At 45.6% G+C, this 106,131-nt stretch overlaps 2 protein-coding genes across 2 annotated transcripts in view; both read right to left on the reverse strand.

Annotated features, from left to right (window-relative positions):
- Positions 1-12,052: 12,052 nt before the first annotated feature.
- On the reverse strand, positions 12,053-68,329 carry LOC131271931 (splicing factor 3A subunit 2). Its single transcript, XM_058273521.1, has 4 exons — positions 67,777-68,329; positions 16,530-16,827; positions 16,083-16,422; positions 12,053-12,136 (listed from the first exon to the last, which is right to left on the reverse strand). Exons 1-4 carry the CDS (start codon positions 68,327-68,329, stop codon positions 12,053-12,055), a joined length of 1,275 nt encoding a protein of 424 aa, XP_058129504.1.
- Positions 68,330-84,882: 16,553 nt separating this feature from the next.
- Positions 84,883-106,131, reverse strand: part of LOC131271864 (zinc finger CCCH domain-containing protein 13) — a 23,455-nt gene continuing 2,206 nt past the window's right edge. Inside the window, exons 2-8 of the mRNA XM_058273422.1 lie at positions 96,320-96,479; positions 89,259-89,320; positions 88,188-89,164; positions 87,693-88,119; positions 87,451-87,608; positions 85,491-86,827; positions 84,883-85,415 (exon numbers count right to left, since the gene is read on the reverse strand). Of these exons, the coding sequence (XP_058129405.1) occupies positions 84,883-85,415; positions 85,491-86,827; positions 87,451-87,608; positions 87,693-88,119; positions 88,188-89,164; positions 89,259-89,320; positions 96,320-96,479 (3,654 nt within the window). The remainder of the gene's footprint in view (positions 85,416-85,490; positions 86,828-87,450; positions 87,609-87,692; positions 88,120-88,187; positions 89,165-89,258; positions 89,321-96,319; positions 96,480-106,131) is intronic.

The following is a 106,131-nucleotide window of genomic DNA, read 5'->3' on the forward strand; positions in this document are numbered from 1 at the left end:
GTGACTCGTGACAGGTCGTCGGGATAATATGCCTTCCGGCGACTGTCAAATTAAGTGAAGGCCAAGGACAAGGTCGTTCGTTCGCTCGAGATAAACATTGGGGGAAGTTGATTTTTGCGCTGCCGACATTGATAGTACATCCACGATCAACCATTCGTGGAACCGTTGAACGTCAATGGAATATTGACCACGATTTTTTCCGTCGAAACGACGTGCTTCGAAAATTTCCCTGTGGAGCAGAAATATCATCTACCTCCTCTGCTCGTGATGGGACATTGTGCCACCCCACCAATGACTCATCTGTTTCACCCTGCTTCCCCATTTTTCCTGTATTTTTTTTTCCTTTCACCATTAAAATATTCATTCATTTCCCTTCAAACGTCCAACCCTTTGCAGGTCCATTTCCGGCACTACTTCCGGCGCGGGAGACAAACCCCCCTCGAAAACCACGAAACAGCTGGGATGTTTCGATGCACGAAAGGTTTTCCTATAGCTTCGACTCCGGTTTCCCGACGCGGGCCGGAAATTCTTTGCTGTGACCAAAAAATGGCTTTTTAAATATTTTCGTTCGTTCGCTTTTGTTTTGCGTGCGCATTAAGAGCTTTGGCTGGCAGCCCCGGGAAAAAGTGCAACTGGCAAAAACAATTCTCCCCCCCCACGAAGCTTCAACAACCTCCCCCCCTGCTGTTGACAGGAATAAAAATTGAGGTCAAAAAAGGGATGCCAATGGGGAAAAAATATGTTCAACTGCAAGTGCCACTGTTTAGTTTTACTTGTTTTTTTGTTAAACTTTTGTTCAATGACTTTAGCTACCTTTGTCCGGGAAAGCCATTCCACGTGTGCTTATGGTTCTGTGGAAAGCACGTGCGAGTTGTGTACAGTGTTGAGTGGTTGTTGGGCAGAAATGAATCGAAGAGTTCGGCCCTTTTTTTTCACCACTTTGATATTTTAAAATTACTTCATTTTGGACTTATCAGTCCTTTCAAGCCGAAATGTTTTTTGAAAGATTTCCTACCGACAAATTAAAGCTGTCGGTTAGTTTAAAGTTTGTTTAGGCGCACACACTGTCCAGCGTTGGGGTGGTAGGAGGGGGATGTTAGTTTCGCTTCGTTTGCTCGAGGCCGAAAGTTGGGCGTTTAAAACATGCTAAAAACTATGCTAACAATCCACAGCAGACTGGCCTCTCCCCCTCCCGCCCAACCCACACAGCAGACCACACCAGAAACAGGCGTTCAGGGAGCGACCGAACGGAGTAAACCACCACAACAAAAATCCCAAACAACATTAACACGTCAACGGGACGGGCACGCGCGGTTCTGCCCGCAACCTTTCCCTTCACGGGAAACGGCGGGGGGAGGGCTATTTCCAGGCGGCGTGTTATGTTGCCAGCGATGTAGACCATTCAGAAAACTATCCTCGAATAGGCACAGCACAGCACACAAACACACGGAAACAGTAAAACAAGAGCCAGTGCCAGTGGAGCCTTTTGGAGTCTCGTTTGCAATGGAAAAGGGCACACGTGGATGGAGACTACGCAACATAATTCAACACACACAAGCATATTGGTCGGTTCCCGCCCCCTTCCCCGCGTGACCTGTTGTTGGCGGTTGTGGTAACATTTTAGTTATTTCCCGCGGGACATCCAACCGGTCACCGGCCGTTTCGAAATCCCCAACCCTCGGGGCAGGGGGAAAAGTCAGACCCGATTTCTTCGACCCCGCCACACAAGGACCCGGTAGAGTTGGGCCAAACCCGACGGTCGATTGCACGTTTCCGGTTTGTCTCGGCGTCACTTTTACATAAGCTCGAGTGGCCATTTATTAAACGAAAAGCGAGTAGATACGGGTGGCATCGCAACCCGTGAGGAAAACGCGTCCCGCGGGAAAGGACAGTGACGACGATGAAGAACATACACACACACGGACACACGCGGTGCCCGGTAACTTTCTTCGGTCACCTCCCGGTGGATGCCTTTATTATGGCCGCAAAAACCCTCCACGCCTCCCATCCTCCCCATCCCCCACAGCAGCAGGTGAAAAGTGAAGCAATGAACTCTCACCACACCGTGGCGAGCAAGGTGTGATGCGCCCGAAGAGGTGCCAAACGTGACCAGCATATTTCGTCAGCGACACTAATGGACTGCGTTTTTTATATTTATGAACTCCACTCGCCGACAATGGGGGTGAGAGGGGCGAATGTGCCCACTAGCGAGGGGGGGATGGAGAGAATTTTTATGACTCAAAATCCCTCCCCGGGAAAACCGGGACCCACATGTGGTATGGTGAGGACATAAATAACGGGTCGTTAGCAGATAGTAGTAGGTTGCTTAACTGGTGAAGGATAATCTACCGAAATTGATTGGGAAGAAATCAAAAACAAATCACCCCGGGGGGATGATGGGTTTGCAATAAAAGTGATAAATCGGCCGTTTTCCTGACACCCTGACAAAGTAACTAACGAAAAATAGCGTCACCCAAATATGGGTGACGGGGTACTAAATGGGGTTTAGAAACGAAAAGAATCAATACTAATGTTGTGCCTAATGGATCTTTTGACGAGATTCATTCATATGAATCTTTCACCTAAGATTCATTCAGATTAGTGATGAGAATAACAACTCTTTGTAGAGATTTGAATCAGAGTGAATAATCATCACGATGATTCGAATCTTTATGTTTAAATCTTTTAAAATGAATACTGAACAGGGCTTCGAATCCCAAAAGAGTGAACGAGTGGGTAAAAGAATCCCAAGTTGTGATTCGAATCCCATGTAGTGATTCGAATCCCAGTTTAGGAATCACTACATGGGAATCGAATCTCTATGACGACTAGCGATTCTTTTACCCACTCGTTTACTCTTTTGGGATTCGAATCCCTGTTAAGAATTCAAATCAAAGGGAGTAACAAAAACTATCTGTTAGGATTTAAATCGTTCATTCAATATTAAGATTCAAATCACTCATTCATTCTCACTCAGAGCGCACATCACTAATTCAGAATGATTTGCGAATCTTTGCGGATTCGAATCTTTAAAGCTTAATGAATCTTCCGAAACCTTGATGAATCTTCATGAATCTTTCATGGATCTGTCACGAATCACCACGATTCTTTCATTGGCGTGGATCATGCGACCAAAAAAAAAAAAACGGGGGATCCCTCGACCCATTTCTTCTTCAGTTGCTGTGTCTTTGGGATTCATGAATCTCTTGACGAAAGACTCCTGAATCCCTCAAAAAGCAGATATTCAATGAGATTTATGAATCTGAATCAGATGTACACAACTCTAATCAATACAGATATGGTTTTTTTTATTTTTGCCCAACATTTGAACTTAGTTGATTCAATTTCGTAGTGACCTTTAATGAAAGTGAGCAAAATCTTTCCAAACAGACAGATTTGCCACAGTGGAAGCTCTAGTTTCGCCGTTTTGGAAAGTTACCTCCAGCAAAAACCTGGTGACATCGGTGTCGCTAGCCGCTAGCTTCTTCTGATTAATGCTAATGACGGCCACTTTCGGGCCACGCTGACGATCTTATGTTGATTTTCGTCGGCCACGCGGAGAAAGCGCTCCATCGAGGCCGGTTTTTTGGGGACAGTTCGGGTCGGGTAGGGAAATCGATTGCGACGATTCCAGGGGAGACGTCCGAAGGAGAAGTGTGTGGAGGTTCGCGAAGCGATTCGTTTGATGTTTCATCAGCTCGAAGCAGGGAAACAGCTCGAATCGGGAGGGAAACACTGTGGCAACCCTTAATTCGTCGTGTTTCCTGCTTCACTTGGTATCGCTTTTTTTGACATTCTTGTTGGTCACGGGCCACGGACCAAAGGGGTTGCAAGGTTAGAGTGGTTTCTTGTTTTCCAGCCAAACGCGCGCATCAAACATCAAAACCTTCGCATGGTTGGATACGCAACGCTCTTGGCAACACAGAATCGCAATAAACAAATTTCGCTCGCTTCATTGCACCGAGGACCTTGAGGGTTTTGCCCCCGCGCCGCGGGCTGCACATGCAATGGTGCGCGTCCTTCGGCACACCCTCGTCAAGCCGCCGTCCCCCGCCGGCCCAACGAAAACATTTGTTTCGGACGTAGTAACGGTTGCTAACGACGGGGCAGAGCGTTATGTTTACGGACGCCGCAAAACGCGGACGGATTGGAATGTCCGCTCGGAAGGAGAAATTCCACGTCGATGACACAGGTGATGGCCCCGGAACAAGCATGTACGCGAGGTAAGATGCAGCGAGGGTTTTTATTGTTTTGCAGTTCAAAGCCCGAAGAGCATTCCATATGAAACGGTAACATCGCGTAACGCAACGCGGCCGACGACGTGTCGGGGAAACAAAAGTAAAATGTTTTTAATGCCAACAGCATAACAGCAGCATCGAGGGCAACAAACACAGGCGACCAACTCTACGCCAGTGTTTTGTACGGTTTACATTTTTACCCCGGCACCAAGAGACGAACCGGACGGACAAGTTCTCCGCGGGGTCGGTTCCAATATGTTTTGGGCAACAAACACGCGCTCACAAACACCTCCTCAGCCGTGGAGGTGTCCGACACGTAACCACGACGTCGTACGGTGGAGTCGAGTTCCCTTCGCGCTTTTGTCCGCCCCGCGCACCACCTGCGGTCCAACGGGCTCGTTCTATTGCGGCGCGGAGTTGAACAGTGGGCCACTTAGGGGGGGCCAGGCGGACAAAGAGTTAGAGTTTTGTTGTGGGTTATAGACTTTAGAAATGCATCATTAAAAGATGCACCACAAATTGCATCTGGTATACAATCACTGGCAAAATTTAATCTATTATTTTACAAAATTAAAAAAAAAACTCTGTGCCCTATGAATGTGATGATTTATTCTTTTCATTGTACTAAATAAACTGTACATTCTTTAATTATTTAAACCCAAGATATATCCTCAAGAAATCTAGAGCGTTCTAACAAGGTTAATTACTATACCACATAATGATTCAACATTCTGTGGAGCTTGAGTTTTCAAGAGCTTCGTCTTGGATAGGTATCTTTTCTGTTCGTAGATAAATCCTATCTGAATTGAAATAAAAGCTGCAAGAGGACGGATGCAATATTTCTCTGCAATGAATTAAAATTTGACAGCTCTACTGACAAAAAATTGAAGTAATATTTCTATGTTTAATAACCCCAATGACTGTCACTTTCGGCTGAAGTATCATATTTTATTTAATTGCAGTGAAACATTGTATTCGTCTTCTAGCAACTTTACATAGGTATATTTCTTGTTCTAAGATAAATCCTATATGAATTGAAACTAACATTATATTTCTTATGACTTGAACTCGTTTTTGGTGGAAAACATGATTTGACCGCCTTCATACGAAGAAGGGCAAAATGACAAAAATGCGTGATTAAATATGTTGCGTATTTTACAGAATGACGAGTTCCGCATGACGTTCATTTATGTTGCTTTAAACTTTTTTATTTAAAGAATGAATCAAAAGTTCCGCCAAGTTCCCTACTGTGTGCCGCCTGCTCCGATCAAACCAATACAATCACACGAAGGGCAACCCTCGCGTCCCTTCGATCCTCAGCGATTCCCTTGCACACCTTACCCGTCGATCGTGTTCCCACTGTCCCGTGCGTTCCTTGGAATGCAGTCTAGCAACCGTGCGCCTGTGTCTGTGCGCGACTCCGTCCGGTTTGTGTGCGAGGGGGAAAAGGAATAACAAAATGAAATCGAGCTGAAACAAACATCGGACGCAGCGCGTCGGTGACCGAACTGGACAACAGCAACAACAACAAAACCACCCCTTTTAACACACAATACCAACACGCTCCGTTACGTGGAACAATGTGGCCAAGCATGGATCGAAGCGTCAGCGTCCCATCGAAAAACAAAAACAATCCGAAATGAGCCACCAAAAGTCGCGCTTTTCGGGGGGGATGATAATAAAAAGCGTCTCGAAGACAGTTGTTTAAAGACGGAACGTGTGCTGCTGTATGCCGTTCCAAATCGATCGAATTCGATCGCGCGCACCAACACACCCCAATGAGTCGCGACCCGCGGATCCCCACAACGCATTGCACCCCAATCGCGTTTCGCGGCCCCTAAAAATCCCTCTGTGTTGGTTGCGGTTCTGTGTGTCAGCAGCTTGGACTTTTTTTTGCTGATTGCCGATTTCTTTTCAATTTCGCGTTTTCTTCTAACGTACACTCGCGATAATGTGCACGCAGTCAAATTGGAAACGTACCAGAACCCAACGATGTGACGATCAAAGCAAGCTGAGAGGAAACCAACACATGAAAAACCTCACCAGCAGGAAGGCTACGATCGACAGCATGGCGAATTCCCAGTCCAGAGTTTTGCAGTTTAAAACCCCAGCTTCGAAACAAGTTCTCTTTCAAGAAGTGTTTTTCCGTGTCACATGATTAGCTAGCGGTCACCTTATTTGATTGAGGAATAAATACAATCAAATACATTAATTTATCTACCTTTAATCTCATAATATGTGGCTTATTATAATCAGAATTCAATATTACGTCGTTTCTAATAGACCAAATAGGTTATCCCCGGTTCATTTTTCCCCTTAAAATAGCGACTTTAAATTGTAATACACACCTTTTGTTACTACTGCGTCAGGTTCAACGATTTTTGTGGCAAACGATCGGGAAACCGGAACGAAACACTCCACTCGTCAGGATACGTTGTTGAATATCAAACATGAAAACACGTCATTCTCATCGCTACATTTCACAAGCTAAAAAAACCCCATTCACACAACACAGAGGCGTACGCAACGTTGTTGCTAATTTGCTACGCTTGAGGATAACACAAAAGAAGACACTTTCCACTGATTACCGGCACTGGTTTGATGGGCTTTCCTTTTGAACACTATTGCATCACGAATGCATCCATTCTTTAGCGATCGAACTGCATCTGCAGGCAACCACTTGCTTGCTTGCTTGCTTGCTTTCCCTCTCGCACTCGTTGTCGGATAAAACCGATGCACACACGTTTTAGGAACACTGCACAAGAGGTGGAGAGCTTGGTGGAGGGTTGATGGCAAACAAAACGGTACCGCCGTAAAGAAAAACACTTGTTATGCGACAGAGAAAACACACAATCAACATCGGTCAAACCGCGCACCAAACGGAGGGAGAAACGGACGACAGGAAAGATACCTGTGGCATAAGATTATGCAGTGGAAATTGAACCTGTTCTGTAAAACAAACGGCACAGGCGATTACGACATGAAGTTATAGATCACTATCACACATTTTACGTTTCGATTGGAGTATGTTTACACGTTCTTATACTTTTTCGACTGTTGTCCTACAAAAATATAGTTCTCCAAGCCACACGGACGCAAAATACGTCTGCCTTGTCGGGCAGTCAACTTGCTACTGACGTTTCGAAAAGCCGATGAAATCCGAACCACGAAGCACGAAGCGCAAGCCGGCATCAACAAGCTTCAAACACCTTGGTCACAACTTGAAATACTGACTGCAAATAGCCAATTTGTTATTAACTTTTTAGGTCCTCAACCAATTTCCACAAGTGAACCCTCAAATGATTGGTCTTTTCAAGACGCGCAACTATGTGGAAGATATAAATGTAACCATTTCTTCCTTTTGAGAAAACACCTGTGTGGGGACGGGTTCGCCCAAAGGGCGAAAAGGTAAAGCAACCTTGATTTGCAATTTAGGAAAAATCGGTTAACCGAACCGGTAAAAGTACCGATTCAACGACCTTCGACATAAAACATCCGGGCGTCAAGGTCAAATTTTCCCGTTACGAATTCGCCTTTTCGCCCAAAAAACGAGCGGCGAAAATGTTGAGCTAGTGGTGGGTAATTAAAACCTGATGTTGTGCATAAATCCGCTCCGGGTCCCCATGGGACTTCTATAAATTTATTTTATTCATGCTTAATCTGAATCCGTTTAATCTTCAAAGAAATTTCTATTGAAACAGAGTTGTCAAATATTCAGCCCAAAGATTCAGTTGAATTAAGTTCATCGTGCAGTTTAATGGTGTCAAACCACTCTGAATAATCCACAAATCTCTTAATTTGAAACCCCTGTTTTATTACTTGGAGTTTACATTATGCAACGCTATTCACCACCATTTTGCGACATTTAACATAGAAGAGCTGCACAAAACAATATTGGTAGATCAAATCACTGGATTTTACTCAAAAAAGAAGAGAGTCTACAGCTTCGATAAAATGGCTTGCGGTGCAATGCTTCAAGGAGCTCGTTTCCAGCACGTTCCCAAGTAGCTATGAAAAGCCAACCGTTCCCAACGTTCCTTCCGATTTGATTATTTCACTCCCTCTTTTTGTTGATTATCACCCCAATCTTTCCAAATGTTGTGTTTATCTGAAATCATACAAAATCTTCTTATTTGATGTGAAAGATTCATCTTTATTTATGCTTGTAATAAAAAGATACAGTTTCCAACGACTTTTGTCACTTAACTCGGTATATTGCTCTAAATCACTAATACGTTAGATAAAAAAAAGACACATCACCATAAATGACGCTTTTCTACTACAAGAATGGCGAACGCATCGTGTAATAATACAAGTTTCTTACTCAATATTTGAAATGCACCAACTGTGTAAGATGCGCATGATGCACTACTGTCTTCATGGTTTTATTATAAATGTCTCAAAAAATGCCTCACACCAATCCAATCGCAGATTATTAATTACATTAAATTATTCTATTTGCTTACTATTCTTTACATTACAGCAACACATGTTCCAAAGATACCTTTTCTATATTTTAGTTTGCGAGATACCTACGCCGTCGTATTTTGCATCTCGTACATCTTTTTTCTATTCAATGCCATCGCTCTTTCTTGCATAAATGAGATCAAAAATCTACATCACAGCCCTCTTATCTCCAAAAAGCACAAAAAAGCAGATTAAAGTATTAAACCAACGAGAAATTGGTGCAATCTATGGTGCTCTGACAACGCTATTCGGTACAATTGCGGCTCTTAAAGCTCGTCCTCTATTCTTTTCGTGGGTTAAGATGTTAACATTACTTTCGAAAAACTTTGTTTGTTTATAACATCACTTCTGAAAAAAACGTTTTTACCAAATTAATTCACACGATCCTCATTATCTCATAAACTTTTACTTTATGTCCAAACATTTACCTAGAGGCAAATTATTAGATAATCATCGAAACGGATTGTTTGAAACGTAACCGTTATCCTCTAACTTTTCCATGTTCTTCCTTCATCATTTACTGTGCCGATGCAATTGTGTCGGGTGTTTTAAACATTTCCCCAATATGAGAACTTGCCCTATGCCGTAGGACCGGGCCCATGCTTTTCTGTGTACCGATAGTGAGATCAATCAAAGTTTTTTCATGCAGGAATCGTGTACGCTGCGTTATCTGTTTTCGATTGCAAAACAACGTAAACGAACTGAACAAAACTAAACATGATGGAAAACTGAGACTTTGTAAGACAAAATATGGTCACGACAAAGAAAAAACGAACAAAAATAAACAAAACAATAGAGCAAAAATCGGCAAAACAAAATAAAAATCTTTGGCCACCTAACACAGTGGGAATTTCTCTTCGCGAATATTTGGAATATTATTTCTTATGGATGGGCTTTCCCTTTGCTCGATGTAACGGCAATCCCTTCGATTGATGTCTCTCTTTCTGTTTGCTGTACCGTTCTCTTCCATATTACCTTCGTTTTAGCTATTGTCGTAAATAGTATCGTCATATAACTTATCCTAATGTGTAATGACAGCCTTTCTGAAGGCACGTCGTTTCCAGCCTGATGCAGTAGCACCGGATCGCCTTACCATACTACGTGTTGTGCCTTTAATGATACCATTGCTTTATCTCGTAAGCTCATTAGAGCAAAGATTATAGACAGAGAGCTCTATCCGTTGGCACTGATCTTTAAATGTACTCGAATCTATCGAATAACAATTTTCTCTTCGCGATATGTAACAACTTAGGTTATTCTGAAAATACGATCCTTTTCATGGCGCGACTTGTCATAACTCTGTACAAAAAGAAAACAAAAGACTGAAGAAAAAAATTAGGCTAACCACGTTGAAAACTCACAGACATTTCAAACGACGCTAGATATAAAACTATGCGGTCTGGCAGTTATTGTTTTCTATTTGCATAGAGGTTTTCCAAGCCACGTCGAGGCCTTAAAGGATTTGTTTGCTGATGTTTTTCGGTGAATCATCGAGACTCTTTCCAAACGACACCTTATTAAAATATTATATTTGAAATGTATATGATATGTTTGCTATTGAGAAACCGAGAAAACCAAATGAAATAATTATCTGGATGGGTCTTTTATCGTACTCTAGAACACCTTCTCCCTTCTCATTCTACTTAAGTAAGTGCAAAAACGTACAAAACTAAATGCTTCTTGGATTGAAATCTTCCCGCAATTATAACTCTTACGTAACATCCAATCATCATGCTGCCTTCATTTCACTATGAATTGATTGCATCCACTGCAAATGTTCACTTATTTAAAAGAAATCAATTGAATTGGATATAGAGATCAGCAACATAGTTTTATCGTTTTGGATACCCAAAAATTAACTCTCTAAAGCTGTTTTCTGAACACGTTTGTATAGTTTCAAAAGTTTTATTCGATAGTTTAACTGTGCTGTGTCTATTCATAAATCAGCTGAAGGGTGAATGGTAATCGTTGAGTTCAATGGCAATAAAAAAGGCTTGAAACACTGTCTTTAGTTAGGTTTTCAAAAGCCGATATAAAAAAGCAAGATCATAAATTTGCATAAATTTATGCAAAGGGCAATATAGAATTCGGATTGCCGGTACGTCGGGTGTATAATGTTAAGAAGTATATAAAGAGAGATCCTTTGCACTCTGACTACCCTCAATAGAGCCAGTAGAGCCTAAATAAAACATTTGAAAGGCTTCAAATTAAACATTACACGCTCTATTAACTGGTTGCTCGTGGAAATGAAGTAGCATAAATGTTATTGTTCGTTTGTCTAATACTGCTTAAGCTTACGATCGGTTAAGTAAGGGCTTATTTTAATTATTTTCTTTGTTTTAGGCATCATTTTACCACCACCATTTAAATTGTATTCCCTTTGAAGACGTAACGCTATGGTAAACGCAATAGATAATTAGCTGGTATCGTTTGTTATATAATACAATAAAACTGGGAAAAGCGATTATGCTATGAATTCGTTTACAAAAGAAGTGAAGGCAGCAGACAAGTCAAGTAAAATGTAATAATCAATTTAAAATCAATGTATGTTAAGTAGTTAAACCCCATGTGGAAGAAAGATTCTAATGTGACATATAGTTTTTGATATCTTTTGAAGATAAGAAATTGTGCTTACAATAATTATTGTATGGCATTCGTGTTGATCGAAGCATATCCAAAAGATACAATTTCTTGAAAGCATACCCTTCCTGGAGGACATATGTGAGGGATAATGAGGAAGAAAAAGCACGAAATCCCTGTGGTACAGCAAACATCCTTACACTATTTGGTTGATTACTCGTAGCACGTAGCGAGTTGAGACCAATATGAAATTTGCATCGACTTCCGAGAGCATTTAGCTAGCAATTTTGCAGCTGTCAAACTTTTCGACATGCTTTTGTTTCTATCACGATTGTCAAAACGTTTTTATTTTTTCCTCCGAGCCATGTTTACCTCCGTCCGGATAATTGGGTGTTACAGCTCATCACTTTTGCTATTTACTTTTATATTTCTTCTCGTTACTTCTACTATAATAGTACCCGGTAGTCGTTGGTGACGTTGGGTTGGAAAAATTACAGTTAAAAGTGTATTTGTTGATAAAATTAAACTTTCTGGCATCGCTGCTCCTCTTGTTTGATGATCGCAGGTCGTACGATGGAGTTGAGGGTACTAAAGTTGAGTTCCCATCAACGCTGGTGCTGTCCGTTGTTTTCTGTTTCGTCGTAACGGAAATGGCATTTAGTTATTGTTTTCTTCAGGCTGGTGGTTTCGATCCGGGATGGTTGGGCAAATGTAGGAAGCCGCCGGTCGTACTGCGAGCTTCCGGTTCGGGTCCACCCATCCTGTGTTCACCGGCCAGCAAAGTAGCCGCATCCGAGAGCGATCAGGGCAGCCGTCACAGCCATTTGCCACATGAATGGTTTTTCCAAGAACTAGAAGAGAGTTTGAGAAGGTAAGAAATAAACATAAATTAGAATAACATAAATTACATAGCACGGAAAAATATAAAGCGAAGTTTACACAAACAAAAAATACAAAAATATGAAAGCTAGAAGCATTACAATAACCAATCCAAATAAGCAATAAATATAATTTCGGTGTAATAAAATAAATCTTTTACTTTTTCTTGACGTTCTCAAATAAAATATTCCAGAGTGACTTTGACTCATTTCGATTCTAACATATAATTCTTAGCTTGGGAGATCGTACTTTCAATCCCTCGGGGTATCGAGGATGCATGAAAATGGGTCACGCCACGAAGGGGGTCATCGGTCGGAGAAAGGGGGTGTAAAGGATTCGCATAAAAAACACCGGCAACACACGCGCAACCAAACGAGTCCAGTCAAGACGATAGCGACAAACGTCGAGGTGACCGCAAGCTAAGTATTATCAGTAATTTAACCCCTTTTAAATAGGCTCCCTCTTGCAACCCGGTTGCAAATGCACCGGGTGGAGGGTTGTGGCGGTGGCTCGATAAACGGCACGAAAACATACTCCACCTAACCTATATATCGAATAGTAAACACACGCGACGGCGGCTGCTGTTTCGATGCAGATGATGATGGCGTCGATAATGGTGGCGACGATTTGTAGGCAATTACCAGACGTTCTTATCGTGTTGTTCGTCTTTCCCCGCGCACCACCAGCGTCCCCCCGGTTGGATATTGTTTTTCTTCTTTTTTTTTAATCTCTCACCCCACGCGCTAATGCACAATCGCAAGCGCGGCACGTGCATCCACACAGGACGTGATTTGATTGTGGTTTTGCGGTTGCAACGGCCCCGATTATGCGTGATGCACACTATCATTTCCACTCGCTCAAGTAGCGCCACGCTTTCACTGGGATTCTATTTGCCGAGAAGCGTTATCCAGAGGATCAGGGTGGGGTTGTTTTTTATGTACTCTTTTTTCTACTTTTGCAACGCTTCGTTTACGATAAGAGGGGGATCATCGGTGCAGTGAAATGTGGGTTACCGGTAGTGGGACACCGAAGGGAACGACATCTCTATTTGGATCGGATTGCATTACGTGGAAGAGGATTATGATTTTGTAAACCGATATGCGCCCAACGAAATCTAATTGTTGGAGCGATCCGAATCACGTCGTTTTGGCGTCATGTGAAACCTGCGCGTGTTCGATAATAAAATCACATATGTACGCTCCCCGTATATGAATTTTATTAACCCTGGCGTGTTGAACAACGAAAAGGAAAGCGAGAATATAACGGTCGTGTTTTGCAAGCTATAAGATTGTTGGAATTAAATATCAGAATTTATGAATATTATTTTCCATTTTTTCCTCTTTTCTTTTTTACTATTTTGATTTGTTTGCCAAGTTCTTTAACATGTTTGTGCTCATAGGAATGTTTTACGATAATTTAAATACTCTGAGGGGGTATTAAGCAGAAGTGCCAAGATTTATAAATTGTTTTTCTCGACATAAACTTATCTCGATGCTGCTAGCTTTCTCATCCCTCCCCTATCAAACCCTTCTCCACCAGGGCATTTTTGTTTGGGCAATGAAAATTCATGAACAACGCCCGAACGGCATTTGGAAACCATTATGTGAATTATCTCCAAACAAATAAACGGTAGACCTTCGATCCGTGCTGGGAAAACGTGTTCGGTTGGATGGAGGCGCATGGTTCTTTATGCTCACCGTGCGACAACTAGCGTGGGTCAATGAACGGTGGGCAGCCCGGGTTTGATTTTTGTTCAACACACCATACCAAGGTAACGGTCAACGGCTAGCCAAACCTTTTTATTAGACTCATCCACTTCAGTTTCCAGCGTTTTGACCGTGATGGTTTTGATTTGATTTGATTAAGATTCTCACCGTTTTCCCACCGTTAATCGCTCATCGGACGAGGGTAATTTGGAGCGATGTTTAAACCACAAATCCCGCTTACCGTCCCCCCCTTCTGGCACGTGTCGAAAGAAGTACACGTGCACGACTTCTAGTGATGAAGTGAAATGAAGAGAGAAACCGAGGGAATGAAGAATAAACACCACGCGCAAGCATTACGCAGCGCGAGATTCGGCCTGGGACTTGGCATCATGCGAGCAGTGGAATGGGTATCGATTAAATAAACAACACCGATTTTCGCTCCCCTGCTGCGAAGCTGGGTCAACCGTGGGTAGGGGTTCTGCCACCGCCACTCGCTGGTCGTGCGTAAGGCGCGCTACTTTGACGCTACTGTCCGATCTGATGAAGGTGCATTTTTTTGAGTTTTGATTTGTAAGTAAACACGGCACTCTTGCCATTCGGTTCCCGCATCACCTTATGACACCGACCGCTTTGCTCAAAGTGTGATTGAACGTTGACGCGACTGCAATCGTAGTGTGATGTCTCTTTTGCTGCTCCCGTTTCGGTGGTTCATTTTTCCCCACCCGCAGCGACCTTTGTGACAATAATGCTCCACATTTCCACGATGTGCCCCATGTGTGCCGTGGGGAGAAAATAAATCCCCTCGAGTGGACCGCGCGCCCGTTCCGCAAAATAGAGGCCATCAATTGTTTATTTACGAAGAATAAACAACGCAACATTCAAAAAAAAAAAAATCTCCCTAGACCCGAGATGAAGTCACATGCGAAGGAAGAATGGTAAAGAACCCGAAAGAACGACAGCATCCAAACCGAAACGACACATGAACCCGGTAGCACAACAGGCCCGCGCATAATACATCAATGGAGCAACATCGATCATAACGCAGCACGGCGTCGGGAAGAAGGAAGGAACGGTTCCATTGCGTGACGGTGATGACGTGGCGCGGCGGGGTTTAAAACACAAACAAAGCGTCTTCGCCTCAGCTCGCGGGCTGGGTGGTTTGTTTACGGGAGGGAAGGGGGCAAAAAAGGGGGAATAAAAATGCCGGGGGGGCAAGTGGAGGCTGCCAGCTTGGCTAATTATAAACGAACCGATCGTCGATCGTCGATCGGCGGTCGGGGACACGTTAAGTAATTGTTGGTGCGTCTCTTTGCGTCTTCTCTGGTCAGCGATAGTGCTATGCTCCGGTTCCGATGCTGTCCGTGGGGCATGCAGCATAATAGCGTAATGAGTCCAGAGCCAAGAGTGGGGACCAAATGGTCCACTTGTCGGGGCTAGTTCAAGACGCTGGTCTTCTGTATGCTTGTGGGTGCAACTGAAACTGGATCTTTTACGAACCGCCCCCTGCTGCGGTTGATCTCTTTTCAACCAAATTTTGATTTGCAGCAACCAACTGGTGTTCATCACAATTATTTGATTGATTTATATGACAAATACTGAACATAAAAATCAACACAAAACAGGCTCTTGAAAAAATTAGCATAAGTTTCACTTATTTTAGTTCAATGTTCATTTCACTATCAAAACATAACCTTAACACGTTCACTGCCAAGCGTTTTCAGCACACTTTTTTAGTACAATCGTTTACAATAAAATTTGTTTATAACTTTTGCTAAACCGACGGATTTTGAAGGCTAAAGAAAATCTTAGCCTCCCAAAGAATTGCTATTAAATATTATTATACTTTTTAAAATACATTTTCATTTACTTATGCGACAAAAACTTTTTAGAACAAATGACAGCTGGCTATCAAAAATAATAGCCATGGCGTGTTAATGTTTGGTTCATTCAAAAATACATTTTATCTCTTTGGCGATGTTGGTAAGCAGTATCATAAAATAAAAGTTTCTATTTTGAATTTTAAAACTTTATCAACTCGTTTGGTACCACGTCATTCATTTATGGGTAAAGCATTTATTCGTTTTAAACGTAGCTTGTTTATGCGCTCTTACTTTTTTTGTATGTAAGATATGATTAGTGTTCAGTTATTCAACGAATGGTAAGTATTTTACCATTAGAGAATGTCATGTACCACCAATATGCGATCACTTACCCGGCTCGTCTTTTTCGGCTTCGGCGTGCGGGATCGGCGCTTACGCTGCGGCGGTATCTTGCCCGGGAACTCCTGCAGCTGCTCGCGACGGGCCATGGCCATGTCCAAATGGGGCGGCACGCCGGCCGCGTACACGGTCACGCCGGACGAGGTCGGGCTGGCCGCACTAGAGGACGACGGAGTGAGCGAACCAGCCGGGCTGGACTCCGACTCGTCCAGCCCGTAGCAGTACGGGCTGCAGCCGGAAGACGAGGTGGCCTGCGACGTCGAGCCGTCCGATTCGCTCGAGTCCCCATCGTCCTGCCACTGGAACAGTACTGGCTGCGCCTGGCTCTGCACGCTGTGGGAAGGAAAATGCGAATAGAGTGCGCACGTTAAAGTTGGTTTGGAGTCGGAGAAGCAAATGTTCTGACTGAGGACACAGGTGTTACACAGGATGACACTTACTAGTACGGAGTGCCGGACGAGCAGGAGGGAGTGTCGAGGGAGCTGCTGATGCCGCTGCTGCTGGAATGGCTGTTGGCCGACAGCGGGGTCGGCTGGGTGGGGGCCGGCCGCGGGCACTGCTGGGCCAGGGCGGACGGGTGGAAGAACAGGCGACTCCCGTTCGTAAATCCCAGGGCCGGGGCGCTGGCGGGCGTGCGCGGAAAGAACGCGGTCTGGGGCGGAGCGCAGAAGCCTCCGGTGGCCGACGGGCTGCAAGAGGCGCTCGGGGGCGACTGGGAGAGCGGTGTCGGCGGACTCTCTGTGGAAAATGGAATCCAATAAAACACCAACGTTTAGAACCAAAGTCTTTTACGAGCTTACGGATACAAATAATTACAGGTAAAGACTTTTTAACGAAATGTAATAACACTGTACTAAAACTATACTAAAACTGTCATACATTCTAAGCATTGATTATAGTAACTTCAATCGGTTTACTTTAAAACGTTTCGATCCTTCAACAAACCATTCCACAGCCCAGGCATACAGCATATTAGCAAACGTTCTGCTCTCCTTTCGTACCGTTGTCACTTTTCCTCAAACACGGAAGGACGCTAAAGCTGCTCCAGTAACAAAAGTCTTTGTTGCTGTTCTGAAGCCCACCGCTTTGCCAAATGGAAGCCCAACATGGGCACTTTGCTAAGGATATCGCGTCGAATCGGCACCCTTTCCTAGGTTCAATTAAAATGCTCGTCCGGTGACTCAACGCGCAACGGCGGAAGCAACGATAAGTGTGACGTAGTAGCACATAAGGAACCGTTAGCCAGCCACCGATTGACCATTACGGTGCACGTTGCGAAGGTTTGAATATGAAAAAAGAAACAACAAATTCCGCCCAGTCATTGTAAAAGGCTCGGTTGGGAGGAAAAAATAAAACTGCTCCGATAAGGAGTATATATTGGAAAAGAAAAAGGCTGTTTGTCAAGGTGGTAAAAGAGTTATAAAAAAACACGTCTACAAAACATGATTTTGTGTATTGTAGTTTAATACATAAATATACAAAGAGGACTGTAATGCATTATTTTAATGTATCGGTTTATATTTTATAAATCGTATCATTTCAGCGCTATTGCTTTCTTTATTGCATCACATTCTTAAAAACATGTTTTATGCTACTATCATTTTGTTTTGTTCCTATCTGATTGTTATCTTTTCTATGTTTAGTTTGTTAAAGTTATACAATGTTTTATAACTTTGTATTGCTAAGAAAATAGGTTATTGAACTTTTGACAACATTATTGATGCTATTTACTGTTGCATATTTACAAATATTGGCATTCAACCATTATTTTAATTTTTAAACCTAAATTTTTGTTATGTAATTTAAATAATTAAACATCTTATTGCTGTTGTGCTTTCAATGTCTTTCAAATTCCATTCAACTCCCAAGGACTTATCAATTAGCAAAGGGAGCTAAACCCAATTTCACTTTCATTCTCACGGGTTCCACATCCTGTCGGCCTCGGCTTTGTCATCCCTTGATGGACCCAAAGATTGGCGAAAAATTTTACTCAATGAGTTCCGAGCGGAATATCGATCAAGGAGTGGCGGTATTCAACAAGAAACATTCCTCTATACGGCGCAGAGATAATTAAAATTCTCACGTGGCCACCTTGTTGCGATGCGGCGAAAAGAAATATGCACACAAACGTCATCGACTTCGAGGCGATCGGCCAGAGGCAGTGAATGTATTCAGCCGAGCCGACAACTCTCGTTATCTGGTTATATTAAATAAAAACACTGACGATAAATAAGGCAAAACATCTTTCGCCTTCCGTTGCGCCGTCCAATGTTGTCGGTCAAAGTATGTACACAAACATACGCTCGAACTACAAATAAGGCAGTGTGACATCATGATTGACCGTTGATTGACTAATCGGTTCGCCAATGTGCGATGTTTGCGTTCAGCCGTGTGTCTTGCGTCTCGAGTCATATTCCAAAGATGAAGTTTACATCGTTCCCTCCCTCCCTCCCTCCCTACTCTCATTACCTTCCAACACACACCGAGCTAATGGGAGCATTGTTTTGACTCGCGGTTTTACTCCCCGGTGCCATACTGTCTGCCGCGGATCGCGCGTTTCCTTGTTTACTCGCGGAATGTCTCGCTACCGGTGTCTCGTTTCTTGTTGCTGTTCGCTTCCCTCCCCGCTCGAGCATGCCTCCTACCTCCCACCCCCTTCCCATTAGAGGTGCTTGACGCCGTTTTTGTAACACTTTGTGTTCGCGCGGCTTGCTCTTTTTCCCAGGGGGTGGTTTGTTTTATCACTCACACGATCGTAGATGAGTGGGTGTTGGATGGCCACCGTTTCTTATCTGCGATCGAACCGTTTCGATGATTTGTAAGGTGCCTAAAACCGCAAGCCTTTCCCATGTAAACTACCCAAACAGTGAACATCGTGTCTCATTTGTTAACAGAGTAGCGATAGCGATCGAGAAATGCTAAATAGCCTCTCCCAAACGTGTGCCACCATTTGTACTTTTATTTTTGGGGTGAGAAAAACGTGAAGCATTTCACAGTGTTAAGCAATCCGGAACGAATGATGAGTTAATTTAACAGTGCATTTTTGGTGCCTCATTATTTATGCCCTGCTGCACAAACCATAAAAACCGAACCCGATTCCGGAATTGGTTTGGTCAAGTTGCAGTTAGTGTTTCAATTTGTAAGAGATTTATCGTAACACATCTCTTTCTTACTATACTTTTTAAAGAAACCAAAGGTCGTTCCTTTATTTAAACATTTTCATTTGCTGAAAATGGACATAAACACATTTAAAATCGCTCTTGAAAAACTTCTTTAACTTCATGTTCATGTTCAACACAAGAGAAACCTTTTCGCTCTCCTGCCGACCACAAAGCTTTCTGACCCTCGACCCCATCACCGCCAATGTCCCTGAAAGCCCACAGATATGCCACCGAAAGCCGCCATTGCAGCCAGGACAGGATGAATTGATTTATCGTTACGATTAACCAAATCCTACCAGGATGCCGGATTGGCCTCCGTTGAAGAATGAAAGAGGAAAGTAAAAAAAAAACGATCCATTTATTACACGATCCACTACTCTGCGGACGGATTATGGCCCGTATATTAAACGAAGCTGCTTCCATCCCCTTATGACGTCCCGGGCTTTACCGTGACGGAAGCACCATTTCCATTTCCTCCAGCAGATATGGACAAAAAGGTGAGGGAGTAAAAACCCTTTGGAAAGGAGAGAAAAAAAGAACCGAATCCGGGCCAACGCAGGTCAGCAGCAGCCGAGAGTAAATCGAAACCCACGGCGGCAGATATGTTTCACCTCATTTGAATATGAAAAACGATAACCCGCGGTCGGCTCGGTCGGCTCCCGGAGGGCTTCGCGTTCTGCGTGGTTGCTGCCTTTTTCCAGTGTGCTGCATTCGGTAGCATCGGGGGTGTGGGGCGGACGGTGGGCGAACTTGTTCTGAGGGCCCCGTGTCAATGCACTATCCCGGAACGGGACGGTGGCCACAAACAGCACCGTTGCGCCGGCAAGAATACACGCCCGAGGGGAGTGACAATCTGGCCGCCTCGGTTGCGTTAACGCCCGGGCGAAGAAAACCAGTTCCACCGCGTGGCCTACTTATCTTGCGCGACGCCTTCACACGAATAAGGAACCGTCGAAACGGCACACACGGAAAGGGCCTGAGGAAGGGAAATGATATGTAAGAAGGAGATGTAAGAAACAAGAAGCTTCTTACTGCACCACGGAGAGGAAGGGGAGAGCAAACCCGTTTCGATAACACCGAGATCAATTTAGAAACCTTTAGGTAGGACCGCAGTAGGAAAAAGTGCATTTTGTAAGACTTTTTCAAAACGTTTTTGGATTATTACATCGATGTATGCTCCGGTCAATGAAGCAATCTTTTTTAAATAGAAAAATACAAATTTTATTTGGATGTAAATATTGTTTGAATGTTGAGGGTAGTTTACCTCAAGATTGTCATTCATTTTTAAAATCTAACCCAAATGACCATCAATTTTAATTTATAAATCTGATACGTAAAAGCCAACCGGCCAACCGAACAATGTGTTTCTAGAAAAGCGCGCCAAAAGTCAAAACCGAAAGACGAACGTAAGATAACAAAACAGAAAAGTCGATGCACTCTCCTACCAACAACACTGCCCTTAACGAACCGGAGGAAAAAAAAAAGTAAAACACATGCAAACACAACGAACCCGTGATCGCGTGATCCCAAGATAAACCAAGAACGGGCAAGCACAGAAGAAAAATCTGAACAAGACGAAACGAGTCGGTGCATGTTCGGTGCGCGATAGCAATAAAATGGAAATGCAATAAAAAGGCACGAAATTTAAGCAAACCCGGTTGAGATGTGGTCAAGAGCAACGGAAAATAATTATATTAAAGTAATAAAACTAATTATTGCAGGCAAATTTGAAGGAAGCTATAAATTTATAACATTCTCAAAAAGATGCAATAAACGAACAAACAAACTCAACACTTTCGTAAAACGTCGAAAAGAACCGGATCCAATGGAAGAGATCTCCATGGAAAACACATGCAGCACCCGATGCAACCAGTTGAGATCCGGGCAAAGGATGGTGGATTATCTTGGCTAGAACCTCTCCACCGTAGGGCCAAATGGAGGCCACGTACTCCAGGGTGTGGTGGCCGGAGTGAAAGGTAAAAATTAAGCGTTGTTAAGAGAAAAAAATAGAAGTACAGAACCGGCCGCAGAAGGTGTCCCTTGGCCGGGTTTGCTGGTTCGAAGATCCACCTAGAATCGTGGGCATAAACACACAAAAACGTGACGGTGGCACATGGGAGTGTGTGGGGAGGTGGTTGGGGAAAGAAAGGAGAACAGCACACAACAAACAAGCGAAGGGTTCAGAGACGCGAAAGGGAGCAAAGTGATCGTCTTTCGTGTGATCGAATGACAGGCCCAACTTGGACACTCGCCTCGTAGGAACGAACGCCCGAGCGCCGTAAAACGGATTGAATAAGGGCGTACCGAGCACCAATGGAGGGTAGGGCACGAAGGCTGCAGCTAAAAGGGGAAAGAAAAATAAAAAGAAGGCAGCAGCATTAAAGAACGATCACATCCATAAAATGATGGCGTGGAGGACCAGAGAAAAATGAACGAAATGGGAAGAACGTAAAGGCAGAAAAGTAAAAATCAAGCAGGAGTAGAGAAAGAGATCGAACAGCCAAGCGGAGAAGCGAGCCACAGAACGAAGCTGATTGTAAACAAAACAGAAATCCACTCCTTCCCCGCTTACCTGCCCCTTTCGGTCAGTCCCTTCCCGCGTCATTTTCCTCTTACAAAGTGCATCCCGGGGTTGGCCACTGCATCGGGCACAAGTTGCACCGCACTCGTTTGACCATCACGCGGGAGATGGGCCGCTTACGGACTTGGCCGTGATTACACACACACACAGACACACATACAAACACACGCACAACCATGTCCAGAGAGAGAAGCGTGAATAATAAATAAATAAAAGCGATAAATAAATAAAAAAGGCACCCGGAGTGGACGCCAATCTTATGACCGGGAGGGGTGCAGAGGAAACGAAGAAGGAATGGTAGTACGCAGGGTTGCCATTGGGAGCCCTGGTACGATAAGACGAGGGACACCGCAGCCCCGAGGGGTTGAAGGATGCAAAAGAGAGAAGCTGATTGTGTCGCGCAGGGTTGACCTGTGCGTCGATCAGGACGAAGGGAAGCAGTATTAAAATGGGCCTGTGTGTGTGTGTAAGGGTGGTGAGAGGAACAGGTGGAGGAGACGAGGGCGGTTAATATGATCAAGACGCTGTGTGTGCACTTGCGTACGATGTAGAGCGAAGGGAAGCTGCACGAAGCGCGAAGGAGAACGCGACGGACGGGTAGACGAATGAACGGAACAAAACAAAAACGTAAAAACGCTAGCGTAAAACGTGGCCGACTGTGGACCAAGGGGAACCGGAGGACGAGGATGGATGTGGTGGTAGATGGAAAAGAAAGTACGATCGTAGTAGGTAAGAGGAAAAGTAAACCCACGGGGAGAAGAAACACAACGAACCGTATGTTCTTTCTGGCACAACTGGAAAGATCACGCTCGTCCGGATGGGTAGGGGTTGGAAATGGCCGTCATGTTGAGCAGGTGGTGCATACGGAACCAACCTCGGTCACGGGTGTTCATGGGAGCACGGGATGGGAGAGGTGAAAACGATGGATGAAAACAGAACGAGGACCAAAACAATCAAGCCTTCAGCGTTGGGTTGCGCAGCGAACGGGCGAGAAAATGGTAGACGACAAGAACGACGCTAAGAACAGACCACGAAGAAATCAGAAATAAAAGAAGGAAAAGACTTGGCGAACGAACAAAACGACAAAGCTAAGTAAAAGAACTAGTAAATGACCCGAGTAGAAGATAGCGTCGTAGCTGAAAGTGTAAGGCTACACGAACAGGGATGTACAGTTCGGAAAAGATTACAGCGTTTATTATCTCGATTTTCCGAAATCTTTGAAGTTTTATAAGATCTTCTTCAAAACGTGTTCATTATTAAGATTTAACTGTTTTTTTCTTCAATATTTTGATAAATTTTATCTTATTATTTTGTGACAAATATGAATTAATTATGTTTGTTTTACTTATAATATTGAACAAATTGTTTTGAAGGCTATTAGAAAATAAGGGTTAAAAAAGTAGTTGAGTTGGGGGAAACAAGTCATCGAAATTGTTAAAAATTTTATTCATAATCGAATATAGGTCTAGCTTCATTCAATAGACCCAACTGACAGTACGAAAAGCCATACTTTAAAAACCTATTAAATATGTTTGTAGTTAAATCAAATATAAGTTATCGTACAGAAAACTATTTAAATATAAATCTATGCTTGAGTAACACATTTTAGCAGGAAATCTCCCAAGCATCACACACATACAATCCCGGTATGGTACATCACTGTCCGCGACCAAGATGCGCACATGGAAAGGCGCGAAAGGATAGAAAAACGCGCGCGATCGCGTCGTCGATCGGATTATGGATGCACAACAGCGTCCAAACTCGTTTACAGACCAGCGGAATCGAGTTCGGATTAGGCCGTGGGGGAGAGACAGGCAGTGTTTGTTTACTGGCATGCATCACTGCACATGTTTGTGTTTACATACGTGAAGTAACGGCACATCGGGAAGGTCCCAGTCGATCGCAGCGGGAAAACGCCGTATCCTCGCGCAGGCGCGCTAAAGCCATCGCTTACAATGTCACTTTGTGTCGCGCTTTTTCGATTTGGAAGTGAAAAAGGCGCACAAAGGGAAGATCGTTCCAGCGAGGGAAGGAACAACACCACAGTGAAAATGGTGTTTAAACGGTTTGCTTCGACTCCATGAGCTTCCTTCGACGATGATCCCTTTTAAATACTCCCCATCCATCCCACCCCGCCCACAGTGCTCGTCTCACGGTCTCCCAACTGGCGTTCGTTGATCTCACCCCAGCTCTTCTACCGTTTCGTTCTACCATTTGTTTGTCGCTGGGGTCGTTGAAACGCGACTGTCCGAGGCCCAGGTGTTCTACCCGCTTCGTTCTGCGCAGAGCGACGACGCAGACATACGAGATCATTTGTTTTGCCACGCAACGATCGCGATCGCGAGACCCAAGCAACCGCAGATTTGAACGATCGAGCAGACGACGAGCCCGCAACCATCGGGCCACGGGCTGGCGTGTTCGTCCGTTGTTTTGCTGTCGTTCGCTTCTTCCCTCTCTCCCGGTTGATAGCAAGAGGAAGCCAGAAACCGGGGCCAGGAGAGGAAAGGCTCGCGTCAGTCAAGAATCGTCTTGAGTTGTTACTTTCTTTTCTCGTTCGCTCGCTACCGTTCCCCTTTCGATCGCGATCGGTTTATTGCAGCCTCCCAAATGGATTTATTGTTCTATACCTACTACCTCATCCCCCGACCCCTTGGGGGGGCAAAGCCGTTCTAAACCTTAGTCACGCTAATCAGTCTAGGTTGTAGCTGCCGGACTTACACGAACCACCTCCCTTGGGATGAGGTGGTTTGGTTACCCTCAAGCGTTGGTAATCGGTTGCGTTTTGGTTACTCAATCCTTGTATCCCCAACTTACATCGCATCGCAATCAACAATCGATGTGTGTGTGTGTGAGTGCGTAAACGCGAACGAAGAAAGGAAATTTAAATCCCCCATTCGAGACGAGAGAAAACCTCAAACACCACATCGAACTACCGTTCGGCTGGGGGGAAAGTCATCGACCCGAGGCTGCCGGGTAAGAAGAGAACGATGTGGAAGAACAGAACCGCCCGAACCGGCCCCGATTGTTACATCGTTACGTCTTGGGCAACCTCGAGCTGGCTACTGTCCACGGAACCGCAAGGTAATCTCTTTCCTCCTCCCACAGAGATCGAGACACGGGAGCAGAGAAGCTGCAAATATTAATCCTGCAGCGTGGTGCATCGTCACGTTTTCCGCGACCCCGTGCGAAACATGCCCGTAATGGCGCAGTCGAGGGCAATCAGAAGCGCTGGTTCTTATGCTAGCCATCTGTTCCCTAGCCGGACACGGTTTGCTGGCGCGCCCGGTCGTAGCGTTGTTTAGGAAGCTTCCGAATTGCGCCCGAAACGCGGATACGTTGGTAATGGGAGATGATTGCGTATTCTTCCTCACCATTTTTGGATCATTTTTTTTCTCTTTGAACACTTCTTAAAGCTCGCTACAATGTTGCAGAACAAAACGCGATTTCTTTGCGGATGGATCGAATGCGATTGATGGATGTAATTAACGAAATGGAGATCCAATGAATACAGTAGCCGATAAGCGTGCAACTTATTTCAAGCCATTTTGAAAAGATACGTTTTATTTTCTTAATGCAAAATGTCTTTCATTTATTTCAAGTGTTAAGAAAAATAATCGACACTCTGATTTTAAACGTTCATCCAAATATCCATCCATTTAATCATGTGGTGTTGATGCAAGGCGAATTAATTTATTCGCGTTTAAAAATATACTTAAAAGAAACGTGAACCGTTTGTCGAAAGCAAAAATACGGGGGTATTTTAAGGCACTCACATAAATAAATTGCACGTCCAGCGGTTTTCTGGTCCGATCGTTCCTGCAGCAACCAAAGCCACAATCTAACCGCAGCCACCGAGTGGGAGAATAAAGGGGAGGTGGGGTGAAGAACGTCCCTACACAACGGGGTCATATCACAGCAGTCGGCAGCCCACTTTCGGGAAGGGAAGATTTATTTAGCACCTTTAAAATCGAAAACGACCGAGAGCAGGTTCGTTGCCTGACGCGCACCGAAATCCTTTGTCGTAAACCTTTTTTCCATCGCTCTCGGCGAACGAGCACGGCAAGGCGAGAAGCCCGGTAGCCAAGAGCCGGGCTGGAGTTCTTTTATTCTGTTGAATAATTTTTATGAGCCTCCTTTTTAAGGGTGTGCGTTTTCCGTTTGCAACGCGTTGCGTATGGCTGGACCTGGTGCGAGTCCGAGGCTCACCGATCCTGCGGTCGTATTCTGCCGTTTCTTATTTATTGTTATTAATCCACCATCGTAAACTCGACGTCGGGTGTAAAACGGGACGGTAAAACTGCGCACTTTGGTCCGGAGGGATGCAGGCATTAAGTTGGAGAGAGAAAATTAACGGAGATAAAGAAGAAACCGATCGGCCGTAGCAGCAACAGCGTCTTGCCAAAAATCAACCCTCGAGTTGGATTTCACCGAAAGGAAGCGGACTTGCATCATTACCGATGAACATGAGCAATAGCCATTAGACGGGTTATTTTAGATAATTTAATTCTCTTTCGTTCTATGGAAATGAAAATTTAAGATTTACAAGCAACGGTCGCGTCGGGCTTCGTTGTGACGAGTGTAGAAACTGTTTAAAGTTTTATTGCCTTTTGCAAAATGGTTTCGAGCTTAACATGGTGGGCAAAGCGAATGCTGCGCTTGGATAATTGGCTTGAATGATTTATGGGTTTATAAGATGGTGCATTTAGTCGAACATAAAAATAAGCAAAAGCCTTAAGCTATTAAACATAATTTGATATTTTTAGGTTTGCCGTGAATTTCAAATAAATTAACTGCCTTTCATTTATGAGCGGCTGTATATTGAAAACATGTTGTAATGACAATTTTTGAACTGAGAAAAATGCAGTTCTGTTATGTTTCCGATTTATGATTGCTTTACTGCAAATTGCTTAAAATTGCTCGCACTCTAAACTCATCAAGTTTGGACTCAATTATAACTTACTAACATTCGTTGAAAAAAATCTCTAAAATCGAAACTAATCAAATTTATATTTTGCACGGTGAAACATTAAACCGGACCTTCTAAGATACTCCAAACTGACGCCAAAATAGGTTCTTGGAAGGTTGCGCCAATGCTTTCCGTTCAAGCCGTCTGGATTGCTTGGCATCAGACAAGAGGTTCGATAAAGGGATCGCTTCCTATTATTGAGGAATTTTAGGAGGCGTGGCATTGTTCGCCAGACCTCGAATTAAAAGTGAAACCGAGGAAGATGATGAAATTTTATCTCCATTGCATCAGACGGATAAATGGGCACAATTTTGGTATTTTATATCCCTCGTTCCGTCTGGTGCGCAGATTTTCAAGGAATACTTCTATTTGGTTTCTTATGATTCTTTTGTTTTAAGCACAGCATCCAAGCGGAGAAAACTAAAACAATTCCAACCATGAAGGCTCGGATGCTGGGACGGGACAGGGTGAATATCTTCAGCAGAAAAAAGGGGTTTGCCACAAATGCCGGACGAATGTGTATTTTTCTGGAACGAATGAAGAATAGCACCGGCAGATAGGAAGGAATTCGTGCCACATCGAACGCGAACTGTGGTGCATGACTAATCCAGTGGGGTCAAGTGACTAATCGCGTTGGTTTCGAATGTTTCATGCTTCGTTGAGTGCCCTACGGGACATTAGCCGTTATGTGACTCATGCAAACAGAGAATTATTTTAATTGTTTTACGTTTGTTGCAGTTATTCAAATTCAAATAACATATTTTATGATATGGCACGGTCGTGATTCTATTCTTGTGGAACAATTTACGGATAGTTCAACTATAGTGAAAACTACCTGCTTTCCGGTAATCGATAGCAAATGCTCATCGATCAATCACCAAGGCCCTTGTTTGTCGCAAACGTAGCTCACATTCACAATTAGGGCAAAGGAAAAAACCCCGGGAAAGACATGTTTCATTTGCAGCGATTCATTAGTAATCGCATACATGAGGGATGCAAGCCCTCCTGCACGCCTGGTCATTAGAGAAAAGCACACAGAACTCCATCAATTCCGGAGCCGACAATCGATGTCCTTGGAGCGAAGGTACTAATTTTGTAATGTCCATATCCGAGCGATCCGAGGATAGCCGTCGATGACGCTAGCATCGGTCCTGATGGGCGATAACCCAACACACCGACCCACGGAGACGACTGCCGCTCTGCCGAGGTCCGATTGCGAATCGCAGTGGCAGTTGCATGTGCATTCATTCATTAAACATCCACCCCCGGGAAGAGCGCACCCGCACCCGGTTGAGTGTTGTGAACTCCCGGCACTTGACGTTTGTTGGTTTAAACGTCGAACGGTTGGGTCGTGTGTACTTAATTGACTAATTGCTAGCTTCTCCCCCCTTAAGCTCCTTTTTCCTTCGAGGTTAGAGGGTGGAAAATGCGCGCTCGAAGTGGAGTTTTCCCAGCCTCTCGTCGGGAACGGGTGTGCACACACTTTAAAAGGAATGTGTTCCCCGTTTCAGAGAGCGCTGTAGGAATCAGGCCCGGGCACAGTTTGCAGATCAGCTAAATGGAAGTTGATTGGATTAACGTTGCAAATGATTTACAACCGAACGGAGCAGGCCTTGCAGCCCTTTCAGTGGTGCGGAAAAAAAGTAATACAATGTTCCTTCTTCCCGGCACAAGTCCGCGCAAGGGAACGACGTGCGAAAAGAACCCTCCCGGCTTCGATTAGAGAGCTCCCGCTCCCGGCGGCGGATGGCAGTTCTGACGAACGAATTAGGGCCAATTACTGATCAGTGGCGTTTGGTTGGGGTAGGTTTTTATTTTATTCCCGCCATAGCCGAGTGCCATCCCTTAGATTGGATTATGAACAGGACTTGCATTTGGCCCTTGAGGGCCCTTTGGCAGAAATGAAACTGCAAAAACATCAACATATTTGTCTGATTCGTTTGAAGTTGAGCAAATCAAATGAAAAGTAAATAAATAAAATCAAAGAGACTTCATGGACAAGAAAAAACGCAATCAGGAAAATCTTAACTCATGTGCAAAAGAAACACTCGCAGTCAACTTTAACCGACGTAATTTGCATTACCTTTGCAGAAGAACACACTGTTTCATTTCCTGTCTTTAATTGCTGCGTTTGAAAGTATCTGGAGATGCGGTTTCCTTCCGGCGACTGCTTCAAGGGCTCGATTAGGTTTTAAAAATAAAGAGCACAATCTATCGCTTCCGCTTTCGGCGGTACGCTCCAGACCCGCGTGGCGGAAATGGAATACGAAACAACAATCGTTTGCAAATCGAGCAGATTCATCTTCACCGATGCACTTAATTTGCATTTTCTCCGCCCCTTTTCGGTAGCACCGTCCGAACTGACATAGAACGGTAGCTGAAGAATCAAAGCGTTTGCAACATTTGCATTTGACACGTTGCGAATGCTGTAACAACACCCATTTCACCATGAACTTAACCCTGCAGTCGGTTATTCAACGTTTTATGAGTTTAAAGATGGCTTTCGATAGAAGCGAAAAAACGATGAGCATTTTTCTAACAAAACAATTGCAAGGGAAGTTTGAAACGCAAAACTATCCTGTAATAAACATTTACATATTTATAGCTTTGAATCGTGGCTTTTCGACGCCACTATCGTTGTTTTTATTATAAACCATCCTCAAAGCCTTCTGTTGCTATAGAACGTTAAAACCCTTGCAAAGGATATGAAGGGGGGCTGCAAAAAAAAGGGAGGCACGAAGGGAGACCGAACGAGACGCCTGATGAGCCACTAGAAGACAGCTTTGATGGACAACAATCGATTCGGTGAGCAGAGCCGAGCAGTGAATAATTGCACATGTGCACTTAGAATAATTCATTTACTGCAGCTGCATCGCGCTGGTAATGAAGAGTCGAGTGAGGGAGACGGGGGGAAAGGAACAAGAGAGCAAAGGTTAGCGTGGCTCGGGGTGGCAAATAAAGTTGCATTACCGGGGAGCGACAGTGCCGTCTAATGAAGCTGACAACGGTCCACAGATGCACCGCGAGACACGGTATGGTACGAGGCGGCAGAAGGGAACTATAGTAAATATATCGTTGATCGATTGGTTGGGTTTGGGGAGACGAAAAGAGGGAGAGCGCGGGCCCAGGAACGGGCTGGATCCAAACGAGCTGCAAGGGGGGGAAAAACAGACGAACGACACCAACCAACGTTAGGAGGCAGCCTGGCGACTTCACCACGAACCAACTCCGATCGGCACGTCTTGGCGCGCGCGATCTCGCGAGGAAATCTCGCTTATGCAATCAGGTCCGGCTCAAGGTTAACCACAGCCGGAGCGACGATGCACACACACACACACGCTTCCGAGCAGGCTGCTGAAACGTCGAGCCTCGCGGGTGCATTTCCTGAGCCGATCTTGTGCGCCGCCCGATGCAGTTGCAATTGCACGCCGCGAGTAGCGTCCGAGTGCGCCGATCGGTGGCATAAATAGTGCACGTATTTGTCGGTAATTTGTGATCGGTTTGTGCGGCGGTGCGTTCGTTTGGCGCATGCTTCCATGCTCGCCATCCCCGTCGTCATCGAACCCATCCATCCATCATCGGCCACTCATCTAGCCATCGTCTTGTGTTGTTGTTTTAATTCCTCACAACAACAACAACAAAATGTGCATCTAAATGCATGCATCTCGGACTCGGTGTGTTGATTTTCACATTCTCTTCGTGTTGTCATTTTTTTTAAATGGGCTTCTTCCTATAATTATGTTACCCGCGAAACACACGACGAAGAAACTAGAGGGTTTGGAGAAGAACCTTCGGAGCCCTGCAATGTCTAGCGTGTGCCCTTTGCGCTTTGGACCGACATGACAGATTCACGTTTAATTACTGCCCTCATGTTTAGAGCGAAGGATGCAACGGCAGTAAGCAGTAACAGATATGAAGACATATAAACAGTAGCAAAATCAGATAAAAATGTAAGTTATGTTAGGCATAAGGAGGTCAAATTTGTTAAATTTAAATGAAGAGGATAACAAATATGTACATAACAGCTGTTAAAAGAGTAAAACAAAACATAATACAAAAATGAAAAACCATTTCTTATGAGTTTCTTAAAGACGTGAAAGATCAAAACGAATTAAAAAAAAAATCAATCAAAAATGGAAACTTTTCTAGCGATAGTTAAAAATAGTAAGTGTGTAGTTGATTTCTGATAAGATGCGATAATAAATCATCAAGAGGTTTTGAACTAGATAATAAAAATGTCTCATAGTAGTTTGTTACCGCTCACTTATTTAATTGACAGTGATCAAACTAAGAGAACATCCGAACTAAAGTGGAAAACTAGAAAAGTTTTTCTTTTTTAATGCACCATCATACATTCAGAATTGAAAATAACGAGGTGTGCTTTTGTGGATTATACACTTCCATCCATAAGCCATGCATAACCTTAAACCTGAAAATGAATGTGTCGTCTGCAACACGACAAGCGCAAATCGTGTGCTTATGCTTCTGCTAACACCGAACCCAGTGTCAATCAAGTCATAGTTGGACAGGCAGAAAAGGTGCATTTTAATTGTTTCACTGTCGAGCACCGTTTTTCTTTCCGATGGTATTAAAACAAGCTCCATCGCGCGGCGTTGAGCTCAACTTGTCAACTCCATTTAATTTTATTTTACCCGTTTCTCATTTTTTCTTCTTGCAGAAGGTAGGAGAGGTTGTAAACGTTTTTTTTAAAAGCCCTATAAAACAACCCACGAAGGAAGTACAGTATGTGCATTCAACCTCGGAACTCGGAGGGCTGTAGGCTTCCCTTGAAGCCTCCCCGTGTAATGGATCAAATGGAAGTTCTCTCGATGCATCGATGTGCTAAAAAACCTTACAAGCTACCCTGCTGATCCGTTTGCACCTTCTTGTGTGTGATATGACACACATTTAAAAAAGGTACAGCATACACTTTTTTGTTACAAGCGTAGGTAGTGTTGGGGGTTGCACGGTGTTTTCATGGGATATTTTTATTTTTCTACATCATTTCTTTGACGATCAAAGTTAATTTAAAAAAAGCAACCTTGCATCAATCTGCAACTCATTGCTCTTCGTCGATCGTGCCGGCTTGAGCCTCCTCCAGGTGGTTTCCTACCCTGTCCGGGGCAATTCGAGCAATCATTAAATGATATGTGCATTCATTGTTATTTATCTAGTGTCATTTTTTGTACCTTCCGCCCGATCAGCCCGAGGGTAATCATCTCTTGGTGGTTCTTTGAGTATCGTCATCCCGAGCGCACGGTAGCGCTCGCCCGACTGGCTCGTTGCAGATGCACTCACCAATTGCACCCTGCAATATCATGTTTATTTAAACGCCACACGCTTCGACCGCAAGCCACGCAAGCCAAGGGGCAAAAGGACTCGCGCGTTGCCTCGGCGGTGTTCAAAGTAAGGTGTAGATAAATACATTTTTCCATTTTTCAAGCTACCCTCTTCCACCGCATGATGATGGGACGCAATGCCGAGAGCATAAGCGCCTCGAGAACCTGCACCGCAACGACGCGGCCTGTCGTCAAAACACTCCACTCCCTCGTCGGTGGGCTGACCGTGACACATGTGGCCGCGGTTGCATTGCAGCATAAAATTTTTATTAATATGTGTCGTACCTGCATCATGGCGCGGTGGGAAATCAAACACCGCCGGGTCGATACATCGGTCGAAGTATCGATCGGATCTTGAGTACGTGCGCCGTCGGTCCGGATCGATTATACTTGCGGTGAATTACATTTCAGCAAGCGAGAGACCGATGAAACGGAGCACGCGAGTACTTAGAATTGTTTGTCAAGGTTGGTCTAATGATCGCGCAAAAATTACAGTCCCGCCGTCTGGTAATGATAGCAAGTTGATTGAGGATGAAGACAAATAACAAATTAAAAAAAAACTTACATCAAGAGACTAAGTGGATCATGATGAGCGTGGAATAATAGGGTCATAAATACGAAAGGTTAAAGTGAACAACAAGCAGCGTCACGTGTGAACATAAAATATAGCGTGCTGCGCTTTATTCGATATTTAAAAATCAATTTAATTCGATCGTATAACGTAATCGGTTTTCCCAAGAAAACCCGAAAAAAAGAAAACGGAAAATGCAATAAAAATCGATATCCAAACCTATTTTATGATCATCGGCCGACTTCTTTGGGATCTCCGCTGGAAAAGAAAAACCGAACCACACATCAAAAGATGAACGGAGCCGATGAAACCCGCCCGGGGTGTGGCCAGCACACGCGCCTCCACGCGTTCCGGGAAGTCAACGGGATTCTCGGGAAATTATCATGAAACATGATAAGCGCTATCGCGGCATCGACCACGACGCACGGCGGACACACTCTTTCGGAGCGGTTTTGAAGTTCAAGCGCGTTCCTTAAAATAACCGCTCCCAAAGGCATGGCAAGTGCGCGTTGCGTTGCGAAGCCGCCGTAATGTCGATCGTATCTCTTCTGTTAGCTCCAAGATGGCGATAGGGAAGGCGGCAGGCACTGGGGGAAAAGGGTTTGGATGCACATTTGTTTACGGAACAATTGTCGATGCACCGAACGAGGCTCATCGTGAGGCGCGCATTGATTTAACGATGGAAGAGCGTAGAAAAAAGTGTGTGTGTGACTCTCTAGCGGTCGAACGTGATATGGGTGTGTGTGTGAATGTACTGTTTGTTAGCTGCACTTGCACTTGGTCAGGAGGTGAAGTGCCAAACGAGAGTTGCGGAAAAAAGAACTGCACATCAAGTGCAGGCAAGCCAAAGACACAGCGGCTGAGCGTAAAGGGACAACGGCTAGCGCTACTCCGAGACCCATATGTGCATATGTGCATTAACATGTGCCAAGCATCGAGCGAGACCGTCCAGCGCAACAACTCCATCACACCTCCATCGCCATCCCTTCACCCAGCCCAGGGAAACCAATTGAAACGGATGGTTAATTTATGGTTCGCGCTCGAGCCATCGTAGTAGTCTCCATTATCGTGCCCCCTCGGTCCTCGACGTCGTCGTCGTCGTCGTCTATGAAGATCTCTGGTCTGGCCTGCGCGCATATGTTTAGCCGCGGCCCGTTCGGTACCAACCGCCTCTGTTATGCAACTGGGTACAAGTGTAAATATTTTATTATTATAATCACAAACACTTGCCTCCGGGCACGACTGACGTACGAGCTTGGGAGGAAGGAGGAAGGAGCTGCAGCAAAAGGGGGTAGCGTCATCATCGGAGTTGGTTTATTGTTGGGAAGAACGTGCAAGAACCTCAGCCTCGTGTTGGGGCTCGAAGTAGGACGGTTTATGAATAGAACGCTTGAACTAGGAACTTCTTTGACCGTGGATGCACTTAATGACGTTTCATTTGTTTTTCAGACTTGCATCATACAAGAGAACTCATATGTTTCTTGCAGTTCTGATTTTATTCTGAGGAAAAAAAACAGGATATTTTTGAAACCCAAAACTTCAACCATTTTGGCCTTAACTAAGCATCTCCAGCATGTAATTCATTGCGCAATTGAATTCGCTCATAAACACGGCAGATTATCACCACGCAACGTATTGTAAAACACTATCCAGCAAGTGGATTGCACCACCAACAGGCACGAAATAAAGCCATCGACACAACTGTCATGTTCTTGCTCCCCCAGCGCCATTTTACAACCATCGATCCATGTTCTCCCTGTACGCGTACTCCTTCTTCTCGGTTGTTTTTCCAGCGAAACCGTCCGTGCCATTATTTTATTGCACGCACGATCCTCTCACATACACGGGACATGATCGCTAGGGTAATAATTAGGCAAACATCATAACCGATGGAAGTGTCTTTTTATTGCACCGGCCCGGTTAGTCCCTTGCCGACGCTCGGTCGGGCTCATTAGTTTGCACGAAGGATCTGCCCTCCGAACCGATCGGGGTTCGGCGGAAAGATACTCACTCATCGAGGCGTCCGATAATTTGCCAACGATCGAAGGGGTGGGAAGGTGTGGAAGAAATATTAATCTTGTATCGCGTTTGGTGCCCACAAAGGAGTGGCTTTTATTTTCCCAACCCGTGGCACTGAAGGGCCCGCGTCTTCCATCGGTGCTACCTGATTTTCTTTTCCCTTCTCCTCCGAAGACGCTGATGATAAGGCGTAATTATATCCCTTATTGATGAGCCCTCGGTGTCGCTGGATGAAGGGAGTAGGTTGGCCTACATAGGGTTATACACTGGACACGCGATCAACCTTTCTGGCGAGAGACCCATCATCGGGTGCTTCCTGGAACGTGCCATATTTCGGGTACGCGAGAAGTCAGAAGTAGGTTACGCCAGCGATGCCAAGGGAGGGATTAACACGAGGGAACGTATGTGCTTGCCCCCGGGGAAAGGCGATCATAATAGCCGTAAGCTGATGACCATCGTACTGGGTCACGATCGGCGCGGAGTGGAGATACCTTTCCGCGATGGGCCGACGAGCTGACACAGATTGACATCTTTCCTGGCCATCACGAGGCCATTTCGCACACGCCAGAGTCAGCACGGCCCTTTGCTTCCTATCTTCCATAGGATCTAAGGTTCTTCCACCCATGCTACAATGTCTCCAGAGTGTGTGTGTGTGTGTTGAGCTTTTACATGATTTTTTCGCCTGACAAGAAGAATATATATGTGTATCCTCAATTCGCGTCCCTCAGTCGATAGGAATTACAGCACACACCCGTTCTAGGGCCGACTATTTCACAACGGGAGTCAACTTTACGTCCCGGCAGGGGGTATTTATGCTGGAAGAAAAACATCCACACGTACACACACACACACCCTCACCGAGCCTGACACTTGAAAGGAACGCCTCATTTTGCATCTCGTTACGCTGCACGCGCGTCCTACGCCTTCCAGAACACGATCCGGCCGCGATCGACGGATCAATTGCAGAAAACGAGAGAGATCCTTGGAAGAGGTGTATCGCCAGAAGGGAAGTGACACGTCCTGTTCGACCGGGGCTGCGGCGATCGGAACGGTGTTGAAGACGCTGGAGTTTCTATGCAGCAGCGGCAACAGAGAAAAAAAGCATCCCGCGTCGAGGAGTCGTGATACGCGGCGCGCGATATTCTAACCTGGTGGCGGGAAACTGGTTTTTGGCGCAAACACACAACGAAAGGGAGGGAAAAAGAGGTAGAAAACCGGCTCCTCGTTCGACCCAAGCGGCTCCCGAGTGCATCAAACGGGGCCTCCGAGAGTGTGGCTAGAGCCGGGCCGAGATTAGAGCCAGGTCGCGTCGTCCATCGTGTACCAACCTTATAGACGTTCGGAGGCACAACTTTGGCGCGCAAAAAGCCCGCGACCGCTGTCCACCCGGGGAGTGATTGGCCTGCGGATAGCTCTCGGCAGGGAGCGGGTGGGCGGCAGAAGGCTGTTGTTTACGACCGGCGGGGCGGGGGTGCTTCAAGTCGAACCTTCCCCCTACCTCACGAGGGGCAAGTTTTGAGTGCGCGCCACTTGGCACGAAGGGTTACGGTGTCGTTCGGGGCCGGTTTGCATAAAATTGCACAAAGAAATAATCATGCTTCGGCAAAGGGGAGGCTTTCAGGCAGGCCTAAAAGTTAGGGAAGCTTGGAGCATATGCATGACTTAATGGAAGGGCCAGATAAAGCGGAGGCACGAACGACAACATTAGTGAACGCGCTACCGGTGACGGTCAGCAAACCCTGAACTCTGGCTTCCGTCAACAGCACCCCGGCCGAGGGTGTTTTAGAACACAATTTTTACGGATGTTGCATTTTTACCATATATTCTATAAGGGTTCTTTTGGTACTTTACAACTTTTACATACTTTTTAAACTGTTTTCTACTGCCACTTCGTGATTTTAAATTGTTGCGTTTAACCACAAAATAACATTAGTGTCTTGTGCCAACATGCAAACGCGATTCCGCTCGTAACCGTCAGGGTCAGTCGGAACTAAACGGAACCCTTCCAAGCATTCGAATCATGAAAAATCGTTGAAATCGCGTGGACCGAAAGACATAATTGATATTGACCAATTTCTTAAGTGCCCTCGGCACCGCCACCCGCCCGGTAGCCATGTTTCTATGCAGCACGGGGCCAGAAGTAATAACGTCTGGACACGGATCTCGTGCCTTGTTGGGGGTTTTATTATTTTATTTCGATCCCATTCGAGCTTTCACAACCCGGGCTTGAACTTGATCATTTTCCCTACGTTGCATAGGAAAAACGGTTTCGCACAGGAGCGTTCCGGTGCCCGACCGAAAGGGTGTGTCCGAACATGGGCACAACAATTTGGCGTTCCCCATGCCCCCGGCGGCTTCAAGGTGAGGGTTCGAGTGCAACTGGAATTGTGCATTCGCCTGCACGTTCAGCTAGCCTTGAGGGAACCCTCGGGTACAATGTAGGCGAGCGCACAAACCGAGCGGGTCTTGTTTTCGGGCCGGATTGTTATAATTCGGTCGCCATAACCAGGCGTAACCGTAATTGAATATTTGACCAAGTGGTGCCTCGTTTGGTGGAGCGTTGGGCGGCGGTTCAGATTAATTGAAGGCTTTCGGTAAAACAAACTACAAACCGGAGCGCCCGAGTTGGCCGTAAAATGACGAGGCATTAAACGGCACGAGCCAAGGAGATTAACCGTGTTGAACTGTGGTTAATTAATGTACACCTAACGCCCGTTATTATCGACTAACTTGTTGGACAAAGACTGCTATTTAGCGTACAACTTCATCGATCGTTGTTCTTTAACATGGTTTTAAAAACTAAACATATCTAACTAGATATTGCAGACTACTGTAATTTATACAAAAAGTTCTCAAGCTAGATTAAATAAATAAGTCATCATCCACCGCTTTTCTCAATACCTTACCCCGAAATCTATCGTTGGTCCAACCGAATTGAGAGCAAGATAAACAAATCGTACCTGTGGAGAAAAGAAAAATAAGGGCTATGATTAGCATCGTTTTATATTTGATTTGAAAATGTTAAAAAAAGAAAACGGCAAGCGTAAAGGTTCATAAGAAGTCCTCACAACAGACAGGTGAATGTATCCGATTGAAGGATCTTTTTATCCTTCATTTCATCCCCGGCTAATGAAAAACATTAGTTCCCACAGGAAAACGTACGCTCAAAAGCTTGTATATGTGGATGAAAAATGGTAGAGAACAAGTGACGGAACACGATAAATGCGTAAAAGGATACACGATGCACACGAATGTGGCCATATGTTCGAGGTTCTTGTCCCTATATTGTTTGGTGCGACTATGACGTTGATGATGCGAAGCGCGTACGCAAGGCTTGAACCATTGAACCCCTAATTTACTGCCACCGGAGCCTTTTTCCCACTTCTCGAGCCACTTCAGCGCTTCGAAGGACCCAGTCCTTCGATAAATGGAAAGCATTGAGAAGCGGGAACGGAACCCACAGCCCAAAAAACACATCCCGAATCTCAAGTGTGTGTACTGCACCGTTTCGAGCTTTCTCGGATTACAACGGAATGTTCCGAAAGGCAGCATATGGAGGAATTCTTATCTCGGCCCAAATCCGACACATCCCAGTAGTCCCTGCCCTTCTGCCGCGAGCTCGACATTCTAGTGGGTGACGAAAAAAGGACGAAGAAAAATTTGTGCATAAAAATTGACGAACCCGAAACTGCTCTGTTAGTATTTCTCTACGTCGTCTCGTCGGAGTCTACGACGTTTCTTCGGATGCTCGATCCGTAACGCGCGTGTCTCCTTGTCCGCACCCCGACTCGATTTCCAATTATCCTCAGGCTGTTTTCCATCTCATTTTCCTTTATGCACGCGCGTAGTTGCTCATATTTTACATTTTTATGTCGCAGGCAGGCGGCAAGGATACAGTTTCAGGACCCCGGGTGATCCTCGCGGCCTCCATGTGTGTGTGCTTTGCCAGATCAAAATCTGTCAGGACAACACACCAGATAAAAAAAAGTGTGTCATGTTTCGGATATGTATTGGCTTCTGTAGTGCGGCGGTGTGAAACTCGGGAAAGTGTAAGAAAGATAGACAAATTGTATGCCATTTATGTGCAGGAAAGTTATCCTTCCATCGTAGAAGCACATACAACGATCCATAGAAGCGGTGTAGGCTTCTCTAATCCGATTGCGAATGGTCAGTTCACGCTGAATTCGTTCAACCCTAATCGCCGTAAGCTGATCAATTCAAACCGGTACAACTTTAGCGCGGTGGGTTGAGTGTCAGGTCTGGTTTATGTGGACTGATTTTGACGATCGTATCTTCTGTAGGAGTGTCCACGATTAGCAATGCCTAAGGGTGTTGGTTTTTAGTGGATTAATTATTTGACAGCTAGATTAAGTGTTCTACAAGATTTCATAGGCAAACCTTATGATATGTAACAAAAAATCTGAGTTTAATATCTTATAAATATTATAAATATTAAAAATATTATGATTGATACCATTACAGAAGAAATTAAGTTATGTCATATCTCGACGTCAAAATGATTGAGTAATGATCGTATAACCTCCAATGCACGTGTTCCAAGCATTTATCGCAAAGAAATCAAGTTTAGAATAAATAAAACAAATATCCCTCAAACCGATTCTAGAACCGGGCTGTGGACCAAAGGTACAGAAATGGAATAATATGTCGGTCATGAATAATGCATCACCGACGATCACCATACAAACTGGGCTGCCAGTTTCGCTCGCCGGTTAGACGATTTATTCAAAGCCAGAGCCAAGAAATAATTAATTGCCAACGATGAAGAGAATTACTGTAAAACTCGAACTGCTACCGGTTTCGTCAGTCCCCCCACAACAAACCAATTCTGGTGCGGGAAAGTTTGTTTCTAGCGTCGTTCGGTGGCTTGCTTTGACGTTCGGTGTTGACGGTGAAAATCGATGGGTAATTAATATTATTAGACGAAATTATGAAATCTACAAGCCGAAGCTCGGAGTTGTAACGATGGACAAACTTTCGAAACCGAAACAGAAGCTCGAAAAAATAATAAATACAGAACGGCGCCCGAGACGTTACAGTAAACACGGGAAAGAACTGTAGCTAGAAAAAACAGGAGTACGGTACACAGACGTGCAGCATAATGAGCGGCCATCGGACGTCGTCGAGCGGTCTCCGAGGTTCGGCAGCACGACGAAGACATAACGCTGCGCTGAGACGTTGGCGAACACCGCGTCTTAATGCTAGTGATTTGCCATCGACACCGCGATCGCGATCGATGCACCAGCCACCACCATGCAAGATCGAACTGCAGCTGCACTGAATAGGGGTGGTGTGTGTATGTGTTTATGCGTTTGTAGCTGTCCACCAACGCGTAGCTCTTCCGCATTCGCACCTACGACGGAACGGTCGCCCGATGGCGGTCGCGTGCTAGCCTTTGAGTTTTTCTGCCACGAGAAAGCGAACCCAAAGGCAAAAGGCGAAGGGAACGGCAGGAAAGAGGAGGAGTTTTCGAGTGGGAAAAGATGTAATGCACACAACTCACCACACCACGCACAAGATGCAAGAAAAATTAAACTAATTTTCCTACATTTCGTCATCCGCGTTGGCGCACGGTTGCGGTTTTGCGGTCCTGCTTGGGGTTCCGTAGTGGTCCTTGAACAGGTTGTTTAGTTGTTTACTTTTTTTTCTATATTTGAGAGCGTATTAAATCGTAAAACTATGTCCGCAGAACGAGACTTATGCAATCGCCAAGAATATGACAAGCATAACCAAACCAGTACGAAGAGAACGGTTATTATTTCTGCGTAGGCTAAACATGAAAACCAACTAGTTTATTTATTTAGAGTTGTATTGAAATCAGTTTGAAGCAAAATGTATTTTCTTTTTTGAACATTTGACAATTTAAGCAATGGATGGTGAGGGTGAGTATAATAAGCTTGAGCTCAACGGTAGCCTCCCCGTTGGCAATAGTTGTTAGTAGACAAGTGTTGCAAATTGTACGCTCCGTTTCATACCATCAACACCATTGTTTAAACGGACCACCATTTATTGCCTTATTACGAAACCACCTCTTATTGTACCCTCCAAGCGAGCCAAGCCTTTGGTTTCGTCCCGGAAAAAGTAGCTCAAACGCACGCCTATTAATTTAATCCAAATGCGACGCGGATTATGGTGTAAGTTGGCCATATTCCCCATTATTTGCCCGGGCCAATACTGGAACCGATGATTGGTTACGCATCGGGGCTGGTCGGATGAAATCAGGTGGTAAAATGGCAAATAATCCTACTACGTCAGCGAGAGGAAATCGAAGCGAGTCGAACAAAAAGTAAATTGAATGTAATGTCGATCTTGAAAGAAGAAAAATAACATGAAAACCAGGATCGTCAATTACTAGCGTCTGTTGGGGGAAAAAAAAAGATTTTCTCTCTGCAGACGATCGATCAAATGATCGGCGGCGTGGTGCAGAGGCAGAGATAGAAGAGTGATGGACAAAAAGAAAACAAGCTACATCCGATACAATATCAACAGAACTCACGAAAGACACAGCTGCGGGAGCTCGTCGTCAGATTAATACATCAATTCGCCCCTTCGCGAACCAATGCACCACGCGATCGGAAGGGACGAACAAGAAAACGATGGGTGGGGATCGAAGGAGTCCCCATCAGCATCCACCACAGAACGCCGTTGAAGAAGGAGTCAGTCCACAGCCCGCTATATCTCCTTGGCAGTTTGAGAGAGAACGCACAAAAACAGACAATAAACGGTCGGTGGGAAGGGGGACGCAGGGGAGAGAAATCACCAGTAATCAACGGACAATGAGCGAACGACGCTAAACAGGCCCAGGCCTTGAAGGAGTCGCGCGCGCGCGCACGATATCGAGAAAAACCGCCATCGGAATCAGATGGCAAGAGATCTACCGCTACAAACTGCAAACAGTACGATGGGGTGGAAGCGGGTGGGTGTCAGGATGGTGCCTCCAAGTCCATGCCCTCGAGTCCTCGCAGGAATTGCAAACCCCCGAGTTGCAAGCGAAAGCGAGATGGCAGCAAAAACCTATAATAAGCATATGTTTATAGCGGGAATAATTTATGAAATGCATATACACAAGAGAGCCACACAAACACACACGTACGCGTGGTGAAACCAGAATGGCACGTTTCCAGCAAACCAGCAGATAGGAAGAAAGAGAGATGGATAGAGTTGGAGTCGCTGGGCTTCGGGGAAGAAGTCGGGATCGGGTCGGACCGAGGATATACGAGGATCGGAGGGCTCGAGGAGTTCTCGCGAGAACGGGGGAGGCGGGCGGGCGGAGTGGGTTGCAACCAAGAAACTGCGTCGTAGAATTGAAACTTCTAGGCTCCACCGTGCCGTGTCCAGCCGTGTGAGCGTGCGCGGACTCCAGCGAGTACTCGCACGTCGCGTCTCGTTAGACAAAGAGTCGAAGGATTGCATGGTACAACTCCCCGCGAGGAAGCGGGGTGAGAAGGAGTGTGGGGGTGATCGTATGCGTTTGAATACTTTGCTGCTATCCACTCTTCCAAAGGGAGGAGCAGCACCACACACCACGGGGGTTATTAGCTGGCTACAATGGAGCCCTGGCTCGAAGAGATCCCCGGATTGTTCCCGATGTTTGAGGATCGCTGGTCGCAAACGACACTATTTAAAATGGCCCTCGAGGCGATGTTCAGGTTGGCGTGGTCTAGCGTGGGCTCGCTGCTGTGTATCCGCCACGATCGGATGACACTCGAGATAGTGGCGAATCGCCGAACTCCCCCCCGACTCGGTTGCAAAGTAACGAGCGTTGCTGGACTAACGACCAGGCACATTATCCGCACACACCAACGACATCAGGTCCAACGCCCGTCGCACGCTTCCATCGCTAGGTGTTAGCCCAAGTGTCCAATTGGGCCAACGAAAGGCAAGGGAACGACCACCATCATCATCAACACGAACGCGGGAAAAATAACCTCATCATTGCCAATCATAGCGCGCAAACTCTGCAAACTTGGCGACTGCTCCATAGCGTTGTTTCAAGCGAGGAATCAATGCCTCGGACGTCGACGGCTTGCAGAAGATTGGCCCGGAGGAGCGTGAGCCCTCTCCGCGTGGGTCCGTCGGACACCAGTTTCGCACAATCTTGAACCGAGTGATTAATGGCAGCGAGTGACAAGTTGGTTTCTTTCTTCATCCAACCAACACCGGGGCCAGTGAGGCAAAGGCACATTTATTAGAGGACCTCTGCCAGTGCACCGGTCGCTGTGCCCTCCCGTGGCCACCGCGAGTTGACTTTTTTCGCCAACTTCGGGCGATGAAAATGGTCGAAACTGAGCCAACCACCGTCCGGCGTAGGATGGAAGGCACTTTCCACGTAAACGCTTGCATTATCGCACGGGCCAGGATTGGATTAATCTGTTGCACGTACTTAACGAGCGTTCGAATGTGGGCAGGAGGGACCAGGGCGGGCGAGGTTTTAAGTCTCGTGTGCCTACAAATTGTCCTCACCGGACGGACGGAAGGGACGCTGGTCGTTCTCACTCGTTTTTCCACTAAAGGAGCAATAAAAAGTATGATCGAATCAAGACGCCATCAAGCTCGTAAGGGATTGTCGTAAAGCAGTGATAAATTCTACCTATCTGGAATTACCAGAGTGCGTTCTGTGGTTCGCTTGCTTTTCTGTGCAAGCGTTTATTTATATCAAAGGATCATTACTTAACCCTCAATTCCCGCTACACTACAATGTTGTTGTTGAAAATTTTCTACAAAGTGTTTTAAATTTGAGCAATTGATTGAAAAATCTTTATGAAACTGAATCTTGCAAATGGTAATTTAGGACATTTTTGTCTATTTAAACTGTAACTCTTCGAAATGGAGACGCATGGTGATTTGAAAAACATAGTAGAATACTCAAATTAATATCTTTACTATCTTCTTGTTGATGTAAGTTTCTGCAAAAAACATGAAAATAGAATTAAACTCACAACTCTTCATGAGGTGCGTTAGGAAGGATAAGTCATAAAAACAAATGAACATTAATTTTCCTTCCTAGCACAAACCGCAAACCCAAGAACAACATTTATCTCGTGAAGCAATCAATTTCTTCTACTCTTTGCTGTAACTGCTCTCTCCTCGGGCGTTCCCGGGACATGTGTGCAATCGTTGACACACGCATTCGCCCAATGCGCGAACACCGAATGCGTGACGGAAGACACGGAAAAGTGCAGCTAGAGCGCGGCAAAATCCTAGAGGCACGCAATAACCGACGCCTTCAACAAAGAAAGACGACGACGACGACGAAAACCCACGATGGACAAGTCGGGTGTGCGTTTATTTTTAATCATCCACCGGCAGGCAGTTGCCATAATTAGCGGTGCGGCAACGCCTCCGGTGTCATGTGGAAGTGCCGGAGGAATTGGAAAAGAAATATCCGGAAGACTTCCAAACCAAGAATCATGGTAGTGGGAAAAATATAGAAATATTAGAGAAAATTAAATCTATTTTTGCACAAAGTGTAAATCAAACTATGGTTAATTCTCCTTTTCCAATGCAACTCAATATAAATACTCAACATGTAAAAAGGTAAGGTTCCGAATCCAAGCTGAACCAAGTTCCACTTTTCCGCCTCGAAGTCTTGTTGATTTATTACCGATGGTATTACAAAGATCCCTGCACTTGCCGTTTTCCAGCAACCCACTCATTGTCATATGTCCCTATTCTAAAACAACCCACACATGAACATAAGTCTCCTTTTTCTGTCAAATGCATCAAACCAAACAAACACACATAAATCCAGCACGCGGCAAAGCCTACTCCGTTGACCAGTTGTGTGGTGGAGAGTTGAATCGGTTACGGTTTAATTAACCCTCGCACACCCCAAAGGTGGCAAGGGTTAACTGTAGCTAACCCCCGGCAACTGGCAACTCCTCCCCATGCCCCCCCCTCCCCCCTCCAATCCAATGAGGCGCGAACGCAAAAGAACTTGTTTTATATTTTACGGAACGGTTCTCGACACTCGAATGAAGTCACTATGCTGGCAGTAAAGGCCCATGCTTAACCCGAATCGTAAATCAAACGGAGTGCAGAGTACCGATGCTGGATGGTGGTGGTGTTGGTGGCACTATGTTGGTGCGCTATTTGCAATTTTGTCACAGTAAATTAAATTCGTCCAAGGAAAAACAACACATCAGCGTCACCCGGTTCACTTGGTTCGCCCGTTCTGCTTCGGGGTGGAGGGGAAAAGAAGTTGCATCTGCCTCGCATCCGGTTCCGTGGGAACGGGGGTGGTGGTGTGGAGCACAAAGAGTCAGAAATAGGAGTACGTGTTGCAGAATCGCGGAACTGTTATTCCGTTTGGCAGCATCGCAAAACGGGCAACCCCAGAATCATCACCCGCTCAAGGTGCTCTTTCGGGTTGGAGTTTGCAAACGTAATGTTACGGAATTAAAATAAACTCGACGGGGGGTTCACGTTCGCACCCGCCGAATCGGAGGCAAATGTTTAATGGTTGCCTTTTCCGCACGCATGCCGAGCGGAGAAAAAAAAAAGTCACCAGAAAGAATGCAGCATACCGAACAGAAATAGAAAACGCATCCTAGTGTCGGCGTGGAAAGAAAGAAAGCGATCGGGAAAAAAGGGTGGATGGCTGGAAATAAATGTTGAACCGGGCGAAAGTGACATGAAAAGGTTTTTCTGCGCGCTTTGCAAACAGAGACTTCTAGTTCGTCCTCCCAATTCCTAGCTCTTCGTGCGCGCAAAAACGCGTCCCCCTTTTTCGGAAAATGCAACGATCGAATGCAGTTGTTCCTTTGCGCCGCACCCGGTGGAAAATGTGTACGTTCTTTGGACGCATCGCTGACAGGAGCGCGGTGCAATACGCGAGATGTAATGCATTTCATCTTTCACTTGCGTCTTTGAATGAAATGTTGTACCGCAACGCAGAAGGGGCACATTTTCCGAACCAAATAAAATAAACACCGCACGCAAGGGGAGCGAGCATGCTTGTAATGCAACCGAAGTTGATCTTAAATTGATCATAGGAGAAAGATGCCACGGTAGAGTGAAATAATTGTAGCCCCGAATGGGACAAGGGAATGGCGAACGAAACTCCAATTTCCCTCGCTTCTGGAATGGTAGAAAGGAGAAACGGGAAGTGCATCCAACGAAAGCAAATGAAACGCAACCAAGCTGCGGTACAATGCACCGGCACGGATGCAAGTGTTAAATGGTTATTTTTTTTTCGTTTTCACCAATGTTGGGAAAAGTGCATTATGCGAGGCGCACCACATGTGAGTGACACGAGGAAGGAACCGGGCAGAGTGGCACGTGTAGGAGATCGTGCTGCAAACGCGTTGTGAATGCATCACTGCACGATGCAACCTACCCTTCAATTGACACACGGTGAAGCATCGGGCGCTTTTATGCACCGTTTTGCATCGTTGTTGTCGGTTGTTTGCGGTCTGCTTTGTGGAAGGGGAGCGCGTTGGTTTTTTTTCTGATGCTTCTTTTAGTGAGCACAAGTTCGTGTTATGATTCCAAATGTCATGGACATTCTGAAACGCTCGAGGATGATGCTATACCAACGATGCTTCTGATGATGATGTGTTACCGCATAGCGCCTAGTGGTGGTTGTGGTGTGTTGTAAAGGACATTTTTCATTGCCTGTTCAGAATGTGTCAGATTGTTCACTAATGTAAGGAGTTGGGGTGTTATATTAAACTGAGAAACAATCGACTCTGCAACATAAAGGCACAAACATGATTATGAAACTAGATTCATTTTATTCTAATTTATTACGAAAGGTTTGAAAAAATCGAGAATGTACAAATACTTTTATATCAAGAACAAAAATACAAGAAATAAGAGGAATCATTTGAAATTCATTAGTTCTGCCGGTTGAAACAGAGAAACAGGAAATGAAACTCCACCTTATCATTAAACCTCAGCCGAAGTTTCAACCGAAACTAAAACGAACCGAAGCAAAACAAAACACAACACGTGCTGGATGCGCCAAAGTTCACTGACACCCTTCCCTTTCCAGGGCGTGTGTTCTTATGTGGCCCGTAAGAACACACCAGGCGAGGATAGAAAACATCAAATAACCATCCCAATCAGTAATAACAACGTCACAACAACGTGCTAAAAGATCACCCAAAGCTTGGCGCTGCTTTGAATGCGTTTGTTTCGTAGGGGTTTTTTTTATCTTCCCCGTTCTTTTCTCTTCCTTTTACTTCCTTCACGCCAAATAACACCCATCAGCAGAAGACATTCGATTCGGTGCCGATTAACGTCTTCCTTCTCCTTCGGGTGGGGATGGTTTGATTTCCTCGCTGGTTCCCGTTTCTCGTCCCAGTTACCCGTTGCGTTGCAAATCGCGCTTGTGTGTAGTTTTATGGGTTTTTTTTAAATTAAGTTTAAATTGTAATTGAAATCCGTTGGGAGTGAAGATCCATTTTCATTCGTTTGACCCCGACGAGCGAGTCCATTTAAATTCATCATTACCCGCCCATATCCCGTTCGGAGCCAGTCCGGCGCGAATTCGCTCGAAAAAGTCGTTAGTAATTATATAATTAAGCATTCACCATCGGGCATTGGGACGAGCGAAGAGGATAAAATTGTGTGAAAGGAAATTAATTCAAGTGATAATGAAGTGAGAGGATTAATTGCAACGGCGGAGGATAACACCAGCTACAAAACAAAAACACAATAAACAATGAAAGAAATATCTTCTCCGAGTGCAAAAAGAGTTGTTTAAAAGAAACAATACAAAAAGGACTGAACTCATTCATAAAAGAAACAGGAACAACGACTCAGAAAAAAGTAACAAAATAAATGTTAAAAGAACCACAAGATTAACAAGCACAAGAAAAAAGAGAGTAATAAATTAACAAACACTTGTGTGTCGAGGTTTCGGATGCCTTTAGGCGAACAAAACGGTGCAAAACCAAGTGCAACCGACCAGCAACAATGCAGCATATGATGCAAGCACGGTGCAGTTTTTGTCGCACACTGCAGAGGCCAAAGTAGAATGAGCAAAAATATTGCCTTCCGCACCGCCCTTTGCCATACTTCCTCCCTCGTTTCCTTCCTCGCCAGTCCCGTGTGGGCTTGAGGTTCTAGGGTTTTATTATAATTTTAATATGTGTTTGCTGTTTGACACAGATATAATAATAATTTGTTCGCCCTGGTGGGATCGAGTTCCGTTGGTGGCACGATTTTCCACCTCACCGAGCACCCCTACTCCCGGCCGTTCGAGCATAGAAGAACCACATAAATCCAGACCCGCACGAGCCACGACCCACGAGCATTACCGGTCTAGGATTAAACTTTATTTTGCGTCGCGATAGAACATTCGGCGTGCGGTGCAAAAAAGCGCAAAAGTTGTGGCACGAGCCACCGGATCGGATTGGAAACAACAAACCGCGGGCCAAACCCGCTCTTGCTCTGTCGCTGGTGTTCATTTGAGAACGTGCGTTTGTTGCACTTGTGGTTCTCGGTCGCCTACATCAACACACTTGAACCCCGCGAACCTTTACCGTCCGGAGGGGAATGCGAGCTTTTTAACATCGCTGTTTACATACCGGTCTTTGATCTGCGACCGTGTTGTAACATGCCGGGCCATCGCAGGCTACGACCAACGCGATTGCAGCGATTACCACTCTGCAGCGTCGAACGTCAGAGCAAGTTGTGAATAACGATTTACTACGTCTCTCGGCGCGAATAGTAATCTCTTTCTGTGTGTGTGACTGCATCGCATCCACTCGCAACACCGAGCTGTTCCTTCCTTCCCGAGCGCGGGATTTGCGAAACATAAATCGTTTGTAATGTTTTTCACTTTATTGTTATATCGCTTATTAAAACATAGTTACCGACAGATTGGACGGGGGACGCTTCGTTCCACGCTGGAATTAAGACTGCTTAAAGATTATTAGTGGTCTTGTCTTGTCTTGTTCAGGGCTCCGACTAAATGGAAGGAGGGTGTGTTCGGTTGTATGTAATTTCGTTTCTCCGCGTCTGCTTACTTTCGCTTCTTTTTGTCCGCAAGCAAACGAAGATGATCTTCGAACTAGGGAAGGCTGAGGGGCCTGTCCGAGTTGGATAACAGGTTAATTGATAGTGACAAAGAAAAGTCAACACGATCATGGGATGAAATGCGTCATGCTTAAGTCAGTAACATGTGCTTTAAAAAAAAATATTTTACACAAAACAAATATTCAAATGCACCAAATTTACTTGATAACTGTTTTGCAACTTCAACTCGTCGGCAAATCCCGCATAAGGTGCATTACACGGGTCAATAAACTTAAGCTCCGCAGGAAAATGTCACGCTTTGCATGATAAAACCTGTCCCATCGCTTCCCGAAGCAACAACCAAAGGTTACCCGGAGGTTTCTTAAATGCGTAACACGTGTTTGGCAGGCTTTTCGTCGTCCGTCGTTCTTTCCCTCGCGGTGCACACCATCAAGATATGACCCCCGCCGGTAGCAACGCAAGAAGCATCCACGCCCGGGCACGTGTCTGTCCGTGCTTTTAGCCTCGAGCTGTCCGCGCGCGCCCAGAACACGCCCGGCCAGCTTAAAAGCTTAATTGATTTTAAACTCGCTAACGGTACTTCTTCAACTCCAACCGGGAAGGTACGGTCCGTATATGGCCCCGACCGGCACTGGGGAGCCCCACGGGAGAGGGGGGTAGGAAAATCCAAGGGTCTTCCGAAAACAACGCCACTAAAAACGCGCCAAATGGACCGTGATTTGACGAGTTTCCTTCCCCATTTCTCCTCTTTCCAACTCAGTTATCCTCGGTCCGTCAGTGACACACACACACACACCCCTTGCATTCGGGAAAGTTAATCGTCTGTTTTGGCTATCGCTTATCCCTTATGCTTTGGCCCTTCGCTGCATCGGGTGTCTCTCGATTCCACCTCAGATTGCGAGGAAGGTTTATGTCCGCGAACATGCGCCCCAATATGGACCCGGCGCGGTTTTATTTATTCAAATGACGAATTAAAATGTTACCATCGTCGACATTAACAAAAACACATCCGTCCGTGGGCCGGTGTGTATTTAAAACCATCTTTCCGACGCGCCCTTCCGTCAAGCAGACGTCATTTGCTTGCAAGCAGAGATCCTACAACACAATCCAAAAGTGTGCCCTCGGATATGTTCATTTATGGGGATCAAAAGGGTAACGAGGATGGGTTTTGGTGGATCCAAATTTGCCCGTAAAACTCCCACCCAGCGAGAGTGCACGGACAAACACACACAGTAGCACTGATAACATGGTTACTGTTAATGCATTCGTGGAAGTCATTTTTGACGCGATCCGTGGTCGGTTTTGGGAGCGAGAAATGAACGGTTCTTTTTTCGGAATATCAAGACCATTTTCGAAGGGGGTGTGGGGGGACCTCGGGCATCATAAGTAGGCATGCGTGCCACATAAGCCCATCACGAGAGAAGATAAAATAACAACCACACACAGCCACATACGCGTCGAGCCTCGGGCTCATCATCTGCATACATGTATTCATACGTTTCCGATAAGCATCTCGAAGAAAAACCGTCGTAAAACTCCAACCCGCTGTGAGCCCTCGAGAGGTTTCTGCTTTTTCTTGTTCTCTTATGTTGGGGAGGCTCGTTCTTGTACAGTCAGCAAGAAAATAAAAAAAACAACATCGCGGCCGATGCAGTGATTGTGCGGTTATGATTTCAACTGCTTCCGACGAGAGGTCTCTCCGTTCGGTGTTGTATTGCGCAGCCCGGGCACACAGAAGTAAAAACGGACGCGCAATCATTTATGCTTCATGTTCTGACAAGTTCCTACAAGGTCCGTACCTGTTCGGATCGTGGAAGGGTTTTGCCCAACGCCAACGGGGAGAATTTGATAGCGCACCGTGGTTTTACGTTTCGATATCGGCCTTATTTTCCTAAACGGGGGGGGATTGATGACCGGCGAGGTTTGGGGTTGAGGTACTTGATGGGTCGAGTGATAGAATGAGTTCGATGTTTGCGATCGAGTATGTAAACAGCAAGTGCTGTTCGTTTACGATTCTGTTTATGCGACTTCACGGCGGTATGGAGAATTTATTTTATTCCGCAGAGTTAACCCTTTTTTTATCACAATTTGTAGAATAGATGTTGTTTTATCCTTTAGATAGAAATAACCGAGATATCGGGGTATCAATCATGAACCTGTTAAGATTCATCGTCATTTGAAAAAGAAAGAAAAATTCCCATACTATTAAAATTCAATTTCCTTCTCTTTGAAAGAACTCCGATAGCTACACTCTTCAGAATCACAAAGGAAACATGAAGCAAATTAAATGGATAGCATTGTATGAGGAGTTCATAAACTAAAAAAAAGCACTCAATTGAAGCCATACTATGAAAAGATTCCTCGGGCCAATCATAAGCATATCGACACCCGCATGCAACATGAAACTTATGGAAATGAGGTCCTTCGCTACGGTTTCCGCTGCTCTAAAAAAAGTGAATAAATTAAAAGAGGAAAACAAATTTCTCCATGCTCATGTACCAGCCAGAGTAGTGCATCTCCTGGCGCACTGGTAACCGGTGTTCAATTACATTAGACTTGATTACATTTGATGAGCTTTCTTTCACCCGAGCATTGTCCCCACGGGTTCGAATCGAACGAAACCCTTTTATTGCCAGTTGCTTCTTCTCTGCCCATCGTTTTGGGGTGCGTATCTTAACGTTGAATCACCACCGGGAACGCTCGACGTCTGGAACTACGACCCTTTTCCATAGCGCCCGTCGTAGGTACCACCTCTTTCGAGCCCACATCGTGCGCGCTCCCGGGAGGATTTCGAAGCACAAGCTTACAAGTTGCTCGTGTTCTTCCTCCGCTCCACTGGGAAATGTGATGCGGCAAGGAATCGGCGAGCCTTTTATTCGGTGAAGTATCAGTTCGAAGTCGTCCTCGTCGCCACGGACGGTGTGTGTTTACTTCCAGCGCGAAGCAACTCGATACTTCTACTTCTTGAAGCTGACAAATCATTCGATACGCCTTTTTCTCTTTCTCACAAAATATGGAAAAAGGGAAAATGATGCCGGTTCTGGTGGGAGGAAGGAGGTGTCGGTAAATGTGTCATCAGAGCCATCATTTTCCGGAGAATCTGTATCGAAGCAATGTTCTGACATTGTCAGCGAAATCAAGGTGTTATTCAAACCATCCATCAAATGGTATCAATTTCATGGAATAAATTGTTCCACCCGACAGCATAAGGAAAAGGAATAAGGACTTCATTTAGGCCTCAAAAATTTGATAGCGTTGATTAAGTATAACTGAAAAAATAAAATACTTCATATCTACTAGACCTCCTCTTTTATCCGCGTTACGTGTGTTCAGTTTTAACGAGAGACAATTAAATAATCCCTATCCCGAAGGGTGACTCCATTGTGCGTCTTTCTTTACTTTCCTTTTTTGTCATTACACGGTAAGTGTTCCGCCCACTACCGCGTAGCATTTTCCCAGGCATCGTTCAAAGGAAAGGCGAGGAAACCGCTTGAAGAAACGTACTGCGGTCGATGCACTTGCCGACATCGCTCCGTTGCAATCTGCGGACCACTAATAACTTGGCCAAGCAATAATAAGCGAAACGCGGAGAGACGAAGAAAAGTGTCTTCTCCTTTTCGCGCTCCGTTTTCCGAGCAATTGACGATTAGACGTAAAACCGATGCGCCTTAAGGGAGAGAGGAGCAGAAACGATAGAGGAAAGGTTGCCAGTTAATTTAACGAGCGTCTTGGGACGGCGGGCGAAATTCTCATAAAAGACAAACCGAGGAAGTGTAATTAAATAATCGAAAGTGAGCGACTAGCATAAAGATGTCGCTAGATTTTACGGTTTCTTCGAAGTTGTGATGAAAAATTCTTAAAACGAAGGTATCATATCCTTGGAGGAATGCTATCCCGGAAGGTATTTGACCTCTAGCATGAGGAAAAACGGTTCAAAGCATTCTCGTTCTCCCCGTTTACCGCTTTGTATGGACATTGGTTTTAATTATCCTTTTAAAGGATTATGTCTCGAGCGATGGCTCGCCGTTGCGAGGCGTGAGCGGAATGGTTCGTAAAAGGATGCATCCGACGACAGTTCCGCGTTCGACGGAACTTTTTTTTTAATCACAAACGATTACATTCACGAAGCGATTCGCAATCGGTACAAGGGTTGATCGCTTTTGGTCATCCGTTTCCAATGACTCCGTGGGTTCATCCAATTAAGGAACCAATGTGGAACGTTAGAAGTTAGACATCAAGGTTGGCAGCTATCTATCGTTTCAACAAACGTTTCTTTAGCGGATGACACTTAAGGAATTGTAGTTGATTTGTCAATATACCCTAGAATAAATCAAAACAATAATGCACATCTGAAACCACCGATGCAGTAAATCTGATGCAACATATGAGCCAGTTTCGGCTCCAGACAACGAGTCATCCTATGCACCTTCACTGCCACCTCCTCGTGTTTACTCGTCTCCACTACCCTGAAAATACCTTCTCCGCCAGGTTACGGCTTAACTGTTTTTTTATTTCATTTCAATTTTTATTTTCCCCACTCAGCAGTTTCAGGCATGGGCCTGGTTCTGTGGCGAAGATCGCGCTTGTTTGCACTTACCCTGACCATGTGCGATGAGTCACACCCACCTTTATTTATTTGTGTTTCATTTCTCGTCTCATTTTTTTTTCCTTTCCAAACGGACAACATCGAACGGACAAACACCGGATCGGAAAACCTGTTCCAGGGGACGACACATTCTTCCGATCGGCGTCGGAACTTTGGAGCCCGGCTCGCCGGTGTTTCGGTGCAGCCGGGCAATGCCGTTAGTCATTCCCACTTTTCGTGGTGGTGACTAATTGCGATCGAGATGTTGGAGGATGGTTTACATTGTTTGGGTAAACTTTCCATCACGAAAACAAACACGGTGCAGTTGGGACGCGAAAAGCTTCGGATGGTAAAAATGGACCATGTCTAGCAATGGAACAGTTTTTAGCATCAACATGCGTCGGATTACAATTTACCGTTGGCACGTGCTCCATTTTTCACTCGAATAGAGGTAGAACCAACAAAAAACCGAACAAAAACAGTATGTAACACGTGTGTGAAAAGCGTGTAAATTTGAAACGGAACGAACACCCCTTTTGCTCCAAATTCGGCATTTGCTTATCGTCAGCAAACTAGACGGACGTCCGGGACTTCCCTCATGCCGTTGCGTAAATAATCCTTATCTTTAGAGCTTCTTCTGCGGTAGCTTTAGCCCGTGAAAATGATGGGCACGATGGAAAAGGATACGGTTTGATTTCACCGTGGCTCCTTTATTCCCCCAGAAGGAGTCAGCTCACACGGTACCGGCTGTCGATGAAAGACGCTGATCGATGTGGGATAGGAGGATGAGAGGAGAAAGAAAAAAAAAACCCACCCCAGCCGGAGATAGATCGGCCGGTGAAGTGAACGCATTTTCGCAGAATTCAATTTCATGCTCGCTTGCCACTAATGACGTTCTGCCGAGGAGCACGAACCTCCTGCCAACGAGCAGCATGTCTGCAAAGGAAACCATTAAAGGTGGCTGGTGAAGGGGAAGGTGAACCAGGCACCGAAGGTGTGCGCACAGAACGGTAGCAGACCGGCCACCCTTTCGGCACCCGGGCGGGGTGGCGTGCTCTGCATAAATGTTCGGCATGAATCTTCTTTTCAACTTGGGGAAGGTTTTTATCCAACGCTACCCGTTGGGAGCTTTTTCTCGCAAGTCTTCTCTTGATCCATGCTGTCTAGAGCCCCAATTCGCTTGTACTCCTTTCAGACGTTCTTCGTTCTTTTTCTGTTGCCTCTCTTTGGGCCGTTTTTTAAACTTTCTTTCCCTCAGCGTTTCAGATTATTATCCATCCCGGCCGCCTGATAATCGCTCCTCGACAACCCGGCCGGCTTCCATCCATCATCCGGCAGCTTTGTGAAGCGTATGAGGGGGTAAAAAGGAAACCACAGGGTGGCTCGTGAAGCTATCAGGATAGCCGCGTACGGTAGCTTACTGGTTCATGATAGCCAGCTACTGTTCTGCGTGATTGTGCTTTGAGTTCTTGTTTTTTTATCTGTCTTCAGAGGCAGAAGAGAAATGATTTGCTGGAAAAACAGAAGGAGAAATAACGCCCAGAACAAATGGCGAGGAAATAATTTGACACGGAATGGAGAATCATCTCCCGTGGCCCTGTGAAAGATGTTTGCGCGAGTGAAAAATCACGAAGATGAGCCGAAACACCATCACAAGCCACAGTAGAACGCAGAAAAGCGGATTGCGCTTGGTGAAGGTGAAGAAACGAAATGGAAATAATAATATGACGAACAAGAAACAAAAAAATGGCAAGACATAAGAAAGGCACGACCAACACCACCCGCCGGGCACGTGTGGAAGACAATTCGATTGTGGAAAAGAAACCACTGGCGAAAGGCCGGTGTGTGGAAGAACAGAGTTGAGGGAAGGAGGGAGAAAAAAATCACCAATAAACATGTTTTAACATAAATTGAGCTACTGGTGTTGCGGTTACGCCAAAGCGAAGCGTTTATGCGCTAGTCCTTCGACACGAAAGGTTCGTCGCTTACGTTTATCTTCCCTTTTTTCCCGAAACCCTTCCCGTTCCGTTCGACCGAGATGATTTATGTATTTTCGCGTAACCTTCGACAGATCTTGACCGGTTGTCGGATGGGAGAGCTTGGGGATGGAGCTTAAAAATGATTATGATTTGTACGCGTTCCTTCAAGATCTTGCTTGTTTGTTCCAACAATAATCGATCCGGCTGGCGATACACCGGATTGGACTATCTAGTTTTCGGAATCGGAAAATCGTGAAAAGACGCTCGCCCAAACGGAACCATGCGGTTTCTTAGCTTTCTCTCCGTCCATACGCTTACTTTTCCGCTTGATTTTCGCTCTAATGCTGCGTGGCTCGCAAAGGTTCTGGCTCGTGCCAGAAATAGGCTTTCCTCGCCGGAGATGATTCACAGCCTGGTAGCTGGACGGACGTTGCAATTGATTCTCTTCGCTTCGAGATTCGCCACAACCAATCGAACGTTCGAATGCAACGGCAAACCCTCTGGCGGGTCCATTCGTCAAGCGCGATTAGTGGCAGCTCGGAAATCTTCCACGTGCCTAGTGGAGCGAGGAAAACCTCAATAGTAAGAACAGCAACACATTTCCGTTCCGATGCTTCGAGTTACGCCGATTAAGCACGCGAAATTGATCGATTCTTTCTCTTGCAGAACGCTCTCCCTTTGCCTTACGGTTTGGCGTGGCTTATCGAACGGACCAAGCGGACGATAATTGACGCTGGAAAACTCAAGCGGGGAAAGCTTCTTCTCTGCAAAGTTCTTGAAATTAACTCTACGTGATCGTTGCCAATGCACATTCAGGTTCATCCTTCAGCCGGGCGAAAAGGCGTAATGATGTGACTTGCGTGTTTATCAGGTCGTTTGCGACTCGCCCCGCGCTGATTGGAAATAAATCAATCTCGAGCAGATCCATCAAATTATCTCCGCACCCGTTATAGCCAAGAAAGCTGGCGAGTTATTTCCTCCAGTAGAACATTAGCGATATCAACATCGAATAAGATTGACATCTCTTTGTTTTTCTCAAGCAAAACAGAAGCTGTTATTCCTGGTATGCTGCGATCCATTCCGCGAACTTATTGATGTAGGATGGTTTCGTTCATATTTAATATTAATCATTCCCTACTCGAGCTATCGAATTCAATTTATCGAAACCTCATCCAATCAGTAGCTTTTAACCCTCTCTGCAGAATCATTTCAGTGGTTAAATTAACCATTTTCCTAACCCTACGCTCTCAATCCTATGAAGTATCGCCACAATGCAGTGTGTGTTTTACCAACCATATCCCTTCGCCTGCCCTGCCGCTCCAAACTGTTGCATTATGCTGGTTATATTTCAACCAAAAGGCAGATAAAACCCACTATGTTAGAACGCACGTTCAGGATCCTCGTCGTCGATTAGCCACCTCACCAACGTTCGCTTTGTGGTACGGAGCTCAATTAACACACGGCACTGCACGTTGTAACCGAGCGAACCAGGCAGTGTTTAGAGCGTGGTTATAGCTGCCGGCGGAAAAGCGCACCTGAGTGGAAAAATAGCTGCACCGCAGAAAACGCAGCAGTGGCAACAAAGAAACGGATCCGGACCGGAAAAAAGGGGAAGGAAGGGGCATAAAACCGCGTGTGAGTCATATTTTCCAACACTCCAGCTCGCGAGTTCGATTGCCATCTATCCGCTTTAGACATTTGGGTCTCGCCAGTCCACCCGGGTCGGTCGGTCATAGATCATGCACCGTTTAAATTGTCATTTCCTGACACCTCACCTCAACCCCTGCCCAGCAAGCATCGTCTCCTCTACCCTTTGTTAACCGCGAGTCAGCGATTTTGCCGGTTCGAACTGTTGGTTCATTTGCTAATCGATCGATACGCTTCGGGAGAGCTGGCGAGTCTGCAGCTATTTGTGCTATAATTCATCGCCCGCTCGAGCAGGCGGTAACAACATTAAGTCCGGGTGGATTATCCCCCACCCCCCTACCCACTGGTTTGGTTGCCATATTGGGGAATGCATATTTTATGAGGCACGCGCTGGGAGGAAGTTCCGATATGAGTTACGGCACGCTGAATTCCTGCCAGGTGGTTCACATTCCCATCGAAATGTAATCACCGCAAGTCAGCATCTCATTTTCTTATCTTCTACCCCCCATTTGCACCGAGCTAGTTCGGTTGCTAATTTTCACCCACCTCGTTGACTTCTGAAACATGCCTCGCGTTTTATGGTAGCTGGCAATTAATTAGATAATTAACATGTCGCTAATTTAAGCGCCGCAGGGAAAGACCACATACACGCACCGGACGTTACCGATTACCGCGTTGCGAGTGCGAACTTTGGGTGCACGTATGTGCGAGGTCTAGCTGTCCCTCCATCAGCTCCATCTACAGCCGCTTCACCCTCTACGACGCCGTTAGACAAACCGACGCCAAGCGGTGCGGAAGCGTTAGGAAGATCGAAACACTCCACGCCATGGTTCGGAGGAGCCGGGGGGGTTTTCTTCACCGTTGCACATCCTTGGTCGGGATCTGTTTGGCCGCCTGCAGGGGAGTGTGTTGCGGTCCACGGAAAGCTACGTGCTACAAACGTAAATAATTGATGCAACCACGCTACGTTTGAAGTGAATCATGCTCACTTGAAGAGGGTTTGAACTGAATTGAACTCTACTCATATGGCGTCAACTGTGCGTGCATCGCGTGGTGGAACATGTTTTTGCTCCGAACATGTCTCCCCTTGTGAACCCCAGAAAGGCTCTAACGAATCGCCAAATTCGTCACACCATCTCAGACGTCCTTCAGGGTTAGGGTTCACGACGTTGCTGCAGATGACAAACAAAGCTGGCCCCGGTCAGCAACCCCTTTTCTGGGTTGGTACTAACATGGGCATGGGAACGTCACAACGTCATGGTTGGTGCTAATTAAAACGGTTTTTGCACCGGACCAGAGCACGAAAACCGCAATCGGGCGAGGGAAAAAGATAATGCCCGTTTTTGGCGCACGAATGATTGGAAGGTAAGTTCTTGTCTACCTCGTTTACTATCTGAGATCCAATAGCAGCAACATGGCATGCTGAGCGTTTTCCAAACAAGTCCAACAATGTGCAGCAGCATAGACAGAGTTGTCAATGTCAAGTTCAACGCGATCGATCGCCGCGATGTATGTTTATTTATGGTTATGTTGCGACGGTTTAAGGAAAGGCATGCGATCCGGTGGCGTTAAAAAGGCATTTCGGTGAGGCGGCGATACGCAGGAATGTCTGTTTAGCTTGCGGAAGTAAGCTCGTGACTATCCGGTACCGTAGCGGTAAGCGATTTCCGATGGGAATTACAAAGAGGCATACGATCCTTAGCTCAAACACTTCATTAGGAATAAGAATATGTTTCTTCGGGTTTCGTTTGCCGATCCTAGTCGTCCAGGTGGCGCGCCACGCTAAAGCCTGACAGTAATGTACCGAGCAAAATCCTCACTAATCACTTGTCAAACTGTTGTGCAGTAGATTAGCACTCCTCCAAGACGGATGTCGAAGGGAAACCGCCTCCGAACGCGGCCCCGTACTGTTCATGGAAGGAAGGAAATGGAATTGCCTAAGGCGGATTAGCGAACGAATGATTGATCCTTTGTTCGCTCGCGCGGAATTACAACCGATTGGCAAGCTTTATGGCAGTTACTTAATTCTATCGAACCCGTTGCTGAAACCCACGCCGACGGTGGAGGATGTTGATGTGCAAAACAATTTACGCAGAGCTGAAAGATAGAACGCTTATTGCGTTGGCAAAGCAAAGGAACATTAATTTGACATTAAAATTTACGGTGTCTATCGGCGGGCTTTAGGCTGATGGTTTGCCCCGACCAACATGCCTTTTATGTGCGCAAGGTGGATAGTTTGACGGTTGAATAAATTTCCCGCACTACAACTTCTAGGCGAGCTAGCACTCTCGCCGCACAAAAGAATTCCTTCCGATGGCACGGCCGGGCCATTAACACATCCTTGCGGGCAATGGACGTAGAAATTAATTAAGATAACCGTACCCGAGCTCGGAGCGTGCGTCGCGGCTTGGGCGAAGCGCATTTTACTTTTCCACGAAATGCAACCCACTCCGGAGCGCTTTGTCGAGGCGGGAGTTCTGAAGAGCTTTTAATTAGCACCGGTGACGGTGAAACGCACGGCTACTAATAGAAAAAAAAACCCAGCCGAGGTACGATGGCACCGACGTCAAAACCAACCGGAACGAAAGGGGAGGGTTGTGAAGGAAGATAAGCTATTGCATTGACATTGTACAATTGCACGAAACCGGTCGTCATCGTGGGTGGATTGACTCAGACCTGCTGCATCGGTGGATGGCGTGCCGCATCATAGTGCACCATTTCTCGGTACTGACAGCGAGGTGGAGGAATTTCAAGTGCAAGTGCAAGTGCACAGATGCATGAAGGCTGCATTTCAGGTTGACTTCAACCTCACCTGGCTAGTTACCAGAGGAATGTACACGGGTGGGCTTCAAAGTGCCAGCGATTATTCTTCGCGATACCTCTCTTCACTGCTTCACGAGACATCGGCGTGAATAATGGGCAGAAGTTAAATTTCAGATGTATTATATTTTATCCTGCCAAGATTGATTGATTTAGTTCTGATGTCTTTTTCAGTCGTAAATATGAGACACAAACTTGGTAGTTTAATGTTCCATCGAAAATGCTGAGGTAATATAATGCCTACGGCGGATGGCGAAAATGGTTTGACTCGCAAAAATACATCATTTCCTTCTGGTGTTGGCAAATTCTCAGACAAACCCTTCCCACGGTCCTTTGCTGTCCTGGGAACGCTTTTCAGGTTTTCTTAAACTAAACCATTTTATTACCAAAACGGACCGAACATCAACCATCGAGTCCATCCGATTGGTTTCCAGTCATAATTAACTCGGACCACCGGCTGGAAGCCAATTGGCAAAAGGTTAATTTCACGCTTCATTTCAAATCCCGCCACGGCCAGTTGGAGAAGGGAGACGAAATAAATAAGAAACCAGAAAAGAACTGCTCCCCAACGAGCACGTAATAAAACAATCGGAGACATGGCGAAGGGTTTCTTTATGCAGACCATCCCGAAGGTGTCACTGGGTGCGTCTGACTCGGGCTTCTGGGAAATGGGATGTCGAACAAGAATTATGGCTCGTAAAAGTCAACCTCCAGAGATGTTCGTTCGAATATCGATGGAATGGCATCCAGAGTTGCATCCTTCCCTTTCGGGAGTCTTGAAAGGCAGCTTTTGAACACTGCCACACAAAGAACCATCAAAGGGCCACATTCTCACAGACTTTCAGGTGCGGGGAAATGGCTTTGATCGAGGATTTGCATGAACCGCGGGTTAAATGTGCATTTCTGCAATCACCTAATCCGCGCGAAGAAGATGACGAATGGTTTTCTTCTTGTAGTGCCAATTGGTTACGGGAAACCGGGCGCGAATCGCGATCGATCATCGGCCGAGAACTGCATATGGTGAGCTATTAAATGCTATTAGAACCGGTTGAGTCGGGGAAATAAAATATCGAAGATAATTGCATATTTAAATATGCACGCTGCAAGATCAAAGGAGGCTTTGGTCAAGTCTTCATCTGATCTTTCCCATGCCGACGATAATACGACTCGTTCTGCACGTATCGATGTTAGAAGGTATTTAAGAACTGTTTTCATGTTTTCACCATATGCCGCCTTCAATCGCCACGGGTTCCCATTCGTGGAAACCGGCTAGACACAAGGCGTGGTTTTAGGAAACGCCCTGGATGAGTAATAAAAAAATGATCTCTTGTACATCGCAGATTAAAAGTGCACTGCGGATGTAACAATAAAAGCTGCGACATGGGAAAAAACACCTTACAACTATCGTTATGGTGGGGCAATAAAAAAATCCCCATCCACGGGAAGTAGGTACGAAATCGAACCACAAGCCCAACGTCGTGATGCTGAACACGCGATCGGAGTTCGCTTATGACTCACTCCCGGTCAGCTCGTTGACGTCGATGCCGGGGAAGTGGATCGAAGGAGGGGAGGGCGGGATGGGCGATGGTCGAAAGATGTGCGCACAAGAACAACAAACCTGATCGAATCCGTCTGCGAGGGGAGTGATCGAAGGAAAATGAGCTGCTGGAAGAAAACCGCCGAGAAAGCCAACGAGCCGACGCGAGCGAGACGAAGTGAGAAGCAAAACTCACCACCGCGAGCCGCTTGCTGATTCATCGTGCGATCGGTGAACAATCGAGGTGAAGAAGCGCACGCGCACACGTGCCATGATTTTTATCAAAGCCCCTCGGACGCTTTTATAACTACGTCTAAGGGGGAATTGGATTAACGAACTCGGGTTGAATATGAATTTATTCCCAACCAGGAGGAGGAAAAATCTTTCACCCGATTATCCACCCAATGGACGAGAGGGTCGGGAAGAACACCGGACAGCACGTGGGTTTGGGGGAGAGTTTAAAGAAAATTACAGCATGACGCAGGCATGTTTTCCTTGGTTACCGTTTGACGCACTACCTCTTCTTGTTCTGCTGTTTTCTACGAGTGTTTAAATGAGTTTTCTTGAGGTGAGCGAAGAAGAAAACAAAATCGATAAACGAAACTGAGTGAGCTTCTAACTTAGAACGACCAAAAACTGTCTCGTTCTGGTGGTCGTAGAAGTGTGGTGGTCGTAAAGTACAGGTGTTTGGAAGCCTATGCTACATTACCATGACGCAGCATCCTTCGTTCCCGCATCATGATTTTCCTCTTTCGATCGGAGAAATTTTGACAGTGACGATGTAAGTTTTCCTCTCCAGCAGGTTCGACGTGAGTAAGAAAAAAAAAGACGAAACGATTAAATTTTCGACACTCCGGGGAAAAGAAATTGAATTCCGTCAAGAACTGCGCTGGCAACAAATCGATTAGTGTGACTCGTTGGACTACGGGTCTTGTCGTTTCGTTTTCGTTAACCGCTCAATCGCGTTTCAAACGCAAAGACCATTCCAATCATCACAACGAGGATGTCTTTGCCTGCCCGGGGTGTAAAATTACGAGTCAATTTACAGTTAGTTGTTCTCCGCATCTTTTCCAAACGGTAGCTTTTCCTGAACTGATTTGGTTAATTTAGATGGATTTTCCAAATCAATTATTTCCGGACGCTGGATCGATCAACGAAACCGGCCAACTTGATCCATTGTCTGTGTGCTACATGCTTCATTGTAGAATTAGAAAAATTAGGACCTCAAGTTTGATGGGAAGAAGTTTTGTTATTCAAATCTGTTCAATCGCTCCTCCCGGAAGGACGCTGACAGGATCGATTTGTTCTGAATGTTTTTATCGTTAGCGCTCCGACCGGTTAAGGGTCAAACGATGTAAACCGTTGTCGCACCGATCGGTAAATTTACCCGACGTTGACGGATGGAAAAGCATTTACCAGGAAATGACCTCATTTCGGGAAAATTTATCCCCGACATAAAAATCAATGTTTGACGAGCAGAAACAACAATTTATCACGCAGCGTGTAACAAATGTTTCGCTCGGTCGCTTATGTTTTCTCGTTGTCTGCTTGCATCTACTGTCTAGGAAAATCGTCTGGAACGTTGGTAAGCGTTCATCATGATGATGATGATGTTCGAGATGTTCTGTGTCTCGCGCGCGAAGTAATGAATGAAAATCATTAACATTTAACTATTATGTCACCGTGTGCTGCTCTATCGGTGTCGATCCCGATTGTCGTCGTGCCGTCGATGGCTAATGATTTGTTTTGCTTTCTAACGCGCGCAGTTTAACGCACCCCATGTCGCCTCGTTCCGTGCCCAGTCACGCACGAAAGCAATTCAAACACTGCACACGAATGCGCTGCTAATGGCCAGCGCAACACTGTGCGTTGCCATGTGTGGACCTGTTCTCTCGGGTCCTTGCCGGGGAACATCTTCTCACGACGCGGATCATGTGCACACAACCAACCGCCATCTCGCGTTACACACCTCCGGATGGCGGAAAAACGACATGCAAAACAAACAAATAGCATCATCAAACAACCAACGCAGAGACGCATCGGTGACAGACGGCTGGGGAGGTGGCAGTATTTTCCGGGAAAAACCCTTCAATCATACGGCGTCGGCCGGTACGGGTGTCGGGTATTTTTTCCGCAAAGCCAAAACTGAAAACCGCACCCAAACGATCGTGGTCGATCGTCGTACGCAAGAAATTCCCTAAGAGAAATATTACACCACACGAGCCCGTCACTTCATCCAGTGACTATTTTTCATCACGGGGCTCGTTCGTTTCTCCACGCTCTTGCCAAGTGTGAAATGGTTTTCCACTCAGACCCTGATGCGAAACGGCAACAAAAAGGCCTGGCTAGAAGAAACAATCCATTCTTGCCGAGAAAACCAAATAAAGAAGGACAACGGGCGACGGCAGAACAGTTGCCAACCGAGAGTAAGCAATCTTCCTTCGTTCGCCGCTTGCCTTCGCCATACTGTCTGTATTGAATCATTAATCTTTTCCAAAACCGCGCGCGCACACCACGCTTCGGGAAACATTAGCTTGTCGTTTGCCAACGGTCCTGCAGAGGGTAGGCATTTTCATTTTCCTACCCCTTGCATTGCATCCTTTCATGGGTCTCAAAAAAGAAGCTAAAAACAAAGCTTGTTGATTTTGGGAAACCTTTCAAACGGACCACCGAGAATCACGTCGTACACTAACATAAATAAATATTTTCCATAAACATTGCCTATCCGCTGGAGCGTCGACTTGGTGTTCATGTAAAGGACTCCTCATCTGGCGTGTGCCAGCGGAACCAAACGATGACTAAAGGCACCCATTTTTTCTTCTCGCTGGTAGGCAAATTTGTCTTACCAACTGACTGACTGACTGACTTATGGTTGAAAATGATGATTGGCTTCGCGATACCCGCCGCTAGTCGGTAGTCGATTTGTTTATTGATCGTCGCAACACTGTATGCGTATTTATTTTTGCACTTGACAAGCTGTGCATCTTCTGGACTACTGGTCTCTGGAGATATTTGCTTGTTGAACCGATTTGGAGAAGACAATCACGCCAATAAGAGCGATGAGTAAACCTCAACCGGCCAAGAAAGTGTAATTTACGCGAGGGATGGTTTATTTGTTGATACACTTTCTGGTTCGCGAATGGCGAATGATTGACATCGAACTTTCTACCGTTGGTAGATTTATTTAATTGGAAAAAATACTGCTTCCTCACTTGAACCAAACCTAACTGAATCATCATGAAATGCGACTCAGCTGGAACTAAGCATCAAGGCCACACCCTCAACCATAATCTCAATAACTGGAGTGACCTTCACCCGCGTGCTGTTTACTCGGCGTCTCTCGGGAGGTACTTTATCGATCGGACGAAAAACAAAACCCGTGTCGCAGATTTATATTTAAACCTTCCTCCAAAAGCGACGCACTTCCATGCCACACCGATTCCGCTACTTTATGAGCTAACCTACGACAACGTACGGCACAGCCACTTGAGATCCGGACGGCGTCATCTTCCGCCACGGCGCTTCATTTCTGCGCGTTGTGACGCGCGATTTCGCAACGATCGGAAACAAAGAGAAATCAGAAAGAAGCGACCATCGGGAACCGACCACCACCACCACCTCCGCACGGGCACGTGGTTGACATCGAAAGTGCATTGCTGCACATCGCAACAAAGAACGCATGTATGCTTTCTTGAACAAAAAAAAGAGTATCACACTCGAGTTCTGCTGCAATACTGTCTAACCCACTGTCGGCTTGTTACGTCGAATTTTTACGTCACATCACCCGCTTGCCAGTAAAACTATCGGTAACCCGCATGGGACGCCATCGGCAACAACAAATGCATTCTTCCCGAGTCACAGTTGCAGTTTGGTGCAAAACGAGGAAATGTTCAAACAAAAACAAACGCTTTGCGAATAGATTCGCGTACGACAAAGTCGGGTTGTAAATGTAACAACTAGATCGAGACATTGGCCTTGACGGGGTAGACATGCAACTCGATGGCGATTGGAACGGAACGTGCATGTCTCATAAAAGCGTAACAATCTACGGATCAACTCTCATCTAACCGTGTGAATTCTATCGCTTGGCTATCAGGAGTACAGATTACTTAAATATATCACATTCCGAGCCGAGGTTATCGGGAACGTCGAGTGCCCAAAAAATATCAACCAAGGCGTCATCTAATAATTCAAATTAAAAGGCACGCCAAAATCGTAAACCCGTTGGGGGAGTAATGGGTCACGCGTTTTTATAGGTCACTAAATTCCTCGACCGACCACTTGACACGAGTGCGTTATGGGCTAGGGGGTGAGATTGAATAAAAAAAGGGCGATAAAAAAAGAACGCCCGATTAACTGTGTTAGCAGTGCGTCCAGCAAGCAGGTCAAAATTCAAATCAATTACAATCGACCTCAAATTTAACTACACCGGCGGGATTTTACTGGCAGCCGAAAAAATCTAATCGCATTAAACTAGAGAAACCCCTTCCTTCGGCGACTCGGTACGGGTCGTCAAGTGTTCAATTAGTTAATAGAAGATTGATAGGATAGTATAAATATTTATGTAACGGAATTTCTGCCTTCGACCCAGCCAGTTATGTCCAGTGAAACGATTTTACGCTGCGTTAATAGCTCCAAACGGTCGCGAAAAAGTCGACCGAAGTGTTGGAAGACGAAGGGTTACGTTCTGTGTGACGTGGAAGAGGGAGGACGGGGGCGAGGTTAGCCTATAACACATCCTAGACGACGAAAGGAATCGATCCGTACCGCTTAGCAGCAGGACAAAGACGAATAAATTAGCATATTATGAGGTTCGCTGCTTGCGTCTCCGCCTTCCATGGCATCGAGACGAGCGACGTCGATGCATACGACTCTCGTGTATGCAAACCGCCAGCCTCTTTCCATCATCACCCCCGACGTTCGGCGGAATCTCACCCGTGACAAGTTGTAACGCGCGTGAATGAAGTTAATCTCAACTGATCGAATTCCAACGAGCGCCGCCCTTTACTTCCCCAGAGTTCTTCGCGAGTGATCTCACCATCTCTCACCGGCAACTATTTCCTTTACCTCCGCACTTGGTGCGCTTGTTGAAGTGCATCTTTCGGTCCACCCCTCCGATGCTTTCATGTAGCGCTATTTTCATCACCCGCTTCCCTCTAATCACTTAGCGGACTTGGCACTAACACCCGTCCGTTCTGATTACACCCGTGAGCACTGGCTACACCCAGCAGTAAAATGGTAAATACATTCTGTCGTCAAAATTATCATCGCTAAGCGGAAGCACCCCGAGTAGTGCTGCGGGGGCTATCCCTTCGGAGGCATGCCCTCGTAAAAATGGGAAACGGAAGGAAAAGGAAAAATGGGTACCGATTAGTTAACACGCGCTGACGGGACTCGCCACGGGGCATGGAACATAAAATTTATAGCATTGTCCATTTGAAGATTAGTTACCGGGGTCCAAGAGGGATCGCTTTCATCGTTGGGGAAGGCGATGATTTGGGACGACTAAACATTACGGCTGTTGGTTGATCGAATAGGAATCAATCAAACTTTGAAAGCACGCTTGCGTGTTTATGCAAAATGATTAATTTGCCTAAAGAATACCGTACATTTTACTGCATCCAAGGCATCAACCTAATTGAAGCCATCTAAGGAGACATTACCTGAATGTTGGAAGTGCATGTTCGGAACCACTTTTGAATCATGAAAAACAATGAATCCGATTGTCATAAAATGCAGAAGTAAGTAAAAAGTTATGTTAAATAATTACATTCTGCTTCTTCCGGGTAAGGAAATACTTGGGGGAAGTAATGGATCAATATCAGTTCGGACATATTAAACCATAAAACGAACATATTGACGGACTTGATTGAACTTGATAAAACGGACTTGATTGAATCGTAAGCTAATGATGGGAACAAGGATATTCCATTACATGTCAGTTACATTTACGTGATTAAATATAATGATGGCAATGAGCTTAGAGAATTTGTACTTGTGTCTATTAGTGTTAATACCAGTTTTCTACCTCTCTTTCAAGATAACAAAACAGACAGAAAGAGATGTGCAAGAACAGAAAGAGAATTTTGCAAATTAAATTTTATGCAAATTAATTTGTTCCGTCCGATTCGAAACAAGTTTCCACGTCATCTCTGCACAGACGCTATGACGTTATTGGGTGCTGACGTTCGAGTCATAGGAAAAATCAATTCGATGCGTTGTACTGCAGCATTTTACTTTCAGCCCAAGCGACTCTTGAGGTATTAAATTATTCCTCCACGTTGACATGTGAATCATCAGAAGAAATGTTCACGATGTTCCGTATGACGTAAGGGTTTGTGACCATCATAATCAAGTTGTTAGTCGATAGGTGAGTGTACTCATTCCTGATATTAATTTGTTTTTTAAAGGTCAGACTAAATGAAATAAAGAGTTAGATTCGGGGAAAAACATTCGTAGAAACAGGTTCGTCGCTTACCTCGTACTCCGCAACGATGCAGTGCCTCGTACAGGGCCTGCACCAGATCATCGTTCGCGGCTCCCAGATAGGGAGGATGAGCAAAGGCACTGTTCGGAGGCGTCATCACGTGCGGCAGCGGATGTGGCAGTTCCGCCGGGTTACCTCCATTCGACGGTCCTCCAACCGGGTGAGCATACGGACTGCCCGGATATCCGGGATAATAGAAATGGGTGTTCTGACCCGGCGGAAGATGGTACATCGGTTGTGGGTACGGGTGGTAGTAGTGGTTATTGCCACTGGCCACCGGAATCGGCGTAGATGGGGCATGGCCGGGCCCAGCCATAGGGAACGCTCCGGCGTTTCCTTGAGTGACGACCGGAGGAGCACTCTGCGGAGGCTGTAGCTGTTGCTGCTGCTGCTGCTGCTGATTCGGGGGCTGGTAACCTGGATGAGGTGCTCCTTGGTTGGGGTTGGAAGGCGCCCCGTTTCCGGCAGGCGGTCCGGCACCGGAAGAGGAAGCTCCTCCACCGCCCGGGCCTGGCGCGTCCGGCAGTGCGAACGGTTTAGCCATCGTGCAAAAAACGATCAAACACTCACTGGGACTCGATCGAGTTGGCTCACTGCTCGAGTCAGACGCGGGCGTTTAACAAGTTATTCTTGGTTTCGCTTCAAATCTCTCGACGTGATTCCACTCAATTCAAGTGGCTCCGAACACTTTATTCTGGCAGTAGTTGTTACTTTATTCAGTTTAACTAGTTATTCATCAAAGCAGGCCTTCGTGTCAACCTTCCCGATACAAAGGATAACGCACACTAGATCTTCGCAAACTTCACAGATCTTCAATCGCACAAACATTCAAACATCAATCAGGACTTTCGAGAAATATCGAACAGTATTTCATCGTCATCGGTATTCTGCCGGTTTGAAAATCCTCCGCAGTTCGAAATACGGTTTTGCTTCCGATCTGTTTTTATCACCACGCGAAACTTCAAGATCAGAATCTTAGACTTGCCTCTAACTAATGTACTAGTCTCAATAACTCCAAACGCCTTATGCCACTTGCTTTCGCCGATTCACACAGTCAATTGAGGCTGCCAATTGTCGATTGCACTTGCACACTCTCCAACCAAGTCTGGTCCAACGTAATTGATGATTATTAACAATGGTCTTCGTCTCTGAAAAGTATTCTTAAAGACAGTCTCGAATGCGTTTCAGTTAAGGCGATGGCGCAACTTGATGCGTGATTTCCAATAAACCGGTTACGGCGAGATGTTACGGAGACAAATGTCGCAGGTCACCACTTTTCTTAGAACACTTTGAAGGCACTTGTTCGCGTTAGGAAACGAAATTGTTTCGAACAATAACAAGCTTTTTAAAAAAATCTTTTAAACGCTTGATTTTTTTTATAGTTTATCGTTCGTTGTTTACCAATAATTATTTGCACTTCGGCTGGTTCAAAGTCTAACGAGTAATAATCACACTTAATATTTGCTTCGATAAGAACACTTTACACGGGTTAGTATTGCTTAAGGGCACTTTATCGTCTTCTAGACGGTTTAAAAAGTTTTCTGAACAAAACTTTTCCAAGCTCGGCTCGGCAAGTGTTTTAATTCACAGAGTTTTCTTGTTTCAAAGCGATTCCGTTTCGTTCTGCTAACAAAACTGACCTACAGTTGTTTTCGTTTCGCACAATCTTAACTCGATCACGTTCGTCGAGCAAGTCGTTTCGAAAGGACACACTCCAAGGTTTGAAGATAACAGGCACTGTTTCGTCCACCAGGAGATCACACCGAACTTCCCACAGCAGATCGTCGATCCGATCGCACCCTTTCGAGCTGCGGCACACAAGCACTCTGTATCTCTGCCCGCGTCCAAGGGGCAACACGATGCGTTGCGATGCGATGCGAAGCGATACTAGCTGCGTCAGTGTCTAGCCTTCAGCGAGTCAACCGTGCGTCCGAGCCGCTATCCAACCAAAGTACAACTGACTCGCGGTCCGCCGCGCTCTTCAGCATCAGCGCGCAAGAACGAAGCGCGAGACTAAAGCAACGCCAGTACACCACCACCACCACGATACACATGCATGCAAGCGAAGAAAAAGAAATCCTGAACGCGCTGCTTCGTACGAACCGCGCGTGAAGCACTGACGTAGAATCACAGAACCCCGGAGATGTAAAGATAACAAACACCAACACGCTCGATAGAACGAAACCGCGAACGCGAGCGACAGATACGATCGCTCGGGTGTGTGAGCGAAATAGCGCAACAACAAACGAAACCCATCGCTGGTGCAGTTGCATATGCACAGGCCTTTTTGCTGTCTCACCCACACCCACCATCACTCGCCATTTCCTTTTCACTCTCGCCTCTGCAGCAATGCACTTCTGCGAGCGCAAGATCAAGCAACACACACTCAAGCAACTTACTCGATCGAGCGTGTACGGAAACCTGATTTTGTCGATGTGCACGAACTGCATGTGTGCGCGTTGGTGTGCAACGCAATGCACTCGATGATGGAAAACAAAGAAACGATGACGTATCGCTCGATGATCGGATGCAGCGGCGCGAGATGAGATGATTGCGTGAGAAGCGCGATCGAGCAGTGAGCGTGTGAGATGAGACGGTTCCGATAATGATTTGTTTTGCTCGTCATCTAATCCATAATTTCGTCCTGGAACTCGGAAAACAGTAGCTTATACTTAGTATGGGCTTATACTAGCGTGTAGTAGATTATACTAGTAGTATAGTATGCTTTGACATATCACTATTAGCTTAAAAACATTCTTGTAAATTCTTGAAAGGGGTAAACATGAGAAACTAAAATAAGTACATGGTTTAAATTTTTTTAACTTTGACGTTTTGGGACGTGAAAAATTACTTAAGTTGATGTTTTCAATGTTTTACGAAGAAGTAAATATCGTCATCTATCATATTTACCCAGTAGGTGTTTACTAGAATTTATCCCTTTGCCTTTGTGGATTGTCAGTATTCTCGTACAGAGGAGGTTCTTTACTCAGTTGGGATTCAAACTCACGCCTTGGGAGAAGTGCTACTCCGATTTTCTAACCGGCGTAACCACTCGACTGTCGGGAACCCCCAGGTCCGCCAATTTAAAAATAATTCTATAGTTAATAGTAAATCCCATTTAGTTGGTTTGGCGGTTTTTCACACAGTGCCAAATCAAAATGAGTAGTCAAAACTTTTAGGTGCTTTACAAGAGTATTGTAACGATAAAAATTGAACAAAAAAGTCAATTTAAACAAACATAAAAAACATTATTATAAACCTTTTCTGTGCAGATGTGAATCCCAACCAAACTTTTGGAACGGCAGCATGATATTGTGAGCTAGAAAATCGGCGCTGTCGATGGGAAAACCCAACGGAAGGCCGACTCTTTCCTGAGAACTGATTTTCGACTTAATCAAAAAGTAAAACTATAGGAAGCCCTTAACTGTAAGGCACTTCTGAAGACAGCCGCTACATCAGCGAAGAATAATAATAATAATGATAATACAAGGAAGAAGAAGAAAATAATAAAATGAATAAGAAAAATGAAAGCAAAGTTTTCTTAACATTATGTTGAAATGGATATCTGACTTTTTTATAACTGAAACAAGACTTTGGTAACTCATAACATAATAGAAAAGACTGTCCTAAACGAGTGATCTAATTAAAAAAAGCAAAAGGCATCATGTTTGTTGAAAGGTTGAACTGACTTGTAATAACGATCAAACATACCGAATGCACAATAAAACATAAACGGCTGCCAAAGAGGTTTCCGTGTTAACTTCACCTAATAAAGAATAAAACTAGGCAGCGAACAGTGACACCCAAACGACCAAAGTCGTCAACCCTATCGGGGCTTCGATCGTAGGAGTAGGTTGAAAAATAATATTTCTAATGTACCATAATAAAAATAAACCTAGCGCCACCGACAGCACGTCAATAAAATCGTCATAGAAGAAACATAATCAAACGAATTGGGATCGACGACCCGTGGTAAGGATAAAAAGATGGAGAACGAAAAGAACATCTTGCCAAGTTAGAGTTATAGTTTATTTTTCAATATTTGACAAGCAATAAAACCTTAACCATTTATGTATTCTTAAGCCTCAGGCACTTGAAGAAGCGAGTGCGGTTAATTAGAACACATCCTTCCTAGTGGCAACATTGTAACCGAAGTACCCAACTTTTGAGCAACTGAAAACAATTGAAACATCCTCACAAAGATAGTTTCGGACGGTGTCCTAGGTTTGTCTCGTAAAAAGATCTACCTAATGTGACAGCGGCAAAGCCAGGCCGCTCGTTCCCGAGTGATGGGCACGCTGGCTAAATTTACACCCATTACATCACAGGACTCACGTCGTAAAGGCTTATAATTTATGCCATTGCTCCGCTGGTGCTCGGCGCAAAAGAAAATAAAAGAACCAGAGCGCAAGTTATAGTGAAGCACAACTGGAGAGTGTTCCCTGTAGGAAACATCGGGCAAGAATAATTTCACATGCCGCACCTTCGCGCAAACAAAGATTCCGTTTCATAACACATCCTCTGGCCCCAGACCGATTTCCGATGACAATCGCCGCCCCGTTGTTGGGGTTGGCGCAGCAGCATGAATGTTTACTCCGCACGCAACTCCACGGTGCTGTCGCTGTGCGTTCGATGCCTCTTGTTGGGGATATTTATATTTACGCGTAATGTGCCATAATTCCAGGTCAACGGCGAATTGCGGGCTGGCAAATGCGATTCCCGAGGGGTGACAGTGTTTCCAGGCAGAACCTGGGTGGGGGAATGAGGGATGGGATGGGGTGGGGACATGTGCCGTTGCGAGGAGATGTTGCGATCGCAGTTGAGGATGTGTGTAGATCGCGTAGTAGCGAATCATAATATTTACAAAAATCGCACCAAAGTGGAAGGGCGGTTGTGATAAAAATAAACCAGGAACCGAAGGGAAAGTGCATCATAGGGAGAACTGACTCTCTGTCTTTTCCCTTGCGGTTGCAAATTCTTGAAAAAAAAACCAGCCAAAGCCAACATGGTAAGGCACCCGGGATGCACTTCCCTCGTGCTTTATTTATTTCCTTTTTGCCTTGTTTTTCCTTTCTTTTCTTTGCCACGCTCAAGAACCCTCTTCTGGCAGAAGATCAACATCAGCGGGTTGCCGGAGTAGCAGCAGGGACATCGAAATCTGCTGCCAGAAAACATGATGCGGCCTCATGATGGGCACACGTGCATCGCTGGTTCGCTTCCTGGTGGAAGAGTCCTGGTTTGATAAGACGAAGGAGAGGGGGAAACACAGGGGAGAGCAATTGGGCGAAAGACGGTAACTCCAACAAGGGGGTGAGACAGAGATACCAAGACAACAAGATCGAAAGAAAAGAACAACTATACGGAAAGTCTCAGGGACTCCTGAAGAGAGAAGAAACTGCTTGAGGAAAGACGAATGAAAGAAAAGATACATCGAGCAGCGAGTTTCGTTCGACAGTTTTCATCGTTCATCGTGGATTCGATCATTACTCAAATCGTTTGCTCTCGAGCGTGTGTGTGTGTGTATGCATTTGAGACCAGAATCGGGGGAAAAGGTTCCTTTTTTTTTGTTGGTCTTCCTTCGCTCGAAGATAATTTCTCGGTGCACCTTCCCAATCCTTCATCGCAAACGGTGCAGCAGGCAGCAAAAGGCTTCCCTTACCGCTCCTCCCTGACGTCCCCACCGAACACCCAACGCTAGGCTTTGTATAGAATGAGGCACCACAGCGGAGGGAACGAGAATCCGAGGGCTTAGCGTTTTACGGCTCGAGAGCAGGCTCGCGCAAACGCACCCCAAAGCCCGGCCATGAAAGCGGTTCATTGTGCCCACGGGCTACGGCGGATGTACGGAAGCCTCGGGCGTACTGCTTCGAGGAAAGGGAGAAGTTGAAGAGCAAAAGAACAAGGGAAAAGTGCACCACCGAACGATGCACGTTGGCGCGATGCACTTTGCGCGATTTTGCACCCCGCCCGACGGCACGAAGCGGACGCAAAGTGGAAGAACTCGAGCAATTTGCTCATCGCCTTGAGTGTGTGCTTGTGTATGTGTGTGTTTGTTTGTGTGTGGATAAGGATGGAGGAGTATCGTGGATTTTAGCGCATCTCTTGCTGTTAGTTCCGAAACACACCATTTATTCGGACCATTCGCTCAAGTTGGATGAAGAAGGAAGAATTTTTTTTTCCCACTCGCTACTCATTTCGTTTGCATCTTTGCTTTGACCTTTTTTGTTGTTTCGTCTTCTTGTTTTTTCTTCTATCTTTCTTCGATTCTCTTCTTTTGCTCTCATTCGAATTTGTTTTACTGTCAAATTGAAGTTCCCTTTCCTCGCCTTCCTTCGCTGCTTCACCAGTTTTTAGGGGTTTCGTTTTTTTCAAATTTTATTTCATTTTCAATTCCGCTTTCTCGTCACTGGTCGAATGTAGTGCACACATCATGCCGCACCACACCACCCTCGTCACACACCCCGGTTTCCTTTGCATCCTATGCACTTCCCATCTGTATCTGGTTTTCCCGTCTTGGTCGCCTCGTGCGTTTTTTTGGTTCTTTAATTTTTGCTCTGCTCGGTGCTTCCTTCCTTGCGGCAGCCCGCAGGACGGCAATTTTATTTCTTCTTTTGCAGATTGGTTGGTTAGATCGTCCGGAGCCACTTTTCTGCCGTAACTTCTGGCGCGTCCCTTCCGATCGGTCGCATCCAGCATCGATCCGGTCGAAAATGTTGGGCGACGGTTTGGGCCTATGTTTGCCAAAGCGTGAAGTGCGCGGGTTCCCGGGCCCCGGTAGAGGGAAGGGACGCTAGGAGTCCAAACAAAACATAACCCAACGTTAGCTACTTTATGCTAAGTTGCGTGCGGATCAGAGGAGAGCAGGGTAAAGAATAGAGGCAAAGATCGGGATCGAAAGAATCGGCACTTCGTTCGCAGTTTTGTACGCAAAAGTTTTAACCATTTTCTAACAGCATTGTGGAAAAAAAAGAAACATACACACAGGAGGAATAAAAAAGCAGATTTGGAGAAGAAAAGATCAGAGTGGAAGCGAAAACAAACTCACAACGCTTGAGGATGATGGGTGGATGGAAATTCGATCCGATTTATGATAATTTAAATGACAGTCCCGTCAAATGGCAACCATATGTGCTGCAGCACCAGCTTCGAGAGGGACAAGGCTGCACATGGCTGCACTGCGGGGGATGCACAATGCAACCATCCGGCAGCATACGGGCGGGGTCATCCAGTGCGCTTCGGTTGCGACAAACCAGATGAGAGCTCCAGAAAGAAGCAGAAACAAACCGCAACTAAAGTGACGTTTTAGCGCCATATCGTTCGGTTGAGTGGAGGAGGATCGGATTCGCGACCACGATCATCGCGATGCTCGGTGCTTCGTTGGCGTTGGCGTCCAAGACCCCCAAAGGTTCGCTCGTTTGCTTGAGCTATCGTTATGATGATTCGTGAAGATCGTTATGCCGGCTTCCTCCGCTGCATTCGCTCGAGCGGGTTGAGGATGGTCGCTGTCGCTGCGAAGCGGGAAGTTATAATTCAGCCGAAAATCTGAAACCAAAACAGATGATGGCGGGTTTGCGTGCTGTGTGGGATTTTTCTCTGTCCCATCGGTGACAATGTTTCACAAATCATCAAATCATTGCAGGTTTCGCAACAAGTGGATTTATGCGTTCAAATTATTCATCATATCTTGTTTGGGATTTATATCTAACCAATTTATCAATAAGAAAGTACTAGTAACCTTTTATTTTTTAAATAACTAAATTCAAATAATTCCCCAAAAATACTGCTAGAAATCACTGCCTTGACGAAATTTTTCGTTCGGCTCTACTTCTGATGCGGTAAAATTGATGTGGAATCGAATTTCACCCACGGATCATCTCCATTTTCTCCCATCGTGCAACCTCCAGAACTAGCAAAAATTCGGGATGAAATGGTCCGTACAAGTGCACCGTAAGTGGGCGGGAAGGGTTTTCCTCTTGGGACCGTTCGAAAATTAGGTTAATGGTTAGCGATGAATTGTTGCTAGAGGTGCAACATAGTCCCCACGTAGGAGAAGCGAAAAGGGTTCGGTCGAGGAGTCGGAGGCGATTGGGTTGGTTAACTGTTCTTTGTCCTTCCATGCGTTTTGCCGATCAAAATCTACCGGGAATGGTTGAGTGGCAGGTTTTTATGAGGCGCGTTTTATTGCCACGTTGTGAGGTGGTTGAGATTTTTTACAAAGATGTATCTGACTCGATGCAAAATTTGATTTTCAAAGAAATCTTCTCATATTCCAAGAAATACTATATAATGCAACAGAGCTCTCTTGTAAAAGAACGTATTTATCACTCTACTTCATCGTCAAACGACATCCAATCGAATTGAAAGACCATGAAAGATATCAAAACGAACGATCTTCCTGGTTCAATGAAATCAGAGAGGGACACAATTCCCCACTGCGTAATTCGGAAAAAACAAACACACTTTCCCATAACCACAAAACGTCTGATTTGTACTGGTTATTACGATTTGCTGATGAAACAGTCCCCTCCGATGGTGGACGCTGATAAGAAGAAGTGTCGACTGTTGGTACTGAGATTTGGAATACCCCAACCGACTTACAAGCGAAAGATCTTTATCAATCCGAGGTCAGTCAGACCCGCACTGCGATGAACTCTTGTTTGACAAATGGTTGTAGTTGTTTGGTACACTTTCATCACGATTAAGGAATAATTTGTGAATCTAGGGTTGAAGGTCAAACCACTTCCTAACGTGTGAGAAGGGTGTCTTATCAGTTGTAAGTCAAGTAGGCGTGGGCTGCCGTAAACAATCCAACATTTCGAGTTGTGTTCTTTTACTGATAATTTCATAGACAGGTAGAACCTGACTATTGTTTTATAATGTGTGTATACATTTTATCTAAATATGTTCATATTTTAAGAAGTTTCAGGAGCAAGGAACCTTAATAGCAAAAATGCAAAAAAAAACAAATAAAAAAACCCTGAAAATAAAAGTCCCTTTTACTAAACTGCTGCATCAAAAACACACAGTTTGCGTCAAAGTGTTGCGGTTTCAGGCAGCCACCGTTGTGGTGTTAGTAGACGCCCTTATCGCTCGACATTGCGTGGTTTGGAGCTCGGGGAAAGTAGTATTAACGGGGGTGAACCTTGGAAGCTTGAAGGGTGATATTTTGCGCCACCGACGTCGCACTGTTTGTATATGCGTAGTAATTAAAGATTGCATGGGACCGGAACAAACGCCGAACACCGAACAGCTGATGGCGCATGTAAAGACTTCCGCATTCAGGGACCCCCATATTGAAGAGGGTAGTAAACGTTTGCCTAACCACAGACTTTAAAAACAAAGCCAAAATAACGAATGACCAATCACGGTGAGGGAGGAATTACATTTTATTCCTCTTTTTTGGCAAACTTTTCGGGCAATCTTCAAAATCACTCCCCCCTTTGGTTGTAAAAGCTTACGTCCTGGCCTTCTCAGTGTTTTCATTTTATTTTCCCACGGTTCCCCTCGGCACGAGATAGAACGCCATGGAGCACTTGAGTCAATCGGTTCTGCTGTTAGGGCTCGTCAACTGCAACCTTCCCCCGGCCGGCGGTAACAACGACGACAAAGAGCCACCCTTATCAGAGGTTCCTTTAGTACACACAGCGTACTGCACTCTGTATAGAATCGATCCCTTTATTATGGACGCTTGATCGCACATATATGGGGAGGAGGAAGATGACCCAACGCCCTGCTGGTTCCGGGGGGGGGGGGGGGCTTGATTCGATTAAGTACACAAACGTGGTATAAGGTGCCGCTATTTGCATGCCGCACATGCAATCTTTACAGTTTACAGATATTGAAATGAAATGGAGACACGTTAAACATGGTGACAAGGAGCTAGAGGATATGAGACAGTGAGATACTGTGAAGCAAATTTAATGTAATAAAAATAAAATAGAGCAAGTGGATGGTCACTATGGTGACGATAACTATTTAGTTCAACACACATGTGTATTCAACAAAAAATCAACCAAAGGGACGTTTCTTTATCATAACACACGTGCACAAACGAGTTCAAGTTGACACAAATAACCAAACGAGCACAACACATCGTTCCTTCAAAGCATGATTCATCCGTTATGGTACAATTTTGTGGTTTTCTACCGCTGAGACATCTATAATGTTCTACTTTCTCCATTTTCTTATCTTCCACTGGCCCAGCGCTTGTTCTAGAGTAAAGTGGCAAACCGTAAATGACCAGCACTCCAGGGGGGGAAAGTTTAAAACAATAAGCTGTTCGAAGTGGTACCGGTTGCTCGCGTACCACCGGACCTTAATTCCGTAACCAAGCGTTATCCGAAAGGGGCCCTATTTTATGCTGTCAATTTTCCCTCCCCCGGCTTTAACACCCATGCGTCCGGTCACAAAAGGAAGAAGAATAAAAAGGGATCGAAAGAATCGATTGAAAACAATCACACCATCCTCGGTTGGGCTGTTGCATAATGATTTTAGTGATTTGGTGTGTCCCTTCTGTCTTCCCTTTATTCCCTCCCTCTCGGGTTTTCTGCCCGGAGAAGTCATACTGCGCGGACTCGAAGACTCGTGTATGTTCTACCTACTGTGCAATTATGATGATAATGTGACTCAAAGCTAACCCAAGGCGAAGGAAAAGATTGCGTGAACGACGAACTGGTCGACCAAAACAGAAACGCTCGACAAATGGATTTATCAACGTAGATCCCTGAAGGAAGCATCGAACGCAGAAGCAGGCGAAACGCAAGACACACACGCACACGTGCGCTGCATGCGATCGGGAGAGGGAAGACGAAAAGGTCCCCCGAAAAGGAGAACCCCCGAGGGACCGGACCAAGATATCAAAACCCAGAACGGCAGCGTTGACCCTTGCCTGCGACGAGGACGTGGACGGGCGTCTTGAGGCACAAATTGATGGGACATGGGCTTGGCCTGGACGGTCCCTCCAACGAATGGTTGAAGGAAGGGAACGGGAACCAAATGGATAGAGACCTCGAAGGAAAAGGGGGCAGAAGTAAGATCGTACGCTGGCGAAGGCAAACAAATCATCGCTTCTTCCTTCGACTCCTTCGCGTTTCGACGTATTTCTGCGATGCAACCCTCCGGAGTTCGTACCGATCGAAGGTTCGTTCCAATGCGACCTAATTGTTCACGTGAGGCATCGCCCCGGTGTGTCTCCTCAGGCGGACCCCGGAAAGCGTTGTAATTGCCATGGTCGATCGGGACGCACATCGAACTCATCATCCGGCAGAGGTCAGCGGAACGACGACTCGCTTTCGATTCGTCGACACAAACCTCAGCGTTCAAACGGTTTCGTCGAGCCAGACACTGACCAGACAGGACCGAATCGTGCAGGTTAGAACAGGACGGTCTGGATGCGATGGTCGCCTGGCTACGACACCGATTTTTACCGATCGCTGCGGTTGCGTTTGAGTTCACTGGTCTTAACACGACGTTGAAAATTGATGGTGGCGAGTGGGGAGATAGTGGCCTAAAGTGTTGCCCCGGCGAAGGTGCAGACGAAGGGCTTCAGCAGGGCCCACTCTTTTCAATAACCTATCATCTCCAGGGTATAGACATCGACCGAACTCCGCTGGCTGATGATGATCACCGCTTACGGAGGAACCCGGAGGATTAGCGGAGAAGTAGGACTTCGAATTAAAATCTGAAAAAGAACATCGAGCTACCGAGTAGAGGAAAGAGAACTCCGAGAGTGAGCGATGGAGTGAGATGGAGTTGAAACCAGTTCTGGCTGCCGAGTCTAACCGAGTCAAGCTCCGACGGCTTCGAGTATGACTGTTCTCTGCTGCACCTAACCGAAGCCCACAACCTGTAAGACTTCCCATCCCCGCGCACAGAAGGGCCCAAAACTCTTCAGACACATGAGAAGGCACTGAGTGATGCACTTCTGCACGAGCAAAACGAATCCCTCCGAGGTTTTACGGGGCGCGGGGTAAAAGGTTGCAGCACCCTCGAATTTTGATGACAAAATGGATCGCAGCGTGAAGAAACCTACAGGCTACCGTTTGTCAGCGACCTGCTTCGTTCTCGGTGACTTACTCGCGGGAGGAAGGGGCGAAGGTGCAGTGAAAGTGCGGTACAGCATCTGGTGGCGTGACGAAGAGAACTGTGTGGAATGAAAACCGGACGCTAATTGGGAGTGGGAGCATTCAAATGATGCGGGATTCGGGAGGCCACTGAATTATAATGCGACTTAATCGGCTCACGGATTATGGACGGATTTTTCTTCCCCGAAGAACCTGACTTAGAAGGCTTAGGACGCTGTTGTGTTCTTGTCGTTGTTCGAATGTGTTATGTGGGTCTTGGCACAAAGGAAAATGTTGTTCACAGGCAGATCAGATTATAGTTTTCAAACATTTAACATTTTTTTTTATGAATGTCTTACTTTCTCGAAGCGACTTACCACTTTATCAGTACATCTTAAGGGATTAGTAAACATAACTAACTAAAATTTCTTTCATTTTTCAAAACCCATTACCACACTAAAATGCACTCTAATGGTTTTGTTTTATTTTGTTAACATGTTTTTCATTCCTGTTTGATTATTTGATTTCTCCTGTTTCAATGAACGGCGGACTCGAAACAAACCCGAACTTGTTTCGTTTTATTTTACTCCCAAACAGCCCTATCCAGTACTACCGATAAAGACTTATCACTATGTTCATTCAAACATCGCCTGCTCCAAATCCACCCGGAAGTTCTAGCGTTCTACAAAAAACAGTCACTTTTCAACATGCAACGATCAAAAATTGCTTGTTTTCTTCTTAAAAAAGGGGAAATAATTACTCCAATCTACCGACCAATGTTGTTTGAAGTACGTTACGTTATTTTGATTAGTTGCTACCATATCCTGCTCGGTCAATATATGAGTTTCTATCTACTTTCGTTTCGTTGGATACCCGTCTCTAGTATCTATGCCGTGTGGAATGTTTCTCATTCGTTGCATAAGTGTATTATTCCCTTTTCTACCTTTTTATCTCACAAGGCAAGAAAATACTTCTCCTAGCACTAGTCAGGATCTTTTGAACGATTTAGAAGACAGGAAAATACAGGAAAAAATGTAGCTCAAATAGTCCATTTCATGGTTCCACTTTCTAAGACAACAAGGATAGACAAGGATAATTGAACAGGACAGCCAGACGACCGAACGAGCATTTCGATTTAATTGCGCTCGATGAAGGTTTAATTGCCCCGAAAGTCAATCATCATCATCCATTCCGGTCATCGGTCTGGACAAAGTAATTACATTCCTGCTCCGGCGACATGGAGACGAATCTGGATTGGGGTGACAGATACGCTGCTCCTGAAGTGAAGAGCAACGTTTAAAAACGGTGCCAAAGATCAAAAACTAGTCTCAGGGATATTTTGTGAATGTCTGCTAGATTTGTAGTTTATTTTAAAGCACAGGACAAGCTAGTTTCCAAGGACAAATGTTCCTTCTTGCTTCCCCTACACATTTTAACAACTCACGAACAGAGCATTTCTTTGTCCTGAAAGGAAGGATATCCCGAAGGAAGAAGATTGACAGATGGCTAGAAAAAAAACGATTATTCCGATTCGATATGCATCATTGCACTTTAAAACTGCATCTCCGGCGGAATCCTCTCCTCTACGGGACATGGGCGTGTCGGTGGTTCCTCACTAGATGGCGCTAGTGGTGCAGCAGGCACGGAACACTGATGGTCGGGACCGGTGTCCAGAGACGTGCTGGCTCCGCTGGGTTCCGGATGCAGCTCCACGCTTGCCGTCGAAAGATGAAGACCTAGGGGACAGGGTTTGGCGGCGTGGGATGGGTTGGCCCCGGTTGGGGTGGAAGGTGTGCCGGGTGGACCCCGACTGGACGGGCGGATGATGGCGATTGGTTCCGACGGAGAGGGAAGCTCTCCGATGGCCCTTAATTATCTGATAATCGGTGCCGAACGGTCGTTTGTCTTCGTCGTGCGCAGTTTCACCGTCGCGAACTGGGAAGCCCTGCATTCGCGGGTGGAAAATTAAGATTTTCCAATACGACGTAACAACAACAAACAGACGATGGAAAAGCATGGATGGGTTGGTATGCGAGAAAAAGGAAATAGGAGCCAATAGAAAGACAAGAAGAGAAAAAGGTGTTTGTTAGTATGGGCCAAAATGTTTACGTTCGTTATTAAAAACAAATCACTTTAGGTATCGTACACTTTCAAACTATTCAATTGGTATCAATTTCAAATTATTTCATCCTTCCGTTTGTTTCCTCTAGGCATTGGATTATGTATTTAAATACTTTAAACGGTTTCAGCATGTTTGGTCGCTCATTTGAATAACTAATAATAATCTCATTAAATTAATAACTTGTTTATGCTCACTATCGATTGACACCTTAAATAACGATGGTGATGCACATCCCCCCTCCGTCAATCGAGCGTAAATAGATTCCAATTAAACACGATTGCAATTGAAATATGATTACACGATTACAGCTGGACATGTTGTAATGTCAATTCGCATCGAAAAACAGCAATTATATTTGAACAAAAAAAGAGGGGAAAATACCAGTGATAGCTTACCAATGACCTGAACAAACATTTATGTTACAACTTTTGGTTGTGGCCACGGGAAGCCTGTCTGATTTATGCATGCTGTGCTATTCTGCGGCCCGAGAGCGCAGCGTGCTTCAAAGCGTCAATATTGACACACCTTTATGCTTTTTATCTTTGGCAGCTCCCGGAAATGGTCGAAGGCAAACTATAGTATTATGCAACTTTGCTACCATGATTTTGACTTTCATCATATGCATTTGGTTGTTTATTGTTTCTTATCTCTTACGCTACTGTCAATATTTAACTAAAGGAAAGACGTTCGAAATGATGATAAACCAATAAGTAAAATACCTTTTTCTAACAAGCAAAACATAGTTCCTTTTTTGATAAGACCTTATTTGTAGCTTTGAAAATTAAAGGCGATAAATCAAAGAGCGTATAAAAAACAGAGTAACATTTTTTTCAGGACCTCATCTATTTTGGCAAATTTTCATTTAATAGAAGAAATATTCTATCATGCAATGGCACACAGTACACTTTTAAGACTTATCTTTCAAAGATCAGCAAACTTAGCTATAATTGCATGAACTGTGAACAAAAAGTGGCAAAATAAAAATAGTTTCATTCGATTCAATCAACATCAAGCAACATTTTCCGTTAAAAGTCGGGATCATTTAAATTTTGCCCCTAAATGTATGCAGTATACAGGGCACCACAAAATCGAGTAAATATTCCATCGGTACGAGTTGATCGACGAAAACGAAATTGAATATGTTAACTAAACCAGAAATGAGGAAAACGATTGATCAGACTGAATAACTTATTCAGTATTCGTTGGTATTATTGCCAGAGTTTGAGTACTTGAATGACTACGATTATGCAAAAAAAAAATGTACCGGAAACCCTTAAAAACGTTAATTAAAGTTCTCGGAATTTAAAACGAATGATAACATGTCTAGTAATTCGGAGATTCCAAACATGGTAATTCACAATTCCCATCGATTGCAATTTGAATTTTTTTTGAATATTTAATGAACGACGAGCAATTGTTTCTAACATAACTTTATTGACAATAGAATAGATGTTACAATTGTTAACACAAAACACTTCCCAATCAGAGCCGTAAGCAATGCTGTATGGCAAGGCGTGGCTCCTCTTCCGACAAGGTAAAGCATATCTCTCTTATGTTTAGATTATACACTCAAATGGGTACAAACATGACTATTTTAATACATTCCTACATTCAACGTTCGTTGTAAAATGGAGGGGTTTTGTTTTTCTTTTGTTTAACACTTTTTTTTTGCTCCTTTTTCATCAACCGACTAATACCAGTTTACTTCCCACGGAATCGGATACTTTTTGATTACCTGTACATAAAATGTATGTCTCTTTGAGGAGTTTTAGATATTTCCTTCGCTTTTGTTTTTCAACTCAACGTCACTTTCTATTCATAAGTATCCTCTCATCGTATTTTTGCGAAAATTTCGCATACTATTGGCACATTATCTTCTGTTACAGTAAACCTACAGCTTTATCCTATTTGTTTATGTAGCGCCTGTGCTACCTATCAATCGACGTATTTCTAGTACTATTATGTTCCTTTTCAAATTCAACTTTCAAGGATTTATTTTTGAGCAGATGTCCTACACATTAAAGACTTTGTGCTATTCGGATGCATGCATGTTGGGGCATCGAGGTAAAACCAAGGGGGAAAAAAGGTCGATTGAAGTAAACAATACTGACTAAACTTATGGAAACTATTCACTCTCTATCGCAGAAAAAAAAGAAGAAACTGATCGGTTGAAAGTCAAAACAAATTAATAGAGTATAACATTCTTATACATCCCGCAACCAGAAATAAAATTTGATAATATGAAAAGTAACGAAACAATTTAACGTGGACATAAAAATTAACAGGGTAGAGTATTGTAATCTTAACGGAATGCTATTTGCTGAAACCTTTTCTTTTCGATCTTAAGTACACGAAGAACCGTGGATGGTTCTGCGCCATTACAACATACTGCTTGCTGCTTGTTGGATTGAGGTGAATACAAATAATTAAATGTATGTGCGCAGCAGCAGTTACAGAATCATTGTAAAACGTATGACATTTAAATAGTTACTAACAGCTAAAATATTCCACAGCGAAGCTTTCTGCAGCCCGCTGCGTGCATTTGGGAATGGTTGCATGGTGGTAATCATCATCATCATCATCGTCAGAAATTCTTCTTTGCGATCCAAATCGGTCCGTGCTGGTGGTTTTCATTTGTGGCCGAAAGTTAATCAGTTACCCGTCCGATGAGAGTTTGTATTCGTGTTTGTTTTTGTTTGTGATTTTGGACAGCATTTTTGGGATGGGTTATCTGTGTTTTGTGAGGTTTATCTTGTTTAACGCTAGGCTGTTTTGTGTTCTGCTGGATGACGTAATGAGTGTCAGAATAATCTGTGGTGTGGTGATAGTTTGCGGGTTTCGGCTGAAATGCAATCTTTACGCCAGCGATAAAGATTGATTAACCATTGGTTGCGACGGCTGCTCCGAGCTGCCCTACAGCTTCTGGTTGTGGACCGAGCTGTCCGCGCCCCAGAGGTCGTACCACGGACCGTACGCTTTCCCGTCCGAGGCGATCGATTTGGTGGATTTGCGCTTCTGCTGCTGACCGTTGTTCTGCACCTTCGCACTGATGCGCGACTCCTGCTCCGACTCGTACTTCGACTCCTGCGGTCCGTTGTTGCCCCCGTTGCCGTTCATCTTCGACCCCTTCGATCGGCGATCGCGCGTCATCATCTGTTGTTGCTGGTGCTGGTGTTGTTGTTGCTGCTGCTGTTGCTGTTGGTGCTGCTGGTGATGCCGAGGTTCGTCGTCCATCAGCTCGTCGTCAAGGGTCATCGATGCCATCATGGTGTCATCGTCGTCGTCATGATGGCCCATTCCACCCCCATTCCCACCGGAAGCACCGCCGCGGAATGTCGAAAACGCCATCTTGTCCTCAGGCATGCTTTTCTTCTCCGAGCGTCGATCTCCCGTCGACATCATGCGCATCATGCCATCGCCGTTCGACTTCCGATCCGGACGGCCTTCTTGCCTCTTACCGCCCGCCTCACCACCCCGTTGCCCTCCACGCATCATCATCATCTCACCGCCGCCATTTCCACCCGTCGCCACCAGATGATCGTCCACCACGATGCAGTCGTACGGATCGGAGCTGGACGAGTTGCGCTCGGTGTCGGTGCCGCTCGAGTAGTACTGCTTCAGGATCTCCTTGCGGCGCACCGTCTTCATCAGCATCATATCGTCCATCATGCCATCGTCGTCGTAGAAGCTCGTGTCCTGCATCATGATCGAGTCGCTCGGAATGATCGAGAAGTCGTCGAACGTCTGGTCCTGGTAGTACTTGTTCAGTGCGTCGTTGTTGCGGTTCCGGCTCGTCTCGCGATCCGTCGTCCGATACTTGCCATCCTTTCCCTGCTTCCCGCCTCCCGCCATCACCGGGGCCTCACCGTACAGCTCCTGGTCCTGATGGTGGTGCGAGTGGTGACGGTGTCCATGATCTCCGGCGTAACTGTGGCGATTGTTGACGTTGCCGTTGTTGTTGCCATCGTTTTTACCACCACCCTTCGATGGCTTGCGATCTCCGTCCCGGTCGCGCCCCGAGCGTCCACCACGGGCATCCTGTTCCGCATCCTGCCCCCCACGGCTGGACTTCTTCTGGTGCTGGTGGTGGAACTCCTGGTCGATCTTCGAGATGCGCTTGTCGATGTCCGACTTGGTGATCGGGAACTTTTCCTGCTCCGGCATCATGGCAATGCTGTGCGGTCGCTCGCGCATCGGCTCCCGCTGCTGATCCCGATCCCGATCACGTTCCCGATCGCGCGACTCCCGCGGATTGCTGCGCACCAGCGTGCTCGTGTTGCTGTCACTTTCCATCATCATACCGTTCGCCGAGGCGCCTCCATTGGAGCGCGCCCCATTCTCCTTGCGGCGCTCCTTCTGTTCCTTCTGCTGCTCCTCTTCCGCCTTCGCGGCGATCATCTCCTTCTGCTTCTGCTTCTCCAGCTGCTCCTTCTTGCGCATGTTGCGCTTCAGCGTCGCCTCCTTCTTCTCCATTTCGCGCTTTTCACGCCCGGTCGGAATGATGTCGTTGTGCTTCCACATCGCCATCCCCTCGAGGATGTGGTCTTCCGATTTCGAGAACTTCCAGAACGACTTCGTGCGCTTGATCTTCTGCGAGTCGCTCTGGTTCGGCTGACCCTCGGCCGTGCCACGGTTCCGCGAGCGATAGCCGTACTCGAGCGTACCGGAGTTGCTTTCGGCGATGTTACCGTAGCTGTTCGCCTGGCGCATCATCTGGGTCTGGTGGCGCGGACGGGGCGGCACGATCGTCCCGTAGATGTCGTCATCGTCATACCGGGGCGAGGGAACGCTGCTGTCCCGTCCATTCGAGCGTGTCATCGTCTGATCGTTCAGCAGGTTCTTCTCCGACCGGGCAGATCTAGTGTAGCGATCGGTGAGGGAAGTAGAGTTTTATCGACGGTTCATGTAGGCCTTAGTCATATCCCATGCGTTTTTTTTCCATCGCTCGTTAGTAACAAACCGTGCATTATCGGTAGATTTCTAATTAAATCCGTTAGACGCAATTTCTCCATGAGCCAGGTGAGTACAATCCTTAGCCGAAGACTCTATTGTGTTTTAGTTGAAGATGAACCGAGTGAGGTGAGGAAGCTACACTACAATAAATAATTCACTTATCCACCACTTATTCGCCTCACACCACTATTCACAGTTTTATGTACATTTTTTCGAGATGAAATATCGAAGCGTGTTTATAAAGAAGGTTAGAAAAGCACGATGAGTGGGTTAAGATGTATTTTCAAAAGGCACTAAAACAGTAGGTTGTAGAGCAAGAATTGTGAGGTTCTACTCAACATCACCAAAAGCCCACAAACTACCTATTCGCGAATTTTCCATTCACGCCCCAAGTTTACCGACCCCGCAAAGCCCCAAAAAAGGCGAATTAATGTTCAAATCAACTCGGTTAGCAGGCAAACTACAAGCAAACGAGATGCAAATTCCCCCGTAGGGGGGGAAGGCAAACAAGCGACAAAGCAAACGCACCTGATTGGCACTCGGTTGACCGGTTCCTCGTCGGAGTACAGGTCCGCTTCCGGCTGGGGCTGCGGCTCGTTGGAGAATCCACTGTCGTTGCTACTGTGTAGCGAGGCACTGGCCATTCCGTTGCGGGACGCCTTCGGTTTCTGGTTGCCGCTCGATGGCTGTTTGTAGAAACGAAATCGATTTGACACATCATTATGAAGGGTTTTTTTTTAGTTTTTCGTGCCAACGTGCTGATGACGTACCGGCTTGCTGAAATTCATCGTAGCCGAGCCCGATTTGCGTTTGTCCGCCATCGGGGGCGCCCCGGAAGAGGAGAAGCTGTTCGACTGCGGTACACCACCGCCGGATGCGGATGGACCGCCACCATCGTGACGCTGCTTGCCCCCGTTGTAGCTGTTCGGGACGACGGGCGTCGGCACGGGGGCTGGCAACTGCGGTGGTGGACCGGGCTTGGGCGGCTTCTCGCCGCGCGACAACCGGCGGAACTGTTTCGACTGCCGGTACTGGATGGTGTCGCCGAACATGCGCGTCGGCGAGGCGTCCTCTCCGCCGTGATACGAACCGGTCATCTTGGACAGACTGTCGTCGACCAGCGTGCTCTCGAGCGAGGTGTCCGGCGTGTGTTCGATCTCGATGTCGCTCGGTGGTGCCTTCACCCACTCGCTGATGCTAAAAAGAAGCAACAGGTTTACGTCTCGTTAATAAACGTTCCTCACGAAAGGAGTCCTCAGTCTTACCTCTCCTTGTCGTCCCGCTCGGTCTCGGTGTATGCGATCGGGAACCAGCCGAACTTTTGCGTGCGCAAGTTCTCACCGAACTGCCAACCCTTCGCCCGATCGCCCACCAGCGCAATCCGATCGCCCTCGAGGAAGCTGAGCTGGTTCTCACCCGACGACAGGTACGCGTACAGCGCCTTCACCGTCGGCCGCTCCCAGTGTGAAATGTCCGGCTTGCCGTTGCTCATGCCCCCGATCATGCTGGCCGCATCGTGGCCTCGCCCTCCCACCATCATCATCATCGTCGTGTGGTGTCCGTGATGGTGTCCAACGCCACCACCACCACCACCCAGTCCCATCGTTCCGTTGTTGTTCAGATTAAACTCCGACTTGGCCCGCGGCATCTGGAGCGTGCTGTTCGCGACGTCCCCGAGCGAGCGCATATCCAGACAGGACGCATCGATCGAGCGGGTCTTGCGCAGCTGGGACGCGATCGACTCCCGATCCTCGTCGTCCTCGTCGTCGACGTCGCGCAGCGCCTGCTTGGCCGAGAACATGTTCTCCACGTTCGGGGGCAGGAATTCGCGCGTCGCCGCCACGTCGTTCCAGTTGTCCAGCGACTTCTCGATGATCACGTGCCCGGAGTGATGGTACGCCATCCAGTGCTTGGCCAGCGAGCACTGGCGCTCCAGCACGAACCCGTACCGCCGGCGCTCCTGCGTCATGGCGTTCTTCAGGCTCTGCTCGCAGAACTGGTCCAGCTTGTGCTTCTCCTCCTCGAACGCCTGGATGCTCTTGATTTCCTTCTCCGCCTCCTTGGGCGTGTTCTTTGAGTTCTTCTTGCGGTACTTCTTCATCGTGGCGGCCGCCTTGCTGTAGCTGTCCGAGCGCATCTTGTGCTGCTGGAGGAACTTCTTCTGCTCGAACTGCACCACCTTGGTGTCCTTTTCGAGGTTCGTTTCCAGCGGCACCAGCAGATCGACGTAAAATGCCTTCAGCTGCAGAAAGAAAATAGCAAACACGAAAATATGTTAGGTTAAAGTAATCCAACCCCCGCGGGGAGCATCTAGCGTTTTTCCAGCGAGAACTTACGATATTCATGTGCTGGTCCTGGATCTCTTTATACACGCCGACAATGTTCATCAAGGCGGAACCTGCAATCAGCAAAGAGAAAGGCACACACCGCGAACACATCCAAAGTGGATGAGGTATGGCGGTGGGTGAAAGGTTTAGTAACGATTCACGTTCTACTCGTCGAAGTCGACTGTCTTGGGGGCGTGGGGTTGTGTGGGGGTGGGTGCGGGTAAAATTAAATGGAAGGTTAGCCACTGCCACCGGCGTGTTCAGGCAGCCACCGTTGGTCCATTAATTGTACATTGCAAGCGGCAAGGAATGTTGATTTATGGCAATAGGAGGGATTGGCCTAGAGAAGGTGCCAGTTTCTACGCGATAAGTGTATGTGTGCCTTACTTGCTAGAATGCTACACGTACACCGTTCTTGTTACAAATCGAAGCTTCCGGGATTGGGGAATGAAAAGTAGTTGAATCAATTCCAAATGGAAGGGAAAAGTTGTCAAATAATGAACCTGTTCACTGCACCGAACTTTGAAGTGTTATGTCAAAAACAACAATAGTTCGTTCCGATGTTTATCAGGATGTTCTGATTGTAAAAGGCAACATTGTTTCAATTCAATTTATGCAGAAAAAATATTACATCGTGGACTATATTTTTTATTCAAATACAAAGAGGCAAAAGAAAACAAAAAACAACGTTGGTGCATGAATGCTCCACTGTTTGTTTTCGTTGCAATTTATGCCCGCAGCGCTCATCCCCTTCGGAATCAATTCATTTCAATTTCCCATAGATGCCAACGACATTTTTTTTTTGTGAGCGTGTGTGTGGATATGAGCGCCTGTTTTCCATGAAATATCAATTTTCCCTCGTGCATCCTGCTACCGGCCATCGACAACAAGTGCCGAAGGGGTTTGCTGATATCCGTCGGCTTGTGCGCCTCCACAGTCCTGTTTGTCTGATGGCACGCACTTGTGGACAGAATAAATAAAATTAATGACTCCGCTCGAGGGGGGAAAAAACCGGACCGAGCCTTTGCGCAAAGCCTGCCAACGGATGCGAGGCGGAAGAAAAATGCACATCAAACCGTATGGAAATGTGCACAAAAAGTACAAGTAAATATACAACAAATTTTCACCATAATTACTGGTTTTTGATGGAAGGGGAGGTTTTTTCACTTTTCGTTCCCAAAGGGGAGTGTATCAAAGGACCATTTCGTGGTTTTTTGCAATGAAAAATAACGAACTATAGTGGATGGTAAAACTAAATGATAAAAATTAATTATACTTCAAAGAGCACATGGAACAAAACTCATAAATCAGTTCAGAGAAACGGTTGGTTTTTAATTATCCATAACGTTCCATAGGAATTTTAATAAATAGCACGTGGGAACCTTTAGAAATATGTTCGAACTGAAACTAAAAATATAGCCATTGGAATGTCTCTTCATCAAAAACAAAATGATTAAAATTTTCCATACAGTTTGGAAAAAGATACTAATGTAACAAAAGTTTCGCTTGCTCAAGTTCAAACAACCATCAAACCTTTGTCAACTCGGGGGAAAAATCAACCACCCTATCAGATAACACCCCACACCATAGAGGGTAAACACCGGTTATCCTTATCCGTGTCCCGTTGGGTCGAATGCCTAACGAATTTTAAAAGACAGACGTCCCCTATTGGTGGCCGGCTTTTGTCCGTCTGATGGAAAGAAATAGTGCTGTAAGAAGATGGGAGGGCATAGATCCGAAGAATGTGTGTCGAAGAGCATTCAATTTGTGTTACGGCAAAACGTGCCGACGATACGGAAAAAGGATCCGAAAACGATAGACCGTAATTTGACGATAACGAGCTCCATAGGGGGATGCTTTTATCGATTATTTTACGAGCGTATGATAACGATTGGAGCCACTTTAAGGTGCCTAGCTTTTACCCCAAAAGTGTTTCCCGCTTTTCCTTAAACTGCTATGATTATTTTAAAAAAATGCAGAACCTTGCAAAAGCAAAATATTTAACCAAGATATGAACTTATTTTCGAACACACTATTTTTAAAGTTAAACTGCACCAAAACTGTGAAAAATATTCTACACTCCATAGAACTTGGAGTACACTCCACTGAAGCATGATGCATATTAATGCACTCGAACTGCAGCATCCCGTTTTTGCACGAGTGCACGAACCGCCAAGTGGTTGTTTATTAAATGACCAACAAAAAACTTTCGTTGGTTTAATAATAAAAAGGGAACCGAGGAAAGAGTATATTGGCCGCCATTCATGCATATTTTTTGTCGTTAAATTCTGCCCTCCACGGAGGGTCCACATCCCGATGGACACGCTCGCTCCCGGGAGATCGGAATCATAAACGAAAGCGGAGCGTCACATAGTGTAGGTTCGTTCGCACGTTCGGGAAATGAATACGAAATTTTCCACCGCCCGTTGGGTCGCGGGCATGTCGTCATTCCCCCCGCTGAAGTTGAAGCACGTACGCTGGGGAATTCGAAAGCTTTGCGCCTGTCGTGGCAAACAAAAATACACCGAGCGAACGAAAAAACGCATTCGTTCGAGTGCAGTCGCAGCGGAGATCCTCGGTTTCTCAGCGCCACCAGCAGAATGCGTGGTTTGCATTTTTATATGCACGCGTGGATGCAACATCTACAAAAAAAAAACACGGACACCGAATACCAACACGGGGAATGCCAGGTTGCGCTTTCGATCGTTCCGATTTGCATTCGATTCACTGGCGATGGCCGTACGAAGGCATGCAATCTCGGCAGGTTTCGGAAGCGACCCGTCGAATGTGTCCCGTCCGTTCCTTATCAAATGCAACCGCTGCCAATCACCCACTCTAACCGGGGGCGACAATTTTCCCGACCCGGTCGCGATTGGGGCCGATCGATTGCAAACGTGGTTTGAAAAACCTCACCCCACTGTCTGCGGATGCATCTGCCGTTGCTGCAACCGGCCGGTCTTCGGCAAGGATGGTAAAATAAAATAAAAACACAAATGAGCTGCAAACAGACCGGCAGCATGTTGACTGCCTTTATGCAATTTGCAATTTTATCAGCATAACACACCGAGTCCCGGGTGAGGACGGATGCGTCAATACATAGCAAGCAAGAAAAAAAGGTTTATGGAAAACACCGACCGGCGGTGCATGGAGTTAAGTTGCAGTCCGGCGAGAAACCACTTTCGCTATCGGTGGCAGCCGGAAAACCTCCGCGGTTCGGCGTGGCATTTATTTACCGATCCGATGGTGGTAAGGCTAGTTAGTTCATCCATCGTGTGCCATCGTCTCGCGAATGACGCGAAGTCCATCGTTGACAGTAATTGGACACTGATTGGTGCAACATCGTCACCGAACGTCAAACGACGGTATGCAGCCAACTCCGGAACCAACTCCGGCGGGAAATGTCATCATGCAGTGCGAAAGTCGCCGGCATGGTCGCACCGATTAGCATCAAATAGCTTGCAAATCATGAAACGGAATCGAGCCTTTATGTTTGGTGATATTGGAAAGTGAGAAAAACGACCGAGGATGGAAGCGATAAAACATTAGAAGACGCACTCATCGGATTTTAGGATTAGTGCCTCAGTTGAATCCAATCGGATTTCCCAATTCCGCGATCTTAAGGTTCCAAAAATGATCCAGAATCATGGTTCGCTTGGGATCCAGATTTGAAATAAGGATTTGAACCATTATTAGGATCAAAATGTAAAGTTGGAATTAAATTTCTTCAGGGTCTCGTGAGATTTGCACCAACCGGGATTAGGATCTCAGAATCAATCCCAAGTCAGATCCGGTTCGGCCGGATCGAGCTTCAGCTGGGATCAGGTTTTCCCATCATCCATATCTACCACCGTTTTGACTCTGAATACCGATTACAGTCTTTTTTATTTTAGCCGTTAACCTCTGAGATCAAATTACATTGCAGATGGTTATCATGTCATTTGCTGAAAGAAAAATATATAGAAAGCCTCTACTCTCCATTTCTTCTGGAAATCCGGAAACGCCGTAGGCTTACGCCATCGAACGAGCAAGAAAGCCCATAAAAGCCATGGTGCTAATACCGAAGACAAACACACCGAACGGCGATGGTTATCGGATAAACATGCTGCTGTGTTTATTCCATCTCCATCCGGTCTTTTCTGGCCAACTCGCTACTCGTTTCGCGTTCCCGGTTTGTCCGAGGGTTCACCGGGTTTCACCTTGTGAACCGAATGACAAACTACAAATTACACTTTCAATCTCACGCGAGCGGCGAGAGGAAGAGTGCGTTCACTTTCAATCTCGGCAGCGTCATATTGCGGCTTTCGGGAGGAAGTGCATCATTCACGCGATGTGATAAGAGGAAAATAAGGCATCACCGGTCGCGGCACGGTGAGATAATCGGCGATAGGACGCCGGGTGGTGGTTGATGCAGATGCAGTTAATTGATGGAATCATAAGTGGTGTCAATGACGGGTGACGCTGGTACCGGAAAGGATACCTCTGGCTGGGATGGTACACACCTGGGGTATGGTTTTCCCTTCATGCAATTAATTAATGGAGGACTTCGAAGGGCGTCGGGGGGCCGTCAGTGCCGTGCAACGCGTATGCACAACGCGTTGTATGCGATGGTAATGATATCAATTAGGGTAATAACCATCATCCAGCCCAGTGGAGCAGGATGGAGCCTCCTTCGGGGGGTAAAGTTGTGTGCAAAAAGCAATTCATCTGCATCTGGGATATTATAATGCTATTTACTTTAGCTGTCAACAAATGCTATGTTCAACGGAGGTATGTTCCTAATAAGTTTCTGTTGATGAAAATAATTGTTTGGAATAGACTGTGCTACAGTTACTAAGGAAATACTAAATAAATCTTGCTAACAAAGTTGCAGAATTTTTTTTTAACTTTTATGCAGCAAAGGATTTCTCAAAGCTCAAACCGACGTAAAATTGTATCTACGGCCCTTTACACACCAATTCAACTATTTGCAGCTAATGTTCCTCGAGCTAATTTTAAATCGGCTAGACCTATCCGTTTGCAAACGATAAAATCTTCAATAGGCCACCCCCTTCCAAAAGCGTGTGAATGCATAAAATTTCTTCTGAGTATCGTACGTTCGAAGTCACTTAACTCAGGCGTCGATCGCTCGAGGAAACGAAACATGAACATGAGTACGCCCGAGCGGAAGGTGCTTGCTGCATGCATTCATTTGCACTCCATTTTTCTTCCACTTATCGTAGTGTCGAATCGCTACCGGTACCGAAGTCAACCGGGACCATAGACTTATGGCTACGGCCGGTGCAAACTCCCAATGCCAGCAGCCGGCAGCGTATGGAGACGGTGAATTTTCATTGAATTTTCCACATCATCGGCAGCAGCATACGGGGCGGGAAAGGTAAATTGAATGCATAAAGAAAAACCCTAGGAACAGGCCCTAACACTCGGCTGAACTCATCAGGTGGAGCACCAACACAAAGAGGAAAGAAATGATCTAAAAAAAATGAAGAAAACAAGCATTTTCCGCACCGAAAACGAAGGTAAAGCCAAACGAATCTTTCGGATGTTGATTTTTCATTTTCGATGCAAGACATCACAGGCATAGGAATGGATAAAAGATAGCTGGCGGCTGACGATAGGTTTTCCCATCCGCTCAAGCCTTCGGCTTCAGGACGTGGTCGAAAAGGACCGAGAGAGCCTTGTTGCACGCCGGCGGGTGAAAATTCGGGAAACGAATCTCGTTTTTCCAACAGACGACTCCAATGCAATCCACATTGACTCCATTAGAGCAGATCTCGAGTTTTGCTACCAATTCCACATTGGCACTCGTGGATAAATCCGACTGATAAAATTATACGCCAGCCCCATAGGCGCTGATGGTTTATTTTTTGTTCGCTTGATGATTAATTTAATTCTCGTCTGCCGTACGATTCGGGCACAATATGGAAGTCTGATGAGGACCGAAAGCAAGGTAGGGGAAAAACGCACACATGACTCTTGATGCCATCGCCGCAGCGCAATCTAATTGGAGGGTAATTTCATTCAACAAACCAATGGCGGAAAAAAGTTAGCATTCATCACCATAAAATAGTAGATAGAATTGGATGGAAATCCCTGATTTAAATTTAAAGTCAACCATAAAATGTTCTTTGTATTGGATATTTTTCCAAAGGAATCAATTGCAAGCAGTTTATCAGCCGCCATAGCAATCCTTCTTCGCTTTACTAACTGACATATATTTTCATTGCGATCGATTGACTCCTGTTGAGCATAAACGGAGCGCTTTCCATTCCACACGTCAAGAGCCTTGAGTGCCTTTCGTTGTCACGCTTGCGGGCGTCCTTGATGTTCCTTTCAACTCTTTTTCGTTCTGTTTCTTTTCCTTCCTATAGTTTATCAAGTTTATTTTTCTCGTAGCGAATTCCGATTTAAGCTAATGGGAAACGCCGGTCTTGTGATTTGCGACTATCGATTGCTTTGACTGTACCTCATCTATTTTCCGAAGACGAGAAAGAGATCCTCCAGGCAATGGCTCCGACTAAGCACCGGAAACTGGATCCCGGTGGCAAATGCATAATGTTTGCCATCCCACAACGACGGAGCGATAAAACCTCTAAGTGAGGCAGGTGACCACATGGAAGGGAGATGAAAATGATGCTAACCTTCCCCGGTAACCTGTTCGGCGATCGTCAACCGTGCAGCTGCAAACATGCACCGTTCACGATCGAAGGACGCCCCAATGAAACCAGTATTTTAAACCTTCCGAACGCGTGAAACCAGATTTTAAAGGTTACCTCTAAAGTCCAGGCTATCATCGACGGTCAAGAGTGGCAAAGCTGTGGCCGGCTAGTATCGTCGCATAATAAAGATCAAGTAATGGGCCGCTAAGTGTTTTCCTTTGAGCGGGCATCGATCGATTCGCATTTGCATTCGCACCGTGAAGCGTTGCGCACAAAAAGAAGAGTAATTGTTTTACGTTAAATGCTCATTGAACCAGAGGAGACATGATACGGGGAGTTGGTTGAGATGGTGAAATATGTACCGTGGGATGAACTTCCAGCCAGTTTTATTCTCCTTGTTTTTGTTTTGCTTACCAATATCGATGGTTCCACCCTGCTGTGCGTTGACGGCAATCTTGGCAAGCGCCTCATTGAAGAGGTTCGACGCGGCGGATGCTCCATGTAGCGCCTTCAGATACGCCTTACCGGCACTGATCAACTGTCGTGCTCCGGGGTTGAACTTATCCAGTATGTTCTGTGAAAGAGACGGAAAAGAGACGGGGTGGAAATTCAAATATCGTTTCTCCTCATTGACACACCGAAGCGATGCTGCGAACAATTAGTGACGAAAAAGGAAATCACTTGACAAAAATAATAAGATGCCGCATTGGGGCAGGGAAGCAACGTAAATAAACATGATTATTGGTGTAGCGACGTGCGGCAGCAAATGAACGCCGGTTGGGAAATCACGTCTAGCGGATGCTGTTAAGCAATCTCCTTCAACCAGCTTTGAAGAAGTCAACGGCGAACAAATTTAAACCCCCTCGAAGAACATCTTAATGGCGGGGTGCATGAGTGTTGCAAGTGCGACTTGGCTCCACGAGAGCATCATGATGGGCTACAATGTTCCACCAACACTACGGTAACGAGCGGCAACGACCAGTACACTGCGTGTAATGAGCATTTCAGCAAATGATTGTCGACCAGCATCACCCGCCAGCTGCAGTTCCAACTAAAGCCCTCTGTCACGAAGACTCATCCACATCGGCGCGAGCTCACGTTCTCGTGCGAGGATGCGACCGATGGCACAATTCCTGGCGTCGGCGGCCATTAAAAAAAAAAAAAAACGACCGTGTAGGTAAACAGGCAAAATAACAACGCAAATTCGAAACGTGCACCCGCCGTCGAATGCAATTACCATCGACATAAATATCGATACTAATGGGCGTCATCGGTTGCCCTCGGGAGGTCAACAACGGAAAGTTCTCGATCGATCGCCGGATAGATGGCTGAGTTAACGTCTTGCGGGATATTATTTTAAAATTCAAACCGTGACATGAAATATGACTGCATCGAGAAGTGATCAAACGTCAGTGAATGACGAGATTCACGTGTTTCTATTAGTAAACACATCACAAAAGTATCATCTTCAGGAAGGCTTTTTAGTTTAACAATTTCCTACCAATTCCATATCAGAAATAATTTCATTATTTTACAAACACTGTTATTATTCAAACAAAAATTCAATAAGGCAAGAAGACTCACTTAAAATTGCAAAAAGCAATAATAATATGCAAATTATGGCATAGAAATTGATACATGCTATCACCTCGAGTAGATCAAGTTTATTATTGTTTATGGGTTTAAGTCTCAGTCAAAGAAAAAAACAACAATCCAGAATCAATCTAGCCTTCATGAAAATCCTCCAGTTAGCCTCACTGAGCCCAAAGACAATTTCCCTGGCTTGCCTGTTCGGTGAACCTCACATGTTAACATCGCATCAGCAACATCCATCAGTCAACGTGGAAGCGCCAACACAATCCCACCGTCCGACTACACGCTCGGAAGCATCAACAATTTATGGAAATTGTCATAATGCACGATTTCTCGATCAATCAAACGCGCCGGGTCCGGCACCGATGAACCGTATCCGGATCGTGCCGTTCTCTACCGGGTTTCCTATTCCGGCGTTCACGACCTTTTCGGTTCGCTGCCACCAACGGGCGCCCACTTCTTGGCGTAACGAATTTTCCCCATTTCGGCATGCAAAGTAGTATGTGCAGACTTGAAGACGCCAATTGAACCGGCGAAACGAATATGAGGAGCTCGTGGATGCATTCGGTGGGAATGGCGAACGGGAAGGCTTCGCACGACGCGAGCAAGCTTCCGGGTTTTCCTAGTGGAGGAGCGGAAAAGATGCGCTGACAATTTTCCCTCTGATGAGTGTCGATGGTGAAGATAGATTAGATTTGAACTGCATCCATGTAACATCGTGGAAGGACGGTCATTTTTTTACTATTGGATTGGAAAATAAATGTACTACTTCTCTAAATTTGTATGTACTTGTGACTAAGCTTGTAAAAGGAGAGACTTTGCGTGGACTGCATGGCATGTTGGCCTAGGACAATAAAAATATTCACAACTCAAAATTGAATCACTGTGAGATAACCTAACAAAATTTATAGCTTTTTAATTTGGAATTGATAATCACTTAAGCTATTTAAAATATTTTGAAACTCCTCGTTTTCATCGTCGTATTCTTTTTTTAATTTTTTCGCTCACCATAATTCGCAAATTCTCCGTTTAACATTAGAATCAACTTGTCCATTAACGTAACCCAAACTTGCTTATGATAATGCCAAGAGAGCATCGAGAACGTAACGGTCGGATAACAATTTCCCATTTTCACTCGCTTCAAGCAACTTTTAATGAGATAACTTTCGTAATGCAATTTTCAAACCTGTCGAACCTTTCGAACCCTTACCGAACCCGGCACTGAAAACTGAAAAGTGGCAAATAAACCCACAAAAAACGACAGAGAGAGAGATAGAGGAAAAAAACTGATAAAAATGCACGCAAAATTTGTTAAAGGGTAGGAAGGAGGAAAAATATGAACGACAGAAAAGCATCCCCGGGTCCGTCAATACTTTCTTCCTCACTCAGGCCAGTCAAGTGCTGCCGAGTAACTTTCCCATTTGAAGGGCGTAGGAGTGTCCCATCCAGTTCGGCGTTCTCGTCGACGCGCCAACGAAAACAACACAAACCCCTTTTCCTTGGAAGTTCGCCAAGGGATGGGGCTGGAAAGTAATCCGATTGTGTTTCCCTGCAAACGGTCCCCTCGGGCTGTTGGAAAGGCGCGTGTGGATGGTGTTTGCTTATTTTGCTGTCCTCATTTTTCACAAACATCCCGAAGGGTTTGCATGCAAAGCGACTCCAATGTGCAAATCGATGGGAAGGATAACGGGGAACAAGAAAATGGTATCCAATGCCAATAATGCCGCCGTGTTCGGTGGGGGGTTTCGAAATCGAACACGGAAAGGATACAAAAAGGACTGAGGCAACACGAGGCTGCTGAAAATGCTACCGGATGTGAAAACTCAAGCCCGATTTGGCGACGGCTGAGCCCGAAAGTTTATCCGACAAAAACGGGGTGAACCTTTTCAAGAAGTCTGCGCCAAACATACAACGGGCAAAAAAATAGTAATAAAATCATATCCTCTTTCCGCGAACGAGAAACAGAACTGCCATCAATACCGTCGTAAGGTCTGATAATGCTTATTTATCGAAGAGATGATAAGAGGATGATGGTTTTGCAGGGACTTAAAATAATGCCGAGCATTTGAGAGCATCCTTGCGTTAATTGGATGATCACAGAGTAGGAAGGGTTTCGCAACAAGTTTCTCCCATTATTGTAATTAGTGTTGTAGGAAAGTTTCGGCTCATTCATGAGTTCATTTGGACGTTCGGAAAGATCGATTCATTTTCATAATTTTTACGGTAATAGGGTGAAGTTTAATGATAATATATCTCAAGTATTGAAATAATCAGGGGTATTTGAAATGAATATAATTTCAAAATCAAACATAGAGCTATTAGAAGCGTTATCTTTAACTAAGAAAATATAAAATCACAACCTTTCGTTAACTCTTTCGTTACAAAATTTTCGCAAAACATGAACAAAGGTAACCACAACAGCACTACGGCAATACGTTGCTATATGTAAAACAATATTTAAATGAGATTTAGAAAATTGCCTCGGTGCCGTTGTGTATTCCCGCAGCAAATCAACCGTCAGGATGGATGGAGGTCTCCTTACGAAAAAAGGGTCCATGCAATTATTATGCTCGTTCAACCTTCCACTGTGCCAGTTGCGTCTCGTATGTTCTGGTGACACTTTTGGTGTCCACAAAATAAATGTTTATACATATGGAGATTTGCTCAACCCGTTCAAAAACCCCGTTGATGGATGACTGCAAGGATTCGCAAGGCCTGCCCGGCGATGTCAGTCCCATGAGGTTAGTTTTTGCCAAACACAAGTGCTTCCCTATTCTGGACAAACATGGTTTGTCTCTACCCAAAAGGTTTCACGGACGGCTTTTTTGTCCCATCCCAGGTGATAAGCGATCGGAAGCCATTGAAGTGAAAAACAACCACCGGAGGAAACCACTGTGGGTGGGTAGGGAAATAAAGGGGCTTTATTTTTGCAACAAATTATACTTTAAAAACCTGTCGGTCTTCACCGGGCACTCGGTGATGTTCGTCCGATGTGAATCCCACGAGGGACGGGACTAAAACAAACGTAACTCTAATAGCATTACGTTACTGCCGTGGTTGGGCAGGAGAAGTCCTAATTCTTGGGCTATTGAACAGGGTAGAAGGAAGGTAAAGGTAACAAATCGATCAACGCGAAGGTCGAACCCACACACATCAATAAACATCCATGCTTGGCTTTAAAAGAATTGTCTATATTGTGCAACATTGCACGTGTATGCCAGAAATAGAACAAGAGTTTGTTAGAACATAGGAATAAGGTATCTTTGATTACGTAACAGCTTTTTTTAATTACATATCCAGAAGGATTCCAGAATTTAAGGTTTGCGAAAATAATTTTCCCTTGGAAGGGACTTTATAATCATTAATCTTAGATCATTAATTAAACAATTCTGAAGGAGAGATTAATAGCTTACACACATACGGTAGAGTATTACTAGGACAAAAACCTAACCTTCCTCTTCAGTTGATAAACCACCATGAGGGGCAGGGATAATTGAATTTCATGAACCACTTCTTTTGCTCTTCCAAAAAATACCAACCAACCAGTGAATGAATCTGTAGCAATAACCATTTCCCCCCTCACCCCTGAACCGACACTTAATTAATGTGGAAAATTCTCATCCATTTTCTGCCGTCACAGCAGTCTGCCAGGAAATCTCGGAAAGTTAGTGATATCGGAAGCGACGTATGGGAGCCAATGCCGGTTACATTTTCACTTCACGTTACGTACGAAAAAATACGGTGCATGTAAGTGAAAACTCATTGTGTTTTCCACCTTTTTTTTCTGGGTGTGGTATGCGTATGTTGGAAGAAATGTGTGTTGGTGGCTCATGTTGGATAAATGTCTAACCTCACACTGAACCCGACAATCATCCCGGCCCGACACTTTCCGAGCTTTAGTCACCGAAAGTGTTTAAACGCGGTTCCAAATGGTACCGAGAGTGTGAGGTCTGGGAAACCCTTACCCCCTTAGGTCTGGGAAACGAGGGCTCCACATCCACGCCATTTATCCCCACACTCACAGATTGTGTGCAATGTGAATGACCGGCCGACATTTCCGGTAGCCACAGCAGACGAATGAAGACCATTTAATCCTCTTCGCACTGGGGTGGGGGAGGGGATTACTGTCGTGACGCCGTGCCGGTGGGTTGGTGTGCGAAAAGGTGTCAGGTGTTGCACCGAAAAAGGTGGGAACGAAGGAGGGAAATGATCCTCCCCTCTCCCACGCAAGAACCATAAATCCCGGCCAAAGGAACACATGCTGGGCGGGAATGGTCGAAAAAAAAATTTCCGCACCGGAATTAGACCGGAACGGAATGATGGGGCGGAAAAATTCACCACACCTTTGCCAAGGTAGCGAGGCTCCGAGGCTAAACCTGCCGGTGTCCTTTTTTTTCGTGGTCAGTCCAGCGATTGAACCTTCGCTGGCGAGAGAGATGGAAAAAAGGCATACGGGAGAAATAAAATCGAATAAGTTCAACCGACCGACCATAATGCAGGCAGGATCCTAAGGTACGAATTTTCCCCACCGTTGGGGCTCGGGCTCGGGGTTTTTCCACACGGTTTTGTTTTTCACGACACGGCGGGCAGCTGTGCCCTTCGGATTGTGAGCATTGTTGGGGATTGAAAGCGGATTACCCGTCGGTTGGCCATCGCTGTTCGAAGTGTCGTTGTGGGAGGTTTCGTTTTTCTTTTTTCCTGGAGATTAGTTTTTTCTTAGTGTGAGCTTAATCGTGCAGCACGTGATTTTGTGATAGTTGGTCTCGCTTAAAGGATTGGAAGGTAGGTTTCATTTTATTATTTCGTTCAGTGCACTATCAGATATAAAAATGTAATTCTAGTAATTTTTGAAAATAATAATTTAGATAATTGAAAATTTTCCAGTGATTTGTTTCGCGAAAAGAAAACTATTTCCAATTTGTTTCCCATCGTAAATAACCAATATCGATTACCTCAATGCCCGTGAAAATAGCGAGAAATAAACAACCGACAACTATTTGCGATCGGAAAGCGACAACAAATGAGCTGGTGTCGGTTGGAAAATTGTTTTCGCGCATCTCAGCCCTTCCTCACCTTCCACCTCTCCCGGTCCCTTCGAGCTAACGAACAGCACAAACGCGAACAAAATGGAAACCAATTTTAAGTGGACTATTTTTCCTTTCGATCGAGCGTGTGGTAAATTTCCTTTCGCTTGTTTGTTTCCAGGCCCGGGCGCGGCTTATCGGGCCTTCGAACGGTTTGGTTGCGCTTTGCCAATGTTGCAACGACAGCACGAAAAACTTGTCGCGGATCTACAGCATCTCGGTGGTGTGCGGCCCCGAGGAAAAGTGGGAGTGCAATTTTTCTTTCGATTCAATTTAGAAAAGAAAACCCGGTGTGCAATACAACAGCAATAACTTGGGAAAGGGTTTGCAGGGTGGAAGGGTGTGACAAAATATTGGCCAAAGTTTTGCCCCAGCTGTGGGTTGGAGTGGTGGTTTGTGGTTTTCTCATTTCCTTGAGAGATTATGGTACTTTTCGATCCAAGACTGTTGAGTGAAAGATGATGATAAAAGATATTGATTTTTCGTGCTTCAAGGGTAATCCCTTTGAATTCTACAAAAATGTACCGGTTGAGATTGAGTAGTGAATGACTTTTAACATGCAATACATTAGTTAAATGTTTCATTGCTTTATATTGATAAGGTTCATACTTCCCCACACGTGACGTGATTTTTTTGTCGTTGTATGTGCTTTTTTAATTACACATTTTTTGTGTAATATTCAACTGATAAAAAAAAAATCCCACTTTGTTCTATCTTTTTTTATCCGATAACACTAAAAAAACTTTCCAGATTTATTCACCTAATATGTACAACGCTAAGGGAAACCAAGAAAGTCTTGAAGACTTTTGTCGTAGACAAACCTATTTCGACCGGCGAAGTTTGTATGCTTGTCAATTTTATTGTCTATTTTGTCTGCCATTGTGGCATTGACTGCTCGGTGCTCGGGGGCACTTTTCGTGGAGTCTCAAGGGCAGACCAAACCGAGCTGTCTTGGAATAGTTGCACTCGGCGCAGTATACAGAAGGAAACCAAACGGAATCCTGGGACTAGGGGGAAATCGTGTAAAGTTTCCGTTTGGCCCGTCTGTTCTTTCCGGCGTGTTCGAAGCCAGCTGTGACGTTCATGGGGAGTTTACTTCTTGCAGCCATCTTGCCGCACACCGACAGTAAATAGGATTTTTCCTTCCGGGCTCATGTTGTGTCGTGTTTTGTGCAACACGCCGAGAAAGGGAAAAACAGGGGTAGTAGCGACTTTATGTATAGTTTAGTTTAGCAACACGCTTGGTTGACGTTGGGTTGTTTTCCAACGTTTTTTGGGGCTCCTGAACCTCTTAGTAAAACCAACAGTGGCAAGGAAAATACGGTTTGGTGTCGTCGTTTCGACAGCTCGGTGTCAAATCGATATCCACGACCGGAAGTTGTAAAACATTCTCGGGAAACACCGCACGTTCCTCCAGAAAGTAGGGGACACTATCCGATCGCAACACATGGGTCGGGTCGAAAAACAATCAACCGTAGTACGTGGCAGGATTTCGCTCGTCGGGCATGGCGACACTTTACACCTGATTCAATTGTGAACCAACGGGAACATGCTTTCCAGTCGTTCCAGCGTTTCCTTCCAGAACTTCCTTTCGTGTGTTTTCTTAATTCATTTACGACGAGTTTTCTTTTCACACATGTGCCAGAACGGCGGTTCATTCGGCGAGGAAAATAAATGTATTCACCCTTACCATCATCATGCAAATAAATAACACTACACAGGGAAAATCATTCCCAATTTCCCCCCCGATATCGGGGCGAACTTTGCCATGGAAACATCTTGCCTGAAGTATGCTTGTTCCTCATCGTGTCACACAATTGAGCCATCGTACCGTGACATCCACGAACACATGCACACATCCACACACACACACGAAGAAAGGCGGGGGTCGTTTGTGCATGAATAGAACCTTATTCATAACTCAATTCACCGTTTGCGCTAGGAAAACTTTCCTTGCCGTTCAACCGGCGCCACCCCAAGTGGTGGGAGGGGGGTGGAGTGTTGGAAAGTCGGAAAACTTCGGAGTCGACATAAGCAGACGGTGGCATCCGCGCGCTCGCATAGCTGGAAATGCGAGGACGGGTTGAGACGTCGCGAGCCAGAGATGAGAAGTTGATTGGCGTGTACCACCTTCCACCATGTCGGGAGTGTGCGAATCGATACTGCCAGATGCAGCCATGATTTATCTTCAAGTAGGTGGGAAGGCATTTTTGTGACAGGATATTTTTGTGACAAGAAGCTAGCTAGCTTGAAGAAATGCTTGCGGTAAATGCGAGATCATCAGACATATTTACTAAGCAATTGGTTTTGGTTGATGAGTTGCCTTCAGGTAATTTCATCAAAACAAGTTCAACTCCTCATAAGTATATTGTTTTATAAATAAAATTAAACTGAATATAATTCACAAAACATTCCATATGCCAAATCCACACAAAATCTAGGTCAAACTAAAAACATCACCAGCCCCCGGAAAAAAAGAACCCAAAAACTCCTCGCGTCAGCATAATCTCCAATGCTGCGGGATGCATAATCGTCCCAGACGGACAATTTATGTCATCCAAAGGGGAACCTTTTTTCGTTCTACGTCTTAATCCGCCCCATATTAACGTGGTACAATAAAACGAGGCAATGGCAAAATGTCGGACTGAACGAAAAAAAAACCCAAGCGTGTCTTGCAATATCCTTCCTTCCAAATTATAACCTCCAGCAGAGTGACACACTTCCACTTGCCGTAAGTTGGCGAGGCAAATGATTTCAAAACGGAAGCCTCCAAAATCATGACCACACGCTGTTCGCTAGGCGCCTTTAGTGTTCCGAGCAGGGGACACAAGCTGTTGGACGATTGCCAAGATTTAAGCCAGCGTCAGATTGCAATGATGCAGCGTCTTGGAGCAACAATTTGGCGAGATAAGAGAATTTGCCCTCCTCGTGGAGCTGTTCAGTTTAATGTGCTTTGGTAGTACGCTACCTGAGGCGCGTGTCGTAGGTCCTTTGCATTTAAGTGATTCAGTGAAATTCCAGAGAAAATATACAAGAAAACGGAACCGTCTTCTCTTACGATTACTACAAACGCGGATTCATTCAGCAAAAGGCAACCGTGAAACATGAAACGAGCGCAAATCGAATCATGTCAAGATCAGTTTATGTTCAGCATATTTAAAGCGGGTCACGCGATGTTTCAGGTATCGCAAACCGAACGACGACTGTTTTGTGGACAAACGAGAGGTCGGACCGCCGGACAGGATAACGAAACGGACCGCTCGTTTATCTACGGTATTTTCCGCCATGAATAAGATTTTTTTCGCTCAAGTATCCCGTCCGTCCCTTCGTTCCTTCAGGAAACGGGCGGAGTCACTTGGGTCGGAAAAGGCCGGTATCCTGCTTTCGTGTCACTGCTACTACATACCGCGTATGATAATACCGGAGATAAAGATGATGATAATGGTAATCATGACTATGCTGAATTTCATTTTGCTTAATCTAGCAGAAAACAGGAGCGGCGAAGTGGAAAGCGAAAACATCCTTCGTATGCCACTTCTCCTGCTGGTA

Source organism: Anopheles coustani, chromosome 3, assembly GCF_943734705.1.
Source record: "Anopheles coustani chromosome 3, idAnoCousDA_361_x.2, whole genome shotgun sequence".
Classification (NCBI taxonomy): Eukaryota; Metazoa; Arthropoda; class Insecta; order Diptera; family Culicidae; genus Anopheles; species Anopheles coustani.

Coding starts and splice junctions, on each gene's coding strand:
- LOC131271931 (XM_058273521.1), bottom strand. CDS start 68,329: ATGGCTAAACCGTTCGCACTGCCGGACGCGCCAGGCCCGGGCGGTGGA. Junction 16,423..16,529: donor TCGTCCGGCACTCCGTACTA/GTAAGTGTCATC, acceptor TCCTTCCCACAG/CGTGCAGAGCCAGGCGCAGC. Junction 12,137..16,082: donor AGCCGAAAAAGACGAGCCGG/GTAAGTGATCGC, acceptor ACTCTCTTCTAG/TTCTTGGAAAAACCATTCAT.